The 129,880-nt window shown below is 45.1% G+C and overlaps 1 protein-coding gene and 1 long non-coding RNA gene across 3 annotated transcripts; both read right to left on the reverse strand.

Moving 5' to 3' along the window:
* Window positions 1-19,598: 19,598 nt before the first annotated feature.
* ATXN7L3 (ataxin 7 like 3) lies at window positions 19,599-88,050 on the reverse strand. 2 transcript variants are annotated; one of them, XM_077460044.1, is made up of 13 exons: window positions 87,852-88,050; window positions 79,278-79,395; window positions 48,686-48,818; window positions 45,394-45,565; window positions 43,683-43,780; window positions 43,265-43,287; window positions 40,268-40,313; window positions 39,875-39,906; window positions 36,566-36,634; window positions 32,273-32,316; window positions 30,566-30,637; window positions 30,345-30,478; window positions 19,599-20,733 (listed from the first exon to the last, which is right to left on the reverse strand). In XM_077460044.1, the coding sequence occupies exons 2-13, from the start codon at window positions 79,326-79,328 to the stop codon at window positions 20,585-20,587; spliced, it is 1,023 nt and encodes a 340-aa protein (XP_077316170.1). In that variant the 5' UTR covers window positions 79,329-79,395; window positions 87,852-88,050; the 3' UTR covers window positions 19,599-20,584. The 2 variants fall into 2 exon arrangements, with proteins under 2 accessions (XP_077316170.1, XP_077316169.1); XM_077460043.1 differs by having other exon boundaries at window positions 43,662-43,780; window positions 87,852-88,049.
* Window positions 88,051-111,219: 23,169 nt separating this feature from the next.
* LOC143935883 (uncharacterized) lies at window positions 111,220-116,502 on the reverse strand. The gene is made up of 3 exons (XR_013263585.1): window positions 115,656-116,502; window positions 114,768-114,857; window positions 111,220-114,689 (listed from the first exon to the last, which is right to left on the reverse strand). It is a non-coding gene; the product is annotated as an uncharacterized LOC143935883 (long non-coding RNA).
* Window positions 116,503-129,880: the final 13,378 nt, after the last annotated feature.

Consider the following 129,880-nt stretch of genomic DNA (forward strand, 5'->3'; position numbering starts at 1 on the left):
ATCGTGGTTACTTTATTTAACCTGGATACTGGGGGTCCATGACCGGAGGAGCCGACCATTATTTAAGGCGGCTCTCCACCAAGGGATAATGCATCGCCATGCTTTTTGGGACCGAAAAGGTCCGCTGCGGCCGCTCCCGTTCCTTGTATAAGAACTTATCAAAATAAGTCAGATACGGAAACACTTTAGGTGCCCTGGCTGGCTTACAGGACCCAAAAGGACTGCTACTTCAGCGGAAGGACCTGCTGTATAGTAAATCTTCAGGGTATCACCCACAGCTGTGATAAGTGCTCCAACTAGCATTTTTCTTGCGTGGACCCAGACGGGTACTCATCCTCCGATCAGTCCCGGTCAGCGCCATCTGAAGTAACAGAGCAGGGGGCCGCCAGTCTCAGCCGCGGGCCCAGAGTCTGCATCAGAGATCTCCCCGGAGGACGGGGGCAGGGGGCGCTTTTTACCACCTTTGCGCCCGCACACCGCCTCCACCCTGGTAATGAACATTTTAAGGACCGCCGACAAACCGTCCAAAGGCACTGCACTGTTTGCAGATGAGCCGGTTGCAGTTGCAGGGAGTTCGGGAGAAGAAATCTCAGTTTCTGAAGCCATGTTGAGCCACCCTGTCTGCCACCCTTGGGGACTTAGGACAGGTGCACAGTCCCACCCTCCTAGCTGCTGCAGACCGAGGGGCCCCCACCGCAGGACTCACCACCCTGACAGAGTTCTGCGCCGTTAGCTACAAGTGCCTGCATCCTGTGTCAGCTCCCAGGTGTCTTGAGTGAGAAACCGTGCTGTTCTGAGCAGGAGGGACCAGCGCTGAGCATAAAAACCATGCTGGGCTACAACAAAATGGCCGCCCAGTATAAGGGACATAATCAAAGGGAAAATTGCCACCAAACTACAGAAAAATGGCTCCTGACAATGCTTTCCACTGAGGCACACCAAACATGGCCAACAAACAACTGTACACAGGGAAAAAGACAGTTGAAATGGCAGTAGAACAGCACTATGGCGATCAGCATATGCAGACCTCCAGACACCCAGTGGGGAGACTACAGACACCCAGGGACACAGACACCCAGCGCAGCCCCCCATCCAGGTGAGAGGCCCCCCCCCCCCTGGAACCCCTGGCTACTGCAAAAAAAAATCCCAGGACCGATGGTCCCGCAGGGTTCCTAGGTCCATCTCCTTCACTAGGCAGAAAAAAACTGAGCTGGAGGCAGGCTGAGGGGATGTTACTGGAGGGACTGCCCCCGGTTCTGTTTTTTCACATGTATAACATGTTCTGCCTAGTCCTCTCCTGAAGGTGGCGTAACAACCCTATGGTCAAGATTAATGGAGCTGTGTCAGTCAGTGAACGAAAGAGAAGAGCTATTTTATCTAAGGGAAGTTCCCAAAACATGGCCCGTTGGGGTTACTGGAGGACTGAGGTTGAGAACCACTGCTCTAAACCAGGGATTCTAAGCACTGGTATCAGATAATTAAACGACAGCCAGTCAAGTAGCACTGGCAAGGATGCAGTAATGCGAGTTTAGAGCAGAGCAGAGATGGCAGCTTTCCTAGAAGGGAGTCTGGAGAGAACACTAACATAGAACAGAGTCATGCAGGGTCATGGACATTATTGGACACAACTTTAAACCCTGCGATAGACCAACTGTTTTTACTGAAAGAGGAAGCCCTTACAAAAAAATAAAAATACAATTCTAATAGGCATCAAATGAATGACAAATAAGAGGCTTTTCTCTTCTTACACAGACTCCGCTCCTCAGGGTGTATCTCTGAAGGCTTGGGGAGGTCAGGACCTCACACTCTCCTGCAGCTCTGAGATGCTTCTCTAGGTAAGAGGTAATACAATGTTAAAACCAGCCATTGACACCAATGCAGCTCTAGGACAGTCATAGCACAGGTCTTTCTAATAGCAGCACATAATTTAATTCAGCCCAGGGGGTAATGAGGGTGTTCATGTTTATTCTAACAAGAATATAACATTCCTACCCACTAAAATTAGCTACTCTGCAGATCAAGAGTGAGCAGCTATGATCTCTCGATTAGAAGAGGCTGGAGTGAGTTTTGGGGTAATAAGAGTAGGTTTGGTTGAACCAATTGACTAAATACACACTGAGGCTGCACATTTGCCATCTATACAACCAACGGTATGAAATGATCAGTCTTTATCACTTTATTATGGTAAATATAGTTAGCAAATGTTGCTGCTTCGATCATTTTCAAAACATTCTGCTCTAGTGGCGGGCTCCTGAAGAGCATGCGCTGTGTGTTTTTCTAAGTTAAAACTTTACCCAAGCTACGGTTTGATTTGGGTCCATTTTTCTAAATTTGACTTCTGTATTAGTCTGACTGGGCTGTGAGATGTTCAGCCTGGCCACAGGGGACACCGTCTCGTGGCAGGCGTGAAACTATGGTCTGGTCAGGCGCTTAAGTTACTCTTTTTCGGAGCCAGGTCAGTGGGAGTGGTCCTCTCGCTGTGCCCTCTGGGAGAGGGTATTTAAGATATGGACGTCACGCGGTCCGGGGTTCCGGTCCAGTATGATGTGCCGACTACTTGGTCCTGGTCCTCCTGACCAGCCCCCAGGAAGGCTATGGCCTGGGTTGCAGATCCACCTGACTTTGATGCCTCGGGGCTGGCTAGCCCGAGGCAGGGAAACTAAAGAAGGATTCTGAGGTGGTTGGGTGCCGTCTCTGGTTCGGGAGAGACCCATTGTACTTCAAGCATTCCAGGGGAGGACTCTTGTGAGTTTGGTTTTCTTAACAAGAGCCTGGAAGGGCTGAAGTAACCGAGAGAATCCGGTCTTGTGGATATCGCCAAGCTGGCTGAAATAAACAGGTATCTACATGTGTTCTACAGCTTAGTTTCCTACGTGTTCTGCAACGTCTGTGACAAAGACTTTGTTCCTGAATAAGCACCTTGTTGGCTGCTAGTAGTGATGGAAGAACTTCCGATGGGACGTTTCGCGAACGCGATCGTGCCCAAATGTTTGCGAACCACATGTTCGCGGCGGACCCCATTCACTTTAATGGCAGGCGAACCTTAAAAACCTCCAGGTCATATTTTCAGCCACAAAATACTTACTAGCTCTGCACACATAGTCCCACAACACTGACATACCAGAAGTATTAAGTGAATCTAGGATTGACAACGACAAGCATTCTTTTTTTATCTGTGAAATTTTGTAAATTCAGGAGCACATGAAGGCCATGGAGGAGAGGCAAGGTCAGGCCAGGCTATGAAGGGGGTGCAGGAGATGATCAGTGCCACAGTCAGGGCAGCGCAGTCCTGTGCCAGTGGCCCAGTGTGCCAACCTGTGCTTGAGCCCCTGACCCCTCCCTCTGCCCGGCCCTTACCCCCACCTATGCAGGGCTCCACTGTGGTGGTTCGGAGGTGCCAGTCCAGTGCTGATCCTCAGCCATGGTGCTGGCACTGCCTGCTGATTGGCTTCTCCGCTGCTATCTCCCTCACTGACACCAGCACCGCGATAGATACTGAGCACTGACACCAGCACAGAGATAGAGAGCAATGACACCAGTACCGTGATAGAGAGCACTGACACCAGCACCGTGATAGAGAGCACTGACACCAGCACCGTGATAGAGAGCACTGACACCAGCACCGTGATAGAGAGCACTGACACCAGCACCGAGATAGAGAGCACTGACACCAGCACCGAGATAGAGAGCACTGACACCAGCACCGAGATAGAGAGCACTGACACCAGCACCGAGATAGAGAGCACTGACACCAGCACCGAGATAGAGAGCACTGACACCAGCAACTCGCTGCGGGATCCAAAAATGACACCGTTCAACCTCTTCAAACAGGAGGATACGGGCATATAGTACGGTGTGCTTTTTTTTGTACAAGTGAGCCAAAAGTAGAAAAAAGGTCCATGTGCTAGATTATATAGATCGTTTATAGAGTTATGCCTATACATGGTCTACTGGTCACATGTGTTGAATTCCATGCCTCATTAATTTTTAAAAACGTGAGGTAGTCAACACTGTCGTGAGCTAGGCGAGTGCATTTATCGGTCACGATCCCCCCTGCTGCGCTGAACGTCCTTTCGGAAAAGGCACTGGACGAGGGGCAAGCCAACAGGTCCATTGCAAATTGTGCAAGCTCTGGCCAGAGGTCAAGCTTGCCCACCCAGTAGTTCAGGGGTTCATCACTTCTCAGAGCGTCCACATTGACCGTTAACCCAATGTAGTCAGACACCTGTTGATCTAGGCCAGGGGTGTCCAAACTTTTTTCCAAAGAGGGCCAGATTTGATGAAGTGAACATGTACGAGGGCAGACCATTGAACCATTAAAATTCTGTCTGCGTGTTCGTTCAAGCACTAATACACTGCCCAGCAAGAATTCTCTTCCCTCTGCTCTTTAGGGGTACAATTCTTAATGGTACCCCACACATTGGAAAACGTGGGGTTCTTATGGTACAGTTCAATAAAAAAAAAAAAAAAAAAAAAAAGAAGATTGGGGACTTCTTTCCCTGCATTTTTGTGAGTATGAAATGAATGGGCTTCCCTACACGCAGCCACACAGATGTGAACCAAGGGCTTGTTCACATGTCAGGTTGGAGGGGCAGTAAAACTACATGGTTACGCTGTTTTTACCACCCCCAACTTCTCCCCCTTTAGCTGCAGAGGGAACAGCTGGGGGTGTACACATGATATGGCTGCAGCTGAAGGTATATCCAGGGTGAATGGGCCTGCACTGCAACTACCCCACAACTGTGTGCATTGCAGTTGTAGTATAGTGATGCTGCATTTACGGGCTTAAAACAGGTGGTGAGGAGGCAACATAATGCCTCTTTACCGCCTTTCAAATGCATCTGAAAAGCGATCTGTGCATGGATTGCTTTGCAGAGGAGCAGCAGTCCTGGCTGCTATCACACACAAGCCCTACAAAAGCAGTTCTGATAGTACAGGAATGGGGGGGGGGGGGGGGGTCTGGATTAAAAGTAACATACATACAGACACACACACACACACACACACGTATAACACACTTTTAAAACAAATGTAACTGCTAGCATAGTACAGTACCTTTCCAGTTTCCTCATTCAGCCGGGTACTGCACTGTAGGGGGAAGCAAAGAGCACAGCACACTCCTCTGCATTTTACTTTCACTTTCGGGGCTGAGGAGCTTCTCATAGTGCCGATGTACAGCTCGGCAGGGGATCGCTCATCTGACAGCCAGGCGGGCCTTTCAAAACTGGACCGCGGGCCGCAATTGGCCCGCGGCCAGACTTTAGACATGCCTGGTCTAGGCGTTCCCTGATGTTGGATCCGGATGACACCGGTCGATGGGTCGACTGAAAAAATGATCTCATATCAGACGTGACCAACACATCTTCAAACCGCCCTCTTCTTGCAGGCGCTGTTGGATTGGTACCCACAACTCTTTCTCTGGGAGTGGGAATTCCTCTGCCAGCGCACACAAAAGCAGAATGCAGCATTTCCCTGAGCAAGGCCTGGAAGTGCTCCATTCCGACAGCCCTCTGTGATGGTGGTAACATTTCCGCCATTTTGTGTCTGTACCGGGGGTCTAAGTACGTTGCCGCCCAGTACTGGTCCTTGACCTTTATGCTTTTTATACGGGGGTCCCTGTTAAAACACTGGAGCATGAAGGCCCCCATTTGCAATAAACTGGAAGCATTGTGGTGGCCTGGCTCCTGCTCACCAGCCAGGATAATGTTGTCCTCCTCCCCCCATCCACGGACAATAACAGGGATCCCAGAAAGGTTTAAAGCATGCTCTTCTTGCTCCTCCTCATCTGCCCCGGCACCATCCTCCTCTGACTCCTGTTGTTGACTTGTCTCAGATAGAGTAGCCCCCGTGGGAATTCATCCAGCATTGCGACTTCATCTTCCTGCTCCTGCATGACCAGTTTGGTGATCTCATCAAATGGCCTCAGAAGTCTGCATGTGTCACGCATGAGCAGCCACTGGCGTGGTGAAAAAAACCAAGCTCCCCAGAACCTGTTCTGCAGCAGAGTTCGTACAGGTAGTCTTTCACTGCACATTTCTGCTGGAGCAGCCTATCAAGCATATAGAAGTTTGAGTTCCATCGTGTCAGGCAATCACAAATAAGACGTCTGACCGGCAGATAGTCCCGCCACTGAATGTCAGCAAGGCGAGCCATGGCTGTGTAAGATCTTCTGAAATGGGCCGAGATTTTCCTTGCCTGCCGCAAGATGTCCTGGACCCCAGGGTATTTGACAACGAATCATTGCACGACCAAGTTTAAGATGTGTGCCATGCATGGCACGTGTGTAATTTTGCCATTTCAATGCGCTAAGCAGATTGGCACCATTGTCACACACCACTTTACCAACTGTGAAATTGAGCAGTGTTAGCCACTGATCTGCCTGTGAACGCAAAGCTGAAATGAGTGCAGGGCCAGTGTGGCTCTTGGCTTCCAGGCACAACAGACGCCTCACAGCATGGCAACGTCTCACCTGGCATGTCGAATAGGTTCTGGGGAGCTTGGGCGGCGCAGCGGAAGAGACGCGAGCAGCAGAAAAGGAGGAGTCAGCCGAGGAGGATGGAGTAGGAGGAGAAGAAGAGCCAGGCCTGCATGCAATCAGTGGCGGTAAAACCAAATCTACACAGGTGCCACGGGTTACATGCTTGACGGCCGTCAGAAGGTTCACCCAGTGGGCAGTAAAAGTGATATACCTTACCTGTCCATGTTTGCTAGACCACATGTCTGTGGTCAGATTTATCTTGGCACCAACACTGTGTGCCAGAGATGCATTCACTTGCCGCTGAACATGGCCATATAGCTCTGGGATGTCCTTCCGTGAGAAATACTTCCTTCCTGGGACCTTCCATTGTGGTGTTCCAATGGCCACAAATTTTCGAAAGGCCTCCGAGTCCACCAGTTTATATGGCAGTAGTTGGCGGGCGATCAGTTCTGACAAGCCAGTGGTCAACCGTTGGGCAAGAGGATTATCATTTTTTTACACTCGAACATTTGGCCCACGGAAGCCTGCCTTTTTCCAGAAAAACGTTAGGACGGCATGATGGAAGGTGGAGTGGAGGACAATTCTGAGGAAAGAGGAGAAGAGGTAGAAGAGGCTGGATGGTGAGAGGCTGGATGGTGAGAGTCTGGAGTGTTGCTTTGTGGGTTCCATTGCTCCCACTGGGCTTGGTGATGGCAGCTCATGTGCCTTCTTAAGGCGGTCGTCCCTAGGTGAGTGTTGGGCTTACCGCAACTTATGCGTTGGCTACAGATGGCAACACTATTGTCAGCAGCGCACACGTTAAAAAAAAACCCACACTGCGGAGCCATGTGCCGGCGTCCTGGCTGCGCCAGATGTGACCGTACATGGTTGATGCCTTGCTCCTGATACATTAGCAGTCTGCTTTGTCCCTCCTGTGCAATCTAAGTTCCACCTGCTCCCCTATCTGCTGGTCCATCTCTCCCTCTGAACTCCCCTCCTCTTTCTCTCTTGTGGGCACCCACGTGACGTCCCTAGACACGTCATCATCGACGTCACCTTCCCCACCGCTATAATTAGAGATCTCGGAGTAGGCAGCAACAGCGGGGACCAACCTCCTCCTCGGGCTGATCTGGGTACTGTTGTCAGACTGCCGAGTGGCAGTTGTTGCTACCTCCTCTTCCTGATCAAATGCCAAGAATGGGAAATCGGAAAGGTCTTGTGAAGGATCGGAAAATAATTCCTGTGACTCAAATGGAGGGTATATGGTGTTGGTGGTAGCGTCTTTGGGGGTGCACACAGCAGAGAGTGAAGAGGGTGCAGATCGAGAGGATGAGGAGGGTGCAGAAGAGTAAGCCCCTGTACACACGGTCAGAGATTTTGACAACCAAATCTGTCGGATTTTGCCCGTCGGATCTTGTCCGAAACTGTTGCATACACACGGTCAGACTAAGTTGTCGAAAAATCCGATCATTCAGAACGTGATGACGTAATTTCTTTACGATGGGACTACGTTCAGACTAGTAGCCAATAGCTTTGATGTAGGAATTTGATCTGAGCATGCGTGGCACTTGGTCCGATCAAAATTCTCTACACATGATCGGAGTATGTCCAATCGCACTAGTTGGTCGGAAAATATTTCCAACAAGTTGGAAAATTGGGTCCGACGGAATCAGTCCGATGCATACCACAGTCGGATTATCCGACAACACGGTCCGATAGGACACATTCCGACGGATTCTCCAACCGTGTGTACAAGGGCTAAGGCTGAGTGAGCCACTCAACCAAGTCTGGCGCGTCCTTTGACGTAATTTAATGCACCTTCTGCAATTTCCCACTTCGACTCAAGCCTGTTGCTCCTGCCCTACCCCTACCACCCCCGCAGAAGGGCCTGCCTCTTCCTCTGCCTGTCATTTTTTAAATGACCCTGTGACAAAAGTCTCTAGAGAAGTGCAGTATATGTGGAAGAAGGTATATAAACACCCCGCTTCAATCTGTCATTTTGGGGGGCCACTGGTCTATCACACTAGTTATAATACTTTTTTCTAATTGCGTTTGTCACTCTTTGTAGTATCGCTAAAGAAGAACCGCTCAGCAGTCACAATGCTACATAGTAGAAATGCACTATACTATGCTTTCTATATTTGAAAGCATTTTATACGTGTATTACACGCCTATACACTGCACACCAAATAGTACACCTATACCAGTCCTTAAAAGGACGTTTGTGGGCCTAATAGTAGCTAGCTAGTGAATTACAGACTGTCCCTGCTCCAAACAGCAAACTCTATCCCTACACTGAGAAAAGACAGCTGCAGAATCGGTCAGCACTGCAGTGCACTATAATATGCTTTCTATCTTTGAAAGAAAGTATATTATAAGTGTATTACAACCCTATATACTGTACACCTATACCAGTCCTTAAAAGGACTTTTGTGGGCATAATAGTAATAGCTAGTTATTACAGACTGACTGTCCCTGCTCCACACAGCGTCTTTTCCCTACACTGACAAAAGACAGAATGTAAAATGGCCGCCAGATCAGGTCTATTTATGGGGTAGGGGGTATGTCCATGTGCTGAAATGTCTCAATTGGCTGTCCTGTACCCCATGATGGATGTGTCATGGGTCAAAGTGCTTCACAATGTAAACGACTATGGCCGTCACGAATAGCGACATAAGTCCGCCGGTTTGGCGAATTGCGAACGAGCAAAGTTCACCGCGAACCGACCGCCGGATGAACCGCAAGGCCATCTCTATCTGCTAGGCCTTGTGAGAGAGGGACTGTCCAACTTGAGTGTTCATCCAGCTACAAATGGCTATTCTCTGGATGCAAAGTAAGCAAGTTCTTTAACGTTTATAGACTTTGACATTGAGTGTACCTGAACCTCCATCCCAATCCTCTGATCCCAAGTTGAAAGACTGTTTAATGGTTCCAGTTTCTGCACGTGTTATGTACATTTGTGCGTGTATGTGCATGTGCATGTGTGCAGATGGCGAGCAAGCGGGGGGCACACTGGGGGCATTTGATGGCACACTGGCAGAGTTTGGCACAGTGGCAGGCAGTGTTTGGCACAGTGGCAGCGTTTGATGGCACAGTGGCTGCAATTAATGGCACAGTAGCAATGTTTGTTGGGCACAGTAGCAGCATTTGATGATTTATTTTTTCTACATTTTTTGTGCCCCCCCAAAAATTTGGAGCACCAGCTGCCGCAATTTAGATGTATGTATGCACATTTAATCCTGCCCTGCCCCCTCCCCCCTCCCCATATTAGAGCTGGGCGATTTTCTGCCCGCAGCTCCTCAGGACCGATGCGGTGTCAGCGCCGATCCTGGTGGAAATTTTTTTTAAAAAAAAAACGAAAAAAAGCGATTTGCTGAAAATTTGAATCGATTTGGCCGCTCAACTCGATTTAAATAGATTTTTTTCCCCAGCCCTACCCCATATGTGTACAATCAGAACTGATTTTTTTTCTTGCTTGTTCAAAAGTACCAGCAAAAAAAAAAAAAAAAAAATGCTGTTCCTCTGAAAAGCGATTGCATTTGACAGCCAATAAAGAGGCAATACGTTGCCTCCTGACCACCTGTTTTAACCCCTTAATGTAATTGTAAAGGTTTGCGTATTTTTTTTTTTTATGACAAACATGTCATACTTACCTTCACTGTGCAGCTCGTTTTGCACAGAGTGGCCTCAAACCTGGTCTTCTGGGGGTCCCTCCGCGGCTCTCATGGCTCCTCCTCTTATCAGATAACCCCTAGGAGAAGCGCTCTCCCGGGGTGGGGGGGGGGGGGGTTACCTTGCAGGAGCCCCCGACGCCCACGTCATTGGATTTGATTAACAGCAACGGGAGCAAATGGCTGAGCTGCTATCAATCTATCCAATCAAGAGCCGGGGAACCCCGGGCAAAGGAAGAGCGCATCTCCACCTGGTGAAGTTCCAGGGCTCAGGTAAGTAAAACGGGGGGGGGCAGTCAGTGCCAGGTGTTAATGCAGGATGCATTAAGGTGAAAAAACACGAGGGTTTACAACCCCTTTAAATGCATCATCACTATGCTGCAACTACATGCAATGCACATAGTAGCAGGGTGGTTGCAGTGCATCCCCAGTCACCTAGGGATGTATTTAAAGGGTGCCCTGACTGGAAAAAGATTGAGAAACACCGACAGAGGAACCTCTCTCTCCATTTTCCTCCTGCAGCTGCTGAACGCCTACAGGAGGGAGAGGTGGAGAAGCGGCGTGAAATGGAGAAATGAGTTCCTTTACATGCAGCCACCCGCTTGCAACCGGGCCCTGTTCCGCCACCAAGCACGGAGGAAAGGGCCCCATCGGAGGGGGGGGGGGGGGGCATTCATGGTTTCTTGCATTGGGGCCCTGAAGGTTCTAGTTAGGCCACTCTGCACAAATGTATATTTAGATGTATTGAACTGCATTTAGCCTGCTATTTCATACGAGTTTAAGCTTGGAAAGGCTAATCTTAAAATCCTTTAAAGTTTAAGCTATTCAACTCCACAAGAGGAGGTTCTGCTTAAAGCAGCCATCAAGCTTTAGCAGGACTGGGAGCTACAATAACCCAGTTCACCTACCATGCCACCAAGTCCTGATATCTGCGATTGCAGCAAATACTATTAAGGAGAAGAACCTTCTTGCATAGCACATGGGGGTCCATTTACTAAAAAAAACTGGAGTGCAAAAGCAAATGCAGCTGTGCTTTTAACAAAAACTGGAAGCCGATTGGTTTCCAAGAAGAACTGCACCAGATTTTGCAGTACTAGTAAATCAACCCCACGTAAGCTAACCTGCTGATTTCTGCCTGGTTAGTGACTCTATCCAGATATGCAATTTTGCCACACTAAATGTACATTCCTGATCAGTGCCTGCTGTACCATGTGCTTGTCTGCTCTCTTTGTATTTCTTCCTTTATGTGAAATTCCTGATGTTCCTACCAGCCCCCCTGCTTTCCTATTAAAAACTGACCACACTAAGCAGGGGCCCAGAAGGTGATCAGTTCTCTAGCTATGCTGGAAATTTAACCTGCTCTTCTCCAATGATCAGACCTGTCCTGATACGCCCCCCACTGCACAGACCTTCACTGGGAAGCTCAGTAGCTCAGTTTAATTGCGGCTTCTCCTCCTCCAGCTCTTATGCAGCTGAGAGGAATGTAATGACTTATAAAAAAAAAAAAAAAAAGGGAAGGGGGGGGGGGGAGAAATAGGTATTTTTGACTTCATGTAAAATCCATTTGTCTGAGTTCATTGAGAGACACAGAGCTCCATTATTCAGAACCAGAGGGTTATACCACCCCCCCTAGGACACTAGGCAGGAGAAGAGAAAAAAAAAAAAAAAAAAAAAAAAAAACACGACTTGGCTATGGGCAGTCCTAGGTGGTATACATAATAATAGTCACAGAAGAAGCAGATAGCTTCTTTCTTGGCCCGTCCATGACCACAGCGAGTCTGGTCTGACCTTAAAAAAAAAAATAAAAAGCCTCAGTGGCTGCCAAATACACCCAAATCCCCCAAACCACATCCAAGGCAGATAAGGCAAATAAGGAAAATTCCTCAGGATGCGTTCACCAGGGTCACAAGGAAGACAATACAATGTCCTTATTCAAAGGGAAATCCGAGGAAGGAACAATGGAAAAGGGCGAAGCACCACCTTAACCTTGTGTAACACTGGGCAAGGTGTACCACAAGATAACGCCATCATTTCCGACACCCTGTGAACAGAGGTGATAGTCACCAAGAGGCAACCTTCCGGGACCGAGTAAGCAGTGTAATCTCCCAAATATATTGAGAGAGAGGCTTCTGTAAAACCAAAATCACCAAGTTCAGATCCCACGGCTGTAGAAGAGACCACACTGGTGGAACCAGACATTGAACCCCTTGAATAACAAAAAAAAAAAAATAAAAAAAAAATAATAAAAAAAAATAACACCACACACACCCCCACACAACACAGGATATGCGCTTTTTCCACATCTGGGAGGAGGTAGACTCCATAGCCACCAGCAGCGTCGGAACTGCAGCACCTGGCTCATCACTGCCAGGCCATTAAAACCTGGCGACTCTAATGCCGCATACACGACAACACAAACGTGGATTTTTTCAAAACAAATGTTGGCCCAAAATGCCGAACGTGAGAACGTGGAGACGTAGCAAGACGCACAACGAGCTGAGAAAAAGGAAGTTCAATAGCCAGCGCGGCTCCTTCTGCTCGATTCTGAGCATGCATGAGCTTTTGTGCGACAGACTTGTGTACACATGAGCTGACTTTCCAACAACAAAGTGAAGTTAACCTACTCTCAAACATTGGTGTGCGGAAATTCCAACAGCAAATATTCGATGGAGCATACACACGGTATTAAACAGGATGGAAGAATGGCCCTTTGGCTAGTAGATCCTCCCCGAGAGGCAGATGCCAAGGAACGTCAGTGACCAGGCACACCCAGACCGAGGGGAACCCATCCGGTGTCAATAGAATGATCGGCATCCCCATGGTCATGATCCCGCACAAAAGCCACAGCAGAATTCCTTGTAAATTAACTTGTCAAAATAAGTCAGATACGGGAACACCTTAGGTGAACGTGCTGGCTTACGGGACCCAAAAGGGACCGCAACATCAGCAGAGGGATCTGCTGGCTCCTGAATCTTCAGGGTATCACGCACAGCTGTGATAAGTGCTCCAACAAGCGTTTTGTTGCGCACGGACGGGGACTCATCCTCGCTGTCCGATCAATCCTGGTCAGCCTCCTCAACAGAGCAGGGGTCACCAGCCTCAGCAGGGCCCGAGTCTGCGTCAGAGCTCTCCCCAGGGGGGGGGGGGCTTTTTAGCACCTTTGCGACCACGCACCGCCTCGATCCTGGCAACAAACTAATTTCTGCAGGCGAACCGGTTGCAATTGCCTGGATTTTCGGGGGGAAGAAACACCAGTTTCCTGAAGGGGACTTAGGACAGTGATGGTCCCGCCCTCCTTACTGCTGCTTGCTGAGGGGCTCTTTCCCGCAGGAGTCACCACCCTGACAGGTTCAGCACTGTCCAGCAAGTAGTGCCCGTGCTCTCTGTCAGCTCCCAGGTGCAGAGGAATCCGCTCTGTGTCATTCAAAGCTGCTTCTAATGGCACTGAAACTGTTCTGCAGTGTGCCCAGGCTCAAAGAAAATGGCTGCCAAGCGTCCAGTATAAGGACATAAGGCACTAGGAAAATAGCCACCGAAATACAGGAGAGCATGCTTTCCCTTGCCCATACCTAAGATGGCCGCTGACACTGAAAAATCACGAGGGGCAGAGCTAGTAAATGGTGATCAGCGCTGCATGAGATCACAGACACGGCCTCGCAGGCACCTCCAGGGAGATGGAAAAAAAAAAAAATACAATTCAGGACACAGCCAGCCAGCGCAGCCCCTGCACATGACACACACACACACCACTCAGTAGCCGTATGCAGCATCCCCCACAGGGAAGGGGGGATGGAAGATAGGGACAGGGAAAGAAGAGAGGGAGGTAAGGGACCCCCGAATTCACCTCCCAGGGAATGCCCAGCTGCTCAGCCCCACCAAGGCAGGGAGAGCTGTACTTACCAGTCCTGAAGAGCTGGGAGACATTCTATCACAGACCCACTCTCCGATCAGTACGGGGTGGCTGTTGGCCTCGGCACACTGACGCAGACATCAGTAGCCCGGTCATATTTGTGTGCCCCAGAGCATAAAAGCTCACTGACCACCTCCGGAGCTGAGGTATGTCGTGGCCGGCCTAGCGCATAGCTGCGACCTGCACACGCTCGCTGGACTGGGGAGACTACAAGGATAAGAATATCCAGCCTGTCACCCAGCCGGCTGTTGATAGCAGATAACAGGATCTTTCATCTTGCACAAAAAGCCAAGCTTCTCCAGAAAAAACAGGGACGGATGGGCCCGTTAGGGTTCCTAGGTCCTTCTCCTTCACTAGGCAAAATAAAACTGATGGCTGCATGGCAGGCTGAGGGGTTGCTACCTAAGGGACCGCGGAACTAAAAGTTCTGAGTTTTTCATAACATGTAATGCCTAGTCTTCTCCTAAAGGTGGCGTAACAACCCAATGGCTAAGAGAGGAGCTGTGTCAGTCAGTGAATATAAGAGAAAAAGAGTTCTGCAACCAGGGGAACTGCAGCCAAAAGGCATAGCAGACGGTCCGCCAATGCAGCAAAGGCAAGGGAATTCTGTTCCCCCTCCAGGTATGTCAGCTGGATCTTTAGAAGCCAGAGATTCCTCTATTGGAATCATGGTTGCCTTGAGCAGCCTAGAGACGGGGGGGGGGTCCACTACTGGTGGAACAGTGCAGTTCTGAAGGAGGGACTCCTTAAAACCGACCGAGGCCCCTCACGGGGGGGGGGCACCAAGGCCCACCCTCACAGAAAGGCATCAATCGAGCACCCCTCTGTGAGGGGGACCCAGACCGATCCGAGCTGCTGAACGGAGGGAGGACACTCAAAAACATAAAGTTGTGGTCTTCGCCGCCTGCCCAGGAGCCGCCCACCCAGCACCCGGTTGGGTAGGCTACAAAGCTGCAGCCTACGTTTTCGACCACTGCCCGCAGGGGTGACCGGACCAATCCACTGAAAAGAGAGGCCCGTCACAGGGGGTGCTGACTGAGACCAAAAAACGGAAAGAGGCGGCCTCCGCTGCCCACCCAACACCCGGTCGGTAGGCCCGCAAAGCCGCGGCCTAAATTATGGGAAGGCCGCCGCAGGCAGTCCCCCGATCACGGACACCTGGGTCACCTGCCTCCTACCAAGGGATACCCCCCAGTAGCAACCCCATGGGTGGGGAGGGGGGGCAGTGTGTCCAAAAAAAACTAGGCCAGAAGCCTGGGCATCACCCGGGGAAGGGAGGGTGGGGGGTGGAGGAGAACCCTGGGAGAGACCGACCACCCCAGGGAGTACCCATTCCTCATGCCATGTCCAGGGAAGGAGAGGAGGTGGCCCCGTACTTACCGTTCCAGTGAAGCGTGTGGGCAACACTCCCAGACAGATCCACTCGCCACCGAAATGGGGGGGGGGGCAGTCATCCATGAGGAATGCTGCAACTCAGGCCGAGACCCGGTCGTATGCGACTTTGCAAGACGTTTAACTCACAGGGCCAGCCCCCCGTCCAGTGGGGCTATGTCGCAGCCAACCTGGCGCCTAGCTGCAGTATGCATGCGCTCACTGCCCAGACTGGGGAGACGACTGGATTTTAGTGTCCAGCCCGGCAGTTGATTGTAGATCGCACCGGAGAAAAATCCAGGAAAAAAAAAGAAAATAAAAAAAATTCCCAGGACTAGAGATCCCAGCAGGGAACTAGGTCCTTACTCCTGACTAGGCAGGGAAAAAAAAAAATGAAGGCCTATATCAGAGAGGGCGGTATAACCCTATGGTTAGGAATAATGGAGCGCTGTGTCTGTCAATGAACGAAAGAGGGAAAAAAAAAAAAAAAAAAAAAAAAGGTATTTACAAATGTTTATATCCATCTATATACAAATTTTTTGCCTTTCATTTCTATTTTAAACTGAATGAGTTGTTTTAAAAGGTGAATGTGATTTTTATACGGCCATATGTTTAGGGAACGCACACATTCAGGCATTTTAGAAGACACAAATGCATGTATTTTTTAAGTGTATTTGCATAAAGCTTTAGTGCAATTTAAGGCCATTACACAAGGAAATAGAGGTTTTGTTTTCTTTGAATGCAACTGGGTTTGGTAACTGCAATGTAAAAAAAACATGCTGTGCTGATAATTTTGAAAAGTAGCCGTTGAAAGACATAAAAATGCAGCTTCTATACATCAGGACATTAAAAAAATAAACATTACAATGTAGCCATACATCAAAAACCATATAGGAATGAAAGTAGTCTGTATATACACTCTTGGGAAATAAGACCATCTGACCCTGTAGCCAGCAATGAAAGTGCGCGATATCACCAAGATGGACTAAAGAAAACGGCTTTAGTTCCTGATGAGGTTGCAGCCTACTAAAAAAAAAAAAAAAAAAAAAAAAAAAAAAAAAAAGGATTACAATAGGACCTCTGTATAATCACAACAATGTGATTACCTAACGTTTGCCACTCAGGATCTTCTGACAGAAACATCATCAGCTGTAAGCACACATACTGCATGGGCATAGGAAGTACAAAACCCTGTAGATATAGGGAGGGTCATACTCAGACGTTATACTCTAAGAATTAACTTTTCTTATTTGCTCTTTTTGTCTGTTAAATATAGCAGAAAGCATTAAAGTGGTTGTAAACCCTTACATACACCCAGTGAAGTGACTGGCCTCCACAGAAGAAACAAATACTCCTACATACATTGTATATGATTATCTGCAGCTCGCTCTTCTCGACATCACTTCAAAGTCCAGAATTTATAAAGTTTGTCTGAACTGTCAGAAAAAAGGGGTAGATAGAGCGCTGAAGTAACACTACCCCCCCCCCCCCCCCCTTTCACACAGCGCACGGGAACAGAGCTGAGCTGAGGCTCCCTTCTCGTCACCAGTTTTCTTTTTGTGTAAGGAAAACTTGTCAGAAGTGATTCATGCTGATAGAGGATAGAGGCAGCAGACAGAAATGACACTTAGTGCTCTGGATTGAGACAAGTCCCAGTAACCAATGACGTTGCATGTGCATCCGCCCCTCGACCACGGGGTACGATTTGATATCATATGCATGCCTTGCCCCTTCAGCAAGACTCCCAGTGCAGCTACGCCCTCTGGCGGCTCCCGCACCCTGCCTGCCCTCAAGGTATGTGGCGTGTGATATTTACAGGGGCATGCTGATAGGTAAACTTATTAAGGGGCACATTTTGTTGTGCCTAGCAGTGTACCCCTTAACATAAGATGTGCTCATTAACATGCTCCTTAACATGTTGGGGGGGGGGGGGGCGCTCTGATAAGCACATATGTTAAGGAGGTAAGCTAATGTGTATATATTATGTTGGGGGGGGGGGGGGGACACACATATGTCAAGGGTCACTCTGATGGGGACAAATGATGTAAGTGGGCACTCTAATGAGGACACCTGAAATAAGGGGGTACTCTGATGGTAGCAACTGATTTATAGGGGTAATCTTAAGGGGGCACCCAATGTATTGAATTGGTAGGGGCACCTGATGTAAGGGGGGGGGGGGGGGGGCTACACTAATGGGGACATTTACAGTATTACCAGAGTGTGTGGAGAAGACAGTAACAAAAAGCACCAGAGAGTGTGGCTCTCACAAAAAAAAAGGAAAGTAGAAGTTTACAACCTTTCATGGCACAGATTTGAGGTTCGGACCTCGGGCAGAAGAAAATTTTAATTTAATACCCCTGATAGAGATAGATGAGAGAGATGGCGGAGAGAGAGAGAGAGAGATGGCGGAGAGAGAGAGAGAGAGAGAGAGATGGCGGAGAGAGAGAGAGAGAGAGAGAGATGGCGGAGAGAGAGAGAGAGAGAGAGAGAGATGGCGGAGAGAGAGAGAGAGAGAGAGAGAGAGAGAGAGAGAGAGAGAGAGAGAGAGAGAGAGAGATGGCGGCGATAGAGAGAGCGAGAGAGAGAGAGATGGCGGCGATAGAGAGAGCGAGAGAGAGAGAGATGGCGGCGATAGAGAGAGCGAGAGAGAGAGAGATGGCGGCGATAGAGAGAGCGAGAGAGAGAGAGATGGCGGCGAGAGAGAGAGAGAGCGAGAGAGCGATGGCGGCGATAGAGAGCGAGAGAGCGATGGCGGCGATAGAGAGCGAGAGAGCGATGGCGGCGATAGAGAGCGAGAGAGCGATGGCGGCGATAGAGAGCGAGAGAGCGATGGCGGCGATAGAGAGCGAGAGAGCGATGGCGGCGATAGAGAGCGAGAGAGCGATGGCGGCGATAGAGAGCGAGAGAGCGATGGCGGCGATAGAGAGCGAGAGAGCGATGGCGGCGATAGAGAGCGAGAGAGCGATGGCGGCGATAGAGAGCGAGAGAGCGATGGCGGCGATAGAGAGCGAGAGAGCGATGGCGGCGATAGAGAGCGAGAGAGCGATGGCGGCGATAGAGAGCGAGAGAGCGATGGCGGCGATAGAGAGCGAGAGAGCGATGGCGGCGATAGAGAGCGAGAGAGCGATGGCGGCGATAGAGAGCGAGAGAGCGATGGCGGCGATAGAGAGCGAGAGAGCGATGGCGGCGATAGAGAGCGAGAGAGCGATGGCGGCGATAGAGAGCGAGCGAGCGATGGCGGCGATAGAGAGCGAGAGAGCGATGGCGGCGATAGAGAGCGAGCGAGCGATGGCGGCGATAGAGAGCGAGCGAGCGATGGCGGCGATAGAGAGAGCGAGCGATGGCGGCGATAGAGAGAGCGAGCGATGGCGGCGATAGAGAGAGCGAGCGATGGCGGCGATAGAGAGAGCGAGCGATGGCGGCGATAGAGAGAGCGAGCGATGGCGGAGAGAGAGAGAGAGCGATGGCGGCGAGAGAGAGAGAGAGCGATGGCGGCGAGAGAGAGAGAGAGCGATGGCGGCGAGAGAGAGAGAGAGCGATGGCGGCGAGAGAGAGAGAGAGAGAGAGAGAGAGAGAGAGAGAGAGAGAGAGAGATGGCGGCGATAGAGATACATACTTTGTTCATATTTCACGTCTCAGGTTTACAACCACTTTTAGGAAGAAAAAAAATAAAAAATAATGAAAAAAAGTACCTGCTGACCATACTAGAAATCTTGAGCCAATAACCTCCAATGCTCACTCATTTAGCATTGTACTCAGTTCTATTGGAACTACAGAACATACTCCTCATGTTATGAAAGAAGAGAAGCTGTTCTGTAGTCCTATCCTATGGTGATGCAGTACAGTGAGGGACCGTCGTCACTCTAGGACAGGAAGTGTGTTACCGGCAGGATCAAAAAGGTAAAAAAAAAATAAAAGTGAAGAAAAATGATTGCAGCCACAGCATCTGGTAAGCAGCAATATATTACAATTCTGTTCTTTGGTTTAGATCACTTTCCCCATTTTCCAGGGGCTAATGTGCCTATTGTGATAACAAGGAAGAAAGCCAAAAAGCTGGAGCGTGGCACTTAAGCATAGCTACTAGGGGATTATTTCTACTTACCTGAGAGTGCGACAGGTCTGCTTTAGCGACATAGCGAGTCACATCGCAACCCCAGCCCTCCCCATCAACCATAGTAAACACAATGAATACAATTTCATTTGTCTTTATCACAACAAAAACAATCACCTGTGTGAACACTGTCAGATTACGCCTACAGCAATATGACCTTTCCTTTACCCGTCTGCGGCCAAAGTCCCTTTGCCTTTACATGATTCTCTTTGTTAAAAATTACAATGTGATGGATGCACCCATTATACACATTTACAATGAAGCACATGGGCTTGCAATGAAATACTTAGTGTGATTTTTTTTTTCTTTTTAATACGTGCAAGATATCCTTTTATACCCTCCATCTGCCGGAGGCAGATACACTTCGATGCCACCGCCCCTGACCGGCGCCAGGGCCCGCACATCAACAACTAGAACACTTTGTGCCTGAAGTGATGAGGTCACGTGTGTTTGTTTTTTTTTTGTTTTTTTTAAAGTCTTCAAGTTTACAGCCTCGCATTCCAGAAAGTTCCAGAGTTGAGAGGGTTACAGCACGGGGAGGGCAGAGCCCTGTCGTCTCATGAAAAAAAAAAATAATATAAAAAAAAATTAAAAAAAAAAAATGAAAAAAAGGTCCAGTTATCCGCTGAAAGACCTGATGTCACTATATGACACAGCAGCAGAGGTCTAACACTTTGACGAAGGGAGGAAACTCCATTTTGACCTCCCATTCTGCACGGCCCACCTCCCGTTTTCCCTCCCCCAACTCTGCCACAGCCACGTTTCCACAATCGGGCATGACATTACCGGCAGCCAGGCAGCAGAGACATGGCATACACAACATGGCAGCACAAGGAGAGGTCAGAAAAAGCTTGATGGAGATTGGTACTCTGCCTTATATAAGGCATTACGTTATCCTGTCATACAGACACTGCTTTTTTTCACAGTAGAAGGTTTATCACTTGAGAAAGAGGGGGAGGGGTGGGGAGTGAGCCTGTTTTTAGCCATTTGCAGCTGATGGGCACCTCCTGTGTACAAACAGGCCCACCAGCATCTGGTCCATAGCCTTGCAACGTCCTTTTGTCTCAGTTGAGTTCACTGTACATTCCGGGTGTGTGCGGGGCGGGTGCTTTGGGCTTCTTTTTCTTACTTGCACCTCCACCACCTGCGCTGCCCATGCTGATATGACTTGGCTTTTTCTTCTTGGGTTTCCGAGTGTCTGAGTTATTCGTGCCTGGGAAGCAGGGAAAAAAAAAAAAAAAAAAAAAAAGACATGGAACAAGTTATTTATTGCTGACAATTGGGAAGAAAAAAATAAAATAAAATCATTTAACCCATGGAAGAGGATTTATAAAAATTGGAAAAACAGCACAAAGTAGAGGCATGGCCCAGAGCAATTGCTCAGCTCTGTCACAGTCTCTTACAAAAAATAAATAAAGAGTGGAAATTGTGATGGGTCTGCACTTCTTTCTGGTTTCCGTTTTACTCCAGGACCATAAAGTAGAAAAGCTGCCAAATTACACTTTGGTCTAGAAAGGGCCAAGCACTTGGCATGGCCTGATCTTGAATAAGGGCAGAAGTCAAGGCCTCGTGTACAGCCTGAGCCTAGGATCCAACGGGCTTTGCTGGTACATAGTTTTAACGCTAATGTAAATATAGTGGGTTTGTATTAATTCTTGAATCAATACTGCAATTGACAGGCTTGATACCTAAAGGTGAAATGTATGACAAGACATATCCACCTTCCTCAGTCATTCAAGCTTCAATCAGTGAGATAAAAAAAAAAAAAAAAATTATATATATATATATATATATATATATATTATACATATATACACACACATACATACACACACATATACACATTCCCCATGTGTTCTCAACTTTTGTTTGGCTTAATACTTACACCTTAACATTTTATTGGATAGATCCCGTTTGCATAACCCTATTTGAGCTTTTTGTTGGCTTGTTCATCTGTATGCCATCCAGTGTCTGTCATCTACTTGGCCTAATACCAAGTCACAAGTAAAAAGATCTTCATATGGATGGGCATCGGGCATGGTGGTCAACAGCATCTTATTTTTTTAAATAAATGTCTTTGTGATGTATTCAAAGTCCTTGTAATGCTTCTAACTGTACTTTGTTTTATGCAGTACTACATCTAATTTTCAAAAAAACATCTCCCGAGGAAGCCCTAAGTGGCGAAACATGTCAGGATAAGTCACTCCAATGCTACTGTCGAGTGACTAATCTTTACATCCGATTTGATCTTTGGATGTTTTCTTGCATCAGCGTACTTTATGTATAGCCAAATTCTTTTAAACTTGTCTTTTATGTAATAAAATCGGTTATACCTTTTACATATTGGAGTATTGAAAGTCTTTTCTTTGCTGGCACGCCCCAAAAAAATAAAAATAAAAATAAAAATCTTCCCTTGTCTACATATATCTACAGGGATGTTGGTGCGATTTTTCTGACATTGTCACCTATCCATGCCAACACTATATTATATTTATAAATATATAAAAAACATTTTTTTTACACATACACAGTATCTCAACAATGAGTACACCCCCCATTTTTTGTAAATATTTTATTATAGATTTTCATGACAACCGGACAGTTTCTTTTTAATTGTTATATTTGTTGTTTGTGTCTGTCTTTGTGTGTGATTACTTCATCATAGTGACTTTCTATAGGCCAGCTTTGGTGAAGCTGTATTTTTCTATATTCGGGCCTGAGACTGTGCCAACCTTTGGTAAGATATTAAAAACTTAAAGTGGAAGTAAAAAATGTTTTGATGTCATAATGCAGAGTATAAGATTTCCGATCATTTGAGCCCAGTCTTGCCACAAAGAGTTAATCCAGCTCTGAGCAATCCTTTTTTTATTGTTCAGTGAGATAAATCTTGACAAACAGAGAAAAACCTTTGTCAAATCCTCCCCCTTGCTGTGAGTGACAGGTGATTTACATATCTTGTGAACTAGCCTAAGAGACACGCATTATTATTTTTTTAATTCCCTCCCACTCCTTTCTTCTGCTGCTCTGCAATGATTGGCTGTTCCCCACCTCAACATGATTTGGCATGCTGAAGTCATATGGGGACTTCTGGGTTTTGACTGGATGTTAGTGATCATAACAGAAGTTCAGTGTAAGAAATACACAGGAGAAAATGCATGTTGATAAGGGGAGTGTAGAGGTGGGCGGGGAGTCTACTGATATCACGACTCCACCCACCGAGCCCTGGAAAACCGACCCAACCACAAAATCAGCAGTTTTTCGGGTCTCATAGCAGACAGAGGGGAGACACTTGACAGATAAGTATACATAGGAGGCAGGAGGCATGTATATCCTTCTAGATAACCAATATTGCAGTAGTTTAGAAAGGAGGAGAGTGGCTTTACATCCACTTTAAGATTTTTACGATAACGCTAATATGATCTGATTTCTGTTGCCATATGTAACCCTTTCCCTTTGGCTTTTGCTGGCCCGCCATTTTTGACATATGCCTTTTTTTGGTTTCGGCAGCAGCACCCTACATGGTGAACGATCTATGAGTGACCACTTTTTGAGTGGACATGCATGTGCTAAGCCTGCATTCGGTTTCTTTTTGTCTAACCCTCTTGGGCATGGAGTTCACCAGAGCTTCACCAGGTTGCCACTGGAGTCCTCTTCCACTCCTCCATGATGACATCACAGAGCTGGTGGATGTTGGAGACCTTGCACGCCTCCACCTTCCGTTTGAGGATGCCCCACAGATGCTCAATAGGGTTTAGGTCTGGAGACATGCTTGGCCAGTCCATCACCTTTGCTCTCAGCTTCTTTAGCAAGGCAGTGGTCATCTTGGAGGTGTGTTTGGGGTTGTCATGTTAGAATACTGCCCTGCAGCCCAGTCTCCGAAGGAAGGTGATTATGCTCTGCTTCAGTATGTCACAGTACATGTTGGTATTCATGGTTCCCTCAATGAACTGTAGCTCCCCAGTGCTGGCAGCACTCATGCAGCCCCAGACCATGACACTCCCACCACCATGCTTGACTGTAGGCAAGACACACTTGTCTTTGTACTCCTCACATGGTTGCCACCACACACGCTTGACAGCATCTGAACCAAATAAGTTTATCTTGGTCTCATATGACCACAGGACAGGATTCCAGTAACCCATGTCCTTAGTCTGTTTGTTTTCAGCAAACTGTGGGCTTGCTTGTGCATAATCTGTAGAAGAGGCTTCCTTCTGGGACGACAGCCATCCAGACCAATTCGATGCAGTGTGCAGCATATGGTCTGAGCACAGACAGGCAGAGAGTAATAACACAAAATGTAACACACCTGCTCCTCATTCACATCTGAGACCCTGTAAACACTAACAAGTCACATGACACCAGGGAGGGAAATGGCTAAGTGGGCCCAATTTGGAAATTTTCACTTAGGGGTGTACTCAATTTTGTTGCCAGCGGTTTAGACATTGAACGCTGCACGATAGCGTACATCAGCAGAATGGCACAGCTGTGCAAAATGGGCGTACCCGTACGTCCCTCGGTCATCGCAGGCTAGTGGATGCACATCGCCGGGTGCTCTGCAGGAGCGTGCCAGCAGACTTGATGTCCACTGGTTGCCCATGATCGTGACACGGAGAGCAGAACCGGAAAATACCTATGTAAACAAGGAATTTGCCTGTTCTGCCTAGTGACATGACAGGAATTCACTGCTCCCAGTGATCGGGATCTCTGTCATGTTCTTGTGAGCCCACCCCCCTACAGTTAAAACACTTAAGCCCTAGATCGCCCTCCAGTGTTTAACCCCTTCCCTGCCAGTGACATTTATACAGTAAATCAGTTACTATTTTAGCTCTGATCACTGTATAAATGTCAATGGTCCCAAAATAGTGTCAAAAGAGTCTGATATGTCCAACGCAATGTCACAGTCACGATTATAAAAAAAGCCATAGATCTATCCCCTATTTTGTAGGCGATTTTATCAAAAAGATGTAGAAGAATAATACACATCTGCCTAAACTGAGGAAGAATTTTTTTTTTATATTTTGTTGGGAAATTATAGCAAAAAGTAAAAAAATATAGTATTTTTTTCAAAACTGTTGGTCTTTTTTGTTTATAGCGCAAAGAATAAAAAAACGCAGAGGTGATCAAATACCACCAAAAGAAAGCTCTATTTGGGGGGGGGGGGGGGAGATGTCAATTTTGTTTTGGTATAACATCGCACGGCCACGCAATTGTCAGTTAAAGCAACACAGTCCCGTATCGCAAAAAAAAATAGGATTTTTGTACTAACCGTAAAATCCCCTTCTCTATCGTTCATTGACGGACACAGCAGCTCTTCTTGACCTTAGGGTTATATCACCCCTTTAGGAGAGGGCTAGGCATAAAGTGTTAAAAACAGCAACACTTACACAGTACCCCAGGGGGGCGGTCCTATTGGCTATAACCCGTCACACTGCATCCAGCAGCTCAGTTCGTCAAAAACAGTACAAACATAAATAGGAGGGGTGGGTGCTGTGTCCGTCAATGAACTTCAGAGAAAAGGTTTTTACGTTGAGTACAAAAATCCTATTTTCTCTATCGTTCGACGGACACAGCAGCTCTTCTTGACCTTAGGGACGTCCCCAAGCAGTGTCAAAGAAATGAGGGGTGGGAACAGCGAACAATAACTCCACCCATAACAACCAGAGCTCAGCAGAGGAGTTTAAACAGCCGCCTGCAAAACCTTGTGGCCGAAGCAAGCATCCGAAGATGCGCTCACATCAACCTTGTAAAATTGAGTGAAAGTGTGAACGGACGACCAGGTCGCCGCCTTTCACACCTGGGAAACGGACGCTTGATGTCGGAAAGCCCAAGAGGCACCAATTGCCCTGGTAGAATGTACCATAACAGGAAAGGGAGGCGCCCGTCCCCCTTATGGCATAAGCCTGAACTACAATCTGTCTCATCCACTGAGAAATGGTGGCCGATGAGACCGCCAGTCCCTTCTTCGGACCAGCCACCAATACAAACAGCGAGTCCGACCTCCGAAAAGGAGCCGTAGCAGACAGATACACCCATAGAGCCCGCACCATGTCCAAGGAATGCAAAGCCACCTCTTTGGGGTGCGACGGCCGAGGACATAAGGACGGAAGCACAATGTCCTCATTTAGATGAAAGGCTGAAACAACATTTGGAAGAAACGAAGGCTGTTGACGCAGCACTGCCTTATCCTTGTGGAGGATCAAGTAGGGAGACTTGCAAAACAAGGCCACCAACTCAGAAACCCTCCTGGCAAATGTAATAGCCACTAGAAAGACTACATTCTGAGAGAGTGTCAATAAGGGAATCTCCCCTTTTTCAAAACGGCGGTTTCTGAAGCACCGAGAGCAACAGATTCAAATCCCACAGAGGAATCGGTGGTCGAACCGGAGGGGCCACATGTCGAACCCCCTGAACAAATGTACTCACCAATGAATGAGTCGCCAAGGGACGCTGAAAAATGACAGCCAAAGCTGATATCTGCTCCTTAATGGTGCTCAATGCAAGTTTCTGATCCAAGCCTCGCTGCAAAAACAGCAATATCCTAGAAACTGAATATGTACGTGGACGCCACCCCATCTCCTCACACATGGAGATCTAGGCCTTCCACATACGATGATAAATCTTCCGAGGACTTCCGTGCCCTTAACATAGTGGATATTACCGAGTCCGACAGACCTCTGTCCCTTAGCACTTGGCTTTCAACAGCAATGCTGTTAAAGCCAGTGATGGTAAAGCAGAATGAAGTATTGAAGTATTGGACCTTGCGACAGAAGGTTCTCTCGCATCGGCAGTCACCAAGGAACATCAGTTACCATTCGTACTATGTCGGCGTACCAAGGACGTTGAGGCCAATCTGGGGCAATCAGAATTACCAGAATCCGCTTGGCCATCCACTCTGCGAAGCGGACGTGGTAGAAGTTTGAGTAGGGCAAAAGCATAAATCAGTCGATAATGCCCCCGTGGAGCCACCAACACGTCTGCCGCGTCCGCCCAGGGATCCTTTGACCTGGCCACAAACCTCTGTACCTTCCGATTGAGTCGAGAAGCCAGGAGATCCACATCTGGCATGTCCCACCTTAGGCAAAGGAGCCAAAATACACCCGGATGCAGCGACCATTCCCCTTGGTCCAGCATCTGACGACTTAGATAGTCCGCTTGCCAGTTTTCTAAGCTCGGAATGTACATGACCGACAGAGCTGGCATCCTGCGGTGGGCAGAGCAGCATGCGAGTGACCTCCAGTGCTGCAGTCAAGCTCCTTGATGGTTGGCATATGCCACCGCTGTGGCGGTGTCCGAATGGATCCTGACAGGATGCCCCTGCAGCCTCTGTGACCATGTGGAGAGGCACCGAAGTTCCAGCATGTTGATCGGCAGGCGGGATTCTTCCCGGGTCCATCGTCTCTGGGCTGACTGTACGCCCCAAACTCGCCTCGAAAGTGGCTACCATGAGACCCAGGACTCATGCAAAAAAGCAGCGACGATCATCTGCGGGACACCAACAACTTCACCGCAACTTGAAGAGTCTGCAGCTTGTCCGAAGGAAGAAAGACTCTCACCTATGAGGAATCCAGAAGCAGGCCCAGGTACTCCAAGTGTTGAGTCAGAACCAACACCGACTTCTGTAGGTTCAGTACCCAAACTCCCAAAGAATTTGCATGGCGATTCCCACGTCCTCTCTTAATTCTGAGGCGGAAGCTGCCCTCAGAAGGAGGTCGTCCAGGTAACCCACAATGAAGATCCCTTGCTGGCTTAGCAAAGCCAAAATTGGGGCTAGCAGCTTGGGGAAGACCCTCAGTGCCAATGCCATGCCAAAAGGGAGAGCTACAAATTGTTAGTGCTCATCCCCGAAACTTCTGATGCTTGATGCATATGGGGACATGCAAGTATGCATCCTTGATGTCCAAGGATGCCAGAAAATACCCCCGATAGAGTGCAGTGACCACTAAGCGAACTGATTCCATCCTGAACCTTTGTACTTTCACAAAGCCGTTGAGGGCCTTGAGGTCCAGGAACGGACGGACCTTCCTTCTTTGGGACTACAAAAGTCGGTACAGGTACTACCCCGCCCAGGAGCAGGTCCTGTACTGCCCCAAACAGGGCCTCCCAATGAGCCGGAAGAAGATGAAGGTTGGAGGGAAAAAAAAAAAAATCAGTTTCTTTCTTGTCCGCCAAACAATCTTGTACCCTGAGGAAACCAGTTCGCAGACCCACTGGTCGGAAAGTAGGGAGGTCCACCGGGCTGCAAACCCCCGAAGACGACCCCCCACCCGAGAGTTGGGCGGGGGGGGGGGGGGCAAACCTTGACGCAGTATCAGATTTGCTCGCAGGCTGGTTTGACTTGTGAAACCAGGGACTTTTGTCCCTCAGCAGGCACCTTGTCAGACTGGGAACGCTTACTTGCCGACCCAGGCGGACGAAAAAAAAATCTGCTTCTGAGCAGAAAAGGAGGGCCCTTGCCTACAGCGTGGCTCCTTCCCTTTTCTGGACTGTGGGAGTAACGTACTCATACCCCCAGTAACATTCTTAATAATGTCATCCAGCGAGGCTCCAAATAGCCTCTCTCCCTGGAAAGACAAGTCCGCCAGTGCTTTCTTCTTAGATGCCTGGTCTGCAGACCAGCATTTCAGCCAAATCAGGCGACGTTGCACTACTGCTGATACGGAGGCTCTAGAGAGCAAGGGGGCTGTATCTAAGGCCGCATCACAGAGATACTTAAGGCCCTGCACCAACTGATCCATCGGCTCCACGCAGACCGGGGAAGCCTGTTGCTTCTCCAATTCCCTGTGCAACAATTTAGCCCATTCAGTAAGCGTCTGCGACACCAGGGCCGTGGCTAACACTGGCTGCAATGCTGACCCCACCATGGTAAACATGGACCGGGCAACCGCCTCTGCCCTTCTGTCGGCAGGGTCCCTGAAAGCAGGAGTTTCTTCCACTGGAATCGTTGTTACTTTATTTAACCTGGATACCGGGGGGGGTCAACAGTCGGAGGAGAGGCCCGTTTTTTCAGGAGACTCTCCTCAAAAGGGTAACGCTGTGGTTTTTCACACTCCTTGTAAATAAACTTATCAAAATAAGTTGGGTAAGGAAACACCTTAGCCGTGTGGGCCGGCTTGTGGGACCTGAAAGGGACCGACACCTCTGTAGGTGCCCCCGCCATATCCTCCATTTTTAGGGTATCCCACAGCGCTGTAATAAGTGCTCCTACAAGCGCCTTTTCCTGCGCTGACCTGGACACAGCATCATCCTCACTGTCCAAACAGTCCTGGTCCACATCCACCTGTCACAGCAGGGCCCGAGTCAATCAGAGCTTTCCCGCAAGCCACTTCCACCCTGGCAACAAAGGCCTCAAGGACCGCCGACAGAGCGTCCATAGGCACCGCAGGTGCAGGGGAACCCAGCTGCAATAACAGGGACATCTGGGGAAGAAGCGTCAGCTTCTGACGCCATGCTGACCCACACTCGCCGGTCACCACTTAGGGACCTAAGGCAAGTCACAAAAAATGTCCACCCTCCTAGCTGCCACAGACAGAGGCCCACTGCAGGACTGACCCAGGTACTGCGCTGTGCTGCTGCTGTTCACTCTTCCCTGTGTCATCCACGAGGTGTTTGTGTGGAAAGCGCGCTGTTCTAGAAGGAAACAAGCACCCAGCGCTAGAGGCAAAACTACCTGAGGCTACTAAGAATGTCCACTGGCCGCCTCAGAAAACAGTCTGAGGGTGCCAAGAAAATGGCCGCCGAACTACTAGAAAATGGCTGAAAGGCAAAAAACTGGCTGTGGCCACAAAAAAAAACAAAAAAAAAAAAACACACGGCTGCGGAGCGTGTGGCGGCCTCCTCACATGTCTCACACAGCAAAACACACCCCACCGTGGCCCAGAAAGAGGGAAGAGAATGAGCAGACCATCTACAACCAGCACAGCCCCCCAGAGGTACCCGGCCAGGAACGTGCACCGCACCCCCACGTGCCCAGTCAAACAGAGGCCCATAGCATGGGGAGGAGGGAAGGGACAGGGAGAGAAGAAAGGGAGAGTGAGAGACCACCCTAGTCGACCTCCCAGGGAATGCCCAGCTGCTCCATCCTGCCCGAGACAGGTGGAACCATACTTACTCCTTCTGCAGGGACTGCTAGACGCATTCCACAGACAGACCTATCACCCGAGCAGTACGGGGTGGCTGCCAGCCATGGCACACTGTGACACAGATAGCAGTAGCCCGGTCATATGTGTGCCCCAAAGCATATAGCTCACCGGCAACCCTTGGATCAGACAGGGCATGTCATGGCCGACCCAGCGCATAGCTAAGGTCTGCTCACGCTCGATGGCCAGGCTGGGGAGACTACCAGGATCTATATTATCCAGCCTGTTACCCAGCCCGGCTGTTGATTGTAGATCACAGAATCAAAAATGCAGAAAAAAGAAAATTCCCAGGACCAATGGTCCCACCGGGAGCCAAGTCCTTCTCCTACAGTAGGCAGAAAAGAACTGAGCAAAGCTGCTGGATGCAGTGTGAGGGGTTATAAACATTAGGACAACCCCCTGGGCACAAGTATTTCTGTTTTTAAATACTTTCTGCCTAGTCCTCTCCTTAAGGGCCGATATAACCCTAAGGTCAAGAAGAGCTGCTGTGTCTGTCAATGAACGATAGAGAAAATGCTCTGGTTGTTAAGGGGTTAACTTCCTCCAGGGCTGAAGGGGACATACATACATACATACACACACACACACACACACACACACACACACAAAAATGTGGAAATCTAAAAATGAAAAAATGGACTTAAAAACCATTTGTTTCCCTTTCATTTGCCCATCTCCCAGATCTTACTGGCTTTGGATGAGGCTGAGTCGGATGGGGAGATATCAGAGGATCCATCCCATGGAAGTCGACCCATTAGACCTTGTCCTTCCACCACATCGAAGCTGTCATTGTCTGTACTGCCATCGGGTTCTGGTAGAGACCTATGAGAGAGGAGGGCTGTGTAAGTAGTGGAATCGTGGAAGAGATTTTAGTCGACACCACATTGTCCAATACGTGCAAAGACTTACGCGGAGGAGCCTAGGAGGTAAACTCTGACAGATCTACGCTGGTCATCCGTATGCTGGGGACACCGTAATGACCTGTAAAAGGGGGAGGACAACACAAGATCATAAGATGCTTAGGGCATTTGTTTTCACTAGCTCATTTGTAGTATAGTCTGCAATCTGTATGGTATGCTTTCAGTACCGGCTTACTTAATATTCATAAGAGTGGTTTTACCTCCCAAAATGAATTGTTTGTCCATTCAGTCCTGAGGTTTGCACATCCAGCCAAACAGAGTGAGGCCAGTGACCTGACTTTACGCCATTTAATCATATGATATAGTCAACGTATAGAATCCCACAATTACCATATCCCAAATGAATAGAATGGAGAAAAAAAAAAAAAAAAACACCAACTACTGGGTAATTTTTGAGGTGTCAATGTCATACTGTACACAAGCACACGTGTTTGTTTACAGCGTATATAAAATATCTCATTGGTAGAATTTCTAAAAAGCTTCATGAAGATCACATAACCTCACAAGACCATCACCACAATAAACTAGTTATTCTCAATACACCAACCGTAATAATATATATAATAATTTGATTGCCCCTGATGTTAACCCCATCCATGCCAGTGTCATTTATACAGTAATCAGTGCATTTTTTATTTTGTTTAGCACTAATCACTGTATTGGTGTCATTGGTCCCCAAAAAAGTGTCACATAGTGTCCAATTCGTCCACTGCAATGTCGCAGTACTGCAAATAAATAAATAAATCGCTGAAATTTCCCATAGGTTTGTAGACGGGATAACTTTTGCTCAAATCAATCAATATATGTTTTTTTTTTTTTTTTTTTTTTTACCAAAAATATGTAGCAGAATACACATTGGCCTAAATTGATGAAGAAATTCGATTTTTTACCGGGTGTGTTTTAGAGCTGAAATTCTAATATATATATTTATTACACACACACACACACAAATAAAAACCGCAGATGTGATAAAATGCCACCAAAAGAAGGCTCTATTTAAAAAAAAAAAAAAAAAAAAAAAAGAAGATCAATTTTTGTTGGGGTACAGTGTCGCACGACCACGCAATTGTCAGTTAAAATAACAGTGCTGTATCGCAAAAAATAAAAAATATAAAAAATGGCCTGGTCAGGAAGGGGGTGAAACCTTCCAGGGCCAAAGTGGTTAAATAACACCTCAAACTTTTTTTTTTTTTTTTTTTTTTTATTAAAAAGTGAAGATATATTTATTCTGTAAAAGAAAAGAAAAAAATAAAATAAATTTGGGCTGCCATTTCTGGCATGCTTGGTCCAGGGAACCAGACTATCCTAACTGTACATTTGCCTCCATTTCTCTAATAAAAGGTTTTCTAGTAAATTTATATATATATATATATATATATATATATATATATATATATATATATATATTATAGTGTGGGGCAAAAAAGTATTTAGTCAGCCAACAATTGTACAAGTTCTCCCACCTAAAAAGATGAGAGAGGGAGAGACAAAATGTGGAAACAAATCCAGACAGACAATCAATCTGTCTGATTTATATATATATATATACTAAAATATAGACATCAATAAAAGGAGTCTGCCATAGCGACCAGTTTTATTTCATCTATCCACAAGGGAAAGGAGTTGTATAGTTGAAATGTTTTGCCATTTACATGTTTGTATAGCAGATATTACAAGCATTCTGCACCCCACTGACCTGGTGCACATCTTCTTGGTATGCTCTGATATGACTCCACATTGCTAAAAGAGAAGAAATCCCAATTCAGACAGACATTGGTGTATTACATAACATGGTTATATGGCGGGCCAAATGGCACAAATCCCAGCAACAAGCAGTCATTAACCACTTCCTTACCACGCAAATTCTTACACTTCTCTCCTACATGTAAAATCATGATTTTTTTTGCTAGAAAAAGTGGTTAAAAATGCAACCAGGTAAAGGGGTTTTTTTTTTCCCCCAGAAAAGAAAAGAAAATCTCTTCATTAACAGAACAATGTGGACCAGAAATGTTCCCATGGAATAATATTTCAGTGATACAAAACTCTGTGTGGGGAGGCTTTGAGCCATCATGTTTCACTGTTATCTATACCCACCGGCCACTTTATTAGGTACACCTGTTCAATTATTTGGCAACACAAATTGCTAATCAGCCAATCACATGGCAGCAACTCAATGCATTTTAGGCATCTAGATGTGGTGAAGACAACTGGAAGTTCTAACCGAGCATTAGAATGGAGAAGAAAGGGGTATTTAAGTGACTTTGGCACCAAAAAACATGTCACGTTCACACGGGCTGGTCTGACTATTTCAAAAACTGCTGATCTACTGGGATTTTCACGCACAACCATCTCTAGGTTTACAGAGAATGGTCTGAAAAAGAGAAAATATCCAGTGAGTGGCAGGAAAATTTCTTGGTTCTAGATGATAGAAAGGCAACAGTAACTCAAATAACCACTTGTTACAACCAAGGTATGCAGAATACCATTTCTGAACGCACAACACATCAAATCTTAAAGCAGATGGGCTACAGCAGCTGAAGACCACACTGGGTGCCACTCTGTCATAGTTACATAATCAGCTAAGAAGAGGAACCTGAGGCTACAATTCGTACAGGCTCTCCAAAATTGGAAGAAGATTGGAAAAAAACGTTTCCTGGTCTGACGAGTCTCGATTTTAGCTGCGACTTTCAGACAGTAGGGTAAGAATTTGGTGTAAACATGAAAGAATGGATCCATCCTGCCTTGTATCAACGTTCAGGCTGGTGGTGGTGTAATGGTGTGGGGGATATTTTCTTGGGACACTTTGGGCCCCTTAGTACCAACTGAGCATTGGTTTAATCACCACACCCTACCCGAGTATATTTGCTGACCATGTCCATCCCTGTATGACTACAGTGTCCCCATCTTCTGATGGCTCCTTCCAGCAGGATAATGCACCATTTTACAAAGCTCAGATCATCTCACCACTGGTTTCTTGAGTTCACTGTACTCCAATGGCCTCCACAGTCACCAGGTCTCAGAGCACCTTTGGGATGTGGTGGAATGGGAGAGTCGCATCATGGATGTGCAGCCGACAAATCTGCAGCAACTGCATGTTGTGTTAACATGGACCAAAACCTATGAGGAATGTTTCCAACATCTTGTTGAATCTATGCTACGAAGAATTAAGGTAGTTCTGAAGGCAAAAGGGGGTCCAACCCGGTACTATCAAGGTGTACCTAATAAAGTGGCCAGGGAGTGTATATCCCGGTTGAGGAAGTTGATGCAACTGGGAAAGGAAATAAAATTTGTCAATGCCCCTTTTACATTTATTATGGATGAGGCTGACATAGCCAAGAAATCACCATCTACCTACATATCCACTAGGCTTTACCTCTTTAAAATCACACAAAATAAAAGTGACAGCTGGCATCTGATTATTTGCTATACAGATACCAGACAGATAAGTTCCCTTAGGCCCCTTTCACACGATCGTCCCGCAAAGATCAGTTTTTCAGGTGGATCCGAGTGGACCACCCATTGACTTGGATGGGCAGCGGAGATGTGTCCACTGACACCTGCCTGCCATCCGATCCGTCAAGATATGCTCAAAACAGACAGTTGGCAATACGCTCGCCATCCATCCACCGGATGAAAATGGACATGCTGTCTGTTTTCATCCAGTCTTCTAATGGAGAACAGCGAGGCGCCGACAGGTCCATTCCTGCACAGCGAGAAATCCCCAGCTGAGCTAACGGAGTGCGCTGAGCGGATCCACCCCGCGTGAAAGGGGACTTAAAGCTTACTTTTAGTTCATTCGTTTTTCAACACAAAGGACAGCACTCACATTCAATTAGAATTGTCCCTAGTGGACTCCTTTCAGTCTATAGTCTTCTGTATCTTCACCACCCCCCCCCCCCCCCCCATACCCCTGCAATCTTCTAATGCTGCAGGAGTTAATAAAGCCACTGGACCAGTCATAGGAACTGGCTGAGAGAGCCATGTCCACCTATTCAGCCTCCCTTTCATAGAAGCTATACTATAGCTTGGAGCAATGGAAAGCATTCTATAAATGGAGGAGGGGCGGATGAAGGAAAGGCCCACCTCCTCTATTCATAGATTGCTTTTCATTGATTGAAGCTGTAGTACAGCTAGGATGAATTGTGGAGTAGGAGAAGGGAAAGAGGGGCCTAGCCAGGAATTTTGACAAGTGTCTATGACCGGTCCAGCAGCTGTTAATCCCCTGCAGCTATGAAAGATTACTGCTGCAAGGGTATGGCTAAGGTGGCAGAGGACGGCACATGGGACCATTTAATTGAATGAAAGTACACATTAGACCAAAATAGAGATAGATAGATAGATAGAACATGCCATCACACGTATTATGTCTGACTCTTCTTAATACCACAAAACAAAGTGTATTGTTGCAAAGACAGAGGGCATGATCACACATGTGGTGCCACACCCCAGAGCTTGTATTCTTCATAGTGGTTTTGACGTTCTCTGTCTAAGAGAACCTGAGAGGCCTAGAAATCTACTGAAAACCAGATTGTCTGCACATTTACAACAATCCATCCCATCAGGCACCTCTGGAGTGCAAAACTGATATCACAAAAAAAAAAAAACACACCAGGGAAAATAACATTTGAATGATCGTATTATGCTGCCATGTGATTTTTCATCCTATACAAAATGGCCAAGCTGAAGATCTTGACAGGTCCTCCAAATAAACTAAAAATTGAGACTACAATGACCAGCTTAAGGGCAAGCATGAAGCCTAGTAGACACTAGAAGTTTTTTCTGTTCAACCCAGCGGACTGAATGAGGAGGAAAAAAAATAAAAATAAAAAAAATAAAAAAAACACCACACAGAGAGAGGTAGATCCCTGTACTAACACATGTGATGTTAGCGTGGCGATTTCCCCCGCTGTGTTGTGTTCTGACAGGAGAACATTTCTGCCCAACAGCAACTATGCTTAAAAATGTGCCTCCCCCTCCACTCTACCTATCCTGTTTTAAAAAAAAAAAAAAAAAAAAAAAAAAAAACACCATTGTGTACACTTACCTTTTTCAGTCCGGTCTGGTCACGATTCCACAAGTCCAGATCCTGTGTCAGTGAGTGGCGGATGCAGGGGAGAGGGAGTGCTGACAACAGCTGAGTCATACGAGCCTAAGAGTGATATCATGGCTCCCTGAATTCCCAGCCGTTGTTCAGCGCTCCCTCCTCTCCCCTGCAGCCACCGCTCACTAAAGCTCCATTCACATTAATGCGTTTTTTTTTTTAATGCTTTTTGCAGACATTTTCTTAACATGGGTTCCTATGGAACACTTTCACATCAATGCATTTTTTGAAAAAGGTCAGGGACAGATTTCAAAGGAGAAGCTGCAGAAAAGCATGTTGTGAGGTTTACAAAAAAAAAAAAAAAAAAAAAAAAAAAAAAAGCAGAAAGCACAGCAAAAAACTGCAGAAACGCTCAAAAGCAGCATGCATATATGTGAATTGAGCCTGACACGGGGGATCATGTGACCACAAATAAATTTTTTTTAAAAAAAAGTGTACTTAGGTTAGGCAGGATAGATAACAGGAGGGGGGGGAGGGGGAGGAGACATTTTTAAGAACAGTTAGTGTTAAGCTGGCCATAGACTGTTCAAATCTCGGCCGGTTCAGCAAGAATGTGCAGATATGCAAACCATGTATGGGCAGGCTGATTTGATCAACTTGGGTACAAGCAGCCTGCCAGATTCTACACACAATTATTGCTAGCAGCCCTTATAGACGCTAGCAAGAATCATGGTCTTCTCCCAGCAGGGATGGCTTCCCCCACCGGGAGAACACGACGACTGAGGGAGGGATTCCCCCGACACTGCCTGTGTTAATGGGGGAAAGTCAAGCCAATTTCTTTCCTGCAACCCGTGGTTGCAGGAAAAAAAATTCACTCCATCTATAGCTGGCCTTAGACAGGAATTCCACTTTAATCCAACATGAGGCTTGAATGTCTGCAACCCTTACCGTCGTTAGCAGGGTATGAAGCTCTTCTGGCCCAAGGTTTTCGTAACTAATTCCGGAACTGCTACTATACTGCAAAAAAATAAAAAATAAAAAAATAAAACGCATGCGTTTTTAAATTAAAATGATATACTAATGCATTTTACATAAAATATTTCTAATAAATAAAAAATTATATTTTAAATAGCAATAAAAAAAAAAAAAAATAAAAAAAAAAAAACAGCAATAAGAACAAGAGCATTATAATACTTTTGGCACAAGCAGTAAGAACAGGCAATACAGCGTAAAGCAGTAATGACCTTAACAGCACAAAGCATTTAGGTTTGCCATCCGGGACATCACAAATTTATTCTACTCAGATTTTAACCTCACTGATGTCATGGCCAGCAAAAAATACAATCCTCGAGCAAGGGGCTTTATTTCACGGTTTCTCTTACTGCAACACTAAAGTCTAGTACACACGATGAGATTATCAGACATGTCCATTATTTTAATTTTTTTCTGCATGCTACTCTCCATATCGAAAATTAAATAGGTTACTAAAGTACAGAAATTCTCGTACACAGAATAAAAATTTGGAAGTGATGTAATGTATTTGTACTGGATTTTCAAATAAAAAAAATTGTATGATCTGGTATTGTAGGGGAAAAGTTTTAAGGTTTGTCCCTGCAGAAAATTTTGGACGAAAGCTGTGTACCAACGATCAGATTATCGTATGATCGCTTTGAAAGCTGTGTTTTTTTTTTTTGTACGATAGTCTAATCGTGTGTACGGGGCTTACGTTTGGACAGAAAGATGCATAATGGGCCATCAGTCACAGAATATTGCCTTCACAGAACATTGTACCTTTGGATCAGACCAGAACACGGCTGCACATTTTTAGGTTGTCTTGGTATTCTCCCAACTTTTGTTTCTGGATCCCCTATACAGCAGCTAATCAGCTCTGGTGCCCTATACAGCAACTACAGGTACGCACCTAAGGGCACTTCCACACTGGTTCGCTTCAAAACTGCCAGTAAAACACCTATGTGTTAATAGAGCATTTTTTGCAGTGCTTTTGCGGTGCATTTTTTAAAGACGCGACTCAAAAACTGCACCAAAAACACTTAGTGGGGTGTTCTTGAGGCAGTTCCCATTCAATTCAATGGAGAGAAGGGTTTTTGGTGCGCTTTTTGTCATCTCCCCAAACATGCATCAAAGATCCTGCAAGGAGGATTTTTTTCACCGCAACAGAAAAAAAGCAAACCGCTGCAGTGTGAAGACATCGATTTTAAAGGGAAGCATTTTTCTTGAGCTTTTTAGGCATTTTTTTGGTTTGTTTTTTTAAACACAAAAGCGCTTGAAAAAATCCTCAGGTGTAAAAGGACCCTTAGTGCGCCATGGACATTCACATTCACAGGAGACCAGGAATTGAAGACAGTGCTGATAGGTGGAGGAAAGCCATGGCTTTGGGGTAGAAGAAAAGGGGGGGGGGGGGGGGGGGGTTGGGGGTTGGTTCTGGATTATTACTTCGTCGGACAGGAACTGTGCGTCAACAGAAAGGCACATATAGGCAGCTGAAGGCAGTTACTAGGGAACAGCTTTACTTTGATAGTGATAGCAAGTGGTGAACATGGCTCAGTTTCCTGGCTGCAAACAAAACACTAACTCTCAGAACTGGTACTAAAGCTGACAGACTGAGCAATTTTCTTTCCTGCAACCATGGAAAATTGAGAAAGAAAATCACTTGATTTCCCTAAAATCTGTGTTGACAGTCAGTGTCCCCTCCAGGAGAATACAGCGATTTCTGCTAGCAGCTGGGCTGCCACCCAAATGCTCCCCACACCCTGCACATGCCCCCGCGCATGTATCCCAGGATAGAAGGAGTGGGGTGAGGTAGTGTCCGCTCTCCCCCCCCCTTCTAGTTGACCTGGGAGGTGATGTGTGACATCACTTCCAGGTCCCCATTGACAGTTTCCCCGACCATCAAGGCCGGAAAAGAATGTAATGCAGTGCGATGTGCATTACATTCAGTGGGGCACAGAGGTATCATTAACCGCTTCCATACCGTCCACTGTACATATATTGCGGCAGGGTGGCCTGGCTGCGCAAAATCACGTACCTGTATGCGATTTTGTGCATGCGGTGTAGGGGCGCGTGTGTGTGTGTAGCGGGAGCCAATCAGCAGGGCCAGCGGCCGCGATCTGCCGATCATTCACAAGACACACAGAGCGGCAGTGTGCCTACATAAAGGCACACCACTGATCTGTCAGTGAGGGGAAAAAAAAAGATCCTCTGTTACAGCCAAGCTGAAACACGAGCTCTAGTTTCCTCCAGCCAGTGTAACATTCCCCAGGACACACTGAACCCTTTGATCGCCCCCCTAGTGTTAACCCCTTCCCTGCCAGTGTCATTTATACAGGGACCAGTGCATTTTTTTTTTAGCACTGATAACTGTATTGGTGTCAAGGTCCCAAAAAAGCATAATTTAGGGTCAGATTTTTTCGCCACAATGTCCCAGTCTCGCTAAAAATCACTGATTGCCGCCATTACTAGTAAAAATATTAAAAGGCCAAAAATCTAACCCATGGTTTGTAGACACGATAACTTTTGCACAAACCAATCAATAAAACGCTTATTGGGATTTTATTTTTTATTTTTTTTTAACAAAAAAAAAAAAAAAATTGACCTAAACTGATAAAGAAATTTGATTTTTCTATTTATTTTATTTTTTTTATAGTGAATGTTTTATAGCAGAAAGTAAGGAATACTGTTTTTTTTTTTATTCAAAATTGCTGCTTTTTTTGTTTATAGTGCAAAAAATAAAAAATACGTAGAGGTGATCAAATACAAAAGAAAGCCATTTGTGGGGAAAAAAAAAAAAAAACCGACATCAATTTTGTTTTGGCACAGCGTCGCACGACCGTGCAATTTTCAGTTAAAGCAACGCAGCAACGTATCGCAAAAAATGGCCTGGTTAGGTGGCTAGGTAAAACCTTCTGGGGCTGAAGTAGTAAAAAATAAATAAATAGAAACCCCCCCCCCCCCCCTTTTTTTTTATTGTAAAAAAATGCAAGTTACACCCAAGCACATAAAAGGCAGGGTCCTGCAGAAAGGTCCTTGTGGACTAGCCCAACGTTTGGACACACTTTTTAGAGCTATGGGTAGAGCGCCCCCTAGCACTGGGTTAAACCTGACATTTTATGAAGCAACGTTATACTTCACAAATAGTAGAAGGATCTTTTTTTTCTACCTTTTTGGCTATCCAGTTACTGCTTTGCAACTAGAAAGTGAACAAAAACACTGGGAGCCAAACAGGAGCCAGGACTGTACCTTAAATGGGTCAGTGTTAACCGAGAGATCACCTAAAAAAAAAAAAAAAAAAAAAAAGTAAAGAAATCAAAAATGAATATGGATAAAAAATAAATAAAAAAAAAGTCAGTTTAGTTACGCATCTCAGCAATTGTACTAAATCTTCCCAGGGACCTTCAAGTGCACCTAGTGTTTCTAAGACTATGTTCTACCCTACCTGATTTACAATATTTCCTTCCCACTTTCATACGCCCTCAGAACAAATTCTCTACTGTTAGGTTAGGCAGAGGACCACTGATGTCTTAAAGGGAATGAATAGTGGTTTGAAACCGACAGAAGGCAACCAGTGTTTCATCTGAACACTTCCCAACATTGCTGCCATGAAACAAGCTCAATTAGAAATATATTGCATACCATTTTTGTGTTTTATGGACTTTGATCTTCGTGGGGAATTTGGATTCTGAAAGAGGAAACAAATTATCATATAAGCACCATCAGTACCAAGAACAGCAAGACAACCTGACAGAACATTAAACAAATTGACTGTAAAAAGGGTGACTGAGATAAAGATAAAGTGACTGAGTGGCCAACAAGAAACCACCAAACCAAAACATTATGGTGCTGGCAAACTTTTCCAAACTCTGCCATGTGTTTGTATAAAGTAGATCGAACTGTCCAATAGAATCTTTAGCCAGCCCCTGGAGGATGGGCTTCAACCTCTTCCTTGCCCTTCGGCTGGCCATATATAGGAGATGATCAACACTCAATGTAGCTGACCATGCCCATGCTGACCCGTGTCAACAGCTAAAACCACCCACAAATGGGCACCTGAGCATGAGAACTGGACTAGGGAGCAATGGAAGAAACTTCTGGTCTGAGGAATTCAAGAACGGTTTGACGAACAGCGAAAAGTTTGAGACGATGACTTGGCCTCTAAATTCTCCAGATCTCAATCCAAATTGAGCATCTGTGGGATGTGCTAGAAACTTAAAAAGGATCAGCTACTGACTGCTTGGTACCTGGTGCTACAGCATACCTTCAGAGGTCTTAGTGGAGTCTATGCCTTGGTGGGTTATGGGCGGGTGGTTAAGTGTGTATGTATGTATGTATGCATGCATGCATGCACACACACACACACACACACACACACAGTCAGGCTGGGACCAGGGGTTGGGCACGAGGGGCGAATGACCTGCACGTGGTGGGGGATTTGGACTAGGAGGGTGGATTTGTGTTAGGAAGGGGGGATTTGTGCTAGGAGAGGAATTTAGGATTTATGCTCAGAGAGGGAAATTTGAGGCATAGCGAATGTGTGTTAGGGGGGTGGAGAGCATTTGAGCTGGGAGGGGAGATTTGTACTTGAAGAGGAGGCATTTTTGTTTTGGGAGAATTTGGGCTGGGAAAGGGAAAAAAAATAAAAATGGTGAGGTGATCAGTGTTTAACCACTACAATACAGGGCACTTTCGCCCCCTTCCTTCCCAGCCCAATTTTCAGCTTTCAGCGCTCTAGCGCTTTCAGTGACAATTGCGCGGTCATGCTACACTGTACCCAAATGAAATTGTTATCATTTTGTTCGCACAAATAGAGCTTTATTTTGGTGTTATTTATTCACGACTCCGTTTTTTTTTTTTTTTGCGATATAAGCGCAAAAATAGCGGAAATTTGGAAAAAAAACAATAATTTTCTTTTTTCTATTTGAAAAGAAATCCAATAAAATCTAATTTTGTCATAAATTTAAGCCAAAATGTATTCTGCTACATGTTTTTGGTAAAAAAAAATCCGTTAAGTGTATAATAATTGGTTTGTGTGATCACGGACATATGTACGCAAATGATCATGTACATATGTGTGCAGGTGATCATGTACATATGTGTGCAGGTGATCATGTACATATGTGTGCAGATAATCATTGGGACATGTGATTTTAGTGGGACATGTGATTTTAGTGGGACATATGTGGGGGACATGTTTTTATTATTAGGGACATGTGTTTTTATTATTTGGGGACATGTGTGTTTTGGGGACATGTGTGTTTTGGGGACATGTGTGTTTTGGGGACATGTATTTGTACTGTGTGGTGTGTTGTGTGTTTACACTACACTGATGATCAGTGAGTAAAAAGCTGTAAAAAGCAGCCCATACTCACTGATCATCAGCCGGCTGCAGCGTTCTGCTCTCCTCTCCTCAGCGGTGACTTCCGTGTGAGGAGAGGAGAGCCGATTGCCTAGCAACCGGCTGTTTGTTTACATCACATGACGGCCGTGATTGGACACGGCCGTCATGTGATCAGGAGGGCCAATCACAGAGCCCTCCTGCCGATCTGAGATGTGCCGTGTCCGGGTGACACGAGCACATCGGGATCGCGCCGCTGCGCGGGCGCGCGCGATCCCGCTACTCCTGAATGACGTTCCTGAACGTCCTATCAGGAGTAGACGGCTCCCACCCGGCCGTATATATGCATTGGCCGGGTGGGAAGTGGTTAAGATTAGTGTTCACATATTTTTTTTTTGGGGGGAGGGAATATTTGCAGACACATAAAACGCACATACATTTTCTTTTGGGGGGGGGGCATTTTTGCCCTGGGCGTCAGCTGACCCCGTCACGGCACTAAACACAGTATATATCTAATACGCACAGTAGAATCAGAGTAATAAAATGAAGTCTCACTGAATGAAGCCAGATGGACTGAATGAACATGTGGTGCTTTTGTTTCTGGTATAGAATTAGGTTTGGAGAGATTGGAAGGAGGCTAGCAAGAACAGGTGATATGACAAATAGGACCTCAGATCTATTTCTCTTTATGTGAGAATTTGCTAGACATGGATTAGAAAATGGTACCCAAGATGGAAAATGCCATCTAAGATCACCTAAACTAACCACAGGTTGAAGGACATAAAATTGCTCGATTTCTCCATCAACAGTCAGTGTTGGGGAATCCTTCCTGCCGTGCTATTGTATTCTGACGGCTGGTAAAACTCTCGCTGTCAGAATTCAGCTGCTTCCTGTTGAATCAGCCAAACTGCGATTTGCCTACAGCCAGCCTAACAAAGAATGATAAGCCAGTCCTGGAGAAAAAACATCAGCTGCAGGTAGTCTACAGGTAATATTGGTGACTAGTTCTTTTCCCTCTACTTGTGCTTTTTTTTGGCATTGCTTCCACAGTACAACTTATTTAAGAGCTTAATGCAGCAAGTCTATAAAAGTCTATTCTTCAGTTTTAAGAGTCATCAGTGACTAGCCTGAAAAGATTAAACTCCCCCCCCAGCGTTATCCAAGAATACATCCAGGCTAAATGGAAGACGTAAACCTACCATTACTATCAGGTCCTACAGGGGGGCATCCATACACAATCTGGTCTTTATAAACCCTTACCCATTATATTCCAAAAAATGTAAATTGAAAGGTCTTACCTTTTCTGATTTCCTCTTCTTTGCTGGAAATGGGGGAAGTTGCACAGCAGATACAGAGAGATAATGAGAGAAAGAACATAGATATATATAGCAGTGGTGACAGGACAAGGCAGGGAAAACAGGAGAGTAGGAGGTGAGATGGGTGTACAGAAAAAGGTCACAGGGAATCAGCAAGACAAGATGTATATGAGAAGATGACAAAGTCAATAAAAATCCCAATTTTGCCAGAACAAAGAGCAAACATCGGTTGGAAAAAAATTAAAGAATGAACATGTAAAAGGCACACCAGGGAAGGAAAAGGGAAGGAACAAAAAACAAAAATAAAAAGTTCAGACCAGGTTTATGAATCAATCACAGAAAAATTGTATGTAAATAAAATACTGCACGGGTTAGTTACCTCCAGACTGACTAAACGCACCTTTCTTCTCCGAGCCGTACGACCAATCGTTATCGTTTACGTCATCGTTATCTTCTTGGTCGCTTTCTGATTTGTTCATATTGTTGCTGCTCGCAATCCTGAAAGACAAATTATCAGTCTTACTAATTAGTTGTCACTTTTCCTTAAAATGAAAAAACTTTGGCCAAAGAACTAAAATTATATATTTTATCATAGGACCCTCCCCACCACACACACACACACACAGAGAAGTGATTGCTAACCAGTAGCTCAAGGGTCCCCCCAAAACACCCACCTTATACAGAGGAAGGAAGGAAGGAAGGAAGGAAGGAAGGAAGGAAGGAAGGAAGGAAGGAAGGAAGGAAGGAAGGAAGGAAGGAAGGAAGGAAGGAAGGAAGGAAGGAAGGAAGGAAGGAAGGAAGGAAGGAAGGAAGGAAGGAAGGATTTCATAAAATGCAAAGTATTCAAGAAATGGCAGCTCAGCCCAGATACTAGAAGCAAGCCGAGATCAATGGAGTAATGGCGATCACTCACCGCGATTTCCAGCTTCCAGGGGGTAAGGACCAGGTATGGTATATACATAGTTATAATGGTCCAAGCAGTCCAAATGTAACTATGTAAATATACCATACCTGGAATTCATCTTTAAACACTTGACCTCCGGAAAACGTACCCCTCTTTACGACACTACGTTACTTTAACTGACAATTGTGCGGTCATGCAACTCTGTACCCAAATTAAATGTATCTAATTTTTTTTGCACAAATAGAGCTTTCTTTTACTGATATTTGATCACCTCGGCAGTTTTTTTTTTTCTTTATAGTACAAAACATAAAGAAGACCGACAATTTTGAAAAACAAAATAGATAAAAAAAAAAAAAGGAAGTAAAAAAGTAGGCTGATCTGCTGCTACATATTTTTGGTTAAAAAATAAAGAAAATCCTAATAAGCCTATAGCGATTGGTTTGAGCAAAAGTTATAGCGTCTACAAACTATGGGATATATACTGAATTTTTTATGCATTTATTTTTAAACAAGTAGTGGTGGCGATCAGCATCTTATAGCAGGACTGCGATATTGCGGCAGACAGTCCAACGCTGACACTTTGGGGGAACCAGTGCTAAAAATATACACAGTCACTGTACTAATGACACTGGCTGGGAAGAGGTTAAACATCTAGGGCAATCAAAGGGTTAAACATGTGCTTAACCAGCATTTGTGTTTACTATGCGTGCTGCCTTCACTAAGGGAAGTGATGGATTTTATTCCCTTTGCAGGGACACAATATCCATTACTTTCCCCCTGTCAGAACAGGGCTCTGCCTTGTTAACATAGGCAGAGCTCTGTTCTGTGCCTCTCCCCGTCAATCAGCGGGTACCGTGTCAAATCACAGCACAGCCACAGCGCTCCCCTACCCAGAAATCCCAGAGTGCGTACTAGGTATGATCTGGTGCAGACGAGCCGCCCTGCCACGGGTTATGCAGTTAATCTCAGTTTGGAGAGAAATTAATGCCTTACGTACGTAGCACAGAACTCAGGACTGGAGGCATTGTTTGTACAATAAAGTGAAAATGAAAGGTTCACAAATTGATCAAAAATTTGTTCATAACTGGAAGGGGGGGGGGGGGAATGACTTTCCCTTGAAGTGAGCATGCGGTCTGGAAGATCCAAGATAACAGAGGGCATATAGTTTGAAGTTTAGAAAATGCTAGCTAAAACTGAACTTACGTACCTGCGATTTGCGATGCGGCTGCTGTTTCGGCCCATGCCCAGACATTTCTCAAGGTGTGGGGCAAAGCGGGAGGCTGCTATACTGCGATTGCAATTTGGACATACACACTCTTTGCTCTTCCACTGGTTATAAACCTGACCAAAGATGTCCACACCTGGCTGGTCTATGATTTCTGAAGTGTGGGGGGGAAAAAAAAACAAAGAAGAAAAGAACATGTAAAGCGTTAAATAATCAAAATAAAAATGGTTAGAGAACCACAACATTAAACAGACCATTGATGTCACCAGTAATCTTCCTATACCAGTGATGGGGAACCTTGGCACCCCAGATGTTTTGGAACTACATTTCCCATGATGCTCATGCACTCTGCAGTGTAGTTGAGCATCATGGGCAATGTAGTTCCAAAACGTCTGGGGTGCCAAGGTTCGCCATCACTGCCCTATACCATCATATGTACCTTTTACATCTTTTATGCATGTTATTTACCTGCAACAGCTCCCCCAACCCTGTGTTTACAGTCAATTGGACTTTGTATAGTATTACCCTTCGCTCTTCCCCAAGCAGGTACATGAAAGGCTAAGAAGGGAGGTCAGGGGCAGAGTAGCTGGGCCAGCACAGACACTCCTAGAAGAGGAGCGGGCTTTGACATACAAGGGAGGGAGCTGTGAAATTTTCCAAAATGTCTTGGTATGCTGACACCTTAAGAGTTCCCTTCACTGGAACTAAGGGGCCAAGCCCAACTCCTGAAAAAATTACCCCAAACCATAATCCCCCTCCACCAAATTTGGAGGGGTGGCCCAATACTTTTGGCAATATAGTATAGCAAGTTTGGGGTGGATGAACTTAACTGGCCTGCACAGAGTCCTGACCTCAACCCAGATAGAACACCTTTGGGACGAGTTAGAGCGCAGACTGTGAGCCAGGCCTTCTCGTCCACATTAGTGCCTTACCTCACAAAATGTGCTTCTGGAAGAATGGTCAAACATTCCCATTGACACTCCTAAACCTTGTGGACAGCCTTCGCAGAAGAGTTGAAGCTGTTATAGCTGCAAAGGGTGGGCCAACCCAATATTGAACCCTACAGACCAAGGCTGGGATGCCATTAAAGTTTGTGTGTGTAAAGGCAGGTGTCCCAATACAGTGTATATTGACTGGGGCATCAAGGCTGGCCATAAATCTACTCAACTGTCAGACTAATCAGCAAACAGCCTCATCCAAAGAAATACACATTTATATATATATATATATATATATATATATATATATATATATATATATATATATATATATATATATATATATATATATATATATATATATATCTCCAGTGTTCCATCTGTCTAGACCAGTGGTTCTCAACAGGCCATGTTTTCAGGTTTTCCTTAATCTTGCAAAGGTGCTTTTGGATCAGAGTCAATGGCTTGGTATTTTGGACAGCTATTTTATCCAAGAGAAATTCCCAAAAACATGTACTATTGGGGGTACTTGAGAACCTAGGTTGAGAGCCACTGGTCTAGATGACCAAATCACTTGGATTGTATCAGAAGAACTGGACCGTGTGGATTCTACATGGGGATGACAGATACCTTTGGCATTTGGGCAAAAATAACCAAGAGTGGGCCAAGGAAAGAGTGCCATGATGCCAGTAGTGGGCAATTCTAAAGCCCCATACACACTATCAGATTTTCTGCTGATTTTCGTCTTCAGATTTACCAAAACCATGTAGTACAAGGGCCTGCCTGATTACATACAAATTCAGAGAAACTCCTAAGGTTTGACCTCATATTATATGGTTTTGGTAAATCAGAAGGGAAAAAAAAAAAAAAAAAAAAAAAAAATCTGCAGAAAATCTGATAGTGTGGATGGGGCTTTAAAGAGGAAGTAAACCCTAATGGGTTTACTTCCTCTGTCTCCCTGCAAAAGGTAAAGCATAATGGGCTACTATGCACTGCACAGTAGCCCATTATGTATCTCTTACCTGACACAGGAGCCAGCGATGTCACCGCTGTCCCCTGTAGTCCGGAGTGTCCATCTTTTTCGGGGTATCGCTGCTCTGGCCACTCACAGTGCCGGAGCAGTGATGACGTCACTCCCGCGCATGCGCACGGGAGCCACCACTAACGGAAGTTGCTGCTGGAAAACCTCCCGACAGCTGCTGTGATCACAGGTCTCAAATGGGAGCAGGTGGTTATACAATACCCACCATCATGTGTAACCAACCATCTGCAGGCCCTGGTCCGATCGATGCCTGGATGGTACAGAATGCACATGCAGGGCCACCAGCTCAGCATAACTTTCTAGAACTGTCCAGGGGGGAAAACTTTTCCCTGCCCCCATCATCGCCCTCTCCTGGGCTACTAGCCCCTGATTCTCCCATTGCTATACTAGAAACATACAAGATATTGTGATTAGTTGGTAGGGGTATCAATAACAGTTCTGCCTGCATACACATTCTATGATGAGGTCATTAGTTATGCAACTGATCATGGTACGATCCCAATACCACAGGAAAATATCAAATGACTCAAAACAGTAGCTCTCCCATTACCTCTACCCCCGTGAAGGAATGCAACACAAATATAACACACACACAAAGCGTTCAGTCCCTTAGGCCTCATTGACGGAGGAATACTATAACGAACGCCCGTGCAAGGGCCACATTTGCTCGCAGAGGTCCCATGCATCCCCTTGCAGGCGGTCCTATTCATTTCAGTTTGGACACAGCAGTTGCACAGACATGGCGGCTGCTCCCAATTTGACAGTCATGTGGGTGTAGTACCCAGTTAGGACAGTACACCTGCACAGCTGTCAAACTGGGAGCAGCGGCTGTGTCCATCCAGCTACTGTGTGCCATATGAAATTAATGGGACTGCTTGCATGGAGATGCATGAACACCGGTGCATCAGTGTGTTGGCAAACACAGCCCTTGCACGGGCATAAGCCATTGTATGCCAGGCCTTAATCCCATGCGTTTCCTCATCATACAAAAATCCTATTAACTCTCAACAGTATTCTACCTGTCCAAAGACATGCAGGTAGGTTAATTGGTTTTCCGTTCAAAATTGGCCCTAGTATATGTATGGGGACCTTGGATTGTGGGCTCCTTGAGGGTAGGGACTGATGCAAGTGTGCAAATGTACAGGGATAGGGACAATTGTAGACACTCACTCAGGTTGAACTAGATGGACTGGTGTCTTTATTCAACCTTACTAACTAACTATGAAACTAACTATACTGGTAACTCTTTTTCATACAATTAGCAGAAAAACTACACCCATGCTTAGTGACTTACCAAAGTCTTTCATGCTCTCAGGATCCGTCTCATCCAGCAGGAAATAACCACATTTAACAGCTCGGTGAATCTCAAAACTCAACCCCAAACATGTATCCTCCACCAGATCAGTGTAAATATCATGAGCAAGGGCCTATGAGAAGAAAAAGGATCAGGAATTTATTGGAAGAAGCAACAAAACTGAAGTAGGTTTCATACACATCATAGAAAAGAAAGTCTAAAAAGCCATGAAAACTGAAAAAAAAAAAAAAAAAAAAAATTAAGACAGAAGCCGATATTACCGGTACAGGTTTTTTTCCCCCTAAATAATTAGGCTCGGTTTACACTGATGAGATACGGGAAATGTACAGGAATTGCTGCGTTTCCTGCATCGCACCGCATAGCAATTGCACTGTGGTCACGCAATCTGCTAGGGGTGTCAATAAAAAGTTAAATATGTATATCTAAAAACTTCTGCGCTCTATGGAAAGAATGGAAAATAACTAATAGAAAAAAGCAGCAATCACTAAATGAGTTGTCTCTCACTACTGGAAAATAAAATTAAAAGTTGCGATGCGCTAATTTCAAACCATAAAATAATCGTAGTAGACCACAAATATGCAATTAAAAATACAAAGTGCAACTGTGCATAAGTTAATCAAATAATGCTTCTGTGCATACATAAAAGTGATAGCTAGTGCCTAAACCGTAAAGTGACTTTATGTGCAACCAAACGCAAATTTGTCATAAAAATACATACGTATGTACAGTGTGTGAACTTATTTGCAAAATGTATATAATAAAACAAAAACAAGTTAAGAGTGTACGTTTAAGTGATAACTGGTGCAAGGACCATAAAGTGACTAAATGTGCAAAAAACGCAAATTTATCATATGAAATTTAAAAAACATATAAAGAGTGGATATACTTAAAAAAAATATGTAAAATACAGGTAACAAACAAATATAAACTGTTCAATACAAGTGACCAGCGTGATTGGAGATAAAATGTCCCATACACAGGCAGATCATGCAATTCGGTAAATGCACTAAGTGAAATGTGCAACGTGCTGGGCAATCAATCCATCCGTGATGATCCGTGCAATAAAGTGCAAATAATATGCAATTACCTCACTGCTGTGAGTAAACAGCAATATAAATGATGATCACCAGGATGATTGCTGGAAACGGCAGAGTAACACAATCTTTGGGAGACTTCTCTAACTTCCTCGTAAATGGCAAGTAAACTCAAAGGAATAGATTAAAGGAGACCGCCATAGTGTAGTATTTCAAACATCTAAGTTTTATTAAACAAGTTTAAAAACTACTCACAAACGAAGCTGGTATAAACACATCAGACAAACAGCATTAGAGCAAAACAGGATATGGACGTCACTTCCGGGTTCCTACACGTTACGTCTTGGAGACTTCAACTGGGATAGTTACACAGGGTACAGGAAGTGACTTATAGGTGTACTGGGCGGGACTACGCCGCCCATTTCATTGATATGCTAATGCATCGCTGTGTAGCCATAGTAATGCTAGTGGGGGGCGGGCCGAGTGAATTTGGATGTTCTGGATGGCCTCTCATCTGAATAAAGCATTAGACAGCGCAGCGGGGAAAGTAAATACAGGGGCGCAAACGGAAGAGCGGGGGGAGGTTTGATCAGACATTATGCTAAGTGTGGCGAACTAATTGAGTTATAACTGCGGACTGTGCTATATCATGGACCGTGTTATATGCTATTAAACTGCTGTGAAATGATAGAGCACGTCCGGCGGCCATTTTGTTGGAGCTCAAATTTAGATATGTAAGTGGCCATGTTTTTGGTGGTTTAATGGCATATGGAGCATTAAATTAAATAGTCATAAAACTAAAATTAAAACTAAGGTACGAAACCACACCAGACGCGGAAACCTCAATAGATATCAGTCTATCTTATTGGGCCAGCAGAGAGAGGTAGAGAATGGCTAAGGGAAACATATCTTATATCGATAGATATAAAAGGCTATACATACACAGCTGTATTTGGGAAACAGGAAAGGTAATTAAAATCAATTTAAAATTATTGTTCAATTTTAAAATAATGTTCAAAATTTAAAATAAAGTCCAAGGGGAGGTTACTGAGCAGGTTATAAACACACATAATGTGGAGGCACGGAGGTGACGTCTACATTAGACATGTGATACAAACATAGCAAGCTAAAAAATATATAAAATACATAAAATCGCATAAAATTGTTTAGCCTAAAATTATAGGAACATAAGTTTAAGAACGCATAGTATTAAGATGACGGTATGTAGATAAATCATTTTAAAAGATATAAGAAAATTAAAATATTGAGAAAAGATAAAAGGACCATAACACGAAATCGCACATAAAAAGTTATATCAAAAAGGGGGTTAAAAATCGCTAATAAAACAGTTCAAATCGAACTCTATATTTAATCCCCTGGGGGCACGTGCTCTATCATTTCACAGCAGTTTAATAGCATATAACACGGTCCATGATATAGCACAGTCCGCAGTTATAACTCAATTAGTTCGCCACACTTAGCATAATGTCTGATCAAACCTCCCCCCGCTCTTCCGTTTGCGCCCCTGTATTTACTTTCCCCGCTGCGCTGTCTAATGCTTTATTCAGATGAGAGGCCATCCAGAACATCCAAATTCACTCGGCCCGCCCCCCACTAGCATTACTATGGCTACACAGCGATGCATTAGCATATCAATGAAATGGGCGGCGTAGTCCCGCCCAGTACACCTATAAGTCACTTCCTGTACCCTGTGTAACTATCCCAGTTGAAGTCTCCAAGACGTAACGCGTAGGAACCCGGAAGTGACGTCCATATCCGGTTTTGCTCTAATGCTGTTTGTCTGATGTGTTTATACCAGCTTCGTTTGTGAGTAGTTTTTAAACTTGTTTAATAAAACTTAGATGTTTGAAATACTACACTATGGCGGTCTCCTTTAATCTATTCCTTTGAGTTTACTTGCCATTTACGAGGAAGTTAGAGAAGTCTCCCAAAGATTGTGTTACTCTGCCGTTTCCAGCAATCATCCTGGTGATCATCATTTATATTGCTGTTTACTCACAGCAGTGAGGTAATTGCATATTATTTGCACTTTATTGCACGGATCATCACGGATGGATTGATTGCCCAGCACGTTGCACATTTCACTTAGTGCATTTACCGAATTGCATGATCTGCCTGTGTATGGGACATTTTATCTCCAATCACGCTGGTCACTTGTATTGAACAGTTTATATTTGTTTGTTACCTGTATTTTACATATTTTTTTAAGTATATCCACTCTTTATATGTTTTTTAAATTTCATATGATAAATTTGCGTTTTTTGCACATTTAGTCACTTTATGGTCCTTGCACCAGTTATCACTTAAACGTACACTCTTAACTTGTTTTTGTTTTATTATATACATTTTGCAAATAAGTTCACACACTGTACATACGTATGTATTTTTATGACAAATTTGCGTTTGGTTGCACATAAAGTCACTTTACGGTTTAGGCACTAGCTATCACTTTTATGTATGCACAGAAGCATTATTTGATTAACTTATGCACAGTTGCACTTTGTATTTTTAATTGCATATTTGTGGTCTACTACGATTATTTTATGGTTTGAAATTAGCGCATCGCAACTTTTAATTTTAATAAAAAGTTAAATGACACCTCAAAAGCAGGTCGCAGAATACAGGGCATTTGGTAGAATTGGATCACATGGGTTTGAACGCCTGTTGCTTTTCGCGTGGCTGCGTTTTGAATATAAAAATGGACTCAAACAGCACAGAATCACATGCGATTAGCACAGGAACCCAGCCTTAATACAGAATGACAGACAAAGCGTTAAGTACACACAGATGAAATACACATAAAGGAGCTTTGCCTGCCAAATTATATTGTATTGTATTTTTGTCCATCCAGTCCTGAGATTTACACAGTTTACCACAGAACACAGCCCTGTTTGGCAGGCGAAGAGTTTTTTCTGCGTTAGTTCAGTAATAATAGCAGTAATAATAACAGCTTACCTGTAAAATCCTTTTCTTGGAGTACATCATGGGACACAGAGCCTTAAGTAATTACTTAATGGGTTATAGGCCACCTTCAGGTAGGTGATGGACACTGGTTATACCCAATCCAGGAAGTTCGCTCCCTATATAACCCCTTCTCCTTCCAGGAGCACATCCGTTTTTGTAGCAAAGCAATATACTTAAATCTCAAAAAAGAGGGGAGGGTCCTCTGTGTCCCATGATGTACTCCAAGAAAAGGATTTTACAGGTGAGCTGTTATAAAAATTCTATTTTCTTTATCGTACATCATGGGACACAGAGTTTTAAGTAATTACTTAGTGGGACATCCCATAGCAATGCTACTTGGGGGGGGGGGGGGGGGTGGGGGGGAAGACAACCCAGAGGGTACCCCCAGACTTCAGGACCTATACTGCTGCCTGCAGCACACTGTGCCCGAAGGCAATATGCTCATTCCTCCTTACATCCAGCTGATACAATTTTGTGAATGTATGCACTGAAGACCAAGTTGCGGCCTTACAGATCTGAGCCATGGAGGCCCGATGACGCACTGTCCAAGAAGCACTAACCACCCTCCTGGTAGAGTGAGCCTTAACTTGAAAAAGAGGGAATCTTACCCCTTAAATCATAGTTTGAATTATTACTTGCTGAATCCACTTAGTGACAGTGTATTTCGATGCTGCCTGTCATTTCTCAGGACCCTCTGGCAGAATAAATAAGACATCAGTCTTACCAATCTGAGCAGTTGCCTTTAAATAGATTTTCACTGCTTTCACCACATCAAGACAGTGTAATGACTCTTCTTCCCTGGAACATGGTTTTGGGAAAAAAAAAAACAACGGCAGTTCAATATCTTGGTTCAGGTAAAAAGACCACTTTTGGTAATAAAAAATAAATAAAAATCTGGGACGAGGGTGCAACACCACTCTGTCCTCATGAAAAATCTAAAATATGGCTCTTTACAAGAAAGAACAGCCAATTCCGAAACCCTCCTTGCTGAGCATATAGCAACCAAAAAACACCAACTTCCTTGTCAGAAAGACTAAGGGAATATGTTGCATTGGTTCAAATGGCTTTTTTTGTAACACAGACAAAACTAAAGTTCAAGTCCCAAGGGTGTGTATGGGGAAGTGTTGTAATGAGATAAAATTTGAATGGTAAATGTTGAATGTATGTTTTAAAATATAAAATTAAGAGAAATTTGAAACAAGTTCCAAGGGTTCAAGGGAGGTTTGACAGGTATATTAAGCTGCGTTACCCCTTGCATAAAACCCCGGACTAAAGAATGTGTAGCAAGTAGTCTTTGAAAGAAGACTGATAAAGCCGAGACTTGGCCTTTAAATAGTACTCAAAGCCAATTTTATTTCTACCCCTAATTGTAGAAAGGCAAGTATTCTGCCTATGATACCTCCAAGGGTGAAAACCCTTGGATTCACACCAGGAAACATAAGCCCTCCAGACTCTAGAATATATAGTCCTGGAAGCTGGCTTCCTTGCATTAATGAGGGTAGAGATAACTGACCCGGAAAGTCCACGTTTCTTCAGAATGTGGGTTTCAATAGCCAAGCCGTTTAAATTTAGAGACCGCGAGGAAGGATGGAAGATCGGTCCCTGTGAGAGCAGATCTGGGCGCAGTGGGAGGGACCATGGGCCCTCCACTGCCATCTTTACGATTTCTGCATACCTTGACCTTCTGGGCCATGTTGGTTCCACCAGAATTACCGGTTTTCTTTCCAGCTTGATCCTGCAAAGAAGTCGAGGCAGCAACTAAATAGGGGGAACTGATCCCATGGGGTCACCAACGCATCTGTTCCACATGCAAGTGGATCCCTTGTTCTGGCCACAAAGTTGACTAACTTCATGTTCAACCTGGACACTAGAAGATCTATGTCCAGAGTACCCCATCTTTGGCAAACAGCTTAAAATATGTTGGTGTAAAGAGACCATTCCCCTGGGAATAACTTCTGGCGACTCATGTAGTCCACCTGCCAATTCTCTACTCCCGGAATGAAAACTGCAGATAGAACATTCCTTTCTGCCCAAGTTAGAATATGGTTCACCTCTCTCTGTGCTGAGAGACTTTTGGTGCCCCCTTGGTTATGGATATAGGCCACAGCTCTGGCATTGTTGGATTGAATCTTGAGAGCCAGACACACTGCCTGAATCTCTAGGATATTGATGGGCAAGGTTCTTTCAGTTCTTGATCACTGTTCCTGGACAGCTGTCCCCAGTACAGTACTGCTCCCCAGCCTGAAAGGCTGGCACATCTTTCGTTACCACTTTCCAGATGACTGGTCTGAAGGATTTTCCTGTCAACAGATTCTGGTTTAGCAACCACCAACTGAGGCTTTGGGACACTCTTAGGGACAGCCGCATTGGCAAGTCTAAAGCTTGAATTGTTTTGTTCCAAGCAGACAGGATACTGTTTTGCAACAGTCTTAAATGAAACTGGGTATAGGTAACTGCTTCGAATGAAGCCACCATGGTTCCTAGCAACCTCATGCAAAGGCGAATGCAGGGATCACCTTTTGACCTGACCATCCGCACCAGCTCTCTTATGGAGTTGATTTTTTGCCTGAGGCGAGAACATCTTTTCCTGGGCTGTGTCTATGATCAGACCCAGGTACTCCAGTCATTTTAGCAGTATTAAGGAAGATTTTTCTAGGTTGAGAATCCAACCCAAACTTTCCAAATAATTGATTGTGGTGCGTACATTTTGCTCCAAACGAGCCACCAACTGATCCATTAGTAATAGATCTTCTAGGTATACTATGACCGTTATGCCCTGTGCCCTTAAGCTGGCTAGAGGTGGGGCACAGGCCATAGAGGTTTGTGAACACCCGGAGGTGCTGTGGCTAACCCGAAGGGCAGGGCTACAAACTGAAAATGCTGCTGTTCTAACTCGAACCGCAGAAACTTTTGGTGAGCGGGAAATATAGGGACATGTAGGTATACATCCCTGATGTCGATTGCCAGAAGTTCTCCTCCTAGAACAGTGATGGCGAACCTTGGCACCCCAGATGTTTTGGAACTACATTTCCCATCATGCTCAAGCACTCTGCAGTGTAGTTGAGCATCATGGGAAATGTAGTTCCAAAACATCTGGGGTGCCAAGGTTCGCCATCACTGTCCTAGAAGGATAGAAAACTACTAACCTGATCGTCTCCATGCGCAAAGGACCAGATCTTCAGGAAATGATTTAGATTTTTTAGATCCAGAATGGGTCCGACATCTCCATTTGGTTTTGGTACCATAAAAGGATTTGAATAAAACCCCAGACCTTGCTCTTTTGTGGGGATCTGTATGATCACCCCTTGAGATATTAATCAGTCTAGTGCTTGAAACAGACTGCCTTTTCTCTTGACCTCAGGAAGCAAGACGGTGGAAATGCCAGAAAATTCCAGCTTGTACACTCCAGCGTTACCGTGCAGATGACCCATTTGTCCTGAATTTCCTCTTTCCAGACTTCTGAAAACTGCAAACCCCCCACCTTGAGGGGGGTTGCCTCTTTGTGATGAGGCTTTAGGATTCTGCTTTGTAGGTTTCGACCTCAGGACTTCTTTTGAGCCTGGGTCTGACTCTGAACCGGAGGTTGTCCTCTAGAGTCTGGCAGCGGAGGTCATTGCCACTGTCTAGAGGCGGGAAAGCCCCAGGAGCAGGGGGAAAGAGCCGGTTTAAATGAAGGGCTTTTATACTTTTTGACTGGCTAAAGGGTACTTTTCCCACTAGAAATTGTTTCGATATATTTGTCCAAGTCTTAACCACAGGATTCTAAGCATATACACAAGCATAAGCATAAGGCGGGATGCCTGGTGAATAGAAATCTTTAAATGGCATCTATGGCAAAGCTTAATGCTTTTGGTAGTTCAGCCAATTCCTGAGCTTATTGTGCAGGAATCTCTCTAAGGGCCTGTTTAAATTGGTCCTTTAGTGATTGACAGACGCCTATTGCAGCGACTGCAGGCTGATTAATGGCACCTGCCAAGGAAAAAGTAGATTTTAACAGGGATTCCAACTTTTTATCTGTTGGATTCTTAAGCATTTGTGCCTTGTCTACAGGACAAGCTAGGCCTTTATTCACACTGGAAATCGCAGCACCAACTGCTGTTACTTTCCATTTTTTTGGAGAATTTCTCCTCCGGGGATAGAGAATTGAAAATCTCTTAGGAGGGAGAAAATGCTTATCCGGGTGATCCCATTCAGAAAAAATAAGCTGTTCTAGTAATGCATGTGCAGGAAACGCATGCAAAGGCCGAGAAGGTTTAAAAAGGAACCCAAGGAAGAAACCAAGCTTTTAGAAGACTGCGTTAGGGGCAGCATTGAAAGTGGAAGGAACCATCTCCGTAAGAGTTTGCATCAGCAATTTCTCAGAGGCTAAAAAAAAAATAAAAAAATAAAAATAAAAAATAAAAAAAAAGGCTCATCTGCCGTTGTTTCTTCAGCAGAGGAATCCTCGGTTTGTTTTTCCTCCTGATCGCCTGAGGGTAACACCTCATCCTGTGCCCACTGTTCCAGTTGCAAGGGGTCTGAAGTGGGGGAGGGGGGATCTAGCACGCTTCCTATCCATAAAAAAATGGAGGATGAGATTAAAGCTACTATTTCTTCCAAACCCTGCAGGGTGGAGGAAAACCATTTAAAGTCTCGGGGCGAATCCTTTGTTTTACTATATGTTACAGGGATGGAAGTTTGTTATTGGGTACACCGGACCTTTTTTTCTTTATATTGAATCTGGGTGGAAGACTAGCCTAAACCTGGTCTGTTGGCACCCCGCCAGTATTTACATGTACAAACAACCATGACACTTTGATGCTATACTAGCTACTCATCCCCAACACATTTTTTATCCCAGTATTGCTCTATGCCCTGGCTCTTTGTGCAATTCTTTGGTTGGCATTAGCGTTCTGTCTCACATTGGGAGCTGTGATGTGTACAAAAGGAAGGCTTTTCTGCGTCTCCCACTGTCCCCATCTGCTTTTGGGCGGATGGGGACACCTACACATTGGCACCATGTTCAGGCGCCAGAGGCGTGGCATCTGCGACGTCAGCGCAGCTGGACGCACTACATCATCTGATGGCTTGGGGATGTGTCCGCATTTGCGTGTCTCCCTATGACGGTGGGCGCCTTCTGCACTCACGTCAGCCATCCACACATGGTGTTTGGGGGGGGGGGGTGGAGCCTCCTGGGCTTCTCCAGGGTTAAATTGGAGGTCAGGCATGGCTTGGATTTCAATCTCACTCTTCACTGAGGACACATACAGCTGTGGAGGTTGCCTGCAGTGTTCCATTACTCTTATACTTTAGATAGTCACCATACTCAGGTACTTGCTATATCCACCTTTTGATACTTTATTTAGTCACACTTATCTTATACACAGTTTATTTTTTGATAACTTATTTTACCTTTCTCTCCTCTCTCTCATCCTGCCACTTGCTAGTATCCCTCTGCTATCCTATACTTCAAAGCATCTCCATGTCCCTACCATCCTTGGCTCAGGCCTGTCATTCATGCATACACATCTTTATGCTAATACTTATTGATTCTACTTTACTACTTTAGATGCCTGACAAACATACCTATGTTCACAGCCTATACTTTTTATGGACTAACGAGGTCTCTACATCACTACACCCATGCCACGTCTGCTCTCCGTTTGGCCCCTGGTGGGGTCCCAGCTGATACTGTCCCATCAGCTCCCTGGTGAGGCACCTGCTGTCTTGGAGCCACACACACTTGCAGCCATGGTCAAGCTCAGTGGTGAATATGGGGACCCCTAACCCTTCCTACCCTGTGTCTGTATAATCAATACTGTGCCCTATTGCCAAATTTATACTTTTTTTTCATCCTAGGTACATTGTTTACACACATCCACCCCTGAAGAGCAAGATGGACGTCACAAAACTAGTCGGGTAGTATGATGACCGTGTACTATGACTACTGTTATATTTATGTACCAATATTCCTGATTTATGTATCTTTTTTTAAATTGGCAACTGTTGGTGATATCTATGCTGTTAAATAATTTTACTTGAATAATATACTGCATTTACTACTGTTATGTTTGCTGGCGGAAACGGTACCCACTTCATTTAAAGTCCCGGGGCGAATGCTTTGTTTTAATACACGGTGGAGGAAAGGACATCTTCAGTCACGTATATAGGGGCTGAGATGTGAGAAGCAGTTGCACCATCAATTTGTTCCAAAAGCTGGCCCTAGCTTGCCATAATAAGGCAAGAATCACAGCGTGGAAATGCAACTCGAGATCCAAACGCCTGGGGGTGACACATTACAGGCAAAAAAAAAAAAAAAAAAAAACTTTGTGCTTCAGATACGAGGCCCCAGGTACCATCCTTTTAGGCCTCAATGGCACTTTGGAAGGATCTGGTCTATGGAGGCTATTTAAATCCAGCATGGATCCCTCCTGGAGCTCTGCAGAGCACATCTTCACTCGTGACCAACACCTTAGATATTGGCGGAAAAAAAACTGATGTGCTCCTGGAAGGAGGAGGGGGTTATAGGGAGTGAACTTCCTGGATTGGGTATAACCAACATTCATCACCCGAAGGTGGCCTATAACCCATTAAAGTAATTACTTAAGCCTCTGTGTCCCATGATGTACAATAAAGAAACAGCGATTTGGGATGCAACATGGACCAGCAGCACGTTGGTATGCCTGGGGATCTTGCGACAGGCAGGTGCCCTCACAAAGGCCCTGTTCACACTAATGCAACAACTTCTGCATCTACCATCGCACTGCAATGCAGGACAATGAAAAAGTATTATTCTCTAAGGTACTTGTTGAAATCAGTGCAACAGGGTGCTGTGCGGTTTTTGAAAAGGTGCAGGTTTTGCTTTTTCTGCAACAGAGTACATTTGTGGCCCCATAAGTCTACCAAAAACACACACACACACACACACACACACACACACACTGAAAAGTCCATAATTATGCAGCAGCACTAATGCTGCAGCACGCAACTGCTGGTTAACGTTGTGCATTTTCCCCAAAAAATAAATAAAAGTTGCCCCAAACAACCATATTCTTGATTGGTATGATCAAACCCACATTCTTTCCTTGTACTTTCCAATGAAGCCCGTTACATCACTATGCAAAGCTGGATTTGTCTTTCACTTCCTCCAGCAATGGAATGCAGGAATGACACTGCCTTCCTGCAGCAGACAGCTCCCCACAGCCAGAAAAGAAAAAAGAAAATAAACTGAGCAAGGAAATCTACAGTCATCTGGTGCACCGCGGCCTGCTGGCCCCATTGCTCTTTCCCCTGCCTTGTCATGGTGCCTGTGCTTACAGTATGCTAACCTTCACTTACAGTATTTTGTTCAGACTAACGCAGTTGGGGCAGCTTGGACTACTGCCCAACCAGAAATCATGCCCAGGGCACAATTTTTTTTATCATCATCATCATAATACAGGATTTATATAGTGCCGACAGTTTGTTTTTTCGGCACTTTTAGAGTCTGCAAACACCAGAAAATGGGCTAGATCCCACACTACCAACGAAGCCTCTGAATATTCCTTTATTCTTAAATATTTAATGGCCACTTTAGTGTACATAGAGCCAAACCACCAATCATGTGGCTGTAACCCATACAGGAGGTTTGTGCTACATGGCCAATAATTCATATCTAGCCAAATGTGCTAGAAAAGCAGGGAGGTCTAGTTCCACCTTCACTATATGGCCAAAAGTACATGGACGCCCCCCCTAAAATTTAGCTCAGGTGTTTCCAGTGAAGGGAACAGTTAAAGGGCAACTCCACTTTTAGGGAAAGGGGGGGAAAAAAAAAAAAAAAAAAAAAAAAAGGGGATGAAAAAGACCTTCCCCTATGTACATTGCAAGGATTTTGGTTATTCTGAAAGATAAAATTGAGTACTGTCTGTGATACTTTATTTGCACCAACATACAATTTTTCAGGACAAACTTACGGGGTATGTCCCCTTCTTCAAGGTCCAAGCAGTACTGATGATTTTCTGAAGAAATAGCTTTGTCAATGTCCAAAGTGACTGTGGCTGGGAGTGACTTTTTAATGATCAATCAGGTGCTGCACAAGCAGGGCTCTAATGAGAAAAGTGGCAGGGTCTGCATACTTTTAGACGCAATTTCCTATTGGGAGTTGCTCACCAAAATGACATTTTTGATGCAGGGGATGCTCAAAATCTGACATGCATCTTAGTGCAGACTTCTGGGAAAAATCAGGGATCCAATCTCACAAGCAGGAAATTACATTTATGGGGGCTGTTCTATATACCGTATATACTCGAGTATAAGCCGAGATTTTCAGCCTCTTTTTTGAGGCTGAAAGTGCCCCCCTCGGCTTATACTCGAGTCATCGCTGTCTGCCCGCTCGATCAGCGTGTCGAGCAGACAGACAGCGGCCATTCTATGATTCAAAAGCCGCGCCTCCGGCTCCGCCTTCGCCTGTGATAGGCGGAACACTGAATTTCCCAGCAGCCTGTGTTCCGCCTATCACGGGCATCCGCTCATCCTCGTACTACGGACGAGGATGATACGACGTCCGTGATAGGCGGAACACAGGCTGCTGGGAAATTCAGTGTTCCGCCTATCACAGGCGAAGGAGGAGGCGCGGCTTTTGAATTTTACAATGGCCGCCCACGAAGAGGGCACGGGACGGAGGCAAGGCAAGGCACGGCACGGGACGGGACGGGACGGGACGAAGGCAAGGCACGACACGGGACGGAGGCTCGGGACAAAGGCTCGGGACACAGGTAGGCTGGACACACACACACACACACACACACACACACACACACACACACACACACGGATGGATGGATGGAGACACACACACACACACACACACACAGGGATGGATGGATGGATGGATGGAGACACACACACACAGGGATGGATGGATGGATGGACACACACACACACACAGGGATGGATGGATGGATGGATGGAGACACACACACACACAGGGATGGATGGATGGATGGAGACACACACACACAGGGATGGATGGATGGATGGACACACACACACACACACAGGGATGGATGGACGGACACACAGGGATGGACGGACACACAGGGATGGACGGACACACACACAGGGATGGACAGGCATGTCTCACCCTCGGCTTATACACGAGTCAATAAGTTTGCCAGTTTTTTTGGGGGTAAATTGGGGGCCTCGGCTTATATTCGGGTCGGCCTATACTCGAGTATATACGGTACCACCTGTGTACAGAATGCCTCCAGGTAGCCATATTGCATTTTACAGAAAGTTTCAGAGCTGCAAATTAAAAAAGGAAAGATTTTTTATATCATTTACAACATGACTTGTGTCTTAATTCTATATGCTAGAATACTTAGTTTTTAAATGTGCCCCCCTCCCCCCCCAACAAAAGTGGAGTTACCCTTTACACCTACGGCATAGAAAAGACATATTAGACAACTGTGTGCTTCTGAACTTGCCAAACCGGTTTGGGGAAAGTCCCTTTTCAGTTTCATCATGACTTTGCCCCAATGCAAAAAATCCAGCTCCATAAAGACGTGGACTGATGAAAGTTTGCTGTTGAGAAACTCAAGTGATCCACACAGAGCCCCAACCTAAAGTCCGCTGAACACCTTTAGCATAGACAGAACCCCCGACTGTGAGCCAGATCCGCTCATGTAACATCAGCGCCTTTTGACTGAATAGGCATAAATTCCCACAATGGAAAGCCTTCCCAGAAGAAGGGAGGGCATTATAGCTGCAAAAAATGGGAAGGGTGGGGACAGGGGGTTGGTATAGGACAGAGATATGCAATTAGCGGACCTCCAGCTGTAACAAAACTACAAGTCCCATCGTGCCTCTGGGTATCATGCTTGTGGCTGTCAGAGTCTTGCTATGCCTCATGGGATTTGTAGTTCTGCAGCAGTTGGAGGTCCGCTAATTGCATATCCCTGGTATAGGAGAAGCTCATATAGATGTGTTGGCCTGGTGTCCCCAACCCTTGGCCATGCAATGTGCTGCACTTCATTTGCCAACTACCCTGACCGGTCAAGTCTTACACCAACTACAAAATTGTACTACATAATATACCTTTCTGTAGCACTCTACAATCTGTTAAAGCAGTATTAAACCCCCCCAAAAAAAACATTATTATTATTATTATTATATTGCAGCTTACAAACTAGCTATGGGGATTAGATGTGATGGCTGCATTTTTTTTTTTGTTTTTTAGGCTTTTTAGCTGGTAATCCATCCAGACAGTAAGGCCCGGTTCACACTGCGGGCGATGCGAGGCGACACCGACTTGCCTCGCCGCGACCTCAGCGGCGATTTGCAAATGACTTCTGTATAGAAGTCAATGCAAGTCGCCCCGAGGTCACCCAGAAGTAGTACAGGAACCTTTTTTCTGAGTCGGAGCGACTCGAGTCGCTCCTCTCAGAACGGTTCCATTGTACAGAACGGGGGCGACTTGTCAGATTGCGGCGAGGCAAGTCGTGTCGCCTCGCATCGCCCGCAGTGTGAACCGGCCCTTAGTCTGTTTTTGAAAGCGCAAGCTCTCCAGCAGAATGCATCAGTTACAGGGATGAGACAAACCATTTAACACTGGCAATGGTGCTTCGAAATTATCAGCTGTCATTTATTCATCCAAAACCTTTATCCCAAAAGGGGAATTAAAAAATAAATAAAATAAAAAAACCTGTTTGCTATAACTGATTATAAAAGCATGAGCTGGAGTTTGGCAGTATATTTACAGTGCCTTGAAAAAGTATTCATACCCCTTGAAAATTTTCCACGTTTTGTCATGTTACAACCAAAAACATAAAATGTATTTTATTGGGATTTTATGTGATATGTGCCACTGTGTGTTGGTCTAATTGTGAAGTGGAAGGAAAAAATGATAAATGCTTTTCAACACTTTTTACAAATTAAATGGACAAGGACTATAAAATATAAATGGGTTTAAAATAACAACTTGCAGACCAGCCGCCGATATACAGCAGAAGGTTTTCTCTTGCATGAATCACTGCACCGGTACGGCGGTTTGTGTAATCGTTATAGAAGGCGCCCGAGCCAATACATGACTTTTGGGACCAAATCCCTCTGTCCCCAATGCGGCTTCAGTTGTCCTTCATTTTGGTCTGGTCCGTACCTCTCTATACAAAATTTACTATTTTACTGACAAAATTGTTATGCTGCACTAAACCTTTTATTCAGTCTCTAGATTTCTGCATTTGTTTTTTTGAAAAGACATTATAAAAAGGAAAAGTAGGAGGTAGGAAAAAAGCACTTACTCTGAGGGTGTTTTTATAAATTTCAGAAATTTGGGAGGGATGTTTTTGGTACATTTTCTCAGTCATTGGTAAGGGCATTTTCTATTCTGGATTATAACGAGCTATTGTTTAGGCTGTGGTGGTGGGGTGGGGCCAGGTTGGTAACCTGGCTTTTGGGTAATGTTGCCCACTTTATGGGTGGACAGCGATTGGTAAACGGTTATTTGGTTGGTATGAGATATCGCTGCTTGAGTCTTAGTGACCAAGCATGTTGGTCTGTTAATGGTTGACACATGTGATCGTCCGGAGCCGCGATGACGTCACTCCCAATAATGGCACAGTCTAACTCAGCGATTCTCAACCAGGGTTCCTCCAGAGGTTGCTAGGGGTTCCTTCAGCATTGGGCAATTTCTGCCTCTCGGATAAGTTCCCACTGACACCATTGATCTTTTTAGCCATCTGTAAAGGAGGTAATTCTTCCCAATGACCACAAGTGTAAGGACCATTCCTCCCACTGACCATCACACTAATGTATCATGAATTCTAGATTTCTCATTTTTAGCAGGGGTTCCCCGAGACCTGAGACCTATTTCAAGGGTTCCTCTGTGTTGAAAAGGTTGAGAAAGGCTGGTCTGACTTAGCAACGGCATGTACGTGCCATTGCTTCAGTGCCGATGATGCAGGCAAATACAGGGGATATCTCCTAAACCGTGCAGGTTCAGGAGATATACAGTGTAGCTACAGGTAAGCCTAATTATAGGCTTACCTGTAGCAAAAAGTGGTTGTAAAAGGTTTACAACCACTTTAAAAGGGTTAACGTCAATGTCAAATAAAAAAAAGTTTCCAAAATCCTTGTGTTTTTATTTTATTATTTAGGTATGTCTTATATGGCATGATGGGTGTTAATGGGGTGTACAATGCCATTAAGATGGAAGGAATGGCTGTAGTAAGAGGAATAAACAAAAACCACACACATTTTACTGTACTTCAAATGGAAACCAGTGTAAATGCTGGAGGAGAGCTAGAAAAGGTCTTGATTGCACTGACCTGCATGACAGAGAAGATTCAGGAAGTGATAGAAGGGTGTGACCCTATGAAAACACTCACTCTTTTCTATGATTGCTTTCTAGCAGCTGAAATCCCCATACTGAGGATCTAGAAGAAAAGAGCAGTGCCTTGCACACTCAATTATGATTATTCAGAATGGAAATGTGCTTTATCATGTTGTGATCTCTACTCTTCATTATAAAAGAAAAAAAAAAAAAAAAAAAAAAATGGATAAAAAAAAAAAAGAGTAAATGTAAAAAAGTATAAATATGAATTTAAATAATTAAGTTACACCCCCAAAGATTTATTGTCAGCTGCCCCTACATTGATGAGATCACATTCATTCCTATGGAGGCTATCCACAGTTGGAACTCCGTTCTCAAGAGGAATGAATGAGATTTTCTAAGCACATCTGCAGAAGAGGCGATGGATCAGCAGGAGAAAGTGAAGAGATTTCCCAGCACACCACAGATCTTCAGGTTGAGGTCAAACGTTTCAGAGTCACGAAGGACCCCATCATCAGACATGTGATCTTTACATGGCTGACCAAGGGGATCTGCGTGACTCTAAAACATTGCACTCATTTGTTTGAAATGTGCAATTTCTTCAATAAAAATAAAGTTTGACCTCAGGCTGGGCTCACACTTATGCGATGCAGGAACCAGCGCGATTCCTGCGCAGGATCCCACATCGCATGTCGCAGGCAATTTACACTGCCCTATGTGAACCGCTGTGGGCGTCAATACAAAGTTAATGACACCCCCAGATAGCAATGCAAACTGTGGAATTGTGCAGGAATGGGATTGAATAGGTGTGAACATCCATGCAAACCGATTCCAGTGCGGACCAAAAAAAAAAAAAAAAAAAGAGTCCTGCACCATTTTGGTCTGAATGCGATGCAAATTCAGCCAATCTGTACGGCTGAATTTGCAAATCACATGCCATGATTTGATATCGCAATAGTGTGCACCCAGCCTTAACCTGAAGATACATGGTGTGGTGGCCAATCTCTTCACAGCTTCATGCATGATCCAACCTCCTGTTGGTGGTTGCTGCAGCTTTTTCCAGGAAAGTGTGCGATGGGAATGTTGACAGACCGGCAGGAGATTCTCCAGCTGGATCCCAAAAGAGCAGCTAAGTGACTATAAAGATCCTAACACTACAAACAAATGGGCACTGCCCCCACCTATAACTGGCCTTTTCAGCAGGGAGCAAATAGAAGAGTGACCCATTTATCAAACAGATTTTCAGCTCAACTTACCAACCAGCCTGCAACCAAAATTGTCCTGTCTAACAATATGCGTTAAACACAGGGGTTTAGTTTGCACACATTTGCAAATGCATGCATAAGCTGCAGAGCCACTTTACGGCACCCCGGTATTATCTGCAGTCCTAACTGAAGTTTAAGAGCCTCCATAGTGGAAGCATATGCATTATACTGGATAGGCAAAGGGCAGGTGAGCCTGGAGGAAGCCCATTCTTCAAATGTATTTGCAAATGCGTGCAAACTAAACCCGTTTTTAAAACGCATACTGTTAAGACAGGATCATTCGGTTGGTTGCAAGCTGGTCTGTAAATTGAGCTGGGTTCTTTGGTTTTGACTAGAAGACCCTACCCTTGCAGTCACCTTCCACACTGCAAGGGTTCAATGATACTGAACAGTCAAGGATGAACCATAAGAAGCAATACTTACCTTTTTCTTTGGCAGGCTCTGACGTGCGCTCTACCACTCTGGCTTGTTGGTGATCTCTGCCCCCCCCCCCATATAATGTAGAGCTATTGGTCCTGCTTTGTATTTGATAACATCATTCTGCGACTGCAGCCCAAAGCACCTTTTAGAATAGGTTTCAGAGAACACAGATGGAAGTAGACTGCTAAAAGCACAGAATTAGTTTACACCTCATTCCTTACAGTTAACAAGCAATTTAAGTGCAACGAGAGTCCATAATACTTCCCCTAGTTCCAATGGTCTGACACTCGCAAATTCCTTCACTGGAACCTTCTCCCTGGCTTCTTCTGGGTTCCAGTCTTTGGCCATCTTGCTTGGGTGGCGCAACTCTCGCACATGTGCAGGACTTCAGGGACCATGCTGGAATGTATACCGAGCTGTGTATGTGCAGCTTAGTGTACACTTTAAAGACTGGAGGCAGGCAGGTAAATTTAGGTTACCACAATGGAGAAATTGCATCGCTCTTCTGCAATAAATGGCCTTCCTGCTCACAAGATTTTAAAGTTAGACTTCAGTTCCATTTTAAGGCTTGCATTGCAGGGGGGTGGATGGGTTCGCATCAGGGAGGGGAGCATGTGCTGAGAAGACAGAACAATGTGCTTGTACTGAGGAAAAGACCTGACATAGTGCCAATACTATACATGGTCGTGCTCATTTGCACAGAAATATGTGCATGCACGTCAGAGTGAACATTTGTATGTTAAACGCACACCTGCTGCCAGACCTGGCACCAAAACGCCCTATACAAGAACAGTGGCTGCAGTTGCTACACAGTTGCTCCTGGGTATCCTGCATTTCTTGGACCTGTAATTGACCCAGCTTGTCTCTGGACCTTCCTGTTGCCAGACTCCTGGTTTTGACCCTGGCCTGCTCTAAAGGACTCTGCTTCTCCTGCCTTACTGTGTACGACTCTGGCCTGCTCCCCGACTACTCTTCTGCCTGCTCCACCCGATTTCCGTGTATGAGCTGGGCTACTGTTCCTGACCACACTTCAGCCCCCTCTCTGGCTTGCATCTTCGTGTAAGACCTTGCTTAGTTTCAGTCTATAATTCTTCAGCTTAGCCCTGCCAGTCTGACCACGCTTCTGCTTCGGGTGCAATCTTGCTTGTGGTCGCTTCCTTGGTACTGCTGCATTTCCAAAGGCAACAGAGGTCCATCAGTCCTGACAGACCAGCTGACAGTTATCCAGTAACCTCCAGCAGAGCTACTTAACAGGCACCCATGCTTCTTTGAGCTGTGTACTCCCCGTTCTCACCTCCAGGGGTGCTCGGCCCTCAGCCGCAAGGGAAGCCCTCTCGTCAAACCGGCCTTAGACAGTAATGTCCCCCCCCCCTTTATTAAACTCAATAAGTTGGATTTTAAAAGCTCAAAAAACTATGCAAATGCATAGGGTGGCTGCCAAAAATAGAGCATGTGATTACAAATTGATCAGAAGAGAACCAGATTTTAATATGTGACCTCTTTATACACCCTACAGTCAACCTATCCGTAAGGAGATGAATCCCTTGTACAAGGGGCGTTCAAGTCAAACCGGGTCTTCTTTTTTTTTTTTTTAAATCAACCAGGTTTATTGCGATTTACAGTGCATACATGTTACAGATTACAGTTACAAAAATGCTACAGATCATACAGCTCCTCAAATAACAATTGTATAACCATCTCAAATCTTCAATGTCCCATCACGTTTTATGCATGAAATAAATAAAGCAAAAGGGTACCTTGTGTCAGTGTTTTGGGTTACTTCACTACCCAGGAGCCGGAGGATCTGCTTGTTATTTACATTACTATGTATTGTGCATAAACCGGCTATGAACAAGTGCTAGACTCCTGCAGCCACCTGTCCCAGATTTTGTAGTATTTCTCAGGACATCCCCTATTGGTGTATATAAATTTTTTGTAGGGGAGGGTGTTGTTTATTTCTGCTTTCCATTCTGCAACGCTCGGGGGATAAGTCCTCATCCATTTCCGAGCTATTGTCTTTCGTGCTGTGAATAACGTCTCGTGTAGAAATGTCTTCATGTACCTGTCGGTCGAGTCTGGCAAGAGTCCCAAAAGGCACATTTTTGGGTCCAGCGTGGCTGGAGAGCCCATTTCGTCATGGAGGAATCTTACAATCTGTGTCCATAGTCCCTGTACTTTGGGGCATGACCACAGTAAGTGAATGAATGTTCCTGTCTCCCTTCCACACATTTGGCACAAGGTGGACTGGGAGCCTCTGTACCTGGCAACCCTGAGGGTACGCTTGATGGAGTATGTAAATTTGAGTCAGCCTGTCCGACAGTTTTGGGGAAACTGTCTTACAGAATTCCAGAGCTTCCTCCCATTCCCCGTCCTCGATAGGTCCCACCGCCCTTTCCCAGCGAGGTTTAAGTCCATAAGCTATTTTAGTTGCTACTGGGGTGGAAAGTAGATTGTAGAAGGCTGAAATTAGTTTTTGAGGATCAGTGTTTTTGATGATTGCCATAGCGACATTTGAAGCGGGCTTGGGGGGGGGGGGGGGGGGGCAATGGGAATTGAGTGCGGATTGCATGCTTGACTTGCAGATATCTAAAGAACATATGATTGGGAAGATTGTACTCCTCTTGGAGTGTGTGGAAGGTTTTTAGAGTCCCATTGGTAAGTAAATGATGGAGATAGAAGATTCCATAGGTGGACCAGCAATCTACATCAGGAATTTGCAAGAATTCAGGTAGGACCTTGTTGTGCCATAATGGGGTGAAGTCGTTATATTGGGGAATCTCTAGTTTAGCGGAGGCAATGTCCCATATGCGTCTGTATTGACACAGTAGGGCCAGCTCACCAGTCCTCAACTCAGTATTTCCGGTGTTTATTGTTATCGCATAAAGAGGGTCTTTAGTGCATCTGGCCCACTTGGGGCACATCAGCTGGAGGAACCGCTCCCTGTCAGTCTTGTCAATGTGGTATAGTTGTGATAATTGGGACGAAATATAGTATAGGTTGAAATCTGGTAGTGCCATACCTCCCAGGTCAGGTGGGTTTTTTAGCGTCTGCCATGCCAGTTTGTGTCTGTTAGGACCCCATACAAAAGATTTGAGGAGGGCTTCTAGAGTCTTGAAGTATTTCAAAGGTAAGTATGTTGGGGAGTGCCACATAACATATAATACTTTGGGGAGTAGAACCATTTTAATAAGGTTTATTCTGCCCCATACCCCCCCCCCCCAGTGGCAAGCGAGTCCAGGTCCGCAGCTTAGTTTTTACATAGGACGTGAGGGGTTCAATATTGAGATGTACAAAGTCTGTCGACATTCTGGATACATGGATCCCAAGATATTTGATGGTACTAACTCTCTGAAGTGGCAGACTGGCCTGTGACTCGGTTGGTGGAAAACTGTCTATTGGTAATATTTGCGATTTTTCCCAGTTAATTTTTAAACCAGAGAAGGTCCCAAATTGTTCGATTGTATGTAGTGCCACCCGCAAGGAGGAACCCGGATCTGCCAGGTATAAAAGGGTGTCATCTGCGTACATACTAATTTTTTCAATCAGATTACCTGAGCATAGAAAAGATCCCTTGATTTCTGGATTATTCCGGATGGATATGGCTAGCGGCTCAGGAGCCAGGGCGTATAACAACGGCGAGAGAGGGCAGCCCTGCCTTGTGCCCCTGGTGAGGTCAAACTGCTCGGAGGGCCATCCGTTCGCCATTACCCTGGCTGTGGGCGACTGATACATCAGTTGTACCCATTTGATGAATTTAGGGCCGAAGCCATACCCCTCCAGACATTTCCACAAGTACTCCCATTCCACCGAGTCAAAGGCTTTCGCCGTGTCTAAAGTCACCACCACCCTGGATCCTGCCTCCATGTGTGTAGCCTGTAGGTTGAAAAAGTCAATGTGCATAACTATTCACCCCCCTAAAGTCAATACTTTGTAGAGCCACTTTTTGCAGCCATCACAGCTTCAGGTTGCATTGGATAAGTCTCTATGAGCTTGCCACATCTTACCACTGGGATTTTTGCCCATTCCTCCTTGGAAAACTGCTCCAGCTCCTTCAAGTTGGATGGTTTGCACTTGTCAACAGCAATATTTAAGTCTGGCCACATATTTTCTATTGGATTGAGGTCTGGGCTTTGACTAGACCATTCCAACACATTTACATGTTTCCCCTTAAACCACTCAAGTATTGTTTTAGCAGCTTGTTTGGGGTCATTGTCCTGCTGGAAGGTGAACCTCCGTCCTAGCCTCAAATCACACACACACACACACACACACACACACACGTACGTACAGGTTTTGCTAAAGAATATCCCTGGATTTAGCGGCATCCATCTTTCCCTCAACCCTGACCAGTTTCCCAGTCCCAACTGCTGAAAAACATCCCAACAGCATGATGCTGCCACCACCATGTTTCACAGTGGGGATGGTGTTCTTTGGGTGATGTGTTGGGTTGGGTTTGTGAAAGACATAGCATTTTCTTTGATAGCCAAAAAGTTACATTTTAGTCTCAAACCAGAGCACCTTCCTCCATACATTTTGGGAGTCTCCCACATGTCTTTTCGAAGACTCAACACGTGCCATTTTGTTTTTTGCTGAAAGTAATGGCTTTCTTCTGGCCACTCTGCCATAAAGCCCAACTCTATGGAGCGTACAGCTTATGGTCGTCCTATGTACAGATACTCCAGTCTCTGCTGTGGAACTCTGCAGCTCCTCCAGGGTTACCTTAGGTCTCTGTGCTGCCTCTCTGATTAATGCCCTCCTTGCCCAGTCTGAGTTTTGGTGTGCTGCCATCTCTTGGCAGGTTTGCTGCTGTGTCATATTTTTTCCCTTTGGTTATAATATATTTGATGGTGCTCCTAGGGATCAAAGTTTTGGATTTTTGCTTTTTAACCTAACCCTGACTTGTACTTCTCAAGACCATTATCCCTTACGCCCTTGCTCTTCATGGCAGTTCATGGTGCCTCTTGCTTAGGTGTTGCAGCCTGTGGGGCATTTCAAAAAAGGTGTACATGTAATGACAGATCATGTGACACTTAGATTATACACAGGTGGACATCATTTTACCAATTATGTGACTTCTAGGTAATTGGTTGCACCAGAGCTTTTTATGTGCTTCATAACAAAGGGGGTGAATACATACGCACATGCCAATTATCAGTTTTTTTATTTCTGAAAAATAGTTTTATGTATATATTTTTCTAATTTTACTTCAACTTAGACTGTGATCCATCACATATAACAAAAACAAACCCACATTGAACTAAAAGGCTGTAATGTAACAAAATACAGTGCCTTGCAAAAGAATTCAGCCCCCTTGAACTTTAACCTTTTGCCACATTTCAGGCTTCAAACATTTTTGTGAAGAATCACCAACAAGTGGGACACAATTGTGAAGTGGAACGAAATCTATTGGATATTTTAAACTTTTTTAGCAAATAAAAAATGAAAAGTGGTGCGTGCAAAATTATTCGGCCCCTTTACTTTCAGTGCAGCAAACTCACTCCAGAAGTTCAGCGAGGATCTCTGAATGATCCAATGTTGTCCTAAATGACTGATGGTGATAAATAGAATCCACCTGTGTGTAATCAAGTCTCTGTATAAATGCACCTGCTCTGTGATAGTCTCAGGGTTCTGGTGAAAGCGCAGAGAGCATCATGAAGACCAAGGAACACACCAGGCAGGTCCGTAATACTGTTGTGGAGAAGTTTAAAGCTGGATTTGGATACAAAAAGATTTCCCAAGCTTTAAACATCCCAAGGAGCACTGTGCAAGCGATCATTTTGAAATGGGAGTATCAGACCACTGCAAATCTACCAAGACCTGGCCATCCCTCTAAACTTTCAGCTCAGACAAGGAGAAGACTGATCAGAGATGCAGCCAAGAGGCCCATGATCACTCTGGATGAACTGCAGAGAACTACAGCTGGAGGTGGGAGAGTCTGTCCATAGGACAACAATCAGTCGTACACTGCACAAATCTGGCCTTTATGGAAGAGTGGCAAGAAGAAAGCCATTTCTCAAAGATATCCATAAAAAGTCTCCTCTAAAGTTTGCCACAAGCCACCTGGGAGACACACCAAACATGTGGAAGAAGGTGCTCTGGTCAGATGAAACCAAAATCAAACTTTTTGCCCACAATGCAAAAAGATATGTTTGGCGTAAAAGCAACACAGCTCATCACCCTCAACACACCATCCGCACTGTCAAACATGGTGGTGGCAGCATCATGGTTTGGGCCTGCTTTTCTTCAGCAGGGACAGGGAAGGTGGTTAAAATTGAGGGGGGAAGATGGATGCAGCCAAATACAGGACCATTCTGGATGAAAACCTGTTGGAGTCTGCAAAAGACCTGAAACTGGGACGGAGATTTATCTTCCAACAAGACAATGATCCCAAACATACAGCAAAATCTACAAAGGAATGGTTCACAAATAAACGTATCCAGGTGTTAGAATGGCCAAGTCAAAGTCCAGACCTGAATCCAATCGAGAATCTGTGGAAAGAGCTGAAAACTGCTGTTCACAAAACGCTCTCCATCCAACCTCACTGAGCTCGAGCTGTTTTGCAAGGAAGAATGGGCAAAAATTTCAGTCTCTCGATGTGCAAAACTCAGAGACTTACCCCAAGCGACTTGCAGCTGTAATCGCAGCAAAAGCTGGCTCTACAAAGTATTAACGCAAGGGGGCCCGAATAATTTTGCACGCCCCACTTTTCATTTTTTTTATTAGTTAAAAAAAGTTTCAAATATCCAATAGATTTCGTTCCACTTCACAATTGTGTCCCACTTGTTGGTGATTCTTCACAAAAAATAAAAATGTTATATCTTTATGTTTGAAGCCTGAAATGTGGCAAAAGGTTGAAAAGTTCAAGGGGGCCGAATACTTTCGCAAGGCACTGTATAATAAAAAGAACAAATTTTCATAATCCCCTGCTACACTTATCCCAGCATTTAACTAATGCCTGGAAAGCTTTGACATAGAAAGATTTGTTAGCACGCCTGAACCATCCTAGGACAGCCTGCTTCACTTTCTCATCAGTGCAGAAATGTTGGCCTCTGTGGAACTCTTTTAGGGGTTCAAAGAGGTGGAAATCACTTCGAAGAGGGATCTGGCTGTAAGGGAGGGGGAATGTGGCAATACCTCCTAGTCGGGTTGCTGTAAATATGCACATATTACTATAAGCTGTATGAGATTTTACATTGTCACGGAGAGACCAGACACCCTTCGTGATTTTTTTTTTTTAATGCTTTTACTGCTTTGATGCTAGTTTTGATACCGGACCGAAATTATGTGCCCAGGTTTTGTCACATGTAATGAAGCGAGCCAAAAAATTCTGGCCTTCCCGGTCAAAACGCTTCAACACAGTGCAGACAAACTCTTCTGTGCTGGTCAAAAGCAGAAAGTTGTCTTGCTACCAAGCGTGTGCCAACTTTTTAAAAATGCAAAGGTCTGAATTATTACGTTTCCCACAGAAAGATTAGTCTCTTGTGCAATTTCACGAAAGGTTATGCGTCAATTATCCAGGATCAGGCGTTCCACACGCTGAATGTTCACAGGAATGGCTGCTGTGGGCTGGGATCTTAACGGACGTCCATCTTTAATACGTTTACACCATTCAAATGTCTTACTACGGCTGAGCATCTCATCGTACTGTGCTGGAAGTCTTCTGTAGCTATCCACAGGTTTTACACCTTCGTTCATCACTACTCGCTGTTCCATGCACACACTAACACTGTTGTCTGCCATCTTGGTCAACACTCTCTGCACTGACCTGTGACATGTACACCGCCTATCAGTAATAAGCCACTTACTACTGCGTGTAGTACTGCCATGCCATCATCTCTTTTTATACCTGTAAAATTAAAAGTCCTGGTCTGACTTGAATGCCCCTCCTATAAAATGGATTATCTCAGATGACTGCTCATTATCCCTGGGAGGATGCTCAGTTTATGAATATACATGATTTAAAGAAGAGCATACAAGTTTAGGTCTACAGAAGATTCATGTAGCGAGCATATTGTCCAACTACCAACTCGTCTCTATACTTAAAGCTGCTTTGAAAGTAAAAAATTTTTTTTTTTTTTTTTTTTTTTTTTTTTTAATAAAGAATGATTAAATAAAATAGTATAAAATAACCCTTGATAAAGTGATCCTGGAAATATTGAAAAAAATCCTTCACTACAATAATGGATCCACCGCGTGTTGCCTCCACCATAGAAATGCAAACGTAATAAATATAGCCATTGTCTATTTTATAGACGGCAATAATAAAACAGCATCAAACCCCTTTCACACTGGGGTGCTTTGCAGGCACTACAGCGCTAAAAATAGCACCTGCAAAGCGCCCTGAAGGGCTTTCACACTGGAGCGGTGTGCTGGCAGGATGCAAAAAAAAAAAAAAAAAGTCCTGTTAGCAGCATCTTTGGAACAGTGAAGGAGCGGTGTATACACCACTCCTGCCCATTGAAATCAATGGGGCAGCACGGCTATACTGCCGGCATAGCACTTTGCGGTGGTTTTAAACCTTCTTTGGCCGCTAGCGGGGGGGGGGGTAAAAGCGCGCCACTAGTGGCCAAATAGCGCCGCAAAATTGACAGTAAAGCGCTGCTAAAACATAGCAGTGCTTTACTGCCCATGCACCCACTGCCCCAATGTGAAAGGGGCCTTAAAGTAGTTGTAAAGTAAAGTCAGAAGATAGAAGCCATTGGCTGCCGCTGCTGTCAAGGTCAGCTAGCCATTTAGGAGAGAGAGGGGGTGGGGCCAGGAACACAGAAGAGGGACCCGAGAAAATGAGGATATGGGCTGCTCTGTGCAAAACCACTGCAACAAAGCGGGCAAGTATAACACGTCTTGCTTATTTTCCTATCAAAATAACAAACTTTACAATCACTTCAATATTGGGCAAGTTTGCATTTCTATCGGAGGTGACGGCAACACACTGTGGATCTATTGGGGTGAAGGATCGTTTCAATAATTTTCAGGATCACTTTATCAGAGGACGTTTATACTATAAATTTCAGTTGATTCATTTTTTATTTTATTTTTTATATATTTAGACACAGTTGTGCTCATAAGTTTACATACCCTGAGAATTTATGATTTCTTGGCCATTTTTCAGAGAAGATGAATGATAAACAAACACAAAACTTTTTTCACTCATGGTTAGTGTTTGCCTGAAGCCATTTATCACCAGTCAACTGTTTACTTTTTTTAAATCCATATATATATAACAGAAACTACCCAAATTACCCTGATAAAAAAAAGTTTACATATCCCAGTTCTTAATACCGTGTAACATCAATACCAGCTTGAAGTCTTTTGTGGTATTTGTGGATGAGGCTCTTCATCTTCTCAGATGATAAAGCTGCCCCTTTCTCTTGGCAAAAAGCCTCCAGTTCCTGGAAATTCTTGGGCTGTCTTGCATGAACTGCACATTTGAGATCTCCCCAGAGTGGCTCAATGATATTGAGGTCAGGAGACTGAGATGGCCACTCCAGAACCTTCAGTTTATTCTGCTGTAAGCAATGACAGGTCGACTTTTTGTGGATCATTGTCATGTTGGAATGTCCAAGTACATCCCACGCGCAGCTTCCTGGCTGATGAATGCAAATGTTCCTCCAGTATTTTTTGATAACATACTGCATTCATCTTGCCATCAATTTTGACCAAATTTCCTGTGCCTTTGTAGCTCACACATCCCCAAAACAGTGATCCACCTCCGTGTTTCACAGTAGAAATGGTGTACCTTTCATCATAGGCCTTGTTGACTCCTCTCCAAATGTAGTGTTTATGGTTGTGGCCAAAAAGCTCAATTGTGGTCTCATCACGCCAAATGACTTTGTGCCAGAAGGTTTGAGGCTCGTCTCTGTACTGTTTTGGCATATTGCAAGTGGGATACTTTGTGGCATTTGCGTAGTAATGGCTTTCTTCTGGGGGCTTGACTATGCAGCCCATCTTTCTTCAAGTGCCTCCTTATTGTGCATCTTGAAACAGCCACACCACATGTTTTCAGAGAGTCCTGTATGTAACATGAAGTTATTTGTAGGTTTTTCTTTGCATCCCGAACAATTTTCCTGGCAGGTGTGGCTGAAATTTTAGTTGGTCTACCTGACCGTGGTTTGGTTTCAAGTGGAACCCGTAATTTTCCACTTCTTGATTAGAGTTTGAACATTGCCAATTCTGCATTCTCAATTCCTTGGATATCTTTTTATATCCCTTTTCTGGTTTATACAATTCAGCCACCTTTTCCCACAGATCCTTGATAATTATTTTGCTTTCCCCATGACTCAGAATCCAGAAACGTCAGTGCAGCACTGGATGAAAGATGCAAGGGTCTGTCAGGAGTCCAGAAACTCATTGACCTTTTATACACACTAATTACAAGCAAACAGATCACAGGTGAAGATGGTTACCTTTAATTGCCATTCAAACCTCTTTGTGTCAACTTGTGTGCATCTTAGCAGGCCAAACTTTTGATCAGAGTCATTTGGGTAGCTTCTGTTGTGATTATGATTTTAAACAGTTGATTGATAATAGATCAATTCAGCCAAACACTAGTCACCAGTGAAAGAATGAGAACACAAAAACCTTTTATGTTCTCTGAAAAATGGCCAAGAAATCATAAATTCTGCGAGGGTATCTAAACTTATAAGCACAACTATAATTTATCCTTTTTTTTTTTGAAAATATATAATATATGTCCTGTGATAAAGTGATCCTGGAAATATTGAAAATCCTTCACCACGATAATGGATCCACCGTATGATGCCCTAGAAATGCAAACTCGCCAAATTTTAAAGTGATTGTAAAGTCTTGGTTATTTTCCTTTAAAAATAACAAACATGTTATACTTACCTGCTCTGTTGCAGTGGTTTTGCAGAGCTGCCCAGATCCTCCTTTTCTTGGGTCCCTCCTCTTCTGTGCTCCTAGCCCCTCCCTCCCATTCAGTGCTTGCTCCGGGGGCACCCGAGCCAAGTCACAGCTCTGTGTGTCCATTCAGATACAGAGCCCCTACCTGGTCCCACCCCCCCCTCTCCCTGGATTGGCTAGCTGACTGACAACAGTGGCAACCAATGGCACTGCTGCTGTGTCTCTGCCAATATATATACACACACACACACACACACACACACACACTTATTTTTTGTGCACAGGTGTAGAGCTGTTCGATCCTGAATAAAATGATTATAGTGTTTTTTTCTCTTCTCTGCGTAACATTCACATTAAATAAATAATAATAATAATAATAATAAATATTGGGTTAACTTTTTTTATTTTAATTCCTTGAAGTGTCTCTTCCCCCCCCCCCCCAAACTATTTCTATTGAAAGATTGCTGCGACATAAAATATTGCAACCCCTACCATTTTATTCTCTAGGGTCTCTGCTAAAAATATATACAGTATCTCACAAAAGTGAGTACACCCCTCATATTTTATTATATCTTTGCACTTTGCTAAAATGTAAAGTAGTGAGTGTTCAGCTTGTATAACAGTATAAAATTGCTGTCCCCTCAAAATAACTCAACACAGCCATTAATTTTTTTAGGGCACTTTCACATTGGTGCGTCGACAGTGAAGTGTCGCTATATTTAGCAGCTTTTTTTTTAAAAAAAATGTACCAAAAAGGAGCAACGTTTTTAACATTGTTTTAGCGGCACTTTAGTGCTTTTAACCCTCCCACTAGCGGCCGAAAAAGGGTTAAAAGCCTCGGCAGCGCAGGCCATTGATTTCAATGGCAGGGGCATTTTAGGAGCAGTGTGTACACCGCTCCAGCAACCCGACATTTTTTATTTCACAACATCTTTAGGCCTCGTTTTCACATGAGAGTAGAAGCAGAAATATTCCAGAGAGGGAGAAGGAATCGGCCCATGCCGCACAATGTTTTTTCTTTAGGCTTCCCGGCCTAGAGGCGAGATCTGGGGACTTATTGACCCCAGATCTCGTTGTAAAGAGGACCTGTCACGCACTATTCCTATTACAAGGGATGTGTAAATTCCTTGCAATAGGAATAAAAAAAATAAAAAAAAAGGGGGGGGGGGAGGATGATTTTTACATGTAGGAGCAAAGTGTCAGAATTGGCCTGGGTAGCAAGTGGTCCATTTCTTAATTTTCCCAAAAGATTGTGACAAAAATTAGAAAAAAAAAAAATATATATAAAAAAAAATAAAACCCACGCACAACCCTCGCCATACCTCTTACTAAATACCGTGAATGATTTACTTTAAAAAAAAAAAAAAGGGTCATTTGGGGGATATTTGTACTGTCCTGGTGTTTTCAGGCCTCAAGTCATGGGGCAGCTGGAAAAACCCAGAAGCGACCGCTAGCCCCTGATTTGGAAAAAAAAAAAATTAAAAAAAAAACACAAACATGTGACGTTGTAACCAAGAAGTACAAAAGGAGGTTGAAGGTCTACTTTAAAAAAAAGGGACCATGCCAACCCAAATGGGTTTCTACTGTATGTTTTTGATGAGGTTGAGAAGTAACTCAATCTTATTGCTAAGCTATCAGAGAAGACCCGGCAAAAGATGAAGGCACACCCCTCAACTTAACCCTAAATAATCAACTCTGTTACAGCAACTCATCCTTACCTCTAGTTTACTGTTATCCAGGCCAGATAGAGACATGTCTTCCATTCTCATTTGCAACCAATGCTTGTTGGATGAGGCTGCCTGGCCAGGCAGAGAACAGACGGCCACCCCCCTTTAGCTGTACAAATAAAGACAAAAAAAGGAGAACATTGATTACAAGTTTGCACCAAAGTGGGGAGTACCCCCTTCCAACCTAACCTTTTACACAGGGACAGAAGACTACATGTGTGAGTTACTTTACTGGGCAAGACAAAATCAATTGTCAAGACAAAAAAAAAAAAAAAAAAAAAGGGGGGAGGAGAAAGGACTGTAAAACATTAAAGCGCAGGATGTTTATGACTGTACACAGCAATATAAAAAAACATAGCAAAACTGACATTACAGTTAAAAAGACACACACACACACACACACACACACACACACACACACGTATATAGTCCCCCTGCTTTCTAAATAACCAACCATGTAAATAGCAGGTAGGGCTCGACCCAAATCAGAAACACGCTCCCAAAAATTGTCCAACCAAAAACTGCTATTGGAGAATTCATGTTTTGAAGGGAGTAAAAAAAAAAAAAAAAAAAAAAAATTAGCTTTGTCCAGTTTTGTAATTGATATGATGGAGAATATCAGAACAAGAATGAGGAGCTTGGCATGGTGGACTAGAACAGGCAGAACACCAAGATGGGCAAAGGCCCAAATTAAAGAGACCCTGTCACCACCCGATGCACAGCCAGAGAAATATAGCAAGCAAAACAAACTCATCAATAGACAAGTCTGTCTTAATCTCTTATGCCGCGTACACACGATCGGACTTTGACAGCAAAGGTCCGACGGAACGAGTCCGTCTGACAATTCGATCGTGTGTGGGCTCCATCGGACCTTTCCTTGCCAAAAATCTGGCGGACTTTAGAAATAGAACATGTTTTAAATTTTTCCACCGGAACTCTGCTGGACCCAGTTCCTACCGAGAAATCCGCTCGTGTGTATGCTAGTCCGACGGACAAAAACCAGCGCGAGGGCAGCTTTTGGCTACTGGCTATGAACTTCCTTATTCTAGTCCGGTCGTACGTCATCACTTTCGAATCCGTCGGACTTTGGTGTGATTGTGTGTGGCCAAGTCTGTTGATTCGGAAAGTCCGTCAGAACTCCGCTGAAAGTCCGTCGGACCTAGTCCCTCGAAAAGTCTGGTCGTGTGTATGCGGCATTAGTCTCGTTTCATGGCAAACACATCTTTTTAGTTTTGGATAGAGTAGGGAAGGGTTAGACTCTTTTAGGCTTTATTCCTGTCTGTTTTTTTATTTTTAGAGTTGTCCCCAGGACAAGAGGTGAAGGTAAATCTTCCACTGGGACAAACAGTTCAAGTAGGGGGGAATTCCCCTTAAAATTAGAAGATTTTCTTCAACTTCCAGTTGTGTCTCTGGGAGAGGAAGCAAAGGAATATTCGGTGAATGGCACACAGACAGCAGGCGCCTCACACTGGAGTACCTTAGCTGCTTCCCCTTCTCAACATCAACCAACTTCTTGGTGGCGGTTGGGTAAGATGTGTGTGATCTGCTCCGATTAGCTATGCCAATTGCATGAGGTTTCCCTGGCCACTGCCAGGACCAGGCATAAAAGGCAGCCAGGAAACGCAGAGCCTCCACCATTCCCAGAAGTTATTAAAAATATAAAAGTGAAGTTTTTATAACATCCAAGGAATGAAATTAAAAATAAAAAGGCAGACTAAAGCCTCATACACACGGTACGACTGTTGGTCAACCGAGTGTCTGATTTTTGTCAAAGGGGCATGTGCCAGGATCTTGTCTTGCATACTAATGGTACACAATTGTTGTGCCACAAACATGAACGTAGTGATGTACTACGAGGAATTTCAGCTCTTGAGTGCCATCCTTTGTGCCCCTACTGCTAATTACACATTAGGTGAGCATTGATTCCGAGCAAGTGCGTTTGTACTTTCGACTTGTGTGATTGATTTGTGTACTGACCATCAAAAAATCTGACGTCAAACCGCTGGCTGACGAAAATTTACTAGCCCATCATCCATGGACAACAATTGTCAAAAGGAGCGTACTAATGGTCAGATTTTAGGACAACAGTCTATCAACAGACAATCCCCTGCCAACAATCATACCGTGTGTATGAGGCTATACTTACAGGTAGGAGAGTACATTTACCTATGATGTCCAAAGCTGACAAACAGCTCCATACACAGATATAATCCATCTATGGGAGACGTTTTACCTGTCAGAAAACGTTGTATCCTCCATTACTAGCAGGGAAGCTGGGATAATGTCTCCTGTGAGTGGGAAGGTGTATTGTTACACTTCAATCACCACAGAACATACTCTATTACACCTTTAACAATCACAACATCACAGCATGTATTCAGATAAATAACATGTAATCACTGCTTGGCTGGAATGCATACTGAGAAGTAGTGATTGTTAAGGTGTAACAGAGCACGATGTTATATGGGGAGAGGTTTTACCCACCAAAGGATGATGTATACTCTTGTCCATCCAGTTCTGAAATTTACACAGCTGGGATTGGGGGGGGGGGGGGGGGGTGTTGGTGTTTTAATTAAAAAAATAATCCTAGTTATGGATAGAGCCCCAGGGACATAACTTACCTTTAATGACATGCAGCTCATGTCCTGCTGGCTGCTCCTTACTGTAGAATCTTCTCTCCAATGACACCAGATACACCTCACAGTTTTGATTTAAAGGGTTTAAAGTCCAGCCGCTGCCAAGCATCGGTGCCGCTCACTCTTCCCTTATTCATAGAACTTATAGTATTCTTTTGCAGAATTTCAAAGCACTCCGATTGGAGGAGAGGAGATTGTGCCCTTCATTTGCCCCTCCTCCATTTACAGTGCATTCTTCAAAGCAGCTTCCTCTTTATGCCCCAGCGCCACTTCCCTGAACATCCAGCTGGAGGGCACGCGCTCCCCGGCCACTTTATTAGGTACACCTTGCTAGTATTGGGTTTGGACCCCCCCCCCCCCCCCCGCCTTCAGAACTGCCTTAATTCTTGGTGGCATAGATTCAACAAGGTGTTGGAAACATTCCACAGATATATTTTTGTCCATATTGACATAATATCATGCAGTTGCTGCAGATTTGTCAGTTGCACATCCATGATGAGAATCTCTCATTCCACCACATCCAAAGGTGCTCTATTGGATGAGATCTGGTGAGTGTGGAGGCCATTGGAGTACAGTGACCTCATTGTCATGGGGACACTGTAGTCAAAGGGATGGACATGGTAAGCAACAATACTCAGGTAGGCTGCAGGGTTTAAACAATTCAATTGGTACCAAGGGGTCCAAAAAGTGTGCCAAGAAAATATCCCCCACACCATTACACCACCAGCCTGAACCATTGATACAAGGCAGGATGGATCCATGCTTTCATGTTTGCACCAAATTCTGACCCTATCATCTGAATGTTGCAGCTGAAATCGAGACTCAGACCAGGCAATGTGGTCCAATCTTCTATTGTCCAATTTTGAGGAGCCTGTGCAAATTGTAGCCTCAGTTTTCTGTTCTTAGCTGACAGGAGTGGCACCTGGAGTTGTCTGCTGCTGTAGCCCATCTGCTTCAAGGTTCAATGTGTTTTGTGCTCAGAGATGGTATTCTGCATACCTTGGTTGTAACGAGTGGGTATTTGAGTTACTGTGACCTATCATATCAAACCAGTCTGCCCATTCTCCTCTGACATCAAGGCATTTTCGTCCACACAACTACCGCTTAATGGATATTTTCTCTTTTTTGGACCATTCTCTGTAACCCCTAGAGATGATTGTGCGTGAAAATCCCAGTGAATCAGCAGTTTTTTAAATAATCAGACCAGTCTGTTACCAACAACCATGCCACGTTCAAAGTTACTTAAATCCCCTTTCTTCCCCATTCTGATGCTCGGTTTGAACTTCAGCAAATTATCATTGACGCGTCTAGATGCCTAAATGCATTGAGTTGCTGCCATGTGATTGGCCGATTATCAATTTGTGTTATCAAGCAATTGAACAGGTGTACGTTACCTAATAAAAGGCTGGTAAGTGTAAACATACCAATTGTCCGATCTGGCCACGTGGTCCCTGAGCTAGCCAGTAGTGGCTACAGGGCAGAGGACAGAGTAGTGACATCACCCAGGTACTCTACCCTGCAACGACCACTGTCTAACAAAGGGGAGCTGGATCACATGACCAGATCAGAGCGGGCTGCGGATAGCCAAGTATATAATATCTTTCTTACTCAGGCAAGTCAGCATTGGTGTTAGGAGGGAGAGGCGAGCATTTTTTTGAGATTAGTTAGCCTGGAATTCTATTAAAATTTACACGACTTCCACCCCACCCCCAGTCCATGATTGGACAGACACAGGCAAAGCTGAAGACTGATGAGCTCATCTCTCTGCTCTCTCCCCCTATTAGCACATAAGCACTGCAGAACCGGCACAGCTCCTTGTGCGGATTCCCTCTCTCACATTCCGAGATCTGCTGAACAGGGACTGCAAGAAAATAATACCACATTAGATTCAGGTGCTTACACATTTAGAAAAATATATACAAAAAATAATAAGTCCCTCACCAGGATAAAGTGGAACTTTAAGAAACAAATATAAAAATGGGGAACAGGCAGGCCAGTCTATGTCTCTTCTGTATTAAAAAGGAAATTCATGCTAGGGGGGGGGAAGAGTGAACAGGCAGGATTTGTCATTTAGAAGAGACATGCTTTGTCTCTTCTGCATTAAAGTCACTTACCTATCCGTTTGCCCCTGTACAGCGAGTAGTGCATGCGAAGCTCAGTATACAAAATATGTCAAAGCCGAAACTGACAAATTTCCCACAAATTCACATGAGTGAGGTAATTTCAGCCTCGCCAATGACAGCAGCTGGCGATCGAGACCCAAAATTTGCCTGCCAAGGACCTCTGGGATGTCGCATTTCTTGACTGAAGGCGATTGTAGCTCTGCTCTAAAGAGTTTCTTACCTGCCTTTCCACAATGTAAAATTAGCTGTGCATAGACAGCTCAGTGTACAATTCCAGTAACGCTGAGCTGCATTAACTCCTAAGCTTGCACAGCAGAGGCGTCATCTCAGTCTGGCCAATGAGAATGTCCAGAGATCGGTATCCAGATGCAGACTGGCTGTTAACGACAACGCCTAGAAGGGATCGCCTGGACACTGCAGCTCTGAAGAGGAGTCAAGTTCTGTTTAAAGCATGGGTGTCAAACTGGCGGCCCTCCAGCTTCAAGTTGTTGTGGAACTACAAGTCCTGTCATGCTTACATCTGTCAGCCTTACAATGCCTTGTGTGACTTGTAGTTCCTCCAAAAGCTGGAGGGCCACCAGTTTGACATCTGTGGTTTAAAAGGAGAAGTTCACCTTTTGAAATAAAATAAATGTACTTTTTTTGCAGTTAAATCTTACAGAGTGCAATCTCAGGCTCCTTCAGACTCTCAGTATAGCTGTCTATCTGTAGCTCCGATACAGGCAGGCGGTTACTTGAAGTGTTGGTCATCTTACTTTAAAAAAAAAAGTAATTAGTTAAGTTACAAATTACTTCTCCCAAAAAGTAAATTGCGTTAGTAACTCAGCAAAGTAACCGTGACAGGGGTGGCAGCGGTGGTGGTGTACAGTACTTGGGGGGGGGGGGGTGCCATCCTCTCCCACCACCACCTCTGCCCCTTAATTATCTCACCCCCCCCCCCCCATCACCTCTGTTGTAGAACTGATGGTGGGTGGGTAGGGATGGGATCAGTAAGAAGTAGAGGTGGAGGATTTGGGATGGATCGATTGAACTGCAATTCGATTCGTCAGACAGTCACTTACTTGAAGGCCCCTCCTCATGGGGGGGGGGGGGGGGGGGGAGGGAGGGAGAGACTCCCCTTCACTCGATTGGTGTCAGCTGACTTCATTTTTCAGTGTCTGCCCCCTACATTCTCTCTCTGGATAGGCGGGATGGGATGGGGCGGTCCAGACAGTCTCTCCGAGTCTCAGCTCAGCGGGCAAAAGCCCCCCTCCCCACGGCGGAACGAACGGCCAGGCAGTGCGGCCACGCCGGGCCTCCCAGACGGTAGATGTAATTGTGGTAACGTCACGCAAGTAATGGGAACTGAGTTACCATGAGGGGGAAGAGTAATCAGATTACTCGTTACCCTCCAAAGTAACTCCGTTTATTTCAACTGAGTTACTTACATCACTGGTTACATGAGAGCAGGAAGATCAATGAACTACGAGAGTGCTCACTAGTAGTGATGAGCTCAGGCGTGTTCGGATTGTATGCGCACACACTTTTTTTGACATTTGTTGCTTATAATAATAACACCATTATAATGTTTGGTGTTTCCACATAATTTTCTAGCAACAAAAAAAAAAATACATATTTTTTAACTTGTAAAAAGCAACAAATATAAAAAAAAAAAGTTTAGTTCTTAAGTGGTTAAAGCAAAGGCTCTTTTATTTTCTATAAAAATAAGAAACATGTTATACTTACCTGCTCTGTTGCAGTGGATTTGCACAGAGCAGCCCAAAGCCTCCTCTTCTCAGGTCCCTCTTGTGTGATCCTGGCCCCTCCCTCCTGTTCAGTGCCCCCACAGCAAGCAGCTGGCTATGGAGTCACATCTCCCTGTGTCCATTCAGACATAGAGCCATGACTTGGCCCCACCCCTCTCTCCCCTGATTGGCTAGCTGACTGATTGACAGTAGCAGAAGCCAATGGTGCTGCTGCTGGGTCTCAGCCAATCAGGAAGGAGAATCTGGATGGCTGAGCAACTTGTGGACATTGTTGTACAAAGAGGGACTTCAGGTAAGTGTGGGGGGCTGATGCACACACAAGGCTTTTTATCTTAATGCATAGAATGAGGCTTCGGGCAGCCGCATTGCTGGACCATGGGACAGGTGAGCGCCTGTTTATTAAAAGTCAGAAACTACAATTTTTGTAACCGCTGACTTTTAAATGGGTGGAACTCTGCTTTCAACTGACCTTATTTGCAGGCCGAAGTTCATTGCTTTGATCTGTAAAAGAACTACATGTTACAATGGGCAATGTGCAGTGATGGCTTCCTGGTGGGTATGATCCAAACACGGCTGAGCCCATCACTACCCACCAGCTCCCTCATAGTTAATTTAAGACTACAAGCCATCTGCTGCAACAGCTGATGGTGCTTGTAGTCTATTCATTCACAACAAATTGAGGGCGGAGCCTCTTACAGCCTCGCTGTGTTCAAATTGTGACAGCGAGTGCAGGGAGAAGATCCTTTGCCTGCTGTCATAAGGAGGAAAGCGAGAAAGGGTAGAATAGGGAGGCATGTTACACCCTAAAATGATCCAGAGGTGAACTTAGCCTTTAAAGCAATTGTAAAGTCTTGCTTACAAAAACAACAAACATGTTATACTTACCTGCTCTGTGTAGTTGGATTTGCACAGAGCAACCCCGCCCCTCTTCTCTGGTCCCTCTTTGCTGCTCCTGGTCCCTCCCTCCTATCGAGTGCCCCCTCAGCCAGCAGCTCTCAATGGGGGCACCCGAGCCGAGTCAAAGCTCCATGTATCCATTCAGACATACACATCTCTCTCTCCCAATCAGGAGGAGTGTCTCAAATGACTTAGACAATTGTGAACATTGCTGGAGAGAGATGAGGTTCAGGTAAATATTTGGGGGGGGGGGGGGGGGCGTGGTGGTCTTCGATCACCGCTCCGGCGGCCGACGACGCTCCCGGAGTGACTTCCGGGTATTGATGTGAGCTGCGACGACATCGGTAACGGCACAGTCTAACTGGAGCAACAGCCCGTACTTGCCATTGCTTCAGTGCTGATGACGTCACATATGCAATACAGGGGGATATCTCCTAAACCGTGTAGGTTTAGGAGATATACAGTGTAGCTATAGGGAAGTCTAATTATAGGCTTACCTGTAGCAAAAAGTGGTTGCAACGGGTTTACAACCACTTTAAATGGCTTTTTTGTAACCTACCAAAGGTGTCGTCAGGTGGCGCTCAGATCCTGAGACTTCCTGTGTTTACATCCAGAGGGGGGGGGTCCTTGTTCAGGTGTCCACACCACTGCCTGTGTGATGCAGAGCCTTCCTGCGGTGGGTCCCCCTCAGGGGCGGGCCCAGCGGTCTTCGGCACAAGGGAACGGCGGCGGTGAGAGCTGCGGGCTCGTCTACCTTGCTTCAGCAGGAAATAGAAACAAAACATCCTATGAGGGTGGGATAAGAATAGAATGTGGCTTGCATGGTGTATGAAGCTGCAGTTGTCCTTTCTGTCTGCCATAACTTTATCATGTGCAGAGTGGTGACAGGGTCTCTTTAATGTCCCATTAGGGGCCACACACCACCTAGAGCACGCCCTGTATACACACAGCCCAGACTGGGGCCTACGGGTCCCCTCACAGATCAGAGCCATGCTGGGCCTTGTGGTTCCCCAGCCTGTGAGAGCCATGCCTGCCCATTGCACAATACATACTCCATAGACTGGGGGACACTGCTGACACACACAGTCCTCATTCCCTCACACACACATAACCCACCCTCCGACCAGCCCAGCATTCCCCCCCGTGCACCCCCATTGTTCCTACCCAGCATTAGTCCTGTCTGCCTCTTCTGTCCGGTCTCCTCAGCACCTAATAGCACCAGCCGCCATTTTAGCCTGCCCAGGCGGCCTCAATCGCCGGCTGAGAACATCGAGCCGCAGGCCACGCCCACTCCAGGCGTGCCCGCCCTGAACAGCAGCATCCACGCTCGGGGATCCACTGCGGTTTCCTCCAGACTGCAGCACTACGGTGTTGCGGGGATAAATGAGACAAGAAGAAAAAAAAAACACGGCGGCCAATCAGCGGGGAGGGAATAAAGAGTCGGAGCCAATCAGCGGGGAGGAGGGGCAGGGTGAGCGCGTTGATAAGGTGCCAGTAGTAGGGAAAAGCGGGGTGGGTGGGCGGAGGCGATGAGGTGTTGTCATGGAATTAGAGCAGAGAGCTGCTTCGCAGTATAGGCATTGTTGTGAGGAGTTGAGAGCTGAGCCATAGTGATCGATAACGATAAGACTTGTTCCAGCCTCATAGCGTCCTCTTTTCATATCAAACCCAAATAACTATACAAATCTTCTCACATGTCTATGAAGCTGTAGATTTTATATACAAACGGTGTTATCAAATACCTCAAGGAAATGGCGTTGAGCAGAACTTTTCTCTCAGTATCATCCAAAGTGGTAGATGATACTGAGCTGGTTGCTAGGATGCTGGCACTGCCTGCACAATAGCAACCAAATGATGCCTGCATCCTAGTAACCAATGACACACAGGTTGCTAGGATGCTGGCTGGGCCACATTGTCATTAGTTGCTGAGGTGCAACCAAAGAGGAGGGGGTTAAAAATAGGGAGATGTAGGTGGTGGCACACAGGGGCAATGGGAGGAAGATAAAACACCCACCTCAGGTGGCAAGTAACCAAGGCATACGTCTGACAACACGTGTGTCTGGGCTTCACAGCATCATTGGTTGTTGTGGGGCAGGTTCCTCATGTCGAGGAACTGAGTTGGATGTAAGGAGGCTGGCGGGTGGGCTTTACAGCATCATTGGTTGCTATGGTGCAGGCCCTTGAGGGTTCAGGAAGCTCCTTTCAGCAATATTTTAACTGTTTTTGTGTCGAAAGCATTAATACCCTAACCCTGATGGTAACCCTAATCTCAATGGTAACCATTTTTTTGAATAGTAAACCTAAACCCATTGATAATTCTTATCCCAATGGTAACCCCAACATCAATGATAACCCCAAACCCAATTTTAACTCTTAATTCCAATGGTAACCCTAATTCCAATAATAATCCTAACCCGAATAGTAACCCTAACCCCAATGATAATTCTAATTACAATGGTAACCCCAATGAAAACCCTAATCCCAATGGAAACTCTAATTACAATGATAATCCTAAACCAAATAGTAACCCTAACCCCAATGATAATTCTAATCCCAATGGTAACCCCAAACCCAATGATAACCCTAAACGCAATTGTAACTCTAATCCCAATGGTACCCTAATTCCAATAATAACCCTAACCCAAATAGTAACCCCAATGATAATTCTAATCTCAATGATAACCCCAAACCCACTTGTCACTCTAATCCCAATAGTAACCCTAACCCCAATGATAAACCCAATGATAACCCTAATCCCAATGGAAACCCTAATTCCAATGATAATCCTAACCCCAATGATAATTACAATCCCAATGGTAACCCCAAACCCAATAATAACCCTAAACCTAATTGTAACCCTAATTAAAATAATGACCCTAACTCAAATAGTAACCCCAATGATAATTCTAATCTCAATGGTAACCCCAACCGCAATGATGACCTCAAACCCAATTGTCACTGTAAGCCCAATGGTAACCCTAATTCCAATAATAACCCTAACCAAATAGTAACCCTAACCCCAATGATAATTCTAATCCCAATGGTAAATCCAATGATAACCCTAATCCCAATGGAAACCCTAATTCCAATAATTACCCTAACCCAAATAGTAACCCTAACCCCAATGATAATTCCAATCCCAATGATAACCCTAAACGCAATTGTAACTCTAATCCCAATGGTAACCCTAATTCCAATAATAACCCTAACCCAAATAGTAACCCCAATGATAATTCTAATCTCAATGATAACCCCAAACCCACTTGTCACTCTAATCCCAATAGTAACTCTAATTCAATAGTAACCCTAACCCCAATGATAAACCCAATGATAACCCTAATCTAAATGGAAACCCTAATTCAAATGATAATCCTAACCCCAATGATAATTACAATCCCAATGGTAACCCCAAACCCAATAATAACCCTAAACCCAATTGTAACCCTAATTAAAATAATAACCCTAACTCAAATAGTAACCCCAATGATAATTCTAATCTCAATGGTAACCCCAACCGCAATGATGACCTCAAACCCAATTGTCACTGTAAGCCCAATGGTAACCCTAATTCCAATAATAACCCTAACCAAATAGTAACCCTAACCCCAATGATAATTCTAATCCCAATGGTAAATCCAATGATAACCCTAATCCCAATGGAAACCCTAATTCCAATAATAACCCTAACCCAAATAGTAACCTTAACCCCAATGATAATTCCAATCCCAATGGTAACCCCAAACCCAATTGTCACTCTAATCCCAATGGTACTCCTAATTCCAATAGTAACCCTAACCCCAATGATAAACCCAATGATAACCCTAATCCCAATGGAAACCCTAATTCCAATGATAATCCTAACCCAAATAGTAATCCTAACCCCAATGATAATTACAATCCCAATGGTAACCCCAAACCCAATAATAACCCTAAACCCAATTGTAACCCTAATTAAAATAATAACCCTAACTCAAATAGTAACCCCAATGATAATTCTAATCTCAATGGTAACCCCAACCGCAATGATGACCTCAAACCCAATTGTCACTGTAAGCCCAATGGTAACCCTAATTCCAATAATAACCCTAACCAAATAGTATCCCTAACCCCAATGATAATTCTAATCCCAATGGTAAATCCAATGATAACCCTAATCCCAATGGAAACCCTAATTCCAATAATAACCCTAACCCAAATAGTAACCCTAACCCCAATGATAATTCCAATCCCAATGATAACCCTAAACGCAATTGTAACTCTAATCCCAATGGTAACCCTAATTCCAATAATAACCCTAACCCAAATAGTAACCCCAATGATAATTCTAATCTCAATGATAACCCCAAACCCACTTGTCACTCTAATCCCAATAGTAACTCTAATTCAATAGTAACCCTAACCCCAATGATAAACCCAATGATAACCCTAATCCCAATAGAAACCCTAATTCAAATGATAATCCTAACCCCAATGATAATTACAATCCCAATGGTAACTCCAAACCCAATAATAACCCTAAACCCAATTGTAACCCTAATTAAAATAATAACCCTAACTCAAATAGTAACCCCAATGATAATTCTAATCTCAATGGTAACCCCAACCGCAATGATGACCTCAAACCCAATTGTCACTGTAAGCCCAATGGTAACCCTAATTCCAATAATAACCCTAACCAAATAGTAACCCTAACCCCAATGATAATTCTAATCCCAATGGTAAATCCAATGATAACCCTAATCCCAATGGAAACCCTAATTCCAATAATTACCCTAACCCAAATAGTAACCTTAACCCCAATGATAATTCCAATCCCAATGGTAACCCCAAACCCAATTGTCACTCTAATCCCAATGGTACTCCTAATTCCAATAGTAACCCTAACCCCAATGATAAACCCAATGATAACCCTAATCCCAATGGAAACCCTAATTCCAATGATAATCCTAACCCAAATAGTAACTCTAACCCCAATGATAATTCCAATCCCAATGGTAACCCCGAACCCAATAATAACCCTAAACCCAAGTGTAATCCCAATGGCAACCCTAATTCCAATAATAACCCTAACCCAAATAGTAACCCCAATGATATTTCTAATCTCAATGATAACCCCAAACCCAATTGTCACTCTAATCCCAATGGTAACCCTAATTCCAATAATAACCCTAACCCCAATGATAATTCCAATCCCAATGGTAACCCCAAACCCAATGAGAACCCCACTTCAATATTAACCATAATCACAATAATAACCCTAATCCCAATGGTAAACCTAACCTCATTTGTAACCCTCATTTAAGTTATAACCTAGCCCCAATGATAACCCTAACCCAAACTGTAACCCAAATGCCAATGGGTGCTGCAGCTGGCATTTTATGGAAACCGAAGACATCCAACGTGAAAAGTATGTCACCAGCACACCAAAGATCTTGTCAGGAGCATCTAGTGCTCCTGCTCCTCATTCCAGCATCAGGTGGTTTTGGCTGTGGCAACCTCCTTGTCTGTCTGTCCACCTGCAAGGTGATTATGTGATCAGTCTCTGGGTAGAAACCAAACCTGTTATAAGCCAAAGCCAGCCAAACCCTCACCCGCGTGCTAGTGATAGAGAGTGATAGCTGTGTTATTCCTGATCTATCCCCCTGTCTGTCTGCCCTGCTCTGCTAGATTGGATTTCCCTGTGTATGACTTTTGGACTGGATTTTGGACTATACCCTGACCTCAGCCTGCATTTTACCTGGACTGTCATAGAACCACATTATCTGTCCGCTTATCGTAAGAATCCGTTTGCTTTTCTCAGTACGCACCTGCCCTGGCATGGTGGCCAGGCCTACATTGTGTATAAGACCTGGGGCCAACCAAGTACCGGTAGGCCTGCTTGCCTTATGGAAAAGGGGGCTGATATAGGTGCAGGAAGACAGTAGCCAGCCATAATCTCTGACCACCTGCGTAGGGGTAGCCGTGACAGATCTCCAGAATGGGTCCAAAGCTTTATTCAGGCATGTGTCACATGGGGGATCCTGTGAGGCTTCTGTATGTGATTGCTAAATAAAGCTTTGAACGTGTTATGGAGATCCTTGGTGTGCTGGTAGCATACTTTTCACCCAGCACCAATGGTAACAACCACAATGGTAACCCTGACCCCAATGGTAACCCTAGACAGCTTGGTTATTTTTATTGAAGGGGGGATTAGATTGATGTAAAATGTCACTTTGGAGTGAAGGTCCACTTTAACTCAAATGCTAAACATAATGCTTATCCTCACCTTGAAGTTGAAGGTCAGTTAAAATCTAACTAAAGCCTAGAACACACGGGCCTAATGTCAGGCGGCATCGAGCATTTCAACAGAAACCAGCCGACATTTGGCCTGTGTGTACTGCAGCCGGTCTGACAGAAGCTGGCCATTCCGGCAGCTTCAGTTCAGGAGCGGATTCAGAGTCTAATCTCGGGAGGGGCACTGCCAACATTTTTCCAGGCAATTTGTAGGGGAAATGGCTTTTGTTGGCGCTTCAATCATCACGGCACCATGGTTAATATGGTGTCAGGATAATTGAAGTGCATTATTTCTAAATGAAATAGTTCAACTCACCATAATGTAAAATCAGTGGGAGCCCTGAACGTGTCACTTGCCACCGTCACCTGCCTTCAGATGAGGCTTGTCACTTTCTACGTCGCCTGTTATCAGATGCAGATTGTCACTGCCAGTGGCCAGTGTCCATGTTGTCACCGGGTGAGGCCTGCATAGTAATGGCAGTCATTTAGATGCAGAAATGCGTCAGTGCAGGGGGGGCGGTGAGAGACAGTGGAGTCTCCAGCTTTCATATTTAGGAGGGGCACGTGGGGTGACAGGGACTAAAGTGGGGGGAGGGGCAACTATGAAATGCAATTATATATACAAACACATACAAATATAAATACACAGTGTCTTAGAAAAGTATTGGTGGTTACAGCCAAGTGGAGGGGAGGACAGAGTGGGTGTAGCCAGGTGGACAGTAGGAAAGGGTGGATGCAGCCAGGTTGAGGGGAGGACAGGGTGGGAGCAGCCAGGTGGAGGAGTGGACATGGTGGGAGCAGCCTGGTGGAGGGGAGGACAGGGTGGATGCAGCCAGGTGAAGGGGAGGACAGGGTGGATATAGCCAGGTGGAGGGCAGGACAGGGTGGGAGCAGCCAGGTGGAGGGGAGGACATGGTGGATGTAGCCAGGTGGAGGGCAAGACAGGGTGGGAGCAGCCAGGTGGAGGGGAGGACATGGTGGATGTAGCCAGGTGGAGGACAGGACAGGGTGGGAGCAGCCAGGTGGAGGCGAGGACAGGGTAGATGTAGCCAGGTGGAGGGGAGGACAGGGTGGGAACAGCCAGGTGGAGGGGAGGACAGGGTGGGAGCAGGCAGGTGGAGGGAAGGAAAGAGTGGATGTAGCCAGGTGGAGGGGAGGACTGGGTGCGAGCAGCCAGGTGGAGGGACAGAAAGGGCGGATGTAGCCAGGTGGAGGGGAGGACAGGGTGGATGCAGCCAGGTGGAGGGGAGGACACGGTGAGAGCAGCCAGGTGGAGTGGAGGAAAGGGTGGTTGTAGCCAGGTGCAGGGGAGGACATGGTGAGAGCAGCCAGGTGGAGGGGAGGAAAGGGTGGATGTAGTCAGTGATAAGGTTCTGTACCTCTATGGAAACCTGCATCCTGTATCCCACCCCCCCATCCCCCTCGCTCCCCCCACCTGGTTCTTACCTTGAAGGATAATAATAGAATCATTGGCTCCCTCCACCCAACAGCCTCATGGGTGGTCCCTCTTCTCCTCTCTTCCTCCTCCCACTCAGCATACTGGGGGCTGCAGTCCTCTCAGGGAATCATTCTGGGGCCTGCTGGTATCCAGGACTACATGTCCCATAATCCTCTAACTGCTAGTTTCCCAGCCATTGGCCCTAAATGTAGCCAATAGGAGGGCATTGACAGGTGAATGCTTGGCTCAAGGAGGAGAAGGAAGGGTGGAAATCCCCCGCAGCTGCAGCTCTGCCTGTGTCTATCCCTTCACGGAGCCTGTCAGTTTCAGCGCCGCTGCCCTGTGTCAGCAACGGCTGATGGGGGGGGGGGGGGTCGGCATTAGCACAGCCTGCTCACTATTTTCTTGGGGGGGGGGGGAATTGATCCATTGCCCCCGCCCGTATCCGCCCCTGGCATGACCAAAAAAATTGCTGCCATTTGGCTCCCGATCAGCGCTCTCCGCCAATGGTGCTGACCGGAGTGTTTTGGCGGGGGCGCGGGGGGGGGGGGGGTTGGCATCCTCCTGTCAGAACAAAATAGAAAGCAGGGGAAATCTTTGTACTAACCTCCGGATTGTTAATACTGTGGCTCCAATCTGAGCAGTCCGTTTTTTTTGCTGGGTTGAACAATAAAAGCTAGTAGTGTGTACCCGGCTTAAAGTGATTGTAAAGGTACTTTTTAAAAAAATATATAAAAATTACAAACATCTCATACTTACCTCCACTGTGCAGCTCATTTTGCACAGAGTGGCCCTGAACCTGCTCTTCTGGGGTCCCCTGGCGGCTCTCGTGGCTCCTCCCCACTTCTGATAACCCCTTCTTCAGGGAAGGGCTTACCTTGCTCCCAAGTCCAGCATTCGGCATCCATAGAGGCCAAATGCAGGACTCGGCCCCGCCCCCTGGCGCTCACGTCATTGTATTTGATTGACAGCAGTGGGAGCCAATACAGTGGTGTGAAAAAGTGTTTGCCCCCTTCCTCATTTCCTGTTCCTTTGCATGTTTGTTACACTTAAGTGTTTCGGAACATCAAACCAATTTAAACAATAGTCAAGGACAACACAAGTAAACACAAAATGCAATTTGTAAATGAAGGTGTTTATTATTAAAGGTGAAAAAAAATCCAAACCATCATGGCCCTGTGTGAAAAAGTGATTGCCCCCTAAACCTAATAACTGGTTGGGCCACCCTTAGCAGCAACAACTGCAACCAAGCGTTTGCGATAACGTGCAATGAGGCTTTTACAGCGTCCTGGAGGAATTTTGGCCCACTCATCTTTGCAGAATTGTCCTAATTCAGTTACATTAGAGGGTTTTCGAGCATGAACGGCCTTTTTAAGGTCATACCACAACATCTCAATAGGATTCAGGTCAGGACTTTGGCTAGGCCACTCCAAAGTCTTCATTTTGTTTTTCTTCAGCCATTCGGTGGTGGACTTGCTGGTGTGTTTAGGATCATTGTCCTGCTGCAGAACCCAAGTTCGTTTCAGCTTGAGTACACGAACAGATGGTCGGACATTCTCCTTCAGGATCTCTTGGTAGACAGCAGAATTCATAGTTCCTTTTATCACGGCAAGTCTTCCAGGTCCTGAAGCAGCAAAACAGCCCCAGACCATCACACTACCACCACCATATTTTACTGTTGGTATAATGTTCTTTTTATGAAATGCAGTGTTCCTTCTACGCCAGATATACTTGGACACACACCTTCCAAAGAGTTCCACTTTTGTCTCATCGGTCCACAGAATGTTGTCCCAAAAGTCTTGGGGATCATCAAGATGTGTTGTGGAGAAATTGAGACGAGCTTTGATGTTCTTTTTGCTCAGCAGTGGTTTTCTCCTTGGAACTCTACCATGCAGGCCATTTTTGCCCAGTCTTTTCCTGATGGTGGAGGCATGAACGCTGACCTTAACTGAGGCAAGTGAGGCCTGCAGTTCCTTGGACGTTGTTGTGGGGTCTTTTGTGACCTCTTGGATGAGTCGTCGCTGCGCTCTTGGGGTAATTTTGGGTGGCCGGCCACTCCTGGGAAGGTTCACCACTGTTCCATGTCTTCGCCATTTGTGGATAATGGCTCTCACTGTGGTTCGCTGGATTCCCAAAGCTTTGGAAATGGCTTTATAACCCTTTCCAGACTGATAGATCTCAATTACTTTCTTTCTCAATTGTTCCTGAATTTCTTTGGGTCTCGGCATGATGTGTAGCTTTTAAGGATCTTCTGGTGGACCTTACTGTGTCAAGCAGCTCCTATTTAAGTGATGCCTTGATTGTGAACAGGTGTGGCAATAATCAGGCCTGGGTGTGGCTAGAGAAATTGAACTTGAGGTGTGGACAACCACAGTTATAGTATGTTTTAACAAGGGGGGCAATCACTTTTTCACACAGGGCCATGATGGTTTGGATTTTTTTTCACCTTTAATAATAAACACCTTCATTTACAAATTGCATTTTGTGTTTACTTGTGTTGTCCTTGACTATTGTTTAAATTGGTTTGATGTTCTGAAACACTTAAGTGTGACAAACATGCAAAGGAACAGGAAATGAGGAAGGGGGCAAACACTTTTTCACACCACTGTAGCTGCGCTACTATCAATCTATCCAATCAAGAGCCAAGAACCCCGGGCAGAGAGACGACATGTCGCCGTGGGTCAAGTTCAAGGGGTGAGGTAAGTAAAATGGGGGGCCGGTCACAGACAGGATGCATTAAGGTGAAAAAACACAAACCTTTACAACCTTTTTAAGGCTAAACCTAGCCCAGCCCGATTCTAAGACTATTCTGTCTACCCTGTAAAGAAAAGATGCACATACTTACCTATGCTGAAGACGATTCGGTCCGGTCACATGATCTCTCCAGCAGTAGCTTCAATGTAGAGGAGAGATCACCGACAACATCTGCAAATACCTGTGCAGTGAGATCACTCATAGGCTGTCACCGGCAGCCCCTCCTCTATGGGTGAGATTAGGTTTAGCCTTAGATTTCGACTCAGCTTCCACCTCAACATCTTGCCAATGTCTATAGGCAGCCCTTTAACCACTTCATCCGCGTTAGGATTTATCCCCTTAAAGCGAGCCAAAAATGGAACTTCCGCTTTAAGGGAAGGTGACCTCCTGACGTGCCACAATTGGCATGTCATTTTTTTGGGGGGGGGGGGCTCCAGCTCCCACTTCCTCCCGGCGCACCGCGGTGTCGGCAGCAAGTTAACCTCTTCCCCCTCCCTCTCGGCAATCATCTGGGACTTGTCACAGGTCCCAGATGATTGCCCAGCCAGTCACAGCTCGCCGCTCGGCTCGCGCATGCGCAGTGCGTGCCCGGCCGTGGAGCCACAGCCAGGCGCCCATAGTGACAATACCAGTGTCCTATCATATACTGTCCCCCATCGGATAGTGTCTGCTGTGTACTGCGCATGTGCAGTACACAGCACACACAGATTCCGAAAATAGCCGAGGATGAATGGCGCCTGCGCCGTGAGTCCAGGTTCTATTCCCACCATCCAAGTGGACATAGAGTTGCAATATAAAAGAGCCGAGCGCAGCGAGGCCAAGACCGAAGCATGGCGAGCGAAGCGAGCCCGCGAGGGGCTCTCTAATTTTCACAACCCTATGTCCGCTTGCATGGTGGGGCTACCACCTCCACTCACGGCGCAGGCGCCGTTCATCTTCGGACACTATATGATGGCAGGATACTATCTGCCAGAACACCGGCACCGCAGAGAGGAGGGGGAGACGAACAGATCTTTGTTCCCCCACATCGCTGGACCCTGGGACATCTGTCAATATCACAAGAGTTGCTGTGTAAATAGAGCAATTGTAACAGATGCTGCTGACACAAATGGACCTTCTGATACATTGTGTATAAACACTGTTCAGGGGGAAGAAAGAGAAATACAAAGTAACATTTTTAATTTTACTTTAATGTTACTTTTGTATCTACTTTCTTTCATTGATCTGCAGATCAAAGGGATGAGTTTTAATCTACCATGCCAGTTAAAGCAACCTGTGAAGCGAAAAAAAAACAAATGATTTTCACCATCGCTGACAACTTGGGTTATAGTGAAGCACTTGAGCTGTTTTTATGGTTGAAGAAAAATCATTCACTGTTTATACAATTATATAGGTTTACATAACTGTATTTGGATTTATTAACCACTTGCCGACTGCATAAAGTACTTGTACTGCAAAGCAAAGTGGCTCTATTGCGCGAAATTTCGTACCTGTACATCATTTCATGCAATAGCCTCTAGGGGGCGTGGAGACCCGATTGTGCGCTGATTGGACAGAGGTGGGGCCAATCAACGGACCCGATGTCCGCCCGCGATTGTTCCAGAGCGAAGCAGAACTGACAGGGGGGAAGATGGAGATCTTGTGTTTATGCTAAGCAGGAACATGGATCTCTGTCTTCCCACAGTCACTGCAACCCCCCCCCCCCCCAACAGGCAAGCACTCCCAGGGAACACATTTAACCCTTTGATCGCCCCTGATGTTAACCCCTTCCCTGACAGGGTCATTAGTACGGTGACAGTGCATTTTTTTTAGCACTGATCACTGTATTAGTGTCACTGGTCCCCAAAAAAGTGTCACTCAGTGTCAGATTTGTCGCCGCAGTGTCGCAGTCCAGCTAAAAATCACTGATTGCCGCCATTACTAGTAAAAAAAAAAAATGGAAGATTCCATAAATCTATCCCATAGTTTGTAGATTCTATAACTTTTGCGCAAACCAATTAATATACACTTATTGGTATTTTTTTAACCTAAAATATGTAGCAGAATACATATTGGCCTAAATTGATCAAGAATTTTTTATTTTATTTTTTATTGAGAATGCTTTAAAGCAGAATGTAAAAAATATTGTTTTTTATTTTTAAAGTGGTGTGCCCATTTAAAAAAAAAAAATTTTTTTAAGTCAGCAGCTTTACTGCAGCTGCTGACTTTTAATAATCGGACACTTACCTGTACTAGGGTCCAGCAATGCAGGGGAATGAAGCCCCGCTCATCCCCCCCTGCGTTCAGCGGCGCCGGCATTGTAACTGTGGGCACCCGGCTGTGGCTTCACAGCCGGGCACCCACTGCGCACGTGTCCCAGATGATTGACAAGAGGGAGGGGGCAGAGCTGAGCCCTTCTGCGCCGAGGGGAAGTGATTTCACTGGCCCAGGCACTGAAGGAGGCAGACTACGAGGGACCCCCTAGCAAGAGCCATTTAGAGGTGAGTTTTTTTTTAGGAATATTAAGGATTTTTTGTGTGTGTGCAACCCCACTTTAAATAGTCACTCTTTTGTTGTTAATAGCACAAAAAAAAAAAAACACAGAGGTGATCAAATACCACCAAAAGAAAGGTCTATTTGTGGGGAAAAAAAAGAGGAAATCTATTTTATTTGTATACAACGTCGCACGACCGCGCAATTGCCAGTTAAAGTAACGCAGGACCGTATCGCAAAAAATGGCCTGGTCATGAAGGGGGGGGGGAAACCTTCTGGGGCTGAAGTGGTTAATCTGTCAAATCTATCACATATTTATTTGCAGCGGTGGTGTTATGGTACCACTAAGTGGTTTATCACTATTATTATACACTTATATGGACTTATGTATGTGTGTATGAATATATTCATTTGAAAATAATATTGATTTACAGCGCTAGTATTATGGTGTCACTTGTTGCTTTATTCTATATATTAATCGTTTTTATTAGTGCATATAGTTTGAACATTGTTGATGCATATTGGAATGCACAGTTATTGGAACATTGAAGTTGTAGTAACATTGAAGTATCTTTGAAGTATCTTTAATTTTTTTGTAGCACTGGGGTTGTAGTAATAGCTACGGTACCTTACCTTGCATGCTTCTGTTTTTGTTTATAGGTGCAATTTTATTAGTTTAGTACTATGGGACACATTTTTTGTGATATAATTCTAAAAAATGGGCTGTGTCTGCACGTATTGAGCAATGCAGAACTGGTTTAACCGCTTCAGCCCCGGAAGATTCTACCCCCTTCCTGACCAGAGCACTTTTTGCAATTCGGCACTGCGTCGCTTTAACTGACAATTGCGCGGTCGTGCAATGTTGCAACCAAACAAAAATGACGTATTTTTTTTCCCACAAATAGAGCTTTCTTTTGGTGGTATTTGATCACCTCTGCGGTTTTTATTTTTTGTGCTATAAACAAAAAAAAGAGCGCCAATTTTGAAAAAAAAACATTATTTTTTACTTTTTGCTATATATATATATAAATATCCCCCAAAAATATATAAAAAAAAAATGTTTTCCTCAGTTTAGGCCGATATGTATTCTTGTACATATTTTTGTTAAAAAAAAATTGCAATAAGCGTATATTGATTGGTTTGCGCAAAAGTTATAGCATCTACAAAATAGGGGATAGTTGTATAGCCCTTTTATTGTATATTTTTTTTTACTAGTAATGGTGGCGATCTGTGATTTTTATGGTGACTGCGACATTATGGCGCACACATCGGACAATTTTGACACATTTTTGGAACCATTGGCATTAATACAGTGATCAATGCTATTAAAAATGCACTGATTACGGTAAAAAAAAGTCACAGGCAGTGAAGAGGTTAATACTAGGGGGCAGTGAAGGGGTTAAGTGTGTCCTAGTACATGTTCTAACTGAAGGGGGATGGGGACTGTGCAGGGAAGCTAATAGATCGCTGTTCATACTCTGTATGAACAGATGATCTGTCAGATCCCTCAGAGAACCGGAAACGGTGTGTTTACACACACAGTTCCGGGTTCTCCGTGTCTCAGCGGTGATCGCGGGAGCCCAGCGGTGATCGTGCCACCTAGTGGCCACAGGGCGAAGCGACGTTACATAGCCTAGATTCGCCCAGCCGTGCCATTCTGCCACAGTACAACTGCGGCGGCTGGTCGGCATGTGGTTAAAGTGGTTGTAAACCTCTGACATGAACAAAGCATATCTTTCTAAACAAAGGGCCAGTTTACCGTCCTTCAGAATTTAGGGTGGCTGGACTGTGGGCACTGGCACTAGAAATGGTCCTGAAGTTAGTGGGAATAAACAATGTCCCATCTTTGGTGTCAGTGGGAGGAATAGCACCCCATTGTTGGTGTCATTGGTCCCCGTTGTTGGTGTCATTGGGCCCCATTGTTGGTGTCCTTGGGAGGAACTGTGCCCCATATTTGGTGTCATTGAGAGGAATTCTATCCGTTCATTGGTGTCAGAGTGGGGTGGGATTATGCTCCATTGTTGGTATCAGTGGATGGCAAGAGCATCTAGCCCCCAGGCCGCAGTTTCGAGACCACTGCTCTATAGTGTGTACTCTTTAGTGTGTCTCAATTAAGAGCACTAAGTGTAATTTCTGTCTGCTGCTTCCTTCCTAGCTATCTGCATGAATCATCGACAAGTTGTCCTGACACCAAGAGAAAAATGGTGACAGGGGAGGGACCTTCAACTGATTGACAGCCTCAGCTCTGTTCCTGCATGCTGTGTGAAAGGGTGTGTCCCTTCCCTCACTATGCTCTTCAGAGTGTGGCCTCAGCTCTCCACCTCCTTTTTGCTGAACTCTCAGACAAGCTTCATAATTTAGCACTTTTAATGAATGTAGAGAAGAGAAGACTGCAGATAAACATGTACAACTTATGTAGGAGGATTTGTTTAATCTCTGTGTATCAGTCACTTCACTGGGTATATAGAAGGGTTTTTTTTCTTTTTAGGGCCCCCTTGCATGCACAGTATATGCCATAATGTGCTAGTATGCACAGCATACAGTATTTAGCAAATTATAGTAGACTTAACTGCCAAAGAAGCCCTCCATCATTGCAGTGTGATCGATCCCACAAGTCCCAGGGGATTCCATCTTCACCCAGTCTTCCTTCTGGGTTCCCTGTCTTTAGCCAATTGAATGGGCTAATTGCGAAGACGTCACTCCTACGCATGAGCGAGGGAGTCACCACACCTCAGCACAGCTTGGGGGGGGGGGGGGTAGATTTTCTCTCACTTCCTGTTAGCATTTGGGACAGGAAGTGAAAGAAAGTCTCCACATTTGAACACAGATAGCTCAAAAAAAAAAATAACCCTTCCTTTATATTTTTCAACTTTAAACCTAATTTGCCACATAGTTGCCCACCCCCATAGGTATGCGCAGCCTATTGCATTTGGATGAGCACCCCCAAGCTTTAACACACATCCGTGTGTGTGTATATATAACATGGTTTACTATGATTCAGTTATGTATGAACATAGTGAGTGATTGGTGAGTACCCCTGGGGGTACGCACACCAAGGGCAGGGGGTATGCCACCCAGAGACTCCTTACTCTCACTCCTGCTACCTCGTTTCACTGTACACACAAGCCCATAGCCTGGAGAGTGACAGTCTAAGCAAGCAACTCTCTGGGCAGGTCAGTGGCGTCCCTGGATGACACCCAGGTGACACCATTACGAGGGTGGCGGAGGGTCCTGGAGACAGGGTTCTTCAACAGGTTCTTCACTCTTACTCCTGCTGCCTCCTTTCACTATACACAAGACCGCAGGGCCGCCTGGAGAGTGTCAGTCTGAGCAAACAACTCTCCGGGCAGCTGCACACTGAAGCCCACCACCCAGTTGCATGAGGGGGAGGGGGGATTTCCTGAGGCGGGGTCTGAACTGATGGAGCGGGGATTTCCTGAGGAGGGTCTGCACTGAAGGAGGGGGGTTATCCTAATGGAGGGGGGTCTGCACTGAAGGAGGGGGTGTTATCCTGAGGGAGGGGGGTCTGCACTGATGAAGGGGGGGGTTATCCTGAGGGAGGGGGGCCTGCACTGATGGGGGAGGTTATCCTGAGGGGGGTCTGCACTGATGGAGGGGGATTATCCTGAGAGAAGGGAGACAGTCTGAACTGATGGAGGGGGGTTATCCTGAGGGAAGAGGGGCAGTGTGCACTGATGGACGGGGAGGTTTATCTTGAGGGGGGTCTGCACTGATGGAGGGGGGTTATCCTGAGGGAGGGGGGTCTTCACTGAAGGAGGGGGTGTTATCCTGAGGGAGGGGGTCTGCACTTCTGCACTGATGGAGGGCGTTTATCCCAAGGAAAGGGGGGCAGTCTGCACTGATGGAGTTGGGGGTTTATCCTGAGGGGGGTGTACAATGAAGGAGGGGGTGTTATCCTGATGGAGGGGGGTCTGCACTGATGGAGGGGGGTTATCCTGAGGGAGGGGGGCCTGCACTGATGGGGGAGGTTATCCCGAGGGAAGTCTGCACTGATGGAGGGGGGTTATACTGAGGGAAGTCTGCACTGATAGAGGGGGGTTATCCTGAGGGGAGTCTGCACTGATGGCTGAGGTTATCCTGAGGGGGTCTGCACTGATAGAGTGGGGGGTTATCCTGAGGGAAGGGGGGCAGTCTGCACTGATGGAGTGGGGGGGTTATCCTGAGGGGGGTCTGCACTGATGGAGGGGGTTATCTTGAGGGAGGGGGTCTTCACTGATGAAGGGGGGTTTATCCTGAGGGGGGTCTGCACTGATGGAAGGGGTTATCCTGAGGGGGGTCTGCACTGATGTAGGGGAGTTATCCTGAGGAAGGGCAGGGTATTCACTGATGGAGGGGGGTTTATACTAAGGGGGGTCTGCACTGATGGAGGGGTTATCCTGAGGGAGGGGGGTCTGGACTGATGGAGTGGGAGGTTTATCCTGAGGGGGGTCTGCACTGATGGAGTGGGGGTTTATCCTGAGGGGATCTGCACTGATGGAGGGAGGTTATCCTGAGGGGGGGTCTGCACTGATGAAGAGAGGGGGTATCCCGAGGGTATCTCCCAAGGGCGGGGGTCTGCACTTCTGCACTGATGGAGGGCAGTTATCCCGAGGAAAGGGGGGCAGTCTGCACTGATGGAGTTGGGGGTTTAAACTGAGGGGGGTCTGCACTGATGGAGGGGGGTTATCCTGATGGAGGGGGACCTGCACGGATGGAGGGGGGCTATCCTGAGGGAGGGGGACCTGCACTGATGGGGGAGGTTATCCTGAGGGGAGTCTGCACTGATGGAGGGGGGTTATCCTGAGGGGAGTCTGCACTGATGGCAGAGGTTATCCTGAAGGGAGTCTGCACTTATAGAGTGGGCGGTTATCCTGAGGGAAGGGGGGCAGTCTGCACTGATGGAGTGGGGGGGGGTTTATCCTGAGGGGGGTCTGCACTGATGGAGGGGGTTATCTTGAGGGAGGGGGTCTTCACTGATGGAGGGGGTTTTATCCTGAGGGGGGTCTGCACTGATGGAAGGGGTTATCTTGAGGGGGGTCTGCACTGATGGGGGGGGGTTATTCTGAGGGAGGGTGGGATCTCCACTGATGGAGGGGGGTTTATACTGAGGGGGGTCTGCACTGATGGAGGGGGTTATCTTGAGGGAGGGGGTCTTCACTGATGGAGGGGGTTTTATCCTGAGGGGGTCTGCACTGATGGAGGGGGGTTATCCTGAGGGGGGGTCTGCACTGATGGAGAGAGGGGGTATCCCGAGGGTATCTCCTGCTGTGTCACAGAGATTGGGTTTGAAATGCCCGGGTGGCAGCTGTAACAAAGTCCCACCTCCTAGCTCTGCTCTTGTGATAGATGGAACACTGATCCAATGGGAAATTGAATCAGTGTGACGTGTATCACAGGAGCCAGTAATTTTACAGCGGCCGCCCGGGCGGGCAATTCAAATCCAAGCTCTGTGACACAGCAGGAGATCACGATCAGGGCACTGATGAGGATGCATTTGGTGGGCACTGCACTGATAAGGCTGAGCCTGTATTTCATGGGCACTGCACTGGTAGGCTGCATTTGGTTGGCACTGAACTGATGAGGCTTCATGTGTGTGCACGTGTTTGCAAGTGTGTTAAATTGGAATTCTGTGTGTGTTTGCGTGTCTGCCAGTGTGTTCATTTTGTATTGTGTGTGTGTCTACCAGTGTCTTCATTTGGGATTATGTGTGTATGTCTGAGTGTGTTAATTAGGCAATGTGTGTGTCTGCCAGTCTGTTAATTTTTGATTTTGTGGGTATTCGTGTGTCTGCAGGTGTGTTAGGAGATTGTGTTCATTTGTGACTCTGTGTGTTTATCTATCAGCATATATGTGTGTGTGTATCTGTCATTGCAGCATGCACATGCACACATACAATGATATTGCACAAAAACAAAAACCATCACAAACACATACTGATATTACATACACACAGAAACCATAACACCCAAACAATAGAAATTACTTTCTCGAGACTCGAGAATTTTTTTTAGACCTATAGGAGTACTTCACCATAAATGGTTGAGAAACAATGTCCTAGTCAATTGAAAAAAAAATCTAAATAGTAATATCATCATACAAGGCCATCAACTGCCCCAGCTACATCATCTCCAAATATCAGGCATAGCCTTCTCTCCAGCCAAGACCTCCTCTTCTCTCTCATCATCTCTTCCTATTCTGGCCTCCAAGACTTCTACGTTGAAGCCTACCCCATCTCCACCTAAAAGGTGAACGGTTGCTTTCTCCAACTCCTCCCCTCACAGTTATTACCTTTAGTATTCTTTTCTCCTCCTTTAAGATTGGAAGATCTCATGATTAGGCCTTCAAACCCTCTTTTATTCTTTTATCAAATTATATTGTAACTGTACCATCCCCCTTTAATTTGTAAAGGGCTGTGCAAACCTTTGGCACTGTAGTCGGGTGACCCACCCTCTCCCCCCGCCCCGCTGGGGTCAGTGTAAACAGAGTGAGCTGTGCTCTCACCCCTCGCTTCCCTGCCATGAGAGCAGAGCGGGCTCTGTTGAAATCCCCCGCTCACTCCTACTCTCCCTCCTTTCTGGAAGCAGCAGCTCTGAGCCAATCAGGGGGAAGGAGAACTTGGTATGCAGACACCATGGACACTGATCTATGCAGCCATTAAAGGGGCACTGCACCATACAAGTAAACGGAGGCTAATGGGCTGTGGACTTCGCTACCCAGAAATCCCTGCTGACAAAGGGAGGAGAGATAGAAGGTTTCCAGGGCATTTCTGGATCTTTTGTGGGGGAAAGCCAAGTTGTACAGACCTGTGGCCTTTGCTGGGACTGTGCAGAGACCAGGGGCCATAGGAGACTTTGCCAAGAGGGACAGAGAGAGTGCAGACCTATCACTGTGGTGTCTGTGCTCACACCAGAGACCAAAAGACTGAGACACTGATGCCGCGTACACACGAGCGGAATGTCTGACAGAAAAAGTCAGACGAATGCCTTGTCAGACTTTTTTTTTTTCGAAAATTCTGACGGACCTAGAAATAGAACATGTTCTAAATATTTGCGACGGAACCAATTCCTAACAGGAAAACCGCTCATCTGTATGCTGTTCCGACGGACCAAAAACGGCGCATGCGCTGTAGCAAGTACGACACACAAGCTATTGGCTACTGGCTATTGAACTTCCTTTTTCTAGTCCCTTCATACTTGTTGTATGTCACCACGTTCCTGACGGTCGGACTTTGGTGTGATCGTGTATGTAACACAGTTTCAGCGGAATTCCGTCGGAACTCCATTGGAAAAACCTTCAGAGTTTATTCCGACGAGAAAACCGGTTGTGTGTACAGGGCATTAGAGTTCTCCTGCCGTGCTGGGGCACAAAGCTGGAGGGACTTGTTGCCACGTGTGCTACAGTCAGGAGGAGCCAGTGAGGACCTGATTGTGAGAACCTGATTAGGAGGACCTGATCGTGAGGACTGAGAAATCTGGGACAACTGTTCGCTAAGCGCATGGTCCAGTCCGACCTGTTGCCTGCTGGAAGTGTTGAACAGAACTACAAAGATGCATCCTTTGTTGCACACAGTCAATGCAATGGAGACTGCAGCCCATCAGCCATCCATTACACACTCTAATGCAGTGATTCTCAACCAGGGTTCCTCCAGAGGTTGCTAGGGGTTCCTTCAGCATTGGGCCATTTCTGCCTCTCGGAAAAGTTCCCACTGATACCATTGATCTTTTTAGCTATCTGTAAGGAGGTAATTCTTCCCAATGACCACAAGTGTAAGGACCACTCTTCCCACTGACCATCACACTAATGTATCATGAGTTGTAGATTTCTAATTTTTAGCAGACCAGAGAACTATTTCAAGGGTTCCTCTGTGTTGAAAAGGTTGAGAAAGGCTGCTCTAATGTCTTATTTGAACCTAGGATATCTAGGGTCTCGTGCTCTGCTTGCTGTTGATGTGTATGGTGTATTCATGCAACAGTCAAAAGAACTCTCAAGGTCTCTCAAATGATGGACATGGATGTCTATTAGGGACAGCTTCACGTGCACTACCTTACAGAAGGGCCCTAATGAAAGCTGTCTAATACTAACAATCAGGTTCCAGGTATTTTATGTATCACTTTTAGAGCTGTATGGTTAGTGTGCACAGAAGGAACTTTATTTTTTGGGGGGTTAGTTAACTGTTACATTTTAACCCTGTTTGCATCAGTTAAGATACGGTTTAGCAGTAGTACAGTTCAGTTGGTTGTCATCTTACGGGTCCATGATTATCTAGTGCAGCCTCTCTAAACCTGTTCAGTTGCCTGTAAGTTGATTCATACATTGTTCAACTACCATTCCATAATACATCCATTCAACCTAACATCCAGTTGCTGGTGGCTTATTTTCTGTGCAATATTATAGAATGGTAGCTTAGAAGAACCCAACAGAGAACCCATCATATCCAGTGGCTCCTGTGGGCCGGGGGTCGTGATAAATCCTGTATAATAATAATAATAATGATAATATGGCAATGCACGTGCACTAATGCAGCTCAATGGTGTGAATGGGTATTTAATGTTTGCAATTTTAGGTGAAACCTTATCATAGATAATTGATGGAAGCCTAATGTGTCTCATATTTCTAACTCACCATTAAATTAGCATGAATGCTGCACATGTGCCCATGTCAATATAGTGAAATGGAACAGGCTGCTTTAAGACACAGAGGGGCCTCTCAATTTTTCATGCTTTTTGATCCATCTACATAGCCATCTGTTCTCCAGGAGTGACCACCAAGGCATAGTCGTGCAAATGCAGCGACATTCTTTGTTGTCATGCAGGCATTTGATGATTGAGTCATTATGGAACAGCTTGCAACGCTTTTTAGTCTTATTTCACCTTTAGACTGGCTCCATGGCTGTTATTGTAGATTTTTGTTCTTATAAACACAACTTATTTTTTCTTTTGTTCCTTCTTATGAAGAACATCTTTGGATGCTCCTTCATGTACGTATAGTTGTCTAGGGGGCTTTGTTGCCTTAGATTGGATTTGCTGTTTAACCACTTGCCTACTGGGAATTGAAACTCCCTTCCTTCCGGCCAATTTTCAGCTTTCAGTGCTCTCGCACTTTAAATGACAATTGCGCAGTCATGCAACACTGTACCCAAATAATAATTTTTTTCTCACACAAATAGAGCTTTTTTTGGTTGTATTTAATCACTACTGGGGTTTTTATTTTTTGCTAAACAAACAAAAACAGTTTTCATAGTTTGTTACAAACTTTTGCAAACAGGTAATTTTTCTCCTTCTCTCCCTCTCCATTGATGGGCACTGATAGGCTGCTCTAATGGGCACTGATAAGGCAGGACTGGTGGACATTGATAGGTGGCACTGATGGGTGGCACCGATGGGCACTGATGGGCACTGATAGGTGTCACTGATGGGCTCTGGTAGGTGACACTGATTGGCAGCACTGATGATGAGGCACTGATGAGTGCTGATTGGTTGCATTGATAAGTTGCACTGGTGGCCACTGATAGAGGGCATGCAGGCAGCTCATGCATGGGAGGAGATACATGGACACCCTCCTGGCAATTTAGGCCCGCACTGTAGCCATTTTTGGAAAGGGTCCAGACCTTTTTTCCTGCAGCAAATTGCATTTTGCGTGTAAAAGATTTTAATGGCATTTTTTATGTGTTTTGAGGTTTTCTTTTTTTTTCAGGATAATAGGAAAGTATGACAGTTTTATTCCTGGAGTGCAACTGTGATGCAACTTACATGCGACTTTACACTCTCTGGCACACAAATCGCATCAAAGCCACATCAATGTTTCAGCAAAGTAGTGCAGGAATCTTTATGTATCCAAAGTCACACGTTAGGGTTAGGGTTCATGGTAATCAGAAGGGTTAGTGGTAAATTTTAGCATTAAGGTTAGTGGTAATTTTTAGGGTTAGTGGTAATGGTTAGGGTTAGTGGTAATGGTTAGGGTTAAGGTTAGTGGTAATTGTTAGGGTTAGCAGTAATCATTAGGGTTAGGGTTAACGGTAATTGTTAGGGTTAGCAGTAATCATTAGGGTTAGTGTTAATGGTTAGGGTTAGCGGTAATCAGTAGGGTTAAGGTTAGCAATAATGGTTAGGGTTAGGATTAGCAGTAATCATTAGGGTTAGTGATAATCAGTAGGGTTAAGGTTAGCAATAATGGTTAGGGTTAGCGCTAATCATTAGGGTTAAGGTTATCGGTAATTGTTAGGGTTAGCAGTAATCATTAGGGCTAGGGTTAGCGGTAATGGTTAGGGTTGGCAGTAATTGTTAGGGTTAGCTGTAATCATTAGGGCTAGGGTTAGCTGTAATGATTAGTGTTAGCAGTAATTGTTAGGGTTAGCAGTAATCATTAGGGCTAGGGTTAGTGGTAATGGTTAGGATTAGTGGTAATTGTAAAGATTAGCAGTAATCATTAGGGTTAGTGGTAATGGTTAGCGCTAATTGTTAGAGTTAGCAGTAATCATTAGGGTTAGGGTTAGTGGTAATGGTTAGGGTTAGCAGTAATCATTAGGGTTAGAGTTAGTAGTTAGGTTTAGGGTTAGTGGTCATTTTTTGAGTTAGCAGCAATAATTAGGGTTAGTGGTAATGGCTAGGGTTAGCAGTAATCATTAGGGTTAGGGGTTAGGTGTAGGGTTAGTGGTAATTTTTAGGGTTAGCAGTAATCATTAGGGTTAGTGGTAATGGTTAGGGTTTTCAGTAATTGTTAGAGTTAGCAGTAATCATTAGGGTTAGGATTAGTGGTTAGGGTTAGCAGTAATTGTTAGGGTTAGCAGTAATCATTAGGGTTAGGGTTCGCGATAATTGTTAGGGTTAGCAATAATCATTAGGGTTAGGGTTAGTGGTAATTGTTAAGGTTAGCAGTAATTATTACAGTTAGGGTTAAGCTTAATGGTAATTGTTAGGGTTAGAAAACAAACCCCAACTCTAACCCTAGCTCTTAACATTATCCCTAACATGCAACTTTGGACATCTAAAGGTTCCTGTACTAGTTTGATGTGCCTTTGATGGTGCCCTTGATGCAACTTGAGTGCCAGAGACTGTAAAGGCACATCAAAGTCACACTCCATGAACAGGACTGTCATTCTTTCCTATTAGGAAAAAAAAACGCAAAGGGCATCGAAAACACACCGCAAAACGTGCTGGAAAAACACATCAGTCGCAACACACATGGGGTGAACCTAGCCTTAGGCTGGGTTCGCACTGCAGCACAGAGCGGCTCACAGCAGGAGTCCAGTGCGTCTCCATTCACCATTTTAGGTCTGATTTTAGCCCAAATTTTGGGCTGAATTCGGACCAGAAACAGACCAAAAGATGCACAGCAGAGATGTGTTAACCAGCTCCATAAAGAGCCGGTCACAATCTCCTGCAATGCGAATTGTATGCAGGGAAACCTGCATCCAATTTGCACTGGTGTGAATCCAGACTTAAGGTAGTATTAAGCCTTCAGCGTTTTTTAACTTTAGATTTCTGTCTACACCCTGTTCCAAATTATTATGACAATGTTATTTTTCTCATTTACCTAAATAATTGATGTAAACAACAGTCAGCATAATTCTCATGTTATCAACTATTAAGAGTACAATTCAAATTTTTAAATTTTATTGAACAAACATCCTAATGATAACAGTTTTTTTTTTCAAAATAAAAAACTTACAATGCACTGTTCCAAATTATTTCGCACAGTACATTTCAAAACACTTTATAGGTTGTAAAGAACTGAAAATTGTAATTTGTTGTGTTTGCAGAATTTTTACTGAAATCAAAAGCTATTGCAATCAATCTTTGAACAACATTTTAACTTTTTAAACATTTTAATAGATCACGTTACATTAACGTAGGACCTCTTATTTGATTGCAGCTTCGCATGTCTTGCATCCATTGAACTTGTGAGTTTTTGGACAGTTTCTGCTTGAATTTGTTTGCAATATGTCAGAATAGCCTCCTGGAGCTGCTGTTTGGATGTAAACTGCTTCCCACCCTCATAGATCTTTTGCTTGAGGATGCTCCAAAGGTTCTCAATAGGATTGAGGTCAGGGGAGGATGGAGGCCACACCATGACTTTCTCTCCTTTTATCCCCATAGCAGCCATTGATGCAGAGGTATTCTTTGCAGCATGAGATGGTGCATTGTCATGCATGAAGATGATTTTATTACGGAAATCATAGTTCTTCCTTCTGTACCAGGGAAGGAAGTGGTCAGTCAGGAACTCCATATACTTTGCAGAGGTCATCTTTACACCTTCTGGGACCCTAAAGGGGCCAACCAGCTCTCTACCCATGATTCCAGCCCAAAACATGACTCTCCCACCGCCTTGCTGACGTCGCAGCCTTGTTGGAACAGGCTGGCCGGCCACCAACCATCCACTACTCCATCCATCTGGACCATCCAGGGTTGCACGGCACTCATCAGTGAACAGGACTGTTTGAAAATTAGTCTTCATGTATTTTTCTGCCCAATGCAGACGTTTCTGCTTGTGAGCATTGGTTAGTGGTGGCCGAATGGAAGGTTTATGCACAGTTGCAAGACTCTGGAGGAATCTACACCTTGATGTCCGTGGGACTCCAGAGGCACCAGCAGCTTCAAATATCTGTTTGCTGCTATGTAATGGTGTTTTAGCAGCTGCTCTCGTGATCAGATGCATGGATCTGGCAGAAATCTTCCTCAATGTGCCTTTATCTGCACGAAACCCGTCTGTGCTCTGAATCAGCCACAAGTCTCTTAATAGTGAGATGATCACGCTTACGTTTTCGTGAAATAGCTAATGCTTTCATACCTCGTCCAAGGCATTTCACTCTTTTCGGCAGCAGAGAGATCCTTTTTCTTCCCCATATTGCTTGAAAATGGTGCTCTGCTTAATAATCTGGAACACCCTCCTTTAGTCGTTTTTCCTTTAATTGGGCTCACCTGGCAATCTAATTATCACAGGTGTCCGAGATTGTGTTCAGTGATCAAAAGAGCCCTGAGACACAATGCCATCCATGAGTTAAACTGAAAAACAAAATATTTAATCTTTGTGACACTGAAATAGAATTAGCATAATTACAAATTACACTTTTTGGGAAACATTACATTGTGACATTACATTGATCAGTGCTATAAAAATGCACTGATCAATGTAAAAAATGGCCGCTACTGAATGCCTGAGGAAGGGGCACGCATGCCCCGAATGCGAACCGCCGCCCACTCACCCGACCATCCGTGCATGCCGCCGATCCCAGTCCCCACCATCCAGAAGCATTGTGCACCAACAGTGTGGTTGGAGGAAAGACAGGATCGCGGACACACGTTTACAACAGCATTGGACTTCCACCCTCCCCCACCCTTTCACATGAAAAATATTTGCATGCTGCACTTAGCGGGCGCTGTTCTCTTGTCCTTTTTGCATTCCTGGGACATGATCTGTCAGAATGGGGATCCGCCTTGTTTACAAAGGCAGAACCCCATCCTGCCTCTGTACTATGTGATCGCGGATTGCCGGCAGAGTCCGCCCGACCCACAGGCACGCTCCCGCAGCGTGCAGCAGCCATGAGTGCCCGTGCCGACATACAACGACAGCAATTCGCCCAGGGGAGCCAACCTGCTGCAGTACAACTGTGGCAGCTGATCTAAAAGTGGTTAAAGGAAAAAACAAAGTAACATACTAAAACGAGTTGCTAAAATACACCTTTGAAACATAAAAAAATACCACAAAAAAAACCCCCCCTCTCCTTAACAACTTGCCCAACTGAGAATAACCGGTGCAAATACAAATGTGGACGGTTTTCCCAAGCAACCACAGTTTAGAAACATGGAGGTTAGTTGCTATCGGCAGTAGCTGTTTTTCTCGGCCAATGTTTTCGGACATATAAAAAAAAAAAAAAACAATTATGGGGTAGTAAGAAGGAATTAAACGAAAGAGTAGAAACCTCACGAAAGAAAAGCTAACCATAACCACCAATCGGCATCTCTCTTAGCATCACAGGTTAGAAAATAAAAGAGCAGCTGCCTAGTTTCTATGGAAACTTGTTCCTCTTTCAGACACTTTAAGGCCCATTATTTACAAGGATTTTAGTAGGAGAGGCTCAAGGTTCACGGTGAGACAAATGCTTCCCTGATGGCCAATTTGAGCCACCTCCCCAAAGTACTTCTGGAGGCTCTCTCTCCCTTGGGCGATCTAGAAAAGAGGATGAACAAAGAGTTTGACTGCCTGAAATCTTTGGTCACGTCTGAGTTTTACACCTCTAGATAATGCAGAAAACACCTTTTTACGTCTAATGTATGGAAAGCTTCCTCTCCTTGGTTAGCTGAAGTTGCACAAAAGGTAAGTAACACTATTTCTTGAGTGCAATGAAGAGATTTTCGGGAGAAAACCCAGGTCTGTTTTGAGGACTATTGGGACCAAAAACATAACTAAAAAAGGTTCAGCGACTGACAGAGCCAGAATTTCACTTATTTTTTGGGCTGAATTAATCGTTACTAAAAAAATTGTTTTGAAATAAAAAACTTAAATCAGGCTTCCTCTAAGGGCTCAAACTGACCTTTTGTGAGACCCTGTAAGAAAAAAGATAAATTCAATTTGGGAAAAACTTCAAGGAATGCACGCCAGTGCCCTAAAAAATCTAACAATCAAGATAATATTCTCTCCAGGAAAACTGACAAAGCTGCCACTTGAGTCTTGAGAGTACTTATTGCTAAGCCCTTCTCCATTCCCTGATGGAGGAACTCTAAAACCAAGACAATCTTCTTCATCTGATGCCCTTTAGGTGAACACCAGGAATTGTAGCATTTCCACACCTTCAGGTATATTGCCCTGGTCATGCTCTTCCTACTTGAAAGGAGGGTGGCTAGGAGTTTGTCAGAAAGCTCCTTTGCTTTTAAGAGATCTTTGGAAACCAAGCTGTTAATTTTAGACACTCTGTCTCTGGATAATTCAGGGGTCATTGGACTAGAAGATCCCTCCTGTCTGGCAGCCTCCAGGATTGCTCTGGATGAAGATGAGGAACTGCAATCAGATTCATTGTCATCATCATCCTCCTCTTCATCATCGTCATCCTCCTTCTCTTCATCTTGATACTGTTTGTAGGAAACACATAGGTCAGTACTAAATACTTTTCAGATACCTTTAGAAAAAATAGTCAAAAATCAGCTCACCTCCTCCCCATCCTCGCTGTCTTCTTCACTACTAGACGCAGAGGAGTCCTTATCCTCATCATCGTCACCATCCTTATTATCATCATTATCCTGAAATTAAGGTGGTAATTTAGTAATACCAAACAATCCCCAAAGGCTCTTAATCTAATCCATGGCCTGCCAAGGTAAAGGTGCTCAACCAGTTGTGACAAACTCCCAGGTGCTAGTGAGACTTTGCCCTACTATGTAATAATCTACTGTATGTACCTAAGTAATAAAACTCTGGGACTCCCAAGTTGGGTGACTCACGTGTTGTGCAGAGCAGGACAGATATCCTTTCCTTCACCCCCATAAAGATATGTTCGGCTGGTGGGAGTGAAGAATATAACTGGTACTTTGGAGTATGAAGGAACACATACCATGTGATTGGGCTAGGCCAATCACAAGTGCTGTCACAGGATGAGAGTCCAAAGTTTTGTGTAAACTGCCACTTGAATGGCTCATCGCTTACACAAGGTTGCTTCTTCTCTTTCCAGCATCTGAACATGACAGCAAGGGAGGAAACAGAAGTTGGGAACGTGCTACTGGGCATAGGTGAATGTGCTGATTTGCCATGTTTATTACTGGCGGCAACCAGAAATTGTGCTCTCAGAAATGAGGGAATTTTCTCCTACTTCCTCTTATGTCTTTGGGACAGGAAATAGAAAAAAAAAAAAAAATATATATATATATATATATATATATATATATATAAATCACTTACAGATTTGTTCTGGGATGTTGCCTTGGATATGGGGTTACGTCCCTTCAGCTTCGTAGTACTCTAGCGCAACATAAATATGGGCGATAAGCCTGAACTATCTTCCCCACTATGTCAAAAATTATTTCTTGTCAAGTTGGCATACTCACACTAGAAATCTTCTCTTTGTAGGGGGGTACGTTCTTAAGATGACAGACTCTGCAAGGAAAGTGGAAAGGTTATCTTAAGGTTGGAGGACAAGTAAGAAGAAGCACAGCTGGCCTACAAGAGGCCAAAGAAAAAGGCTTACCTTCATCCAGTTTACGAGCTGCATGCGTTAGATTCTCTGTTGATCTTCTGCCTGCTTTTGATATTTTTTCTGGCTTGGGGAAAGCCGTTGCCAGCAACTTTCGATTTCCACCATCCGCTCCTTCACGGGAAGGTGGTTTAACTCTCAATTTGACAACAACTCCTGGCAGAGCTTTGCAGAGACACAGGATTCATGCCTTCCCTTCTGTTTGACAACAACTCCTGGCAGAGCTTTGCAGAGACACAGGATGCATGCCTTCCCTCCTGTTAAAACGGCAATCTGCCTTGTATATATAGGCAAACCTCCCTTCTGCCTCTCTGCTAGATCAATGGTGGGTGCTAGCGGACATTGAGTCCACGGTACCTGCCGCTGGGCCTCTGCTGTGTGTGATCACATATGAATTTACATGATCCGGCACACATGTAGCAGTAAAACTGCTATGGGGCGGACCTGAAGTGATTAATATGAATGGAAATAAAAGAATCATGTAAAATAACATCCTCCATAAAAATTACCAACTCACCTTTTTTTATTACCCGGCACTAGTTTCGATATCCTGAGTGCTGCTTCAAAAAAGCTAAGATAAATGCAGTGTGCAAGAAGATCTTATCTATTGTATAAGTATAACCCGTCGTGCTACCACAGAGAACAGACACACATGTATGTCAAACAGTTTTGTTCCGCTCACTCTTTATTGTGGAAGCTGCCTTGTATATATGTAGAGCTATAGAGGAAGTTCATTTTTACTTATCTTAGCTTCCCTAAAAGGAAATATTCAAGTGTATGTGTGTGTGTGTGTCTATATATATATATATATATATATATATACACACACACACGCTCTTCTATAGAGATGGGCCAAACCCCCCCCCCCCCCCCGGTCGCGAAAGTTCGGACCCGAACCACGAACCCCGTTTAAGTCTATGGGATCCGAACTTGAAAAATCAAAAGTCCCCATTTTAAAGGCTAATGCCCTGTACACACGGTTGGACATTCTGATGACAAAATCCATCAGATTTTTTCTGACAGATTTTGGCCCAAATTTGTCTTGCATACACACGGTCGCACAAAGTTGTCGGAAAATCCAATCATTCAGAACGAGGTGACGTAAACCCTGTACGATGGGATTATAAATAGCTTTCGTCTCGTAATTTATTCTGAGCATGCGTGGCACTTTGCACATCGGAATTGCCTACATAGGATCGGAATTTAAACTATCGGATTTTGTAATCGGAAAATTTTAGATCTAGCTCTCAAACTTTGTGTGTCGGAAATTCCGACGGAAAAAGTCAGATGGAGCCCCCACACGATCGGATTTTCCGACAACACGATCTGATCACACATTTTCCATCGGAAAGTCCGACCAGTTAATGACCATAAAAAGGGTATGGGGGTCTGGTCTGGGTACTGCCCTTGTGGACATGAACCAATGCAAAAAAAAACTATTAAAAATATAATTTTAAAGGAGCAATGATTTTTATGATGCTGGCCGTCATATGATACTCATATGACGGCCAGGCAGCGCGGCTCTCGTTCTGGGCAAGCGTTATATGACATCCGTCCATTTAAACAGGGAATGCGTGCGATCGTGTGCGCGCATCCCTGTACCTACCGTATCACGTAGACACCGCTCGCCACCGAGGGGGGGTGAACAGCCATTTGGTATGGCTGTTTACCACGTGATCAGCCATGATGAAGTCACGGCTGATCATAGGTGGTACCGCCCCCCTTTGCACGGCGCTAGCATGCTGTGCATGCACGTAGGGTGGCGGCATGTTACCGGGAACACTGCTCGTCACTGACGCTGGTAAACAGCCATTGGCCGGTGGCTGTTTACCACATGATCGGCTGAGATCCTTTCACAGCCGATCACTAAATGCCAACAAACCGCGGAAACGAGATGTTACACCAATCACACTGATTGCCCCCCCCCAATAAAGAGGACCTGTCACCACCCATCAAAGTACCTGTCACAGTTCATCTGAGTACCTGTCAGTCCATATAAGTACCTGTCACAGTTCATCAGAGTACCTGAGTACCTGTCACAGTTCATAAGAATACCCGAGTACCTGTCACAGTCCATCAGAGTACCCGAGTACCTATCACAGTCCATCTGAGTACCCGAGTACCTGTCACAGTCATTCTGAGTACTTGTCACAGTCCATCTGAGTACCCGAATACCTGTCAGAGTTCATCTGAGTACCCAAGTACCTGTCACAGTCCATATGAGTACATGAGTAACTGTCACAGTCCTTAAGAGTGCTAGAGTACCTGTCACAGTTCATATGAGTACCGAATATCTGAGTACCTGTCATCGCCCTTCAGAGTACCCGAATACCAGTCACCAGCCCATGAGAGTACCCGAGTACCTGTCACAAGGCCATCAGAGTACCCGAGTGCCTGTCACCAGGCCATCAGAGTACCCGTGTACCTGTCACCAGGCCATAAGTGTACCCGAGTGCCTGTCACCAGGCCATCAGAGTACCCGAGTACCTGTCACCAGGCCATAAGTGTACCCAAGTACCTGTCACCGGGCCATCAGAGTACCAGAGTACCTATCATCAGCCCATCAGAGTACCCGAGTGCCTGTCACCAGGCCATCAGAGTACCCGAGTACCTGCCACCAGGCCATAAGTGTACCCAAGTACCTGTCACCGGGCCATCAGAGTACCAGAGTACCTATCATCAGCCCATCAGAGTACCCGAGTACCTGTCACAAGGCCATGAGAGTACCCGAGTGCCTGTCACCAGGCCATCAGAGTACCCGAGTACCTGTCACAAGGCCATCAGAGTACCCGAGTGCCTGTCACCAGGCCATCAGAGTACCCGAGTACCTGCCACCAGGCCATAAGTGTACCCAAGTACCTGTCACCGGGCCATCAGAGTACCAGAGTACCTATCATCAGCCCATCAGAGTACCCGAGTACCTGTCACAAGGCCATGAGAGTACCCGAGTGCCTGTCACCAGGCCATCAGAGTACCCGAGTACCTGTCACAAGGCCATCAGAGTACCCGAGTGCCTGTCACCAGGCCATCAGAGTACCCGAGTACCTGTCACCAGGCCATAAGTGTACCCAAGTACCTGTCACCGGGCCATCAGAGTACCAGAGTACCTATCATCAGCCCATCAGAGTAACCGAGTGCCTGTCACCAGCCTATCAGAGTAACCGAGTACCTGTCACCAGCCCATCAGAGTCCCAGAGTACCTGTCTGCAACTCATCACTTTACCTGAGTACCTGTCTTCAGCCCATCAGAGTACCCGAGTACCTATCTGCAGTCCATCAGAGTACCTGAGTACCTATTTGCAGCCCATGCCCCATAGAATATAACTTGGGGTGTTTGCTTTCCAAAATGGGGTCATTTTGTGGGTAATTCCACTGGGCTGGTGCTCAAGGACCTTCAAAAGTGTGATAGGTAGGAATGAAATGAGATGTGTAATTTATGCTCCTAGAACGCCTGAAGGTACTACTTCAGTGTTGGACCTCTGTATGTGGCCAGGCTATGTAAAAGTCTCACACATGTGGTATCATCATACTCGGGAAGAGTAGCAGAATGTATTTTGGGGTGTCATTTTTACTAAATACATGCTATGTGTTAGAAATATCTTATAAATTGACAACTTTGTGAAAAAAAAAGCATTTTCATTTTTTTCCCACATGTTCAAAAAACTTCTGGAAAAAAATTAACTGTTCAAAAGACTCATTATGCATCATAAATTATACATTGGGGTGTTTTCTTTCCAAAATGGGTCATTTTGTGGGCAATGCCATTGTCTTGGTGCTCCAGGGCCTTCAAAAGTGTAATAGGTGGTTGAGAAATTAGATACCGTATATACTCGAGTATAGGCCGACCCGAATATAAGCCGAGGCCCCCAATTTACCCCCAAAAAAACTGGCAAACTTATTGACTCGTGTATAAGCCGAGGGTAAGACATGCCTGTCCATCCCTGTGTGTGTGTCCGTCCATCCCTGTGTGTCCGTCCATCCCTGTGTGTCCGTCCATCCATCCCTGTGTGTGTGTGTGTGTCCATCCATCCATCCATCCCTGTGTGTGTGTGTCTCCATCCATCCATCCATCCATCCCTGTGTGTGTGTGTCTCCATCCATCCATCCATCCCTGTGTGTGTGTGTATCCATCCGTGTGTGTGTGTGTGTGTGTGTGTGTGTGTGTGTGTGTGTGTGTGTGTGTGTGTCCAGCCTACCTGTGTCCCGAGCCTTTGTCCCGAGCCTCCGTCCCGTGCCGAGCCTCCTTGCCTCCGTGCCTCGCCGCCGTGCCTTGCCTCCGTCCCGTCCCGTGCCGTGCCTTGCCTTGCCTCCGTCCCGTGCCCTCTTCGTTCGTCGGCGCCTCGGCGGCCATTGTAAAATTCAAAAGCTGCGCCGCCGCCTTCGCCTGTGATAGGCGGAACACTGAATTTCCCAGCAGCCTGTGTTCCGCCTATCACGTACATCGTATCATCCTCGTCCGTAGTACGAGGATGATACGATGTCCGTGATAGGCGGAACACAGGCTGCTGGGAAATTCAGTGTTCCGCCTATCACAGGCGAAGGCGGAGCCGGAGGCGCGGCTTTTGAAATATAGAATGGCCGCTGTCTGTCTGCTCGACACGCTGATCGAGCGGGCAGACAGCGATGACTCGAGTATAAGCCGAGGGGGGCACTTTCAGCCTCAAAAAAGAGGCTGAAAATCTCGGCTTATACTCGAGTATATACGGTATGTCATTTATGCTCGTAGAACGTCTGAAGGTGCTACTTCAATGTTGGTCCTTTGTATGTGGCCAGTCTGTGTAAAAGTCTCACACATGTGGTATCGCCATACTCAGGAAGAGTAGCAGAATGTATTTTGGGGTGTAATTTGTTGTATACATATGCTGTGTGTGAGAAATAACTTGATATGACAACTTTGTAAAAAAAGAAAATAAATAATAATCTTCATTTTGCAAAGAATTGTGGGGAAAAAAAACTTAAAAAAACTCACCATGCTACTTACTTAATACCTTGGAATGTCTACTTTCTAAAAATGGGTCATTTGGGGGATATTTGTACTTTCCTGACTTGTTAGTGTCTCAAGAAATGAGATTCACCTGATCTACTGAAGGCCTGATCATTCTGGTTATTTTTACCAAAGATATGTAGCAGTATAAATTTTGGCCAAAATGTATGAAGAAAAATTAATAATTAGCAAAATGTTATGACAGAAACAAAGAAAAAGGCATTTTTTCACAAAATGTATGGTCTTTTATATTTATAGCACAAAAAATAAAAAACCCACTAGTGATTAAATACCACCAATGAAAGCTCTATTTGTGTGAAAAGTGCAAGTTTCAGATGGGTACAGTGTTGCACGACTGAGTAATTGTCACTCAAACTGTGAGAGCGCTGAAAGCTGAAAATTGGTCTGGGCAGGAAGGGGGAGATGTAAGTGTACTGTATTGAGGTGGTTAAAGTGAAACAATAAAAATGAAAAGTTCATTTAAATATAGTGCGGGTTCCCTTAGTCTGCCTGTAAAGTGGCGCATCTGTGTCATGTATAGCAGTGGTCATCAACCCTTGCCCACTAACAGGCCAGGTTTTATGTATTACCTTGGGGAGCTGCAGACTAGAATACTGCAATCACTGAGCAGCAAATGATATCACCTGCTATGTATTTCAGTTATCTTGCAAACCTGGCCTGTTAGTGGGCCCTGAGGACAGGGTTGATGACCACTGATGTATAGAACCTGCTGCAGCAAAACTGACATTTATAAAGAAAAAAAAATACATTTAAATTGATTTTCCCTGCATGCTTTATTTAGTAAACAATGGCTTGGGGAGTCAGTCTGTATGATGAGGCCACAATTTAGTGCACACGTAACAAAATTAGAGATTTTTTGGATAGGTCCTGGTGTCTCTTTGGCAGACTTTGGATGGAAATAACAAAATTTTGCACTACAGTGAGGAAGCCTTATGTAAAGAAGCCAAATTACAATACACTGAGGCCAAGAGTAACATTTTTATTTTAGATAGTCTGGTGTCTCTTTGGCAGACTTTGGATAGAAGTAACAGGCACAGAAAAATTGAGCGTTGGGTGTTGGTGGTGCCTTCACACCATAACCCGAGGTACACTTGGTGAAAGCAAAAATTGGCCTTGCTGTAAAAAAACTGTGGCTGGGGGAACATGACTGCCAATTTGTTGTTTATCAGCATTCTCCCCTCTTTGTAAGCTCATGTTACTCCCTTTCTCTACCTCAGAACCAACATCAGAATCAAGTAATGTCTGTGCATGCTCAAGAAGCAAGTGGCTGATGTGTTCAAATAACTAAGCTGATTCCTCCATGCCTGATGCTGTGGCTATAGCAGGAATAGCTGTGGACAAGGACACAGACTAAGCCACTCTGGCAGCTGTGGTGGACTGTGTACTAGTGTCAGCTTGGTTCATAGAGGACGAGGATAGTTTAGTAAGCCAATCCACCACCCCTTTTGCATGCTGTGGCTGAATAGCACGGGCAATATCACTTACAGAGACAAATGTGCCCTGCCCGAGGACCACATCCACCTTTGCCTGTGGACACATATGCTGCTGGCCCCCTCATAGTGGCATAGTAACGTCTGCCTCTCCTTGTTGGCCTCCCACACGTGATGGGGAGGGCTTATTACCTACATTTAATAGAAACTGGAAAATGTGTGATTTGATGCACTTTATTGAATGAAAAGTGGTGTTTGGTGCTCTTTAAATTGAGGACCGACGCTGACAGAAATGTAAAATCTATAAAAAATTAAATAAAAAAGGGGACACCAGCATCACAGTCACCAAAAAAAAAAAATGTTATGTAATGCTGTTAAACACTGCACTGACACACTACACTATACTTACACACTATACTACACTGACACACTACACTAACACTCTACACTCAGAGTCCCAATAAGTGAACACACTAACTTGCTAGTAGAAAACTGAGACCTGCTCTATCTCCACTCCAACAACACTGCAAAAGGTTCCTATGGGAAGGAACCTTTATAGTGTAGGGTGGGACCAGTGGCGGCTGGTGCTCTATTTTTTTTGGGGGGGGGGGGCAGAAAACAAACCATGAACCCCCCCTCATTCAGTTGGTTGGTCAGTCAAACCTCCACCCCTCCATCACTAGATCAGTGGACAAACCTGACTGCATGACACAGCGGGAGACACCCGCTGTTTTAGTAATCACAGGTACAGCTGCAGATGGGCAAAGTGAGGCTGTAGAATCCGTTCCACGGAGGCGCCCGTGTGAAAGGGGCCTATGATTATTCTGTGTCAAAAGCAGCACCAGCACAAACAGCCTGTGTTATCATCGTTTTGCCCCGCTATTCTCCAAAGGGATCTGCCACGGGTTCCATCTATTCCGGACGTGACCTTACTGACAGCCCGGAAGTAACAGCAGCAACCCGACCTCAATGCATTTCACCAATAGGCGTCATCAGGAAGTCCCCACATTTTTTAAGTTTGTAAGCACAAGTATAATAGTAGTGCCTAACTTTATATTTTTAAGCTTGTACAGGTAGATGCAAAAGCAGCAACTGCACGGCCACATGTAACTGCATGTCAAAATTTGGTATGCGGGCAGGAGCATGGATTCAAATGCAGACTACTGTATGTGCACTCAGATCCATAAGCCTGCTCCTGCCCGATGCTCAAAGTTTGACATGCAGCCGCTGTGTCTATACCCCCCCCCCCAGCGCACCTCCATAGCCATCAGCATATCTCAATATTCCCCAGCACACCTCTGTACCCTTCAGCATGCCTTTGTACCCAGCAGACTTCCAGAACCCTCAGCACATCTCCGTACCCCCAAACAAGCACTCATATCCCCAGCACATCACTTTACCCTCAGAACCCCTCCAAACCACAGCAGCGCACCTCCATACCCCCAAAACACTTCTGTACCCCCCCAGCACACCTCTTTATCCTTCCCTGCATACCTCCGTATTACCCCATCACACCTTTGTACCCCCAGCACACTTATGTATACACTATACTGTACATTAAATATTTTTCCCCAAAGTGTTTGTTGTCTCAGAAGTTTCAAGTTTTCCTGTTCCAACATGACTGCGGACTAGTGCACAAACCATGGTCCATAAAGACATGGATGAGCGAGTTTGGGGTGGTGCACAGTCATGTTGGAACAGGAAGAGACCATCCCCAAACTGTTGGGAGCATGATATTGTCTGAAATATCTTGCTATGCTGACGCCTTATGAGTTTCCTTCACTGGAACTAAGGGGCCAAGTCTAACCCCTGAAAAACAACCCCACACCATAATCCCCCTCCACTAAATGATTTGGACCAGTGCACAAAACAAGGTCCATAAAGACATGGATAAGCGAGTTTGAGGTGGAGGAACTCGACTGGCCTGCAGAGTCTTGACCTCAACCTGATAGAATGGGATGAATTAGAACGGAGACTATGAGCTAGACCTTCTCATCCAAGATCAGTGCCTGACCTCACCAATGCACTTCTTGAAGAATGCTCAAACATTCCCATAGACACACTCCCAAACCTCGTGGACAGCCTTCCCAGAAGAGTTGAAGCTGCTATAGCTGCAAAGGATGGGCCAACTCAATATTAAACCCTACGAACTAAAACTGGGATGCCATTAAAGTTCATGTGAGTGTAAAGGCAGGTGTCCCAATACTTTTGACAATACTTCAATTGACTTTTAACCCCTTGCTGTCGTAAAGGGGTTAAAAAAAAATTAAGAAAAAAAATGATAGTGATTTAATATTACATAGAGCTATGTGTTTTTTAAATATGCCTGGAGTTCAGCTTAAGCCATATGGATCAGTATCGCAGCCAGACACCCACCCAGCATTTTCAGAAGGAAAAGTAACTTACAATATTCTTTATTTTGCTACTGAAAGAACATGTAATGCCGCATACACACGACCGGACTTTTCGAGGGACTAGGTCCGACGGTCTTTCCGACTGACTTTCCGAATGAACGGACTTGGCCACACACAATCACACCAAAGTCCGACGGATTTGAACGTGATGACGTACGACTGGACTAGAATAAGGAAGTTCATAGCCAGTAGCCAATAGCTGCCCTAGCGTTGGTTTTTGTCCGTCGGACTACCATACACACAAACGGATTTCTCGGCCCGGCGGAGTTCCGGTGGAAAAATTTAAAACATGTTCTATTTCTAAAGTCCGCCGGATTTTTGGCAAGCAAAGGTACGATGGAGCCCACACAAGATCAAATTGTCTGACGGACTCGTTCAGTCGGACCTTTGCTGTCAAAAAGTCCGGTCGTGTATACGCGGCATTAAACTTCCTTCTGGTCCAGGCCATTTTTTAGTTTTCAGCCCTCCGAATAAATCAGTGTATGTTATTTAGTCTGTAGGAGTCATAGATTTTACAAATAGTGGTAGATATAGTGTATTAGAAAATTGATCAATCCTGATCTACTGACTGCTTATCTCATTTCTTGAGGCCCTAAAATACTAGGACAGCGCAAACACCTCCAAAATGACCCATTTTTGGAAAGAAGACAGTCCAATGTATTTAGTAGGAGGCATGGTGAGATTTTTAAAGTTGTAATTTTTTGTCATAGAATTTTAGAAAATTAAAAAAAGTTACTAAAATATGATTTTATTTCACAAAGATTTCATTTTACCGTATATACTCGAGTATAGGCCGACCCGAATATAAGCCGAGGCCCCCAATTTACCCCCAAAAAAACTGGCAAACTTATTGACTCGTGTATAAGCCGAGGGTGAGACATGCTTGTCCATCCCTGTGTGTGTGTCCGTCCATCCCTGTGTGTCCGTCCATCCCTGTGTGTCCGTCCATCCCTGTGTGTCCGTCCATCCATCCCTGTGTGTGTGTGTGTCCATCCATCCATCCATCCCTGTGTGTGTGTGTCTCCATCCATCCATCCATCCATCCCTGTGTGTGTGTGTCTCCATCCATCCATCCATCCATCCCTGTGTGTGTGTGTGTCTCCATCCATCCATCCCTGTGTGTGTGTGTGTCTCCATCCATCCATCCCTGTGTGTGTCTCCGTGTGTGTGTGTGTGTGTGTGTGTGTGTGTGTGTGTGTGTGTGTGTGTGTGTGTGTGTGTGTGTCCAGCCTACCTTTGTCCCGAGCCTCCGTCCCGTGCCTTGCCTCCGTCCCGTGCCGTGACTTGCCTCCTTGCATCCGTCCCGTGTCGTGCCGTGCCGCCGCCGTCCCGTCCCGTCCCGTGCCGTGCCTTCCCTTGCCTCCGTCCCGTGCCCTCTTCGTCGGCGGCCATTGTAAATTTTAAAAGCAGCGCCGCCGCCTTCGCCTGTGATAGGCGGAACACTGAATTTCCCAGCAGCCTGTGTTCCGCCTATCACAGACGTCGTATCATCCTCGTCCGTAGTACGAGGATGATACGATGTCCGTGATAGGCGGAACACAGGCTGCTGGGAAATTCAGTGTTCCGCCTATCACAGGCGAAGGCGGAGCCGGAGGCGCGGCTTTTGAATAGAATGGCCGCTGTCTGTCTGCTCGACACGCTGATCGAGCGGGCAGACAGCGGTGACTCGAGTATAAGCCGAGGGGGGCACTTTCAGCCTCAAAAAAGAGGCTGAAAATCTCGGCTTATACTCGAGTATATACGGTAAGTTGTTTGCCACACACAGTATGGGCATATTTAGACTTACACCCCAAAACACATTCTTCTACTACCCAGTATGAGTGGGACTTGTTCACAGCTGAGATGCATATAGGAGGCCAAAATCCAAGGAGCACTTTCAGGCTTTCAAAGGGCATATGTAATGCTACAAATTATTTTCTTACTAGCGATAACATTTCTTGAGGCCCAGCAGTGCCAGGATAGAAGAATCTCCCACAAAATAACCCCATTTTGCCCACTAAATCCTCCAATGTATTTAATTGGATGCATGGTAAGTCTATTGAAGATCACATATTTGGACACAAGTTTTTGAAAAACAAAGAAAGAAAATGAAATTGTACTTTTTACACATGGCTATGAATTAATAGGATAATTTGAATAAGGGGGGGTATTTGGGACTTTATATAAAGCACATAGTGTATGTGCTTTCATCCCTGGTTCAAGTAAACAAAAAGGAGGGCTGGGACTGTAATCTAAAGTTACACTAAACACAGCAGGAAAGGACAGGATTGCCAGTCCATACAATCATACTCTATTTTATGTAAGTACGCATGCAATCCTGTCCTTTCCTGCTGTGTTTAGTGTAACATTAGATTACAATTACACTCTGTTTTTTGTAGATATCCTTGAGCATTCACCCCTGAGGAAGTGTCTATACACAAAACGCGTAGGGAATTTAGGATGCAGCCATGCAGTTGTGCTCATAAGTTTACATACCCTGGCAGATTTTCAAAGAATATGAATGTTAACACAAAAACTTTTCTTTCATTCATGGTTAGCGTTTTGTTGAAGCCATTTATTGTCAATCAACTGTGTTTTACTCTTTATAAATCATAATGACAACAGGAACTACCTAAATGACCCTAATCAAAAGTTTACACACCCCAGTTCATAATACCGTGTATTTCCCCCTTTAACATCAATGACGGCTTGAAGTCTTTTGTGGTATTTGTGGATGAGGTGTTTTATCTTCTCAGATGGTAAAGCTGCCCATTCTTCTTGGCAAAAACCCTCCAGTTCCTGTAAATTCTTGGGCTGTTTTGCATGAATTTCATGTTTGAGATCTCCCCAGAGTGACTCAATGATATTGAGGTCAGCAGATTTAGATGGCCACTCCAGAACCTTCACTTTATTCTGCTGTAGCCCATGACAGGTCGACTTGGCCTTGTGTTTTGGATCATTTTCATGTTGGAATGTCCAAGTACGTCCCATGCCCAGCTTCCTGGCGGATAAATACAAATGTTCCTCCAGTATTTTTTGATAACATACTGCATTCATCTTGCCATCAGTTTTGACCAAATTTCCTGTGCCTTTGTAGCTCACCCCCCCCCCCCCCCAAAACATCAGCAATCCACCTCCGTGTTTCACAGTAGAAATGGTGTACCTTTCATCATAGGCCTTGTTGACTCCTCTCCAAATGTAGCGTTTATGGTTGTGGCCAAAAAGCTCAATTGTGGTCTCATCACTCCAAATGACTTTGTGCCAAAAGGTTTGAGGCTCGTCTCTGTGCTGTTTGGCGTATTGTAAGTGGGATACTTTGTGGCATTTGCGTAGTAATGGCTTTCTTCTGGTGACTCGACCATGCAGCCCATCTTTCTTCAAGTGCCTCCTTATTGTGCATCTTAAAACAACCACACCACATGTTTTCAGAGAGCCCTGTATTTCACCTGAAATTATTTGTGGGTTCTTCTTTGTGTCCCGAAACAATTTTCCTGGCAGTTGTGGATGAAATTTTAGTTGGACTACCTGACCGGGGTTTGGTTTCAACAGAACCCCTCATTTTCCACTTCTTGATTAGAGTTTGAACACTGCTGATTGTCATTCGCAATTCCTTGGATATCTTTTTACATCCCTTTCCTGTTTTATACAGTTCAACTACCTTTCCCCATGACTCAGAATCCAGAAACGTCATTGCAGCACTGGATGAAAGATGCAAGGGTCTGTCAGGAGTCCAGAAACTCATTGACCTTTTATACACACACACTAATTACAAGCAAACAGATCACAGGTGAGGATGGTTACTTTTAATAGCCATTCAAACTTGTGTCAACTTGTGTGCATGTTATCAGCCAAAATCACCAGGGTGTGTAAACTTTTGATCAGGGTTATTTGGGTAGTTTCTGTTGCCATTATGATTTAAAGAGTAAACACAGTTGATTGATAATAAATGGCTTTAGCCAAAAACTAACCATGGGTGAAGGAAAAGTTTTTATATTCTCTGAAAAATGGCCAAGAAATCATAAATTCTGTCAGGGTATGCAAACTTATGAGAACAACTGTATGCCTTTAATAGGATTGAACTTTATTGCCTATATATGATTTGTATACACATATTGTTTTTCATATATACAGGATCTCACAAAAGTGAGTACACCCCTCACATTTTTGTAAATATTTTACTATATCTTTTCATGTGACAACACTGAAGAAATGACACTTTGCTACAATGTAAAGTAGTGAGTGTACAGCTTGTATAACAGTGGAAATTTGCCGTCCCCTCAAAATAACTCAACACACAGCCATTAATGTTTGAACTGCTGGCAACAAAAGTGAGTACACCCCTAAATGAAAATGTCCAAATTTGGCCCAAAGTGTCAATACTTTGTGTGGCCACCATTATTTTCCAGCACTACCTTAACCCTCTTGGGCATGGAGTTCACCAGAGCTTCACAGGTTGCTGTGGATGTTAGAGAGCTTGCGCTCCTCCACCTGCTGTTTAACCGGTTCCCGACCAGTGCACCCCGATGTACGTCGGCAGAATGGTACAGGCAGGCATATTGGCGTACAGGTACGTCCAATCTTCAGTGCCGCCCTGCCATCGCGAGCGCGCCGTCGGTGGCGCGCTCGCGTGCCAGTCATGACCCCCGTGAGTCCGGTCATGGGTCCTGCGGACTCGATCTCCGCAGGCATACCCGCGATCGTCTCACGGGACAGCTGAATGGAGAAATGCCGTTGTAAACAGCATTTCTCCATTCTGCCTAGCAACTAGTGAAGCTGATCTCTGCTCCATGTGATTGGAGCAGAGATCAGTGTTCACTAAATGAAAGCCCAACCCCCCCACAGTTAGTAACACACCCCTAGGAACACTTAACCCCTACACTGCCACCCACAGGTTAACCCCTTCACTGCCATTTACACAGGAATCACTGCATTTATATAGCAGTGATTGCTGTATAACTGACAATGGTCCCAAAAATGTGTCAAAAATGTCCGATGTGTCCACCATAATGTCGCAGTCACAATAAAAAAAAAAAAAAAAAAAAAAAAAAAAAAATCGCCGATCGCCGCCATTACTAGTAAAAAAAAAAATTATAAAAAATTATTAATAAAAATGCCATAAAACTATCCCTATTTTGTAAATGCTATAACTTTTGCGCAAACCAATCAATAATCGCTTATTGCGATTTTTTTTTAACCAAAAATATGTAGAAGAATACGTATCGGCCTAAACTGAGGGGAAAAAAATGATTTT

This window comes from Lithobates pipiens, unplaced genomic scaffold (assembly GCF_037356315.1).
Source record: "Lithobates pipiens isolate NorthernLeopardFrog02 unplaced genomic scaffold, aLitPip1_a1.2 Scaffold_28, whole genome shotgun sequence".
Lineage (NCBI taxonomy): Eukaryota > Metazoa > Chordata > Amphibia > Anura > Ranidae > Lithobates > Lithobates pipiens.

Coding starts and splice junctions, on each gene's coding strand:
- ATXN7L3 (XM_077460043.1), bottom strand. CDS start 79,328: ATGAGAATGGAAGACATGTCTCTATCTGGCCTGGATAACAGTAAACTA. Junction 43,781..45,393: donor AGCCGCATCGCAAATCGCAG/GTACGTAAGTTC, acceptor TTTGTCTTTCAG/GATTGCGAGCAGCAACAATA. Junction 36,635..39,874: donor TTAACACTGACCCATTTAAG/GTACAGTCCTGG, acceptor ATTTTTTTGCAG/TATAGTAGCAGTTCCGGAAT.